This window comes from Pyrgilauda ruficollis, unplaced genomic scaffold, assembly GCF_017590135.1.
Source record: "Pyrgilauda ruficollis isolate IOZ18807 unplaced genomic scaffold, ASM1759013v1 scaffold45, whole genome shotgun sequence".
In the NCBI taxonomy this organism is placed as follows: Eukaryota; Metazoa; Chordata; class Aves; order Passeriformes; family Passeridae; genus Pyrgilauda; species Pyrgilauda ruficollis.
In genome coordinates, this window is record NW_024526044.1 from 422,039 (window position 1) to 531,350 (window position 109,312).

General features: G+C 46.0%; 3 protein-coding genes across 5 annotated transcripts; all 3 read right to left on the minus strand.

Annotated features, from left to right (window-relative positions):
* Window positions 1-1,184: 1,184 nt before the first annotated feature.
* COL20A1 (collagen type XX alpha 1 chain) lies at window positions 1,185-52,114 on the minus strand. Its single transcript, XM_041478575.1, has 40 exons — window positions 51,868-52,114; window positions 49,158-49,242; window positions 46,289-46,399; window positions 44,532-44,675; window positions 44,157-44,306; window positions 43,051-43,251; window positions 41,682-41,837; window positions 40,589-40,708; window positions 40,265-40,429; window positions 38,875-39,039; window positions 37,782-37,954; window positions 37,014-37,143; window positions 36,404-36,549; window positions 34,657-34,780; window positions 33,742-33,881; window positions 33,005-33,134; window positions 32,335-32,477; window positions 31,128-31,260; window positions 26,002-26,144; window positions 25,286-25,415; window positions 24,690-24,746; window positions 21,724-21,762; window positions 19,797-19,935; window positions 17,479-17,621; window positions 17,024-17,133; window positions 16,182-16,340; window positions 14,184-14,261; window positions 13,474-13,560; window positions 11,262-11,315; window positions 10,341-10,436; window positions 9,782-9,835; window positions 9,365-9,418; window positions 8,980-9,033; window positions 7,526-7,597; window positions 6,800-6,835; window positions 5,409-5,475; window positions 4,374-4,562; window positions 2,993-3,070; window positions 2,015-2,170; window positions 1,185-1,521 (listed from the first exon to the last, which is right to left on the minus strand). The coding sequence occupies exons 2-40, from the start codon at window positions 49,228-49,230 to the stop codon at window positions 1,508-1,510; spliced, it is 4,413 nt and encodes a 1,470-aa protein (XP_041334509.1). The 5' UTR covers window positions 49,231-49,242; window positions 51,868-52,114; the 3' UTR covers window positions 1,185-1,507.
* Window positions 52,115-54,628: 2,514 nt separating this feature from the next.
* Window positions 54,629-70,828, minus strand: LOC121359505 (DEP domain-containing mTOR-interacting protein-like). The gene is made up of 9 exons (XM_041478488.1): window positions 70,697-70,828; window positions 64,341-64,519; window positions 60,720-60,843; window positions 59,343-59,521; window positions 58,586-58,771; window positions 58,089-58,229; window positions 57,726-57,796; window positions 56,003-56,107; window positions 54,629-54,859 (listed from the first exon to the last, which is right to left on the minus strand). The coding sequence occupies exons 1-9, from the start codon at window positions 70,780-70,782 to the stop codon at window positions 54,734-54,736; spliced, it is 1,197 nt and encodes a 398-aa protein (XP_041334422.1). The 5' UTR covers window positions 70,783-70,828; the 3' UTR covers window positions 54,629-54,733.
* A 10,469-nt stretch (window positions 70,829-81,297) lies between these two features.
* ARFGAP1 (ADP ribosylation factor GTPase activating protein 1) lies at window positions 81,298-100,218 on the minus strand. 3 transcript variants are annotated; one of them, XM_041478455.1, is made up of 15 exons: window positions 100,095-100,218; window positions 99,740-99,876; window positions 96,265-96,328; window positions 95,318-95,427; window positions 94,169-94,340; window positions 93,174-93,274; window positions 92,413-92,499; window positions 91,819-91,915; window positions 90,394-90,450; window positions 90,168-90,200; window positions 88,839-88,868; window positions 86,993-87,049; window positions 85,444-85,503; window positions 84,259-84,335; window positions 81,298-83,826 (listed from the first exon to the last, which is right to left on the minus strand). In XM_041478455.1, exons 3-15 carry the CDS (start codon window positions 96,322-96,324, stop codon window positions 83,499-83,501), a joined length of 1,269 nt encoding a protein of 422 aa, XP_041334389.1. In that variant the 5' UTR covers window positions 96,325-96,328; window positions 99,740-99,876; window positions 100,095-100,218; the 3' UTR covers window positions 81,298-83,498. The 3 variants fall into 3 exon arrangements, with proteins under 3 accessions (XP_041334389.1, XP_041334390.1, XP_041334391.1); XM_041478456.1 differs by lacking the exon at window positions 88,839-88,868; XM_041478457.1 differs by lacking the exons at window positions 85,444-85,503; window positions 86,993-87,049; window positions 88,839-88,868.
* Window positions 100,219-109,312: the final 9,094 nt, after the last annotated feature.

The following is a 109,312-nucleotide window of genomic DNA, read 5'->3' on the forward strand; positions in this document are numbered from 1 at the left end:
CAGTGAACAGAAATGTTACTTCTATCAGAGTGGTATTTCTATGCATTTTCCTACATTTTCCAAAGTGTATGTCATATTGAAAATATTAATTCTCGGGAGTTTCTAGAGAATGAACACACATAAAGCCAAGGGTGACTTTAAATACTTACAGGATGCACTAACCATATTTTATCTGACTTTTGTTGTAGGTTGGCTCCCACACAAGTCTGACATGTTCCAATATTCCTTTAGCAGAATTTCTTAACTCCATAGGATTTTTCCTTCATGACAAGAAGAAATAATATTTGGACTCCTTGTCTAAAAAAGTCAGTTCTCTTAAGGTAAACCTTCTTCTCCTTGGTATTGATGTGACAATCTGCTTTCTAAGTGTGTTGTATTTGCTGCTAAGATTTCAAAGGTTGGCTGTATGAACACCCAGGCTGCCTGCCTGTATGTAACTGCAGAAATTACACATCCAGAATAAATGCAGAGGAATGTGCATGGTGCTCCATTTTTTACCTTTTAGCAGTCTGAAAAATATGTACTGATACTTTTTGTGCCACTCTGCTTTAGGCTTAGGGTTTAAATCAGAGTTCAGGAAGGTTTGTTTCTGAAGGAGGGGCAGGTTACAGGCAATGATCCAGCACAGCCTGAAGCAGTGATTGCAAAGAAGGAGGAACATTTTTATCAGTTATCTGCATGGTTTGTTGGAGACACATCTCAGCTGATGGCAAGGAAAGGGCTGTAACACAACAATTACCTCCATGTTATATGGGTAAAAGCCAGACTCAGAGCTGTTCAATATTCCACCTGAAAAAATGCAAAGTAGCTACTCAGCTTGCAGGAGGGAGACATGGCAAAAGCAGCAGGTTAATCTTCAGCTCCTCTCAGCACAGGGCTGTGACTCATGTAAGGCTTTGCCTGAGTTACCAAGCCCCAGGGGAGCTGAACAGTGGTTTGTCACATCCCAGTGAGGTGATCTCTGGCTGCAATGTTTGTGTACAAAACACCCCTGCAAGGAACCCATCAGCATTCTGCCAAAAGCAGAAACAGCCAAGATGGTGTTAGACTTTATTACTTTGGCAGCCAACAGAGAATGCAGCTTTGCTCCAGTGGATTTGCTGCTTTGGTTATGAGGTGCTGCTTTTCTCTGTGCTGGGGCACAGAACAACAACTGGCAATAAGAAACCACAAGCAGACAAGCAGGCAGAAATTATCTGTTATTTCTGAGCATTTCAATACAGTATTTCTTTTTCTTACAAGTCTATCAGCCTGAGTGTCCAGCTGTGCCTTTGTCTTGCTGTGGGGTGTGAGTTTGAGCACTGCAGTTGTGCAGACAGACAGCTCAGCCAGACACAGGCTGTGGCTGTTGAGTTTGATTGACTTGTCCATACAGAAATGATGGGGAATTAAAAAAAAAAACATAACACATCTGCTATTTGGGTTGCTGCTTCTTTTGGAGTTGTGGAGTTTTTTTCCAGAGATTTCCAGGGAAAAGCGATGCCTTCAGCTGCCTCTGTCCCAGCCATCAGGGGACAAAATCTGTGTGTGGAAAGGATGAGGTCACTGAGCAAATGAATAAATCAGTGTCAGGGTCTGAGAAGGAATGGCACAGAATGAATCCCTTTCCCTTGTAAACATTTTGTTCCGTGCCAGTGAATTTCTTCATCACCCAGTTCTTTGTCCCACTGAGCCCCATGAAGTGTAAATGTAGGAACTGAGGAATTGTCCCTCTCTTCATCCCCCACGGAAACGTTGCTGGGGACATGAAGAACTGATGCCCCATGATCCCTCCCCACCTGCTTGACTAGTGCTGCATGATGAGTTAATCCATGGAGGATAGCTGAGGAGCAGCCCATGGAGCTGGCTTGTATCCGTGTGGGTTGCATGGGAATCACCCTGACTGCTCTGCAGAGGAGGCTTTGTAGGACTGATGGTGCCTGAATGATCAACAGAGGTCTCTGCCTGGCTCAAGAGAAGTAACCTGAGACCAGCCATAAAATCACCACTTTTTTACTGTATAGTCAGGACTTACCTCTTCTATCAGCCTCATAACATCCAGAGAAATCACAGCCCCCCGGAGGCCCAGGCTGCCCAGGCTGCCCTCTGACACCAGGGAAACCTGGAGGACCAGCATTCCCAGGGTAACCCTTGGGACCTGGTTTCCCCTGCACAACTTCTCCTGGTGGGCCTGCAGAAGAAGCACAGAAAGCTGTAGCACACCTGCTTTAGCAATGTAATGCCTCTTCTGTATTTTCCTCCATCCTACGTGGCAGGTAATCTTCTGAGCATAGTTTCCTCATTCTGGTGTTTAAACAGGACCTGCCTGTTGGATAAACCTGTTCTGAATCCCAGTACCTGAATCCCAGTATTCTTGACCATAAGTGTGCACAGCTTGGCTAAAAATGGAGCCTGGTTATGAGAACCCCAAATCCACCTACATGTTAAAGCAGAGAATCACCTTAACCCCAGGATCCATCCCAGAGTCACTGGGGTTTGTGTCTTTACGCCTCAACTGTAGAAAATTAAATGAAGAAGAATGTGTTTGACCACACTCTTTTGAAAATGCCTGGTTTGTTATGCCAGTGGCAAACTTTCCACAGGTCCCAAGAGCAGGGATCAGGGTGGAGGAGTACACCAAATCCTCACAGATTACTCACAAGCCCTTATGTTCCACGAGCTGAATTTTCAGAGCTTCTATCCCCGGAGCATCTGGTCTTGCATGCAAAAAGGCAGCAAAACTAAAACTCCCTGGATGTGTCTCATGTCCTCAAAACATATCATCCCCTGGCAATGGGTACCAGAGGGATGAAGCTGCCTGGAGTAATCTGTAAAAGTATCTGACATTTTAGCAGAGAGGAATCATTGAGGATGCTGGCAGCAGGGCTGTGGTGGGAAGGTGAGTCCAACCCCACCACAGAAGTACTTCAGCTGGATGATGCTTTGAATCTGAGAGCTGGTGGCCATCACATGGCCTTGCTGGATCAATAGACAGAAGTTGGAGTCACTCTACCTGTTCTGCCTCTGGGTCCTTGGCTCCCTTCCTCACTGGCTCCAGACATCCCTTTCTCTCCTTTGGGCCCTGGGGCACCTATTCACAGATAAGAGATAAGTGTTGCTTCACTGTATGTCAAATTTCACCCAGAACTGAGGCTCCTGCAGTCTCTCCATGAGTCAAAGAGGAGTCACAGCCCTTGGCAACACTGAGAAACATCCATTTGCTTTCATTCAGTCTGGGCACCTACTCTTGCTCTGACCAGCAGGGCATTGATTTCTTTGATCCAAGCAGCACAGATTTGTAGCCCAGTAGGGGTGGGAATGAACATTTTTCACAGAGAAATTCATAGCAATAGTGTTACTGCACCAGCCTGAGGGTCAGGTCCACCTCTGTGCTCTTCATGTGGATCAAACAAATCACAAAGCTGAGCTGTCTCTTTGACCACGTGCTGCTTAGCCAGGATTGATATTTTCCTGTTAAATTACTTGTGAAACTAGTACCACTTGGAGAAAACAGATACATTTTGACAAAATATGATTTTTCATTGTTTCAAGATGAAAATATTTTTATCAGCCATGTTCTTCAGGTGGTTTTTCACTGAGATGCATCTTCTGCCATCTCCTGATTGACAGGCTGGAAAAATCTGCTGGCTGTTACTCCCTTCTCTCTGAAGTGACATTTTCTGCAGATACCAGCTAACACTGACTACTGCAGGAGGAAGGAGTTAAACAGAACATTTCCAGTTACTCTGAGGTGTTAGGACACTGCTGAAACCAATGTTTTCCTTTTTATTTTGACAGACAATTACTCGAACCGCTGACAAACATTGTCTGCGAATCCAAGCAAAACATCTTCCCACCTTTCATTCGTTCATGTGCAGTAACTGAGGCCACTTCTGAGATTATATTAATCTATTTCTTTAGTTATGTCTGAGTCTTTCATTGTGAAACTACTACTCCAGAAACTTACTTTCCCTTTGAAGATTGCTTCAGCTGCCTCATGCCTTCCATCAGTGTTTTCCAATGCTCCTCATTTCTGCCCAAAGCTGATCTGTTCTACCACCATGTCTTCATCCAAATGACTGGATTTTTGTAGAAAAAGCCTCCTGCCCTCTAAAATTAAACTCTCCATCCCCCCAAACCTTTATATGCTACTAAACTGGCCTTTCCTTCCATGCAGAATTTGAAAATAGAGTGGACTGCATCTGGCTTCTCCCTACTTGTTGAGATTTTTAATTTGGGTGCCTCTTCCTAGAATGGGGAGGTTCAAAAGGAAAACAGCAATGAAATGAGACAATATCATGGATTATCTATGCAGTACTGCTTGAGGCACTGAGGTGTTTAGTTAAAGTATCAAAGATGCAGTGAAAAGTGCACATGAACACTTCTGTCCATACCTCTCTCTCCTGGATACCCATCTTTGCCTGGCTGTCCAGGGGTGCCCTTTTCTCCTCTTTCTCCACTGTTCCCAGGTGGGCCTGGAGGACCTGGTGGTCCTGGTTCTCCTGGTTTTAACCTTTCCTCCCAGATGGGAACTGGCTTCCTTGCGTGTTCATGTATGAATGAATCAAATTTCAACACATGAGCTGAGAAGGCAAGAGAGAAAATAAACATTTCCTTGGTTGGGAAATTCAGAAGAGAGATAAAAATCAAAAAGTGTTTTGTCTAAAAAGGTACTTAGAATGATCAGCTAGTGCTAAAAAGCTGTCAGTCCAAACTGAGAAAGGCAGGAGATGAAGATGGGCAGCTGAGTGATGACTTAGCTGCCTGACCTTGGACGAGGCACTGCTTCTCTCTGCACATCACAGCACAGGAGCTTTACAAAACTGCCTCATCTCGGGAGGAATCAGCATGTATCACTGAAAGAACAATTTCTCTCAAATTAGTTTCAAGCTTTTCCATTTAAGAAATAAAGAAGGCTTTGCAAAACACCAAAGGGTTTTTCAAATAAATGTTTTGCAGGTCTTTTCTGTGCTAATGCCACTGATAAAGCCAAAGCAGTGCTTAGAGCCTGAGATGGGACATTTGCTGTTCATGGTGCTCAGCAGGGCACAGGGTGGTGGAGCTGCTGGGATCACTACAGCTTCAGGCTGTCTCTCCTCTGGTTTTCCACTTCTGGAGAGTCATAGGATCATAGAATCACAGGCTGGTTTGGGTTGGAAGAGAATTTGAATCCCATCCTGTTCCACCCCCTGCCATGGGCAGGGAGACCTTCCACTATCCCAGGCTGCTCCAAGCCCTGTCCAACCTGGCTTTGAACACCTTCAAGGATGGGGCAGCCACAGCTTCCCTGGGCACCCTGTACCAGGGCCTCAGCACCCTCACAGGGAAGAATTTCATATTAATATAAGTCCAATCCTTCAGCTTAAAGCCCTTCCCCCTCGTCCCATCACCACATGAGCAGACTCAGGAGCTGGGTTGGTTTTACTCACTCTGAATCATCCGCTCACAGGCCTGGCTAACAAGCTGGTAAATTGTGGCCAAAGACTGTGGTTCCCCCTAAAATGAAGCATTTTAAAAAAATTAAGAAAAAAATGAAATATTAATATCTTTTAGAAAGGATCAATCTCATAATGCATGATAGCTTTCACCCCATTCATTTTCTCAGCTTGAGTTCCAGAGATATTAATTACTGTGAAATGCAGCTCTATTTATTTATCATGGAGCTCTGAAACCAGAAAATTGAAATTGGAAACATCAATAATTGCTTTTCTCTTGCACATCAAAAGGACCAGACCGAATCTAAATAATTACCAAAAAAGGGAGAGCAAATTTCACCCTCAAATTTTATCAGAAAAGATGCTAAGTCTATAACTCAGTGTTCTGTGATATGTAAAACATTTAGTATGATCAGATATTACAACTTCCTATCTTTGACTCCATCTTCCATGAATATTGATTCTTCCTGTATTTTGAATAAATCATATATGACGGGCCCTTCAGAAAATTTTAGTAAAGTAGGGAAAAGTGATTAAAATGCAAAAACCTGCTTAAAAATAAACACTGACTCTGAAAATTCATACCTAATGCACCTATTTCCTGCACTGTTTATAAAACATACATCTCTGGCTGGATCACAGTGCAGATAATCCAGGCTTAAAAAACTGCTCTGTTCAACACCCAAAGGAGGGGGAAACAGAAAATTCCAGTGTAAAAAAAGTCTAGAAAAGGAAAAACTGGTGGGATTGGAAGGTGAATGCTCTTAAAATTATAATTCTGAGGCATTAAGTTGAGACAAAAGCACCTCATCCCTGTCTGAAGACAAATTTGCATAAGTCTGTCTTGGCAATGCCTCCTAGAAAGTCATGGCATTTTGATTTAACCAGGTCAGTCTTGGTAATGCCTCCTAGAAAGTCATGGCATTTTGATTAACCAGAAGTCAGGATGAGAAAAACTTGAAAAACCTTTTTTCCCAACAAAATAACCTTCCAAGGTAGTGTGGATGTCCTGACTGCCAAGGTCTGTGCTGGGCCACGGACAATGATTATGACAAATGAGTCCCCTTCTGCAACACATTAAACCAGAACAAAGTGCAGCCAAGTGGGTTTGGTTTTCCCCTTCTCAGCAAGGAATGGATTTGCATTTGACATTTCTGCTTCATTACTACAAGTGATACTGAGGAGCTCCTGACTGCTGTGGGATTATTTATATCCCAGCAGCCCAGCTTGTGCAGGTGAAAGGAAAGGCAACAAGCAATAGGTACAACCAACACTGGAGAGGTTTGGCTCATAATTGTAAGCAAAAGTTGCAGTTCAGGTTATCACACCCACTCTTTTGAGGGTGTGATGCACGGACAGTGTCACCCAGCACCAGAAAAACTCACTTTCTCTCCTCTTTCTCCTTTGGGACCTGGCAGCCCCTATAGAAAAAAAAAAAATTAAAATAAAGAAGTTTAAGGAAAGGAAAAACAGAAAACAAACAAATAAAGAAATTCACTAGGGGTGTGGGTGACATTAGTGGGAGCACAATGATTGTTTCTCACACTCTTGTTGTTTCCTTGACCTCATGGCAGTGATTGTAAGAGCTTTAAGTCCATACTTGAAAGTATGAACTCAAACACTTTGTTTTTAAAGAAAAAGAGTAATAAATCAGTAACTGGAGCAGTGGGATAAACACCATCAACAAGGATGGAGAAATTTCTCAGCTGCACTTTTAGAAAATATTTACCATCAGGACAGGTGATTTTGAACATCTGAGGAGAAGAAATACTGTGACATTTAGATCCGTGGTTTCACCTGCAAGCCCAAGGCTGGCTGCTCCAGCTCAGGAGTGACTTTCTTGCTTTATTCTAGAATCTTACACCAGGAATCTATTTAGATTGTGTGTAGCAGGTGAATCTGCAGAGGGTGAAGGGAGGTGGGATTTGTTGAATGCTTTATCAACAGATCAGCAGCCTGGGCTTTAAATGCCCAGACATCTCCTTAAGAAGGATGAGTGTGAATTTAAACCATTCTTCAGACTCTGAGGCAGAGCTGCTGTGGGAACAGCTCATTCCCATTCAATTATTCCATGTCTTGGCCTTCTTTGAGACCCAAAAGCAGAAACTTACTGTTGGCCCAACATCACCTGGAGGTCCCTTCTCACCACTGCTGCCTCGGGTGCCTGTGGCTCCTTGGAAACCCTGCAGACATTACAATTAAAAATCCAGTTATTTCCTAACTTCCTTTTTCTGTTCAAGGGCTCCAGGGGCTCCCGTGGTGGGAGTTTAGAGGACTCAAGCAAGGGAAGAGTAGCCTTAAGTTTCCTGTCCAGCCACGAGCCCACTGTTCAAAGCACATTGTGTGTGTCGTGCTCACATCATTTCCCATCACCATCTCAATTATGGCCAAGCCAGCAAAGCTGAGCTTTGCCAACCAACTGCAGTGTAGTTTATACCCTACAGGCTTTTTGATCTTTCATTATATATTCAGATTTAGATGTAGCCTAGAGCACAACCCTCTTCTTCAGCCTCCCAATAGCACGTGGTTGTTCTCTTTTTCCTTTAAAACCTGTGCTGGCCTCTAATACTTAACAACATCAAGAGCAGCTTAGAGAGTGGGAAGTGCCTTCTGTGGTCATCTCCTCTTTGTGAGCTTTCTGTGCCTTTTGGAGCCATAAAAGGAAGAAAAAAAATCAGCCAAAATCAACTAGCAGAAATACTTTGTTTTAAATTTTTCTATTTAGCTATTACTTTTGAATTCAGTAGATATTAGCAACTTTTCTGAACAGTGAAAATGAGAAAAATTTTCAAGGCAGCACCAGAACAGCTTTCAGAGCCTGCTCTGAAGGTGACAGTGCTTTCCTCATATTTAAAAAGCTGAGGCTCAGTGCTGCCAGCTCCACATATTCCCAGGATGAACAAGTCAAAGTTATGAGCCTAATTCAACCTTGGCTCCTATAAATAACTTAGCACAACCACTGCCAAATTCCTTATAATTCAGCAGTGAGACTCAGCTGTGAGATTCAGCTGTGAGAATCAGTACCTTACTAGGTCCACCAGCCATCAAGTAACCCAAATTTGGTTCAATTTCCCAAGTAAAATGACATGTTCCTGTGGTGCCTTCCAATTAGGAGTGGTGAATCAACAGATCTTAAAGTTCTGCTACCCTGGGCATGACTGAGTGCAAGCACACCCATCTAATCCAGCCCTGGCAGCAGATACTGGCTGTGACGTGGGGAAAAACCTTTCACACTGCCTGCATCCTCCAGCTCCTGCTGAGTTCAGTCCAACAAGCCAAATCCCCTCCAACTCAACCAACAGCTGGAAAACAGTAGTGTCAGAAAAGTGAAAACAGCACAATAAAAATCTCCTCGCTGGGATGAAGCTTCATCAGGACTTGCCAGAGGAAGCCAAGGATTTTCTTCTTACACTGAGGGTGGCAGGGAAAGGGGGCACCTGCTCCATGTGCCAGGTGTTCCCTGTGGTACCCTGGGAAGGGGGTTTGCCCTGACACTTCCAGGTGAAAGCATAAAACTCTGCTGAGGAACAGATTTCAGAGCGCATCACTCACAGGGAGTACTCACCCTTGGTCCAGGAGGTCCTGGAGGCCCAGCTGTGCCTTCTAGTCCCCTCACCCCCTGCAAAGCCAAATCCAGTCATTTACTAACAAGAGGATTCTCAGAGACCTCATCAGCAGTGAGATGCTTTTCCATGTGCTGCTTTTAACAGGAATTGCTAAAATGGGTAAGAAAAGCATCTGTCGAGCAGTATCTCGGTATCTGCTCAAATTTGGCAAAACCTGAAATGATCCCAAATTTTCCCCAATCCCCCAATTATTTTTTTCCCCTAATTCATCTGGCTTTGTGAAAAGATCATTCAGTTCTGCACTGAGTGGACTGGGATGTTTTGGGTCTCTGCTGGGATGCTCCTAGCAGATTTTTAGGCACCCTCAGGGGTGAAGTGTTTTACCTTTGCACCTTGAAGTCCATCCCTGCCCGGAGCTCCCTGCACACCAGGAATGCCCTGTAAATCAGAAATGCTGGGTAAAGTCAGCATCTGATTATCATTGCCCTAATCCACCTTGGAACAGAGGACAGAAGAGAAAGGTCAAAGAAGAGAGAGAGTTATTCATTACACAGAGCAAAGACTGTTACCCCAGCTTTAATTCCATCATATCCAGCTTCCAGCTAGTTCTATCTCTCTTACACCAGGTGACTCAGTTTCCTTTGGGAAAGTGATGGCACTCCAAAATGACATCCCAAGACAGTTCCCAAGCAGACAAGAGCAACAACTTTTCAGACTTGCTTAAAGTAGTTAATCAGGGAAAAAAAAAAAAAAAAAAAAAAAAAAAAAGGGACAAGTAGAAGGAGTGGTGTTTACCATTACCTGCATGCCAGGGATTCCAGTATCTCCTTTCTCTCCTTTAATTCCTGGTGGCCCCTTGGATTAAAAGAGAAGCACACAGTTGGGTGTGTGGCAGAACCCTTTAAGGCAAAGAGCATCCTGCTGCTCCACATGCATGTCCCAGGTTGTTCCTGCTCCCTGCAGTGTTCCAGGGTAATTTACAGCCACAGCATGTGCACAGGGATTCTGCCATCCCAGACATGTGGCAGCCCTTGCCACTACTCCCTGCCAAGCAAAGATGATCACTGGAAAGAGAAATGCCTGAATATTCATAGGATATCCTGAGTTGGAAGGGACCCCACTGGGCTGCTGGAAATAAAAGCCCATTAAGGAGAGTCCGGACAAAAGCAGGCTTTGGCCAGAATGATTAAGTGCAGGGCCTCATCAGCATAAACTGATTGTCATCTCTCCCTCTGCAGCTGTTCAGCTGTTGGTAAGGGTGATATAAATACATAAATCACAGCACTGACACCCATTTCTGACAGGCTCTAGCTGTGAAGAGCGAGTGACAAAAAAAAAGGCAATGGAAGAGGTCACATACCACAGGGCCCTGGACTGTGATTCCTTGGGAGCCTGGAGAGCCTTGCTGGCCACTGGGACCCGCTGGTCCTACTTGTCCAGGTGGGCCTGGCTCACCCTGAAACCAAAGACAAGGAAACAACCATAAGGGAAGGACGTGGATGGTGCCTGCTCTCCTCATGGGCTGCACTGCACGGCCTGGGTCAGCATGAACCATCTACAGGATTCAAGATTAAATTGGGGCACTGAGGGCATCTCCAATAACCTCAGCTGCCTTTGTGCTTTAGGTCCAAGATTTTGGTCCATCTTTCATGAGAACAGACAGCAAAGCTGCAGAGGATGCTTTGCAGAGCACAATTCACCTTCCCAAACAGTTATTCCTGTTATTCAAAATGGTCAGAGAGAAAAGGGAAACCTTCCTTAGCCCATTTCTGAGATCTGTGTCCATTCTCATTCCTTCCCCCAAATCCTTCCCCTGCAGCCATGCTGCTTTCCCAGATGTCATCCCAACAAATGGGACCAGTGGTCTGCTCTGGCTCTGCCCTGTGCTGATGCATGGAGCTGTGAACACTCACACCAGGATTTGCTGCAGTCCCCAGGGCTGGGGGATCCAGACCCAGCCATTCCTCATGCCCGCCTCAGGGCTGTGTTCGCTCTCTGCCTCCCTCCTCACGCTGCTCTGCCCCAGGGCAGTACCAGTGTGTGTGGTCAGGAGATTGGCAGCACAAAGCCTGACCCTGTCACAGCACAGCTGCTCTCAGGGAACATTGCTGACCACGTCCAGTGCATTAATTCGGCACAATCAGGCTCATCATCTCATCCTCCAAAGCCCAACTGAGCATTTAATTAATAATAAGTGATCCCATCCTCCTCTCTGTGTTGTCAAGACTCTGTTTGGGCTCAGCCTGGTGCAGTGAGATAATCTCCAGCCTAAAGGACTCACCTTGGGTCCTGGCTCCCCCTGCTCGCCCTGAGGTCCTCTCCTCCCAGGGCTGCCCTGCCAGTGGGACACAAAGAACACCATCATATTTATTGCACTGTAGCCAGGAGCCTGGGGGATAGAACTCTGTGCACTTCACTGCCCCACACTGAAAAATGCTTCCTGCCCCACAGAGCTCAAAACAAATAGAGACAGGAAGAAAATTAACTGAGTTGTCCAGGAAATGTGGGAAAGGGAAGAAGAAAGTAACAGCCCAGTCCCTCCATGACCAGCATGGGGAACACAGCACCTATCCCCAGCAGAGAGAGATGAAGTTTAACCTGTTTAACCTCCCTCCAACTCCCTCTGAGTGGATCCATGCTGAGACAACCTCTCATATGCACATGGGAGCACACTTGAGAAGGAAGAAAAGGGGTGCTCACATCTACACTCCTTTGGAACTCCGGTGGGTTTTACACTCTCCACCCCAGAGAAGTGACCTGTGCTGAGATCAGGGACAGAGCTGGCTCTGGGAGACCTGGCTTAGCTCTGCCTCTACCTAGCTCTGGGCAGGGAGAAAAAACCAACCTCCTGGCATGACCTCATTTTGTGTGAATTTTTTGACATCTTAATCTGAACGCTGCTATTCTTGAATCCAAAGTAAACCACGTGGATTTGAATTGAGAAGCACAGGCAGGGAACTTTGGGAAAGGTGCTTTCAGAAGTGTCCAGAAACTCATTTCATAAGCCAGCTGGATCTAGTCAGACACACTCATTAAGGACAGTGATAAATACAAGGTGGGACATGTCTTGCTAACTGGAATTTTAAAAATAGCAGTGAGTGCTGCTGTAACTGCAGCAAATTACCAAGGGTTCAGTGGTGTGAAGAGAAGGTTATGTGTCAAAACCCTATTTCCTCTAATGCTTTAAAGAGCCCTGCTCTTTATGGAGTTGTCTGTGGAGATGCTTAAACCACAGGGCAATATAAGCTGCTAATTATGCACTTAGGATATTGGAGCAAACTGTGACAGTGGAGTGTGCTGGTAATTAAACTTCCACCGGAATGAGCAAGTAATTACTCTGCAATGAGGCACTCTCCTTGCATGGAACTGAACTCACAGTTAAATCACAGGTCAGTGCAGGAGGTGATCTGAGACCTTTTCACTTGAAAAAAGAGGCAAATGTTTCCATTTATGGTTATTTTCCAGGAGAAAAGCACCTGGAGTTGTTGAACTGAGGTTCATGGGCAGGCTGTCTGCCAGGTTTCAGCTGGCTTGTGCAAATCAAATATTCTTCCCCAGATTTTGAAAAACCAATTTTTTTTATAACTGCTTCCTAGTGTTTGATAGGAAGATTTTCTCCTGGGGTTTAAGCCCATGACAGCTTTCCTGCATCCATAAGCGATAGGGCAGAATTTATGCCTTTTCTCCTGAGCACACTGCATATGTAGTGGCTGTTTTCTCTTCCCCCCCATTTCTTCAGGGTTTTCTTGCAAGTGACATTCACTGAACAGAAAGAGAGCTTTGGGGACAGACAGGATAGCAAAGTCTCCCCTTTCTCTTTACACTGTCCACCCACACAGACACTCACAAGGCTCCAATTTAACACAGGATCCAGACAGGAAGATTTTTTTGGTGAGTTGTTTTTTTCCTTAAATTTACAGAGAATTTCAGAGCCTCCAATCCATGAAATCTCTGCAGACACAGAGGGTGACCTGTCCTCCTCTCCTGAGAGGATTAATGTGGAACCAGGCACTGCTCAGCCTGTTCCCAGCTGCAGCTGTTGCGCTGCCAACTCTCCATCTCCCCACTTCATCACCATCCAAAATCCAAAGAGAAACTCTCAGCCTTGCCCTGGAAAAGCTCCTTGAGTTAGGATGAGAGGAAATGGCCTCAAGATGCACCAGGAGAGGTTTAGATTAGAAATGCGGATAAAACTTCACCAAAAGGGTTTTGTCAAGCCCTGGCACAGGCTGCTCAGGGCAGGGGTGGAGTCACCATTTCTGCAGGGGTTTAAAAGCTGTAGATGTGGCTCTTGGGGACATGGTTTAGAGCTGGGCTTGGCAGCCCTGATTAATGGGTGGACTCAATGATCTTTAGGATCTTTTCCAACCTGAATGATTCTGTGATTCTAAAACCCCACGAAGCCCCAGGAGTGTTACCCACGTGCCCAACATGCCTCAAGGAATGCAGCAAGAGCAGCACCTGCAATACACGGGGTGGGAGGGTGAACTTACAGGGGGCCCTGGGGGTCCTGGCAAGCCTGGGCGCCCAGAAGTGCAAGAACAGGCAGGAGCCAAGGTAGGGCAGGTGTCTTCATCCCTCTGAAATGAAATCAAGCCAGAACCAGTCATGAGCAGCTGCACAGCAAGAGCAGGATGGATCACAAGTACAACATTCAGTGTTTCAAAATTCAGTCTTTTACTTGAAGAAAAGCAGATTTTTTTTCTACTCCACTGAGAGATTTTTGTCAGCAATCAAGTTCTTTATTTTTTCTGTTGAATAACAAATGTAGACAAAAAAAAATTATGAACCAGCCCTGCCTGCAATGTGCAAAACACATATTGGAAGATAATTTTCTCCTTTCTACCTATTTATACACCCCACATAGCAGCTCTCTGTGTGGAGAAGAGATGTGAGAGGAGTGGGGAATGTTGTGCCTCGGGGCTGAGATGGCAGAAAAGCTGTAGGAGTGCCAGGGCTCCTGGTTGAGGTCATGACAGGAAAAATATGCACTGCACCAGGATTGGAAGTTTTCACTCTTTTTGAAGCAAAAATAGTTTGGTTTGCTTCACCAAGTAACACACTGATGTTATTCCCAAGAGGAAAAAAAATGCTTTCCCTCTTAAGTCTATCAAAATAATTGTCAGTGTCACTTCAGTGCCATGGACTTGTCCCATCCTCCCCAGCTTCCTGTCAGTGAGCAGAGCAGTGCCCCTTGCCTTACCAGCGCAGGGAGATCACAGCATCTGTCCTGCTCTGCCCCCACACTGCTGCACAAGATCTGCAGAGACTGCAGCTGGAACTGGGGAAAAAAAAAAAGAGTTTGATAAGAAAGTAGCACTGGCTTCCACCACCCATCACCAAATCTTATTAATTTCAAGTGATAAAAATAATCTTCAGGGATGATTTGACAGGACTCTTCTGTGTGATCTCAATTATAACTGTACCCCAAAAAAGCCACGACATGAGAACTACCCCCAGACTGAGTGTTCCACAACTCCTCAGGTCTCTGTCTTGCTGAGCAAGTCAACAAAGCAGCTTCACATCACGTCTTCAATTTACTCACAGCCCTGCAATAGCAGCAGGTTCTCAAATAATTGGGCTTCAGCGCCACCAGAATGTGAAAGCAAACTTTGATTCGCTCCCCCTGGGGGCATGGGGAGAAGGGTAAATGTGGCAGCAGCATTTCCCAGGGCAGGGATGTGATCCCCTCCCCAGAAACCCCAACCAGTCTCTCACTGCCTCCCCCGCATCAGCCACATCTTCCCATTCTGATTAACAAAAAAGCACACACAAAGCCAAACAATATAATGAGGCACAGATTAATTTTTCTTGCCTTGACACCATTTCTCTTTTTTTTTTTTTCTTTTTCTTTCACTCCATGCATTTAACAAGGAGAGAGCTGTACAGCCCAGGGAGGGTTACAGATACAGATGAGCCCTGCAGATCAAGTGGCATTTAAAGATTTCTTAAATTAAATAAGGTTCCATGATAACCAATAATGAGGCACTCTGTCTTCTCAAGGACAGCAGAGGTGTGGAAGATGTGAAATGTTGCTGTGCTTGAAAGGCTACAGGAGTAGGGATGGCACAAGGCTGTTTATTATTTGGCCAGACCTGTCTAGCTGAGCTGCTAGCAGAGAGAATTTGGGAGGGACAAGGAAAGCACAGATTCCTGCCTTGATGGCCACAGGTTTTGATCAAATTACCTGAGAATTTATTTAGGAAACAAGTAAATGCTGATTGAACACACTGTTCCTTTGTCTGTTACGCAGCAGACCCCATTTCTTACAAAAGTGGCAATTCCATGTTTTTTTTCTGGGTGTATCCCAGAGCTCTGCCCCTCAGTTTGCAATTGGAGATGCACATGGGACAAAGTGTTTTTACGGTGCTGCTTTGAGGCAAGTGGAGTTACAAATCACCTGATGAGCCATTTTCCCCTGGACTTCTAGATCTAAAAGCAGGGCCAAGGAGCAAGATCTTCACGTCAGTGGTGAATGATTTCCTACAGCCCCAACAGAACCTTGTGGGTGATGAACTTGCCACAGATTCTGCACATAATTAACACTCCTGCTTTGGGGAGTAAGAATGGGACACACAGAAGAAGGGTGGTTTTGCCCTGAGGACTGTGCACAGGCCAGGACACTGAGTCCACACATCCCATTTTCCCATCCCCTTGCAGGGAGCAGCTCCCTGCAGAGCTGTGTGGAGCAGTGAGGACACACCCGCAGGCCAGCACTCACTGATGGGTTGGGTTTTTGTTTTTTTCAAGTGGCAGCTGATAAAGAGCCTCTCTACTGGAGATTATTTTCCCCTCATTTGTATTCAGATAGACAAATCCAAACACACTGGAGACTGAGGCACACCCAGCTCTGCTGCCTCCAGCCACCAGCATTTCCCAGCATCGCTCTGTGTGGGCTGATGTGCCCAAGTTTCCTTGCAGAAGCTCATTCCCAAACCCTCCTGTCTGCTTCAACATCCCAGTGCAGGAGCTGTGCTGCCCCAGCCCCGGGGGATGCAGCCAGCAGAAGGCTCCTCTGGGACACACTCCTGCTGCCACCCCCATCACCCAGGCAGGAGGGACAGGAATGCTCTCCCAGTGCTGGAAAAGCTCATTAAGCCCACAGGGACCAGCACAGCAGTGTGGGGAGGGTTCAGATGCGGGTGATGTGACACTGCTGCCCATGTGCCACCCCAGCAGCACGTCCCATCCCAGGACTCACGGGCACGGAGCCGCTCCGGGGCCCTCTGGTGCGGGTCACTTTTCCCAGCATGATGAAGCCAGCAGTGGAGATGCTGCCCAGGGTGTTGAGGGGCTTCTCCGCTGTTTTCTTACAATCCACATAGAGCTTGACCTTGAAGTGGCTCACGGCCACGTGCACCTGGGCAGCAGGAGGACAAAGCCATGTTGGAGCTCTGTGGGGGGATGAGGGGGTGTCCTACTGCAGTAACACCTTCTGCCCCATGCCCAGCCTGCTGCTGGCACAGGTGGGGTGATTTTAATGAGTGAATGGATGGAGGGGGCTCAGGAGTAAGTTTTAGTATGTACTTTCCCCTCTTGATCCCCTCACCTCTCCTTGGGAGAAGCCTTGCTGGAGGTGAGTAATGAACCTGCCCACAGATACCCACAGAAAGAGCTCATTGCTCGTTTGGGTGCAATCCTTTTGCTATGAGATAGCTAAATCCCCACCCTGTTATGAGTGATAAAGTGGCTTTCTCACACGGCTGGATTCCCTTTTCCTTTCATCCAGAACTAAATGGTTACCAAAATTCTAAATTCTAAAAAAAATTATTATTTTTCAATTTTTCCTGATTATAATGAGTTAAAAAGCACCTCAGTTTTTGGAGTCTGGGGGAAAAGGGAAAAATCAATATGTGGAAATCACATTTTGATCATGAGATCACCTGAATTCTTTACAATTATGAATTTCAGCATATCTAAGAGGTTAGCCATTTCTCTGGCAATCAGGATGCAAAGCATTTGGATGATCACCCCTCAGTTTGAATGATACTCCCTGACCAGAGTGAGATCATGAGCCACATTTCTCCCTCTCTTGATAAGGACCTTATGAAAGCTCCCATAAAATATCTTCTTCACTTCCTGCTCGTCAAAGGAGACTTCCTGTAAATCAGCCTTGTAGTCATGATTGAAATAGGTCAAGGATTTCTTACTGGCTGTAGGGAAAATAGGACAAATAACAGCTTAGAAATTGATTTCAAACATATACCAAGTAGTAAATAATTAGCCTTAAACAAGGTGGAAGATTTCCTATGTTATCAAGAAGTACTACTAAACAATGGAAAAAATATGTAAACATCAAGAATATGCTCTAAGTAGAATAAAAACATGTCTTTCAATTGCACTGGGCAGTGATTTAAACGTGAGGATGGCAGCCACGACAAAGCTTCCCAAGAAACTGCTGCTGAGTAAGGAAACCATCAAAACATTCCAAGTGAGTCCGGCTGCTTGCGAGATGTGTGGAAGCACCCGAATTGAATGTATTTAGCAAGAAATCTTACGGTCCAGGTTAACACCCAGGAGAGGCTGGAAGTCCTCGTCCGTGACCTGCCACACGGCAAAGGGCTCCTTGGGCGTGTCGGGCAGCAGGCGCAGCAGGATGACGATGGTGTGCTCGGGTGGGATGGCAAACAGGTGGACATCACTGGAATGACACAAAGCAAGGGAACATCGGTGATTTAAATGCCCAGAAACATCCTGCAGCTTCATCCCGGTGTTTGCTGGGCAGTGGGGATGGGCAAAGAATCACAGAATTCACAGAATCACTGGGTTGGAAGAGACCTTCAAGATCATTGAGTCCAGCCCAGCCCCAACACCACAACTGAACCCTGGCACCCAGTGCGACACCCAGTCTTTTTTTAAACACATCCAGGGATGGTGACTCCACCACCTCCCCAGGCATTCCCCCATTACAGATCTTTATCACCCTTTCTGTAAAAAACTTTTTCCTAATATCCAACCTATATTTCCCTTGACACAGCTTGAGACTGTGACCTCTCATTCTGTCAGTGCTGCCTGGAGAAAGAGACCGACCCCACCTGACTACAACTACCCTTCAGGAAGTTGTAGAGAGTGATAAAGTCACCTCTGAGTCTCCTTTTCTCCAGGCTAAACACCCCCAGCTCCCTCGGTTGTTCCTCACAGGGTTTGTGTTCCAAGCCCCACACCAGTCTCATTGCCTCCTCTGGATGTGCTCCAGAGTCTCAACATCCTTTCCAAACTGAGGGGCCAGAACTGGACTGGCTTTGCTCCCAGGAGATGATGGTGATATGAACAGATAGAGCCTGGACCTGCTGTGCCTGGACAACTCTGTGGTGAGTGATGAGCACTCGTGGGGCTTCTCCTCGTGCCTGGGGGATGCTCAGCTGGAGCAGCTGGTGTCAGTCCATCACTGCCAGAGCTGCCTCAGGGAATGCCAAGCCACAACCTCAATGCTTCTGAGGTGAGAGCTCAGTGGAGGCTTACAAAACATCCCTGCCAGGTTCCAAAGCACTCCCCCAGGTCTGCTATTCAAGGAGGAGGAATTGTTGCCATATATCATGGGGTAAATCTTTAAACCTTGGCACAAAACTCTTGGCTTAGGGACATGGTTTAGCGGCAGATCTAGCAGCACTAGGGTAATGGTTGGACTTGGTGATTCTCCCAGCCTGAATGATTCTATTATCCTAAATCAGTGTAAATGCCCTTCAGGGATAAGCACTGAGCCCACAGAAAAGCCACCTCTGGGTCCTCACAACCCAGCTGCAGGATTTAGGCTCAGCAGCAGTGAGAAGATACAAGGCAATAAGGGAAGGTCAAATTGGTTTTGCCTGAAACACGCCTGTAATCTGAAACAGGACACATTGGCACAGCATAAACACAACCCATCAGGCATCTTTGCAGGACAGATTCATAAATAACACAAGTTTTTTCTTCCTCGCTCAGTTTCTGAAGGGGTAGTGTCCTTGGAAAGGCATCTATAAGAGCTGAACAAAAGGATTTGCCCATCATTTCCTGAGTATTTAGACCAAAGGGTTCTCTGAATCTCCCTCACTCTGTTTACTCTAAGAAGCTTTGCCTCTTTAACTAAGATTAAGCAGAGTCAGTGGCTCAGTAATTAGGCTTTAAACAAAGTAGCAATGAGTGTCAGGAGTCAGATCACTCCTGATTCATAATCATAAAAAAGGAATGAGGTCACAGGAGCTGCCTGGCTTGCTTGGGACCCTGTGGAGGAGCTTCATATGCAACGGAATGAGGTCAAGCCACAAGCCAGAGCTAATGGTTATTCCCTCTCATCAGCGCAGCCCAGGCTGCAGAGAGCAGCTATGAGAGTGATATTTTATAAAAGCAAAGATCTCTCTCCAAACCAGAGAAATTTGGGAGAAGGGATTGAAGATGAAAATGTGACCTCAAACTGCCATCCCTGAAATGTAGGTGGCTGTGAACAGAATGCCTAAAGACTGGTGCAGTGTCCATGCGTGACGTGATCCTCATGTCCATCACAGCAACTAAACAGTGGGAAAAAAGTGATTTTGTAGAAACCAAAAACAGCACTGTGAAGATGTTTGGCTGTACAAATGTATAATAAATACTATTGTGTCCCCTTAATTTTTACATGACAACTCATCTTGAGGAAAGCCAGGGGTTTGTTTTTATTTATTAATACATTAAGTAAAAACCCTCTGGCTATTTTTTTCAATCTACCAATGGTTTGATTTAGCTCATCATATTTATCATTTCATTTGGAAGTTGCCAGCAGGGCTGCACCATTCCTCCCCAAAATGACCTTCCTTTGCTGTGCTGAGGCTGAGGATGGCAAGAGCCAGGGCTCTGCTCCCACCTGGTCCTCTGGGTGAGCTGAATGTCCCTGAACAGGGTGAAGGTGCGGGAGCCACTGAATACAAAGGGCTCCATGGCCACGCCTTTAATGGAAGAATATTCCTTCTCTACCAAGCCAAAAACTTCCATCATATCAAATCCTGGAACAAAGGAGAACAGAGAAATCAGTGGTTAGGCAGCAGTGCAAAAGAAGTGTGTTTGAAGAGCAGGTTGAATTAGCACAGAGAAGGCGACAGGAGAAAATGCCCTGCACGGCACAACATCAGCTCGAGTGTACCCCTCAAATGGCAGCCAAGGAAAAGAAGAGTGTGTGCACATTTCTTGTAATCTCTTCCTCTTGAAGGAGAGTGGACAAAAGATGGAGGCTTTCACAACTGTGATTTCAAATCTTCAGGATGAAAAAAAAAACCCTATGAGAAAGATGTTACTCCAACGATTTCTTCCTTTCAACTACACACAAAGTATTATCTTCAAAAGGCATGGAATCAGTCCAGTAATTGCTAGCAGGGAGAGAAAATGATTTCTACTCTGAAATGCCTTATGTGTAAGGGACAGAAAAAAAATAGGAAAAAAACTTTAAAATACAAACTTTTCCATTTCTCTCTATTTTCAGGAGACACCCATGGCTGACCTGCCTTGTGTGGGCTAAAGAGATTCTCCTCTGACACCTCTGACATTTTCTCTGGCTCATGCAGCTTCATCTCTCTCCCCCAGCTCATCATTAAAGCTCCAAGTCATTTTCATTTCAGTTTTCTGTTCAGTAAGACAAGATTTTGCCATTTGGATTCTGTTTGAGTTTATCTGAGTTTGCAGCAGACTGGGATGAAGGAGATGGTTCCTTCTTGAGCAAATAGAAGGGCTTCATTTCAGTGTGGTGGTTTCAGTCTGGATTCCCTCACCCCTTCACCATTCACAATCTTCTGCAGTTTCTTGGCTTGAGTTTTTATTTCGCCTGGGGGTTGGCCCAGGGTGCTTTTATTTCATTATTTTTTTCATATCCCAGCAGTACAAGGGAGTTTGCCAAAATAAATGACCTACTTGAGAGCCATTTATCTCTGGTATGGAGCTTCTGACACTGAGACTCCCTTTAAAATGCACAGGAAGAGAAGGCTTGAGTCACAATTAAAAACGTAATGAAGTATAATCCCATTATTTTCACCGAGTCATGGAATCCTGGAACAGCTTGAGTTGGAAGGGACCTTAAAGATCATCTAGCTCCATGGGCAGGGATGTTACCTGCAATATCAGTTTGCTCAGGGCCACATCCAGCCTGGCCTTGGGCAAGGTGAAGTGACTCAGCTGTGGAGTAACCAGACCTGGGAGCTGCAGCCAGTCCCTCAGCTCACCTGTAACTCAGAACTCTGGGAAGGAGGTGATAACCCTGTCTAAGCAGAACTCACTGCTTTCTCAGGAAGCAACACTTGCAACAAACCCAACAGCAGGAGCAGCTCTCATGGCACAGACAGAAAGGGGAAATTCCTGCCCCCAAAATCCTGAGTGCAGCCTGAGTGCAGAGAGCTCCTCGGGCAGCGAGACCTCCTCTGGAGAGTGCACAGGGGATCCCGGGGACTGGCTGACAGGTTTGGAGTTTGATAGTCTGAGGAGCCTTTGTGAGATAGGAATTCAAATCCTCCGGGAATTCAAAGGCTGTTTGAAGCTTCACCTCCTTAAGGCTGGTGAAAATCCTGGTGTTAAGCACTAACAGCCGAGAGCACGAGCTGGTGGAGCAACAGAGCCTAACAACTCAGGTACTGCAAAATATTCTTCTCCCTGATAAAAGACATGTGCCAGTTTTCATTCTCACACTTCTCCCCTTTTCCTTGGGACATTTTCCCGACACTCAGCTCTTGCACATGTCTCCAAATCAAGCCCAGGCAGTGTTTTCAGTCACAGCCCAGCAGCACCAGGGCTTGGATCTGCTACTGTACCTCTTATGGAACCTTCCGTGGAGGTGATGGTGGGGCAGGCTGTGAGAACAGAACAAAAGGGGAAAACTATTAGAGGGGGAAAAAAAACCCAGCAGGGCATTATGGAAGCAAAATGAACACAGTTCCTTTAGACAGAGCAAAGGAAAAATACAGCAAAACTTAGAATAGCCTGCAACTTCATTCAGAGCTTGCAGTTTAACCTTGTTTTTATATATATGGAGAAGGAGAGAATTGATTTTTGTGCAAACATAAAAGTTGTTTCCTGGCTTGCCTATCGCCAAAATAAAAATAGTGTCTTTCATCATCAAACATCTCCATGATCACTTTCTTTTGACTAACTCAGCTGGCACCTGATGATATGCAATACAAGAGAGCATCATTTTAGCAAGTTTTTTTTTTTAAATCAGACATCAAAACATTTATTTTTTCTTTTAACAGTGCCTTAGTAGTGTGGTAAAATAAAGATATACGCAGTTTCAAATTTTGTACCTGCAATTAAAAATACACACAGCAAAAAAAAAAGTATCTCAACTTGAGAGTCTGGCTTTTGATTTCTTTCAGAAAACACAGAGAGTTTTGAAAATATTTGTAGTTTGTCTTTCAGAAATCCTCTTGATGAATCCTTTGAGATGCCACAGGATAAAAAGAAAGACCAGAGAAGAGATGGGGATGTGAAGCTGGAACATGAGGCAGCAGGGCTATGAGCACACTGTTTAAAGGCTCAGGTAAAGAGGTGTTTTAGAAAACAGCTCATGAATGCTATTTTCAATCATCTGCTGCCACGTAAATCCCAAGTCACGGATGCCAGATGGAGCTGGGACAAAGGGAATGCTTGACGCAAAATGAGAAATGTCCCTGAAAATCAAGGACACTTGACAGGATGGGCTGTTTCACAAGGGGTTTACTCAGTCATCAGGATAATAGAATCTAAGAGTTCATTGTACTGAGGCTTCAGCATAGCCTCGCCTTTCTTGGATCAATGCCATTTCCTACCTCAGCAGCAGCCTAACTTTTGTGAAATGTGTAAGACATTTAAAAGACGTGACTTACTCACCCCAAAAGACCTGAGATTCCTAAGCCTGTAAGAGTTTCAGTTCCTCACAGTGAAGGAAGGACACCCAAACCTATGACTCTGATGGCCACGGGACCACTAAAGCCAGGATTTAAACCACAAAGACTTACAAGGTGCTGTGACCTCTGTTGTTCCAACTGATGCTTAATTTTTTATATACCATAATTCCTGTAGAACTGGGTGTAAAACTGTGGAAGGGATCTATGGAAATCCATTAAAAAATCAGTTTCTGAAACTTGAGCCTTGCAATGCTGAGCCTGACCAGCCCTTGCATGCAGAATCTTCAACCTATACACTGCTCTTTCCCTTCTCCTTCCAGAAACCAACTTTTCTAAACCTTAGAGAATTATTTGGGTTGGAAGGGACCTTAAAGCTCATCCTGTTCTACCCCTTGCCATGGGCAGGGACACCTTCCACTATTCAGGTTGCTCCAAGCCTTGTCCAACCTAGCCTTGGACATTCCAGGGATGGGGCAGCCACAGCTTCTCTGGGCACCCTGTGCCAGGGCCTCAGCACCCTCTCATGGAAGAATTTCTACCTGACATCTAATCCAAACCTGCTCTTTGTCAGCTTGAAGCCACCCCCCCCTTGTTCTATCACTCCACACCCTTCCCTCTCCAGAACTGAAGCATGGTGAACAAAAACCAAACCAAAACAAAAAAGATCCTAAAGCAAGCTGTAAACTTGCCCATTTTCCACGTATCTTTCTTGTTTGGGAGTCAGTGAGTTCATTCTGACCCTTGCCCAGGCCCCAGAGTCCCTCTTGCTTACATCCCTGGCAATTCTCCCCTCCTTCCCAGCTGTCAGCTCTGGGATTGCTCACAGCTCTTTGATCAGGCAATGCTCAGCTTGTGTGAAGCCTCTCAGAGTCAGGCCAAGGATCCCTGACACTGGCACTTTCACTTCTGCTTTGAAGATTTTTCCCTAGACTTTCCAGCCTAAGATTCCTGCTGTCTTGTTATTTCCTTTGGTTTTTGTTTTTCTCTTCAAATCCCAGCCCAATGCAGTTATTCACTGAATAACTGAATGTTCAATGTACATTCGCTCCTGGAAGATCAGATCATTTCTCTCAATAATTTGGTTATATATCAATATTGGAGCCTTTATTGCACATCCAGCTCTTTTCCCAGCATTGTTACATATTGTCTCTCCTTCTTCAAAAAAAAAGGTACTTTATAAAACATAAAGAATTTAGTATTTCTTCCATTGTCTTTTCAGTTCTCATAGCCAAATAGCTATATTAAATTCTACAAGGTGACTCATCAGCCTTTTGAGAGGTTGTTTTCTGCTTGAAAGTTCACAGGACTTTTCCACTGTGATCTGAACACCTCAATAATACTTGAAAACTTCATCTGCTATGTCCTTTGTTGTCTATAAACTAATTTTTTTTTACATTTAAGCTGCCTCATTCTTCAATCTTGACTTCACTCAATAAATTTTAAAACTGAAATTTTGCTTGGAATAGTTTCAAATAGTCAGGAAAAGCCAGCAGTACCACAATATCTGCATTGTGATATTTACTTATTAAAAACTTTTTATAATCCCATTAATTCAACATTTCTCACTAATCCATTTCATAGTTTGCTTTCTATCAGCTATGAGAGCATATGCTCATTAAATTTAATAAGGGACTTTACAGGGAATTTTAATTTAAAACATGTCACACTTCCCTGCACTGCATTTTGGTCAAGTTGTGCAGAAATCCTCTAAAATACTGTTGGTCTGTTTACTGAGCCTGGTGCTAAGAAGTTCTGTGGTTTCTGGTTGTCCTTGGGTTGTCCCCAAGGGCACCTGCCAAGAGCTGCTGGAGCCCTCCTGCTGCTCTGCAGAGCCCACACTGCGCCGTTTGCTCTGAGTTACAAACCAAAGCAGGGCTCCAGAGGACATGATTTACCCTCTGCTTTAGGTGGGACGAATCCTCGGATGGAAGGGAATTTAGACAGCACAGGAGCTGAAAGAGAAAGCAATCATAGAATCAGAAAGTTGGAAAAGAACTTAAAGATCAAGGCCCAGCCTTTGACCGAAAACCTCCACGCCCACTCCGCCACATCGGGAAAGGCCGTGTCTGCTCGGTTTTTAACACTCCCAGGGAGGGTGACTCTGAATGCTCCTGGGGAGCATTTTCCAATGCTTAACCACTCTTTCAGTGAGGAAATGTTTCCTAATATCTGACCTGAACCTCTCCTGGCCCAACCTGAGGCCATGCCTGGGCTCTGTTATCCAGATTGTGATGCCAGGCCCAAAACCCAAAGGGCCGCCAGGCCCGAAACCCGAAGGGCCGCCAGCCCCTCGCACTCATCCCAGAATTGCCAGTAACTGGCACGAGTACAGAAATTGGGGCAGGATTTTCACTTTTCAAGGCCAATATTCTGTTGCTGAGCAAAACCCTGGCTTCAGGCAGAGCCCCCGTCAGGTGTCCCCGCAGAGGTGGCCTCGAGGTGGCAGAGGGAGGGCGACAGAGGAGGTGCCCACTCCAGCTGAGCCCTGTACCTGTCCGGCCCGTCGTGGAGGTGCTCTCGCTCTCTCCCGTGTAGTGGATGGCCGAAATTGTCACCTTGTAGGCTCGGTCAGGCAGCAGGGACTGCAGGGTCACACTGCTGCTTTTGCCAGGAGCCATGATCTACAACGGGGGAAAAAAATATCCGAATGATTGGGGTTCTCATTCCAGCTCTCACTCACAGCCCAGAGTTAGGTGGGGCTGGCTGCTGGGTGTGAGGCTCAGAGCAGCATTCCTGCTCAGCTCAGCCCAGAAACCTGGCTCTGAGCTGCTGTTGGACTAGCAATGGCCAGAGGGAAAGCATTTTCCCGTATAAAGACCTCACTATTCCCCATGGAAATGCAGCAGAAGTGCCTGATAACAGGATTATCAGCCTGTTTAAGTAGGGAATCTTTTAAAAGAATTATATTTAACCTCCCTAAGGCAGAGGGGCAGTAGGTTTATCCCCCACCCCTCTGCCTCCAAGAATTCCCTCCCCAGTCCAGGGAGCACAGAAAGCTGTGTTATTAGTGGCTTTGATGGAGAAAAAATCTTAATTATAAAAGAGCCTCAGAGTGCTGTTTACAAAGCTACACATCAGCAAGAAGAGATTTGGTTTTGAGCCCTGATATCCTAAGCCTGACTGGAGTGAGCAGAGTTCCTCTGGTCATATTGTCCCCATGGGCCTCTGGCCCAGTGTCTGTCCCCCACAAAGGAGCTGGACACTCACAGTTTGCTGGGCAGCAGCGTCAGAAACAGGGCTGTAGGTGATTTTGTAGTGCTGAACTCGGCCATCAGGAGGGGTCCAGTGCACCTGGAGGCTGCTGGGGGTCTCGGAGTCGATGAAGAGGTTGGTGGGTGGGCTCCGGGAATCTGTGACAGGGATGGAAGGTGAGCAGCACAAAAAGCAGGGAGAAACCTCTGTAAATCTCTGGAGCCAGCAGTGTTTGCTTTCAGGCCCATTTCTGAATGCCTCAGGGCTCTGCTGTGCAGGTAACCAGCACTCAGGGCAGCCACAAGCACCCAGGCAAGAGGGAAAAGAGATTCTGGGGGAATGAGGATTGCCCAGCTACAAACATTCAGCAATTCCAAGCCTAGGACATGGGGAAAATTCTTGCAAAGGTGAAAGAGTCCTGGAAGCACAAGGCAAAGAGACCCATTGTACACATCATGAACAAACACCAAGGCTGCTTGAACTGGAACTGAATTTCATCAAGCTGGACAAACAGCTTTACTGGCACTTAAACCTGGATCACACATCAGAGTTAATCCATCCTCATTTCTAATATTTTTCTGCTTTTTCTGTTTTAAAATTACTCTTAAGAAAAAAAAAATCCCACAGCATCCAGCACACCAGAGTTCTGTCTAGAGCTTCTGACATCCACACCCACAGCCCAGGAATGGGTCACACACAGTGCCTGAGCTACCCCCTCTTCTCTGGCCCTGTCCTAGGATGGCTGGATGGATTCCAAACAGGTGATGGGCTGAGCCAGACAACCAGAAAGGAGTTTGCCAGGGACCATAGCTGAGCAATTTTTAATTACATAAATGCATTTCTTTCCCTGGGGTCCTGCTGTGCAGCAAACTGGATCTGACGACAGAGGCTCTTCTGCTGGAGGGATTTCTCTGAGCAGAGGTTGAGAGGGAGGAAGGGAAAGGCAGAGGGGGCTAAATCAGGTCAAAAAGAGGCTCCAGAACATGGGGTTGTCTGCTCCTGGGGCGTTTCTAAGCACAAAATCATGTGTCTGTCCTTGAACTCATGCTGGTGTGAAGACACAGAAGTTCTGGGCAGAAAAAAAAGAAGAATTTATTCAGAAGACACTAAAAATGATGGGTGAGCCCTAAGGACAGTCAAAGAAACACACTAAGGTGATGAGGTTTTTATTCTGCACTTTTCCTGTAAGGATGTTCTGCCCACCCAGCAAAGCCTGGGGTGACCTTAAAGCACAGGCTGAGGGAAGATCATTTGCATCTTCATTGATCCTCCTCTTTTGTTTAGAAAATGAGCTTAATTTTACTGAGGCTGAACCAAGATTGCAGCAGCTGAATCAGGCTGGAGGTGTTGCTGTGCACCACCATGAGGTAAAGCAGAGAAGAAAACAAGAATAAAGCCACTTCAGCAGCACTTTTATCAGTCAGTGATGTATCTTTGCTGCCAGCACTGGCTGTTTCCTTCACCTGAGGTGAGGGGAGACTGCTGAAGTGAACTTTAAAGGGAGAGTTAGGGGAAGTCTTTAGAGTCAGGTTTATTCTGGAAAGCCCTCAGGCCTGGCAGAGTTTGATGGCATGGATGTGACAGACAGGGGACAGGCCACCTCCTGAAGTTGCCTTGGAGGATGGAAGCATCTCTGCCAGCATCTGTGTCTTTGTTTGCCTCTTCAACCTCTGCTCCTCCACAGGAGCAATCCCTGCGTGCTCTCAGGTCTAACCAGCATCACAGGCACACAAACACTCAAATAAGAATAAAACCCTGGGCTCCACTCCATCCAAATGCTCACCTGCAATGATTATTATGCATTAACTACAAGCCATGTGTTTTCCTGCCGTGGGTTGAAGCTTCATTCCCACATTTCGATCTCTTTTATTGGCCATGCATACTCTGGTAGGAGCAGTGTATCCTCAGTGAGGAGCTGGATGAAGAGATTTCCCCACAGCTTAGCTGGAGGAGCAGGGCACACAAGCACCTTGTAAAACACTTCAGTGCAAAGCCAGCCAGGGTGGCTCAGCCCAGTTTTAGCAGCAGTTCCATCCAAACTGCCCTCTCCTTGTCCTTCAGACCATCAAGGGGCTCTTTTCCTTTGCTCAAGTTCTTTTTCCCCAACCTGGATGAAAGAAGTCTCCCTCAGTACAAACGAAGGTCCTTGTCTGATTCTCAGCAGGACCAACGCCACCCCTTCCACCATTTTCCAATAATCACCATTCAGCAACACCTCCACGTCCCAGCAGATTCCTTCAGGAAAGCATCATCTGCACTCCCTGGGCTTGCTTGGAAGGTTTGTGTTTGAAGTACTACTAAAGATGTTTATTAGTATGACAAGTGATCACTGTGAAAGCCTTTGGTCAAGGATAAGGACTTTGCTACACTTGCCAATTTATAAAACAGACTGAAAGGAGAGCTCAGCTCAAATGAGAATTCAGTCTAAATAGAACAGAGAGAAAAAAAGAAACATCAGAACCATGGGTAAGTGGCACATTTTGACAATTTTGTTGTCTGTGGGAAATATATCAGCATGCTTTTGTTTCTGCTCTGCCTCTTGGAAAGTCTGCAGGGAAAAGTTTGCTAACTGGGTTACTGAAAATAATCCCAAACTTTTTTCTTTCCTCTAGTCAAAACAAAGGATTTTAAAAAATCCAATTTCTCCAAGACAGGAAGGGACCTGTACCATATTAATGTCTCCAAATTTTCTTTTCCAGCTAAAGCTACTCACTGATTTTTAGTTCATAAAATGACAAATCTCAGACCATAACTTTGAAAGAACTTTTTCTCTGACCAGAAACACGAGTGACCTCATCCCAGTCCTTCCAAATGATCCATCACAGTGATGCTTTGTTGTTGGTTTTTATAGGATGATGTTTCTGCTGACCTGTATTTTTTGAGGGATTGCTGTCTGCAGGGTCCCATGACCATAACATATTTGCTCTCAGAATGGGTGTTTCAGGTGAGACAAGAGGCATTGCTGGCCCTGAATAAAATGAACTTGGTGTTTTTTCCTCATCCCAGGGGTAGAACTCGGTTCCATTTCACAAAACCATAGGCAAAGAGCATTGCTCTGACCTGGCAATTTTCTCCCTTGACCTTCAAAGAAGAAAGTATTCCAGGGAGGCTGAAGGACAGGGAGAGAATCTTGTGTTACCAGTTCCTGCTGAGTTTCACTTCAGTCTTTGCCCTTAAACTTCAGCATTTCTTGGAAATTCTACCAAGACATTTTTAAGAAAAACTTCATGACTTGACCTATCCTTACATAAAGGGATATTGCCAAGAGAGAAAAAGAGAAAAGCAATGATGAAAGCAAAAGAAAGCACTTTCTCCCTCCCTGCCTGCCTCCCTCCTTCCCACAACCTTCTCTAGCACACACTTTTGGTATTGTTCAGCACAGCCTGATCAATGCTGCTCACCACCCAGCAACCCAAGGTCTGCCATCCTGAGGAGAGCCAGAGAGCTTTCATCACTGTTTCAGCCCTCAGAATTCCATTTTATAATGAAAATTAAGGATGAGAGGGCTCAAAAATCAGACCAAGAGGTTTGGGTTTTCAGCTGACACCAGAGACTTCCATGCTGTGTCTGAATGAGTTGTTATCCACCAGCTCTGATGTAGATTAACACCTCTGGACATCCTGAGCAGGCACAGTACAGGGTGGCAGCTTCTGCTTGAAACACTGAAGATTTGAAATACAACCATATCCCAGGAGCTCCCAGAGTCCTGCCTGGTGCCACATCACCCCATACATTCATTGCTCAAGCCTTCAGCAATTTTCTGGCATCCCCAAGTTCCCCCTGACCTGCCCCAGAGCAGCTCTGGAAATCACCAGCCACCCCTTCTGTGCCACTTGTCTTCTGCGGGCACTTCTCACTTTAAACATTAGCAAAGAATTAGCATCAAAACATTGATTTCACCTGCAAATATTGGCTGGGAGGAGTGTGGCAGTGCCCTGACTGCTCCTGCAAAGGGAGCAGCAGCACCCAGGCACTGAACCCTGTGCTGGCTGCCCAGCTGCACACCTGCCTTTCTGGAGAATTCTATTTTCTTCATGCAGAAGGCAGAGCCTGACAATTCCCAAGGCTGCTGCACAAGGACAGCAGCTGACAAGCAGAAATCAAATTGCTTTCCCTGCTCTGCTGGGGAAGGGAAAGGACTGGCAGCAAGGACTGCCTTGTGCAAATGTGTCTGGAAGGGCACTGTCACGTGTCATTTTGTTGGGCTGAGAGAGCTCCTCTGACACTTCATAATTCATAGCTTAAAACACAGTTATTAATTTTCCTACAGCCTTCAAACAGCTCTAATTGTCCACTTGTCATCATATATCAGTAGGATGCTTGCTTTTCTTTTTTCTTTGCCAGTGTGCAGCTCCAAGGTACTTGTCTGAGATAGCTTCCTTTAAAAAATGGTTTTATTATTTATTATTAATAAAACCTGAGCTTCTTATTCTAAGATTACCATTTACTTCAAGCTTCATCAGCTCAACATCAGCCTAAATGAGTTTATTCTGCAGAGGAGGAGGAGATCTGAGAGGGGAGGAAAGACTGCTGTGTTGAAGTGTTCCATTCACTTCCAACAAAGCCATTTTACAGCAATATTAATTACCAGGGCCTGTGGGAGTGCCACTTTTTAACCTCATATCCTTTCTAACCTCATATCCTGCCTGTACAAAGCCACATTTAGACAATGCTTCCGAGGCAGAGTGTGCCTGCAGGATTGCCTCCCAAATGTGTAAATGCCTTCAGTGAGGCCCAGCTCAGCAATGACAGAGCTCAGGACTCCTCACCCTCCCTCCAGGCAATATTTCATTAACAAGAACCATTCCTTAGGCAGCACAGGGACACATTCAGCTGGACACCCTCAGAATTCATTTCCATCCATGCACTGCACCGAGGCAGGGGAGGGATGAAATGTGTTCTGCATGGAGGGATTATCAGCTGTGCACCAGCCTGATGTGAGTGTCCAGCCTCTGGTCCTCAGGATAGACAGAGAACATTTTCAGACAGAATCCTAAACCTCTCTAGATTTTTTCAGACTTTTGGGGTTGTGTTTTCAGAGCTGGAGGTGACCAGTCTGAGTGCAGGTGTGTGCTGAGTTGTGAGGGATGCCCTGCCCTGTCTGTCATCCCTGGGCTGTGATCCCAGCACTGGTCACTTACTGGTCCTGTGGTGAACAGAAACGGTGTCACTTCGAGCACCATCTTTGTAGTAGGCCCAGATGGATATTTTGTAGTCAGTGTTCTTCTGCAGGCCAGACAGGACGGCTGTGGCCACATTTCCAGCCAGGGAGAGCTGCAGAAGGAGAGGACAGGAGTCAGCCCCACTGCCAGGCATCCCCAGGCTGGTTCATGCCAGCCAGGTGCCTGGCTCACAGGTCATCCCTAGGCAAAAAATGAGTTAGCACCGGGCTTTGGGGCCAGAGTTTGGGGTTGCACATGTGTAAGCAAAGGTAAAATTCCAGCTGTGAATAATTCAGAGCGGATGCCTGTGCATGGCAGCCCAGTTGTGATCAGCAGCTCCTACAGCACCACAACACAGAGCTCTGACACAAGGCAGTGCCTGCCTGGAGCACAGAGTCCCTCTGCTGAGTTTTCAGCTTCTAGGGGAGCTGGGGACAGAAACCCCCCCAGAGCCCCTCTGTTCCAGCCCAAATAGAACTTATTTGGTCTCAGTCATTGCAGGAGAGACTTGGGTATTAAGCCTAGGTTTAAACTGCTGTTTGACCTCATACAGAAAATAGGGGCTTCAGATGGAAGAGGGCAGCTGGTCCATCCCTGCCACACCTGCACCAGCTCTGTCTCTGGTCATTCTCCTCTGTGTTCTCCTTACTTGGACCTCACCCTTCCCAAAGAGCAGTATCCCAAAAGAATCAGCGCTTCCTAGCACTGAGGAGAAGAGAAAATGCTTCACCTTCTTAGAAGCAATACCTCAAGCTATAAATATTTGAGTGCTGTCTCTTTCTTATCCACAACATCTTGACATTGGGGACTGGTGATCCTCTGCAACCCCAGATCTTTTTCTACTGAATTGCTTCTTAGCTATTTGTTCTACATCCTGTATACCTGTGGTTAATTATTCCTGCCTAAGCTTAATACTTTCTGCTTGTCCCTATTAAATTTCATCCTTGAGGTTTCCCAGAACGCTTCTGCAATCTTCCCAGAGCCTGCAGGACTCTGCCCTGCTGTCCCTCCTGCTCCCAGCCCTCAAGGTGACTGCTCCACTGAAAGCCAGACCCAGGAGGGATCCTGCTGAACTGCTCAATTGCTGGGGTGCATTTCCCTGAATAGTTTTACACAGCTCTCTGCCACTCCAGCAGGTGAGCTCAGAGCCAGCCCAGCCTCCCCAGAGCTGTGTGTGGGCTCATACCTCCTGAGGCTTCTCTCCACTGGCTGTGCTCCACTTGATCTGATAGACAACCACGTCCGAGGCAGCCACAGCTTCCCACTGCAGGCGGAGGCTGTTCCCAGAGAGCTCGGTGACCTTCAGAGCACGAGGAGGGGGGACCTTCACTGAAGGGTGCACAAGGAACAGGAGCTGAAGTGCAGGCTCTGACAGCACCTTGTCAGAGCCAAGGTGGGGAGCAGATGGCTGGGGAGCAAAACATCAACCAAGCAGATGTCTGAGACCAGCCTGTCTGTCACTTCTTCAGGCCCATATGACAACAGTCATCAGGACAGACAGGGGTAAATTATTTTCAAAGCCCTAATTAAGACAGGTTATCTCCTTTATGGGGAGCACAGATATCACATTGGTTTTGTAAAGGGAAGAAGGCTAGCAGGGCTCTCAAGGATGCAGAGGTTAGTGATACATCATGCTTTTCTTCATTTGCTTCTTTTCTTTATCCCTTCCACCTCATTTTGAGCATAACACAGTTGGACATATTCCACACACAAAGAACAGCAGCCATCTGTGCTCTGTGCAAGAGTTTTAGCCACAAGCTGCTAGGGCCAGTCTGCAAAACATCCGAGTTCAGAGACACACAAACCAACTTTGTCACCTCCTACTGAGACCAGAAGTGTTTCTCTTCCTTACTTACAGGTGGTGACATTGCCAGTAATTGGAAAGGAGTCCCCTTCATCGTACGTGGATCTGACACTGATGAAGTATTGTGTGAGGGAGGACAGAGGTCGCAGGACAGTGGATGTTGCAGTGCCAGGAACTTCCACCTGCAGTAGGGGAGTTGGGTGAGTATTGTAAGGGACAGGCTGAGACACCTGGGCTCGTTCAGCCTGAAGAAAAAGAGACACTTTATTGCAGCCTTTCAGTATTTAAAGGGAGCTTATTAGAAAGATGGGAACAGAATTTTTTTAACAAGGCCTGCTGCTATAGGACAAGGGGGCCTGGCTTTAAACTAAAAGAGGTAGATTTAGATGAGGTATAAGGAAGACTTTTACAACAAAGGTGGTAAAACACTGCCATGGGTACCAGAGAGGTGGTGGATGCCCTATCCCTGGAAAAATTCAAGGCCAGATTGGATGGGGATCTGAGCAACCTGATCTAGTTGAAGATGTCCCTGCCCAGTGCAGGCGAGTTGGACTAGATGGATGGATGGATGGATGGATGGATGTCCCTTCCAGCCCAAACCATCCTGTGACTCTAGAGGGTACAGCTGCAGACAGGTCAGCATGTGGAGATAACCTCAGCAAAAGCTCCCATTTCAGAGTTAAAACTCCGCCAGCACACAAGCTCTCCCTGCTCCATGCAGCTGAAGGAGAACAGGGCGTTATCCAACTTCCCAAATTTCTCTTCCTCCCCCGGCCCATGAGGACTCACCTGTCCAGCGTTGCCCCCTCTGCTAGAGACGTAGGTGAGGTGGTGAGCGCGCACGGCCGGGGCCGCGGGCTCCCAGCTGACCCGCACGGACGCGTGGCTCAGCTCCGAGAAGCTCAGGTACCTGGGAGGGCTCAAGGCCACTGCAACAACAGTTAGTGACAGCACTCCGAGCCTGCACAGGCTGCACAAAGGAAATTCCACCCTAAGAGCTGCCTCCTGCTGCTCCTAGATGATCGCGCCTTGAACTAAGAGGCTCATTCATTATACAGGAAAATATTCCCTTTATTCACTGTGGTGCCTGGTGAAGGCTGACCTAGAACAGAGGCTAGGCAGAGTTAAAGAATAAAGTAGGGATTTATTAAAAGGCCTCCATGGATGCATCTTGGGCAGCACAAGAGCCCAGCCAGGGCTACACCCAAGATGAACTAAAATGGTCACAAAATGGACTGGTCATAGGACCTCACACTTTTATAAGTTCTGGTCCATTTGCATATTGGAGTTAATTATCCAATTATAGCTTTAGCTTATGAAGTCCCATCCTTCAGTCCATTGTTGTTTATGCTCTTGGGCCTGAAATTTGGATAATTTTTCTTTGGTCGTCTGGTAGGTTATGAAGGGCTGCTGCAGATTTAGGTGAGGAAACAGCCAGATGATCACCTTTTTCCCCCCAGACAACAAAGTCTTCAAGGAACACCTCTTTCAGGGGTCCTTTATTACCAGGGGAACACCACTCCTTTCTCCCAGCTTACCCCGCAATTAGAGATCCCCTTGGGGACCAATATTCACTTCAGATCCAGCAGAAAAGAAGCAGTGTGTACAAGCCCCATGCACAGTATGGGAAGCACCTCACTGAACACATCTCTCCTGCCTTGAGTGTTCAATAACAGCTCAGTAAGCAGCAGCAGCAGCACTTACAGGTGGTTTCCTGGATGCTGGCTGGATCACTGGCATCTTCCCCATACATGGCATACACTGCCACGGAGTACCCAGTGCTGGGGGACAGCCCCTCCAGCAGCACCTCGGGCTGGGTCACCTTCACCTGCCAACAGAGAGGGGGTTTGGGGTACCCTTCAGCTCTAGGGTATCTCCCAATGCATTCAAGAGAGCAGGACTTTACAGAGACACAGGCCAAGGGCCTTTTGGTTACAGTTAGGGGACATCTCCCTCTAGAATGGTCTTAGAAGCATAGTATCACAGAATATCCCAAGCTGGAAGGGCCTCACAAGGATCAGCAGAGTCCAAATTCATTTCCTGAACAGGAAAACCCCAAGAACCTCACCATGTGCCTGAGAGTGTTGCACAAATTCTCTTTGACCTCTGTCACCCTGCTGCTGTGACCATCCCATGCCCACCCACCCCCTGGGTAAGGAACATTTCCTGATATCCACCTAAACCTGCCCTGGCACAGCTCCAGCTGCTCCCTCGGCTCCTGTCACACAGAGCAGAGATGGGAGCTGCCCTCCCTTCCCCTCAAGAGGACACTGCCGACCTCGATGATGCCTCTCCCCATTCTCCTCCAGTCCCTGCCCCACCTGGGCAGGTGCTCTGCAGCGCTCTGCCGCTCTGACCCCCAACCCTTGGGGACAGACAGCACCTCCTCCGAACCCTGCTCTGCAGAGCCCTGCGTCTCGCACACCAAAACGCTGCTCTGGGTTGGATCGGGGGGCATTCAAGAGCTGCCATCCCGCTTTTCTCAGACCCGTGGGAAGCTCTGGCAGGAGCGCTGCCGGGCTGCTGCCATCTGCTGCCAGCACAGCACGGACACAGCCCCGGTCCCGCTGCCTGCGAGCCGCAGAAAGCCACCACGGCGACATCTGGGAGGCTGCACCCATCGGAGCATGGTTTGTGAGAAGATGGGAACGTTTTAATGCTGGTTTTGCAGACATCTCATAGGTCTGGTGCATTGCACTCTTGCAAGGAGTAGGTCAAGTAACTGTGGAAGAGTTTTAGCATGCTGAAATGAAAATTTGAATGTTGGTGTTGCTTCAAGTGTTCTGAATCCCATGATTATGCCCTGAAAGTAGAATATTAATTGTTCTGGCTTGAAAACCATCCTGCAATTGTCCCTATTGCTGTGCATTCAAACGGAGAATCTTAGTCAAAGAGGCAATAAATGTTCCTCCCCACTCAGTTTGTTTTTTTAAAATTCATATCTTCAGCCTACAGGTGCTCCAGATAAGGCACTAACATGCACAACAAAGGGTTCTTAGATGTTTCTAAGGATTTTCCATTCATCAGGCATTTTTTTATTCATCTGCAGTGTTGTAGGTCTGTTTTTAGATGTCAGCAAAATCCGCCCTAACACATTTTCAATTAACATTTAAAGATACACACAGTCAAGATGTTTATGTACAGCCTCGAGGATACAGTGATTACACTTGGGGCTGCAAGGATGTGAGTTCAGTGCCTTGGTTTCCAGGACCCCAGGAGGCAGCCAAACCTCTCTCTTGACTTAATTTCCCACATGAAACCCTCACAATTATAAATCGTTTTGAGACAAACCATTAAAAAAAGAATCTTCTATGAAAGCTGTTTTTGGAAATAATTATACTTTTTTTCTTTCTTTGACCACACGATACCAATTGCCAAAGCTTAGAGCTAGCACTAAACTCAGCCCAGACAGAGAAAAAAACAATGTTATCACTATTGTCACAAACTCTACCTCTGTTGTATAGTCCTCTGCTCCATCAGGGGCTGCAGAGCAGAGCACCAGGTAGTGTGTGGCTCCCTGAGCTGCTTCCCAGCTCAGCCTCAGACTGTTGTGGCTCAGCTCAGAGACGCGCAGGGAGCGAGGGGAAGACAAAGGCACTGAGGAGAAAAATAAGGCACAAAGGTACTTTCAGTGTATAGGTCTGAAACAACACAAAACCCAGGGGACACCTGGCTTTACAACAGCAACTGCAAGCTGGTGGGCACTTACCCCATGTCTAACAGAGTCTCTGCGCTACAGAGAGTTTCATTTACTTGGAGACCATGGATTAAAAAGTTTAAAAAAGCAGCAAAGAGTTGTAATATATTTCTAGCAGGGTGTGTTACTACCACATTCTGCTTTGCAGAATGACATAGGTGGAAAGGACCCCCAGAGGTCTCTGGCCCAACCAGCTACTCAAAGAACAGTCTGCTCAAGGGTCTTGTCTGGTTGAGTTCTGAGCATCTCCAACATAAAGAGAGCTGTAGGCAGGCTGAACTGGAGCTGGGAAATACACAAGGCAGGCTCCAGTCTGAGATGGCCAGACCAGCCATCAGCAGAGTTGTCTCTACTCACGACCTACGTGTGGAGGTGACGCCTCTCAGCGCGTCCCCCGCGGCGCTGTCGTACACGGGGATCACCGACACCAGGTACTCTGTGTGTGAGGTCAGGTTGGACAGCTGCAGGGAGGACACTGCTCCCTCTAAAACCACCTGCAAGCACAAGGCAGGGCTGTCAGGGCAGGGAGGTGCTGCTGCTCTTCAGCGGTGGAATGGCTGAAGTGGCCATCCCTGGCCATCCCTGGCTCCTCCGTGGCAGATCTGTGCCCAGAAACATGAAGTCCAGTTGCCCTCGGTGCTTTGTGGTAGCTAAAATCTCTCCAAAACAGAGAGGTGAGAGGCAGAAAGGATTGCTGTCCTCTAAAATCTCTCCAAAACAGAGAGGTGAGAGGCAGAAAGGATTGCTGTCCTCTAAGCCTGGGATTTGTGCAAACACTGAGCACAAAACTCTAGTCATGCTCTCAATGAAATCAATGGAAAATCATCCACAACTTGGATTTGCTTTTTTAAATCACATCCATCACAGATGAGTAGCCTTGGATAGATCTGTACCCGAGTGTCCTCTGAATCAAAACACATGGTTTAGGGAGGGGATAACACTGGCTAAGAGAAAAATCAACCTTGTCAACCTATTACCTCATCACATGTACACTCATTGTGCATTTAATTTCATCTCTGGCTTAACTGATGTCCCACTCCCACCCTCTTTTTGTCCACCCAAGCCTACTTAAATTCCCAGCCACCATCTGGAAGCTGTGGCAGTCTCAGGTGTCCAGGGAAAGGTCTCTCACCTCTTTGGGGGCCCCACCCTTGGATGGATAATACACAACCCTGTATTTCTTTGGTGGTCTCAGAGGAGGGCTCCAGGCCAAGTGCATGCTCTTGGAGGTCACAGCAGATATTTTCAGGTCAGTTGGGCTGAGCTGGGGACCCGTGTTCACAGGGGTGTCTTTCACAGTGCTGCCTAGGAATTAAAAACAGAGTTATTTTCTTACATTCACACCTCTCATGCCAAACATACTTTCCAGCTCATAAATATGAGTGACATTTTTCAAATCAAGTTGCAGGCTCCTTCTCTATAGAGTAGAGAAACTGTTCCAGACTACTCTGAAATAAATATTTTAAAACTGGGTGTACAGAGAACATAAATACTCCATAAAGAGCAGGCTGTGTATTTTTCTGGGTGATGCAAATAATTCTTCAACACAAGTCTGCATTCCTCAATCATAAAAATTTGCCAAAATTAACAAGCAAAAATTACTTTGGTTTCTTTTTGGAGAAGCTCATTTTTGTTCAGCCTAACCTTCACCTTTGTCAAATGTCTATTTATGTCAAATACAAATCAATAAGAATAAATGAATTTATTTACATGAATGTCCAGAGCATTAAAATAAACTTATGTTTGAAATTTAGATGTTCCCATTCTGCTTAGGTCAATCTTAGAGCAAAAAGAGATAGAAATATGTACACGATATTTCTCCTGAGGATCTAAGCTAACATCTGGAGGGGTTTTTCATGCTCTTCATCATGCAAACTGTTCTCCAGCAAAGGAAAGAAATCACTGCTTGATTTGAATTTGAAAATGCCTTGGAGATCCAACATTCAAAGTTTAGTGGAGAAAAAAAAAGTGTATAGGTGTTTTTAACATCTCTTCATCCTACCTCCACATTTACCCCATACTCTTTCCCTAGTATATTTTCATACTAGTTCTTCTGCTTTTTCTACCTCTTTTTGATTGGAAGAAACTCAGAAAAGGAGACGGGTACAACACATTTATCACACCATATGCAAAAGGAAGAGAGAAGGAATTTCCCTATAATGGTAATTACTGTCATTAGGTGATTTTCTCCTCCAAGAGAGGCAGGAAGGGAGGTCCCACTTCACCTGTGGTTTCCTTGTGGCTCCTCTCCTTGATCCTGGTGCACAGGACCCGTGTGAGTTTGCCCACCAGGGAGCTGAGCAGGGGGAAGTCCAGCACGTTGTAGACGGTGAGCTCCAGCGGCTCCGAGGCCACCTGCCGCAGCTCCGCCTCGTCCGCGTTCTTCACCCCTGCCGCCAGAGAACCAGGCTGAGAAACGCCCCGGACAGGGCTCACCACCACCCTGCTCTCCAAGCACAGTCTCCCAGCCACCCCACTGGCAGGGTGGTGTGTTTTCCTGCAGCATCTTTCCTGCAGCAACCACCTCAGCCCAGCCTGGGAAGAGCATTCTGCTCAGAAGGGTTTTAGTGGCCTGGAGACAGCCTGGTGAATCTTCCTGCTGTTTTCCTGCCTCCTCACCACTTGCAGGCTTGGCTAGCAGAAAGGTAGATGTTTTTCAACCCGAGAGGCAGTTGGCATAAACAGATGAGGGACTGAATGAACAAATAACCATTTTATATTTATGAGGTGCCAGCACTCCCCACAGAGAGCCTGTTGTTCGTCAGAACATCACATTGCATTTCAATAGTCAGGGATGAGCAAAAAGCATCCCTTTTATATAACAGAATTTCTCCATCACACAGCATCCCCATCCGTCAGCTCCCCCTCCTCATTAACTCTCTGCTGACCAAGCTCCACAGTAAAACTCATTTTGCTTCCCAAAGTTTGGTTCAAGGTTCCCCAACACTGTCCTAGGAGGCTCAGTAGATCTCCTCCCTCCATAAATGCCACTTAACTGCACAGCCCTATGCAATAAACCCTCACTTGCATGTTCCCAACATAAATTAGTATTTAAACTTTTGGAGATTGTGATTTTAGGGGAGTTTTTATGTAACTTTATTGCTCATGTATCAGTCTCCAGCAGACCTTGTGTGCTCCTCAAGGCCAGAGCTGCTCAAGGCCATTCTGTGTCCTGGTGTTGCTGGCGGACAGTGAAAAGCAGATAATGTTGTTATTCAGAAAAATGGGAAGTTGTGAGAGGCAGTGATTATACAGGAGGTCTCCTGCCATCCCCAATACAACATTCTCTTGCCCAATTCCACAGCTGAGAATATTGTTTTCATGGCACTGGTCCCTGAGGCTCCCAGTGGTCTTTAGATGGGAGGTGTGAAATCTCTCATGTGAATACTTTCTCCAAAAAAAAAAATTTAAAAAAAATCCTTTGAAGATACTTCCTGGGCTGAATAAATGAGTTAATTTTCATCTGAGCCACAGTGTAATGAAGTCTCACCCACTACCTCAGTTCTATAGCCTCAGGATGCTTCTGTCAAAGTTGAGGGAACACAACCTTCAATTTGAAGATGACCAAAAACAGGTTGGCTTTGTCCTACAGCTTATCAATGGCTGTGATCTTACCAATGGCAAATATCTCTATGCCCAGGTTTTTCAAGGTCTGAGCAGCCAGGTTGGCATCATCCTGGGATTTCCCATCAGTCAGGAGGATTACCAACTTCTCAGCCTCCAGCCGGGCACCAGCATCTGGTTTCAGATTCTGCTCCAGGACGTGGGTCAGTGCCAGACCTGGGGAGGGGCAGAGATGCAGGTTGTGCTACAGCCTTCCAAAAAAAACCCCCTGCCTTTACTGTTTTCTCTGCTCCCCAGTGGCCACAGTCCCCACAGAGCTCATTATCCATGGGAAGATCTTCCCCCACTGTTTAGAGCCCTGCCAGGTGGAGTTACCTGTAAAGGTGTTGCCGCCCTTGTACCGCAGATTCCTCACGGCCTCCAGCAGCTGTTCCCTCGTGGAGTAAGCACTCAGATCCCACTCTGTGCGGGGGTCACTGCTGTACTGGGACAGCCCTGGGGAAGACAGGAGCCATGGGCATCGTGCCAGCCCAGGTGAGCTGCAGGAGGCCCGCTCTGGGAACCGGTGTCAGGACTGGGAGGGAAGATGACACCAAATAATGACAGGGAGTGGGGGTGAGCAGATGGGGCTTCTAACTCCACTTTCTGCATGGTTCTGAAAAAATAGCATGAGTCAGGGGAGGTTTAGGCTGGATATTGGGAAAAGGTTCTTCCCCCAGAAGGTGGTGGGGCACTGAACTGGTTCCCGGGGCAGTGGTCACAGTCCCAGGCCTCACAGAGATCAAGGAATGTTTGGATAATGCTCTCAGGTACAGGGTGGAATCTTTGGGGTGTTCTGTGCAGGGCCAGGACTTGGACTCAATAATCTTTGTGGGTCCCTCCCAAATCAGAATATTCCACAATTTTGTGATTCTCTGGTCCTGCCATGGCAGCAAAGCGATACCTCAGACCCCACGTGGTGCAGGGGTACACACCCCTGTCGTGATGATCACAGGTATTTGATAAGGTGTCAAGGTGAATCCAGGTCAAACAATCAGCTGCAAGGGCTGAGAAGGATTTACACCATCCAATTTCATGTACAGCCTGGCTGTCAGCATCACTCAGAGCTGGGAGCAGCCCCATTCCCTGCTGAACTCTCAGCAGCCCCAGTGGGGCATTGCCACTGCACCCAGTGCATTGGTGGCTGAGAACCTCATCAGAGATGGCAGCAAATCCCAAAAGGATCTCAGCATCACCACCCGACCTAGGGCTGCCCAAAGACACCATTGCTGTTCACTCTGCAGATATTTTTCACAGCCACTAGAGGCCAGAGCTTGCTGCCAGATGGGAAAAGCTTCCAAGAGCAGCTCAAGGACCCCATCCTAAAGAAATAACAGCTCCCAAGAGGAGCACATAACCACGGGGACAAGAGACCAAGGCCCCTTCAAACATCAACATCCCAAGGTCAGGAAACAGGAGCATGTCCTACCTACTCTGATCTTGTCTTCTGCAATACTGAATGGGGAAATCAGATTGCTCAGGAACTCCTTAATAAGCCTGAAATTGTTGCGCCCGATGCTCCAGGAGCCATCCACAAGTAGGACAATGTCAGTCATGGCAGGTGTGTCACACTGAAACTGGGAGCCTGCAGGGGAAAGATTTGGTACTGAGGGAAGCAATTGTAAGGAGGAAAACCTGCTTCATCTTTAAGATAAAAATCAAATCTGCTGTGCAAGGCCTTGTCTGGATGGTGGAATGGACCATCTGCCAGTCTGGCACATGTCAGCGTCCTGTGAAATCCATGGAGCCAAGGATAACCCATCTCAGCACCTTGAAATGGAGTGGTGTGCAGCTGCACCTCTGCAAAGAAGGGGTTAAAGCTGTCAGGAAGCATGTGCTAACCCAAGCACTGCTCTCTGCAAGCTGTCAGCTCCATTCCATCTCTGCCCCAGCCCAGTGCTTCCTTTTATCTAGCTTAAGTCTCCAAGAATTGCAGGTGATTGCTTAATTCCATTCCATCACGAGATCCCCTGTGGGCTACAATTATTTCATGGCTTTATATTAAATCCAATCTCTCAGTAAAAACCTGCTGGCACCATGGATACTCCAGCTCTGCCTTCCTCCCCACCCCAGCCTTCAGCTCAGCAGAGGATAAGATAAGGCATTTTGCTAATTGGATGCATCTTCCTTGAGTATTTCTCAGATGGGGAATTTTCCACATTTGGTGAATGGGAAACAGATGATGCTACTAAGATTTATCAGGCTCCAAGGAGGCGTGTCTCCTCTCACAGACATGGATTTCTACTGGGCCAGAGGGGATGCTCTGGCCCATCCCATTCCCACCATTTCAGCAGAGCTGGGAGCCATCACAATCTCAACTGAATCTGACGGATCCTCGTGGATCAGTTATCTGTGAAACACGAAGAACAGGCCCAGAAGGAGGAGCAGGCTGGGTAACAAACACCCCTGGTGCTTGGAAAGGAAACACCTTGGAAAGGTCCATGGCTGGGGGTGCTCTGCTGAAGAGCACAAATGCTTACATGAACCTGCCAGAAGCAGAAGGAGATGACAACGTGAAGAGAGAATGGTGCCAAATCAATTAAAATCAATAAATTAAATCATCTGGAAGGAATTTTTGGCCTAACTCCAGCTTTCCTGAGAATTCGTGTTGTTCTACAGGACTCCAAATTTCTCCAGTGAGCTCTGACAGCTCCCAAAGCATGAGCTAGGGATTGGAAACACAATCAGCAGCACTGTACTCTGGGGGGGAAGAGGGTGGGCTGGAAAGCTTGAATTCAATGGGTGTTAGGGAAAACAGCAGAGGAGAAGGAGCAAGACATGTCTGAGCCCCCTCTCACCTCGTCTCAGTGAATCCTTTGGGGGTTTTTCTTTTCCTGGAGACTCTCGCTCCACGTTTGCAGGAGTGTGCTGGGATGATTTTGGGGTTGTTGATGCTGTTTCTGGCACGCTGGCCTCCACACTGGGCTGGTTCCTTGTCGTTTCTCCTGAGCTCTTTGGCTGAATCCCCTTCTGCCTTTTCTTTTCAGCTCTGTCCTTTGCTGTGCTCCAAAGAGAAAAATCCCCTTGTCTCTAACTGTGTCCCATCCAGCCCCACTCCTCAGCTGATCTAAGCCACATTTTTCACAGGTGTAGGGGGCTCAGAAAGGGTAAAATTCCTACAATTTTATGGAAATAGGTGGATAGACTGTCACCACCTTCATTCATACCTGTGTGAGAGGGCTGCATGTGTGCGCAGGAGCTAATGTTAAAAATGGGTCACATCAACAAGTGTGTCCTTCCCATTATCTTCAATGATGAAAAACAATGAATGTTTATAAATATAAATCAGGGAAAACATCCCATGGAACCTCATACCCAGTTGCTCTCCAGAGCTCAGCAATCTGTGACTTGCAAACATGCTGAGCTACTGCAAGACTTATTGGATAACGACCCTGATGGATCTTTCTTCCATCAACAGGTGGAATTCCCTTTTGAGCCCATGGAAACATGAGACTCTGTAGTTACATACAGTCCTCAGCCAGGGAAGTTGAGGAAATCCTTCTTGTAGAGCCCCTGCAGCCAGCCCTGGGACACAGAGCTTAGGGAAAAAAGCACCATCAGCCCTAGTGCTCAGGGAGCAGCTTGTTCTCAAAGGATCCACATTCAGTTAAAGGATGAGTTTGCATCTGCTGAATTTGGGTACCTGGATGTGCATTTTCAACTTGGCTGGAATGAGGAGCAAATATTTTTATGTGGTTTACTGTGTTTCTGTAGCTAAGAATTGTATGCAAAGGATGAGAGCAGGCTAGCAAGGCTCACTGTAAGAATATCTCTGATGAGGGGAGGTTGTGGTGAGGAAATGGGAATGGTTTTAGGGACAGCTGAATGCTCCAGCTGTGGTAGCGTGGCACAGACCATGGCTCAAAATCAACCCCTGTGACTCCAGGATGGTGAGAGCACCCACCTGGGTGTGACAGGGCAGTGTTCAGGGGTGGTGGGGTGGCCTCAGCCACCCCACTGTGCTCAGCTGCCGAGGAGGTGAGATTCTTTCCTGACACAGCTCCTGCGTTCCTTCGGTTGTTTCTTGTCTGGGATGCATTTCTGAGCTCCTCTACTGTAGGAAGACCAAAAATAGAGAAATTGCCCATCTAGAGAGGCCTGTGAGCCACAGTTCCCTCCCTCATCCCCTGGGTTTTCCCCATCTCCCTTTCTAACCTTCCAACCAAAATAGTACCAGGCTCTGGGATTGCCAGACAGTCTGCAGGGGATGTGCCAGAGCAGCCACAACCCCAAGAGCCTCAGGAGCTCTGAGTGGTAAAATTTAGCCCTCTCCACTTACTCACAAATTTCCTCTTGGCAAACAGGGCTTCCTGGGAGCCATTGAGCACGTAGACCTGCAGGGTGTATTCCTTGGTGGGGCTCAGCCCTCCCACTGTGGCTTTGGGAGTCTTGGTTTTCAGCATGACTTCTTGCTCCGAGTCCCCTGAGGTGGGATGAAGCCACAGTTCAGAGCCTGTCAGAGCTTAAATTTAAGCTGACAGTAGCAAAAGCAGCACTGAAATGCAGGGAATGTCTGCCTAAGGACTGCAGTCAGCTCCTATTCATGCTTTAAATTTTGAGGAGCTCTAATTTTTACTTTTTTTCTTCAATGTAGAGTTGGCAAGATTGAGGTGGGATTTTTAAATCCCTGGTACGTGCCCAAATTAGAGAATTACTTCCCACCCATGATTAGTGCAACTCTCACCAGCTTCCCAAGGAGCTGTTGAGTGAAAAGCTGGTGTTCAGAGTGTAAAGACTGGCAACTGCTAATGAAAACACCCAGCTGATTGAGGTCATGTGTGACAAAATGAGGAAGTGACTCAGAGTCTCTGCAGGTCACCACTGGCACTTGGACTCATCTTACCCCAGCTGTGCTGCCTCTGCCCCATCTGTCTGCAAGGGCAGCTGCTGCCTGCAGGGCACAGCTCATTGCTGGGGCTGGCACTGCCTCCAGAGCGCTCCACAGCCATGTCCCAAGCTGCTGGACCCTGTCCTGGCGCTGGGATGCCTTGAGCAGGCAGGAGCTGGGGCGTTTCTGTGCTGGCAGGGCAGTGAGCAGAGGGAGCAAGGCAGTGATGCTGCCCAGAACGGAGAGGCACAGCAGCTCCCTAACCCTCCTGACAGGAGAGGTCTGCAAGCTTTAAATGACGGAGATGGATGTGTTTCTGACCCAGCCATCCCTGTGCTCCTGCCTGGGGCTGGAAACTCCCCAGCCTGAGAGGGAAAGCCTCAGGCATGTGCTGGGAGCGCCGGTGGGGATTCCCTGCATTCCCGGGATGCTCATCAGTCTCTGCTGAGCTGAGGCTCTGGGGAGGAGCAGGGCAGGCAAGGAATGAGAAACCTGCTGCTCCAGGCTGGGAAGCAGGTGGGGGCTGAGCTAAAAACGGGTGGATGATCACAGGAGCTGCCGCCCGCTCCGCAGCTCCCTTTTCCGGCTCGCTGGGAAAGCGATGGGGAATCAAATGCCAGCCACCACTGAGGATGGCTCAGCCCCTCCTCCCCGCTGAGGGACATCGTGTCCTTCCAACACCGCCAGGTTCAACGTCTGAAATCAGGGAGTAGGGGTAGGGAGCTAGAGGGATGAGCCTACCCACACAAATAGGGTCAAAGACTTCCCATTCCTTGTCCCTGCAGTGCTGGGAGAGCTGGGAGCTCCACAGAAGAGCCAGGCAAGGAACCTGTTTCATTTTTGTCTCACAGCGTCCCACAGAACAGCGTTTCTGGCTAAACCATTCCCCCAGGATGAAGAGGGCTGAATTTCCTCTCTTTCCTGTGAAGGAGTGAAAAAGGGACTGTGCCTGCCTTGGGTGGCACTACAGACTGCTCCCACGGTGGCCAGAGAGGCTCCTTGTCACTGCTGCACCTACAGCCCAGTGAAACCAACCCCTGGAACCAGAGCAGGCTGTGGGTGACTCCCTCTGCCTCGTCTCTATTCCCTTCAGGTCTCAATAATGCTCAGTTTTAGGTCCTGCTGTGCTCCAGACAAAAGGTGGAACTCAGTCCCCCTCTCACACAGGGATCTCTGCTGGGACTCGTGCCCAGGGTGTCAGCACGTACCTGCCATGGGCTTTACCCGAACTTTGTAGCCACTGATATTCCCCTCAGTCTCTTTCCACTTCATCTGGAGCCGGTCTTCTGAAAGGACAGTGAGTTTCAGCCGGCCCGACCCTGGGGAGGAGGAGATGTGTCTGTGCTGTTATGGATGCAATTCACAGAATCACAGAATTCACAGAATCCCTGGGTTGGAAGAGACCTTCAGGATCATCGAGTCCAGCCCAGCCCCAACAGCTCAACTCAACCCTGGCACCCAGTACCACATCCAGGCTTTGTTAAACACATCCAGGGATGGTGACTCCACCACCTCCCCAGGCAGCCATTCCAGAGCTTTATCACCCTTTCTGTAAAAAACTTTTTCCTAATATCCAACCTATATTTCCCTTGATGCAGCTTGAGACTCTGTCCTCTGCTTCTGTCAGTGCTGCCTGAAGAAAGAGACCAACCCCACCTGACTACAACTACCCTTCAGGAACTTGTAGAGAGTGATAAAGTCACCTCTGAGTCTCCTTTTCTCCAGGCTAAACACCCCCAGCTCCTCAGCCGTTCCTCACAGAGTTTGTGTTCCCAGCCCCTTGGAATTCCTGCCCCAAAACCCACGTGTGCTGTCTCCCCTGAGGACATGGCATAGTTCTAGTACAAAGGGAACCTTCCCCACCCCAGGCAAGTCCTCAGCATCCCCTGGGGCTGTGTGGCAGCTCCTGCAGTCCCCTTGCACCTCTGCAGGCCTGGAGCCTCCCGTGCAAGGAGGAGTCTCTCAGGTGCTCATTTATACCCTTGCAGAAAGGTAAAGCAGCCTCCCCACAGGTGGGGACTTTCTCTGAACCCTTCCTGTCTTGAAGGGCTCTCTCAGGAGCTTTCAGGCTTAATGGTTTTTTACAGCAAGTGTGTTCAGTGCAAACACATGAAATGGGTGGGCAGCAAACAGATAAGTGGGCTCAAGCAAGGCTCTTCAATAGGCTTGGGCTGCTGAGAAATACAGAAATTCCCCAGGTGATGGATGCCACACTTCTGCGGAATGATCACTTCAGAGACAGCTCCAAGGACCAGCTGGGTTTACAAAGAAGGAAAGAAAAAAAAAAAAAAAGAAAAAGAAAACTTGATAAAGTGTAAATAACAGCTCCTGGCAGGACCATAACTCATGGGCACCAGCTTGTATCAGTTTGCTGCAGGGAGCTGCAAACTAAATGACAAATCCTGAGGGAAAAAATAGTATCAGACAAGGAGGTAAGGAGAAGAAAGAGCACATTCCTTTATCATCTCCAGGTTTCACAGCTATCTGTTAACCCCAGCTAGATGTCTGAGCCCATGTGTCACTCCTTGAATCCATGATTCCTGTCACACAAATGTCACCACATGAAACGTTTTCACTCGGCTGGATGCAGGATGGCAACTCAGCAGATTTCTCTCCCCTCCTTCTGACACTGTGCCCAGAGCTGCCTTTCCAGCAGGATGCCCTAATTTGCAGTGAGTGAGCACACCATAAACATCTGCAACCAAGTGCTCCCCCTCATTTGCAGCTGTTACCAATCTTTTTCCCTTTACAATTACTCACAAAAAATAAATCTTAGAGTGACCTGGAGTTTCTGCTCAGGGCTGCCACACTGTCACCCAGGGCTCCTCAGCTCCCTAATCTGGTTTTGCACGATGCCCTGACACCTCCTGACATCCCTGCCACGATGTCACCACCCAGGAAAGCAGTGAGAGCTGGCAGCGAGGTTCCTGCTTGTCTCAGCCCAACATCTGTGCCTTAACCTTTCCTTGCAGAGACTTCCTGCAGGCTGCCCAACAAGCAGATAACTATTTTGGGGAAACAAAGCTCAGATTCACGTCTTACCCCAGGCAAATCTGAAGAGGAAGAAAGAAAACAGGGGAAAGAGGGGTGAAGGGCAAAAAGCAAATCCTAAAATCATGCCTAAGAGAAATGGTAAAAGATCATGGAACAATGAGGGGAATTCATAGTTAGATTAAACATGGAGCTGTCTTCTTTTGGCTAAGTGTGGTCCAGCTCCTTGGGCATCACTCTAGGAGCCCAGAAGCCAAAAAGACAAGAATGTCCCCAGACAGACCAGAAAGGACATCATCCTCTAAAGCACCATTATGTGCTGGATGCAAATGATCCCAGTGCCATGAAAGCTCCACTGTTTCCTTGCCCTGTGTTAGATGTGCCCTGTTTGATGCTGTAACCCTGCTCTCCAGCTCACAGGGAGTTAAGCCCAGGCTTAACTGCGGAAGTCTGGAAGATACCCAGCAGGGAGACACATCTGTCCCAGCCCTGCAGTGCCACCACCTCTCTAGAAACCTCTGTGCTCTTCAGACATAACCTAAAGGTGGCTCTTCCACATCAGAAAGGCTGTGCTGAGGTGCTGTAGGCATTTCCTGGTCACTCTGGGGAGCAGGATGATACAGGAGCAATCACCTCATGCTTTCTCACCCAGATGTGCACCACATCTCACCACAAACACCCAAAACAGGAAGGTGCAGTGCCTAAAGAAGCAACAGCCTTTTTCTTCCTATTTCTCAGGCTCCCACAGATCACACAAGCTCCTGGTTGCTTGCACAGGCTGAAATGCATCCCTGGTGCAAGGGAGTGGCTGAACTGCTGCCAGGGATGAGGACAGGCCAGGCAGGGTGGGGAGGGATGCAGGGGCTGTCCCCAGATGGGCCCCCTGACCCCTCATTGCTCTTCATGCTTGGGAAAGGCTGTTTGGAGCTTCACCAGCAGCCACCAGAGCACAGCAGCCCTCTGGAATGCTGCCTGGCTTTGGGAATGCCCCTGGCAGTGGTGTCACTGCCAGCAGGAAGGGCTGGGCTATCCCAGGGACAGACAAACCTTCGGGAACAGCCCCACAAGGGCAGGCAGGCTCCTTACCTTGGCCCACGCGTCCCCAGACATGGCTCACCACAGGCAGGCAGGCAAGAAAGACCCAAGTGTGAATCAGCATTGTGAGCAGGACCTACAAATGGGCAAATGTGAGGAAGGAGAAGTAAAAGTTGTATTTCACCACATCAAAATCCAGGTTTTGTCCATCTTCTTTTAAGGCACCACACGCCATGGGCATCACTAATGGCACTGAAAGGGTGGGTGGAGAAGAACACACAGATTTTCCTGCAATCCCTACACATTATTTTATCTTTTTGGTCCCTCCAATATAGCTGTTCAGTGCCTTGGACTAAACTGAGTTTATAAACCTGGTGGGGACCACTCCTCTCCTCCTGCTTGTGCCTGGGGCTGGGCACTGCTTTCTGGGCAGGACAATCTCAGCAGTGGAGCTCCCAGTGATGGGCTCTGCTCTAATCAGGGAAATCAACACTGGCACATGACTGGACAGACAGATTCCAGAATAACTTCTGGTTTAAACTGTACAGAAGTAATTAATTCTGGTTATCATGACCACGATCATTCCAGGTATACAGACAGCATGTTTCTCATGTCCCTGGGATGCACACACCAGTCACAAAGGGAGAAGCACAGAGAGGAGCACTCTGTAGCAGCCAGGCTCCTCAAACCACAGATTTAATGACATCAGTTGCTGTGATAAAGCAATTTTGCAGCAGGAGGGATCCACAGACCCCATGGAGTTTGTATGTGAACAGCTTACAAAGAAGGGGTTTATTTCTTATTTCATTCCCAAGAAGTTATATCCAGGACTTGGTAGGATAGTTTTGCTCTAATTTGTTCACCTGAACAGACTGAAAGCAGACAGGACAGACTTACCCATGGCTGAGGATCAGTTTGATTCAGAAATAACCTCAGCAGCATGGCCAAAGCTGACTGCCAGCCTCTGCCCATGGACCTCGAGCTCCCACAGCTGGCTTTGCCAGCCTGGATTTCAGTGCTGTTCAGTTTGGGTTGGGAATTTTGGGTCAGCAGAAAACCACCCTGATGGAAGCAGTGCCACCTCTCTTCTGGCTCTCAGCAAACCAGGCTTTAAGCACAGGTTGTTGGCCTTTTGTCATCTCTGTGCTCCACATTTCAGCCTCACTGCTTCTGGCAGAACCAGCCCTGCACTCGCTCCTGCAGGGACATTTCACTTCTCTTCACCTTGATGGACAGGTATGCAGAGGCTCCTGGCAAATGCCTGATTCCCCTCAAACACAGCAGCTTTGTAGCAATTTCAAGGAAAAATAAAAATATGCACTTGAGTGAGTGAGTGACCCAGGCATGATCTATTTAAATCAGATCTAAATTGCTGGAAGAATGGATAGAAAAATGTGCAAGTTGTAACAGGGAGTTGTTAACCACCCTTCTCTGTCTGTGATTTTTTTTTTTTTTCATTGAAGATGAATGGAACAACTGCAGTGTAACCGAAGCCTTTAGCCATGGGAAACTCTTGCTTTATTTTTCCAGCTCATCAAATGAGGTCATTGTTTATAAAAAACATTTGATAGGTGGGTTTCAGGACCCTGACTGTCACCTCCAGGAAAGCAGAGCCTGCCCTGGCTGTAGAGGTGTGTGTGCCAAACAGCAGCAAAAAGTCAGCATTTTTCAAATTCCTTGAACTAAAATTTCATTTTTGCCATTTTGCTTTGCCACCAAATTGCTCTTGATTTCCTTGAAACTTCTGTGCAACTGCTGACAAACAGGATGCCAAACTCTGGCAAAACCACTGGATTGTGTGGGATCTTTTCATGTTAACCAGGGTGATATGGGATCCAAAGTCCTGAAAAATAAACTCCTCCAGCCTGCACTGATCCAGCTTACTGCAGGCTCTGATTCAGGCAGGAGCTTCCACCCTGTTGTGTCAGTAAGGATGAGTTCAATATTATCAAAGAATCACAGACTGGTTTGGGCTGGAAGGAACCTTAAAGTTCATCTCATTCCACCCCTGCCATGGCAGGGACACCTTGGGCACCTTCCACTATCCCAGGCTGCTCCAAGCCCCGTCCAACCTGGCCTTGGACACTTCCAGGGATCCAGGGGCAGCCACAGCTTCTCTGGACACCCTTTGCCAGGGCCTGCCCACCCTCACAGTAATCCTGGTTTTAACCCAGACTAGGCACAGTTAGACACCAGGGTGTGGATCTTTTCTGTGGCTAAAGCAAGAAACAGGGACTTCACCTGCAGTAATCCTGGTTTTAACCCAGGCTGGGCACAGTTAGACACCAGGGTGCGGATCTTTTCTGTGGCTAAAGCAAGAAACAGGGACTTCACCTCTTCTGTCAACAGGTGACAAATCCTTACAAGAACTCTCTGGCAGCAATATCCTGCAGTTTGGTACTATCAACCACAAAAGAAGGGAAAGGAAAAAAAAAAAAAAAAAAAAAAAAGTGGGAAAAAAAGAAGAAAAAAAAATCAAACCAACAAACAAAGTACATTTCTCACAGCCAGAATTCTGAAGAGTTACCGAGTCCTGGCAGTGTTTAGGCTGATGTCAGGGACTGTGCCTTGAAGCCACCTCACCCTAAAGGATGGGACCTGTCCCCCCTGCCCGACCCCAAGCACTGCAGCAGCTCCAAGCCTCCCAGAGAGCAAAACCCTGCAGAAATCCCCTCTTTGGCATACCCACACATCCCCAAAGGAGCAAAGCCCCGCTCGGCATCCCTGCAAAGGCAGCCCCGAGGGGGAAGGAGGCACAGACCTCTCGGAGGCGGCGGCGGCTCCGGCTACATCCCGGGCTGGGGGCAGAAGCTGCCCTGGCGCCTCATCCGCTCCTCGGCGTGATCAAAGATTGCAATTCCCAGCCGCCAGGAGGGATAAGGAAGGGGAGGGAGAACAGAGGGATGGGATGGGATGGGATGGGGTTCCCCGGCCTCCCTGTCCGCATGCACGGCTTGGCCGCCAAATAAAGCGTGGAGAGCAGGAGGCTGCTTCTAAGGGCAGGAGCACTCGGCTTTTAGGGGCTTTGCTAATTAAATAAAATGAAATCTCAGTCCGGGAGGCTGCAGGCTGGTTTCCTAGAAGGCAGCAACAAGTGCTGGCTCCCGCCCACCCCGAGAGCGGCCGGGATGCAGCCAGCCCAGCCCAGCCCCGCTCACTCCCATCCGCAGCGCCCGAGCGGCTGTGCTCCCTCTGCCCTGGGAAACTGAGCACATCTGTAACCTCTGCAGGGCTGAATCGTGAGCTGGAGCTCCTCAGCTGTGAGATCCAGCCCTGAGAGAGGGATCCGCAGCACCAGGAGCTCCTGGGGGAGACCCCCAGCTCCCTGCCAAAACTTCTTCTGGACAGATTTTCTCCTCGCTGCCACGAGGGAATGACTGACAGTGACAATTCTTGTAACAGAGGCCAGATTTTCATCTGCAGGGACTGTCAGCATCAGTCTCCCATCACAACTGAGGTTTAAGACACTTGCATTGCCATTCAGCAGGAAACACAGATTCCTTTGGAAGTGTCAAGTTAAATGGGGAAAAAATCAGAGATTTCAAAATATTTTGCTCATTAAACAAACCTTTGTTAGCTCTTTGCAGCTTTGTTTTATAATCTTGTAAGTACTTAAAGCATCATAATGTACAGACCAAAGGATAACACCAAAAGGAAGCACTTAAATAATACAATTCCAGAAGGATTTGGGTTGAAGGGGACATAACAGGGCATGTTACTCCAACCCCTGCATGGACAGGAACTCCTTCCACTATCCCAGGCTGCCCCATCTAACCCAGCCTTGAACGCTTCCAGGGATGGGGCAGCCACAGTTTCCATGGGCAAAGAGTGGGCAACAAATCTTCATAAAACAAAGCAGAGAGGGTTGTCACTGTCCTGTGTGTAAATACCACAAATTACCTCTTCTGTAATTCCTGCTGGCTTTCTGATGTTGCTCAGAGCTGCTACAATTTTCTTTAAAAGTAGGAGAAAGATATCAGCACTTATCTCCTGTGCTTTCAAGGAATTCAGATCCAGAATTAAAAATTCTTGTTTTGACACAGGAAAATCTGGAGCTGTTTTCAGTGCTTGTGTTCAGGGTGTTGTTTCCTGACCTGCCTTTCCCAAGGTACTCACACCATGCCTAAACCTCCTGGATTTGACCTTAGTGCAAGCCAAGCACCCTGGGTTACACCTTTGGGACATCACAGATGTCCAAACTCTCCCTAAAGAGAATTTAAAAAGCAAAAAGGCAGATGGAGGTTGCTGAACTCATGCACTGAATGCTACAAATAACAGCTGTGAGTTTGTTGAGGAGATGGTCTGGTTCCACTTAGGGGCTGGAAGGACCCCAGTTATCAATGCAAACATCTTGCCTGGACCCTGTTCCAGGAATTCTGTGCTCCAAGTTGTCCCATTACCTCAGCACCAGCACTGGGGGAGCAGAGACCCCTTCATACCAAGGGAAGAAAAGGCAGCCAGCAGTAGGGCAACACCTGATGCACAGCTGACACCAGATTCCCCAGGAAAGTCAACCCCATTTTAACACAAATCAAAATTACTATCTCTGGCCTTTATGGGGTGTTTTTAAGGCTTGGTTTGTGGCCAAATGAGCTGCACTGAGAACCCTGCCCTAACCAGCAGTGCTGGCAATCATCCAGCTATGCACAGCACAGCAGGCTAATCACAAACAGGATGCTCCATGAACTGAAAAGAAGGAAACCTCCCTAATTTCTTGTTATTACCTGTTTTTCTATATTTAGTTCACTTTCAGGATAGTTTGCAATGAATATTTTGCACTGGCTGCAAATACAGACATCCTGCAAGCAACGGGGGACAGGGGACTGGATTTTGGTGGCTTTTACTCATTTTTGTTCCTTCCCAGAGCCAGATTCAGACCAGAACACATTTCCTTTTGGGCACTCTCTGGTTTTGGTCCCTCCTTTACCCACTGCTCCCCACTAGGTTGGTATCAGCCTATGATGTTGGGGATCTCTGCCTGCCTCCTTGCTGAGGTGAAGCTGATTAATGAAATTAAGCATTATTAAGGGGTGGGAGCACAATAACACAATCATGGAAGTGTCACCTTTTCAAGAAACAACTGGGAACAGCAACCAGCCCTGCTGTGAGCGTGGCTAAGCCAAGAGAGTAGCAGGAGCCTTAGACTTTACAAGGAACACACATTCCCGTGTTCATTTCCTTATTTTCTTGACAGAGCCGGTGGCACAGCTTATGGGGCCATCTGGAGAGCACGTTGTGTTCTTGGAAGAGTGCACAGACAGCTCAGGGCAGCTCAGACAGACTCACTTGGTATAAACTTCTTGCTGCTTACCAGCTTTGCCACCTGCCTCACAGCTTGGCTGGTGAAGGGCTTGCTCTAAGGTGAGCTTCATTAAGTGCTGAATTCTCACACTGGCACTAAAGAGGAGATTCAAGAGCTCAGATGCTCTAAGAGCAGGTAGAGACAAATATTTCAAGAGCATAAAAATCCAAGATTTGCCCATTCAAATGTATTTATTTGAAAATACATCAAAATGCCTGGGTAACACATCACAGTGAGTGGTCGAGCTTGGTCCCTCCCCACAGTCCATCCCTGCCAGGAGGAGAGCCCTGCCTTTCCAAACAGCAGTGGCAAGAGACTCCTTGGCTCATTCAATGGCTTCCATGACTTCCATCACCAGAGTCCGTGGTCCTGTCATGATGAGGCTGCTGATGGTCTGATAGTCCAGGTGCAGAACATACACCCCATTCACTGAGAACACAAACTGGCACACCTGCAAGAGAGGAGGGACAGCTCACCTCCAGCCCCTCCTGCCCAGGATGAACTGGAACCAGGGGCTGAGATGCAAATAACTCGTGTTAAAATCCTGGAAAGCCTCAAGCATCACCACCCTGTAGCTACACCAATAATCACAGTGCTGCACTCACTGTGTCATAAAAATGGGACCAAGGGGATTTGGGCTCTGAGCTAACAGAGGAAAAAAAGACTCATTTATGAGCAGGGGCTCATTTCACAGATGGAAATGAAACACAATATTAACATCCAGCAATTTGGTAGCAAATGAGATTAGGTAAGTAGAAATTAACTGGGCTCTTGAGTAAATGAAACAAATTCATCCATCCCCTTCCAATCCTGCCTGAAGCAAACAAGGAGTCACACTCTGCCTCTGAAAAATCCCATTGTTTCAAATATTCATTTGACTTTAGACTTATATCAGCTTTTAGAAATTACTCCCTCGCTGCTGGGGTTTCTGTAGGGAACTGGGAAACTCAACACTTCTTTCATTCATGCCTAAGACTGCACACCAAACTCACATGCCTGGGCCTAAAGTGAGTTTCAAGCTCTAAGTTAATTTCTCCTGAGCTGTAAATACTGGAACTTACTTGATGAATCAAATCAAGGCATCAATTTGATATTATTAAGGTTTTGTGTGCATGGAAAACAGCTCAATGGAGAAGTCCATTGCTAATAGCAGGAAAACAAAATACTCAGGAGCTGAGCATTTCAGGAACTGTGATTCAGGACACAGCTCTGCTCCTTCCCTGCCTCCCTGGAGTTATATGAAGTCACTGGAACTGAACTGGGAATTCTGTGTTCTGTTTTTAGTAGCTCAAACCATTCTGACAGTTTCCAATGTCTGGCACAGGGATGGTTTACTTTTGACAGAGTTTTTTGAGTTTTAGCTGCCCACAGCCCCTGTGCTGCCCTGGAAAAGGCAAATCCTGCACTCTGCCAGCACACACAGGGCACCCTGCCTGCAGAGCACATCCCTCCCTCCATCTCACCCAGAGCTCCATGTGCCCATTCCATCAGTCTGATCCCCAGGGAGGAGGTGGGACTATCCTGGAGGATGTGTTCAGCCCAAAAAACTCGAACAGGACACAAATCCTGTTTATTCTCCATGAGTAAGAAGTACCTTCATCCCTGCAGCAGCAGCAGGTCCTCCTGGATCCACTGCCTGGATGTGGCAAGGTCTTCCCCCTCGAACCACAAACCCCCAGCCCACTGCATCCCCCACAATCTGCAAGGAAAACAAAAGGGGTTTAAAAACCAAGGAATGGGCTGGAGAGAGGAGATGCAACAGTTCCTAGAGAGACAGAGAGCTCATGATCCTGACCTGTTATGGGCAGGACAGAAAAGACACCAAGTGAGATGCAGAACTGATTAATTGCTCCCTGCAAAGCTGCAAAGCTAATTTCTGATTAATTCCCTGTCAGCCTGTGCAGGAAGCAGAATCACAGGCAGCATCAAGCTGAAGTGCAAGGCATGCACCTCGAGCACACTTGAGAACATTCCCAGGGCACACACACGCTGTGCCTTTTCCTTGGCACAGCAGAGCATTTCCTGGGTGGAAGGGGCTGCTCTTGCCTTGCCACTCTGGTGTCAGCCTGCAGAGCAGTTCGCTGTGGTACTGCGGCCCTCTGAAGTGCCCAAAAGAGAAAAGGAATTCCCAAGGCACTTTGCACATGGCCCATATAAATAAATAACAGCAACTGCAGAGCTAAGCAGGAGGAAATGAGCCATGAAAGGCCCAGGCTGGCAGAGTTGAAGGGCAGGGCAAGAGCGTTGAGGAGGAGAATGAACAGCACGTCCTCAGACGTGCCATGCCAATCACCAGCTTGATTTTTCTTGCTCCTTCCCACCACTTTGTACAGCACACTTAATTTGGGAACCTGATCCACATTTCCTGGTGCCAAACCAGCATGGCAAGGCAGCCCTCATGCTTCCTGCACTGCTCTCTGTGAGACTGCCCCTTTCAGAGGTGGGCAGTGGAGGGGTGAGACACAAAAATAGCCAAGTGCAATAGGATCCACAGGGCAGGAGCTGCCTTGCAGTATTTCCACCCACCAGTGGACTTGAGCAGTCCTACAGCTTCAGAAATAGTTTAAAAAGCAAAAGCCCCAAATTCGAGTTGTCTGCAGCATCCTGGAGATTTGTCCATGTAAAAAGCCCAACATAAGGAATGCAAGAATGGCCCTAGGATGCTCCCTCCACCCAGTGCAGCTCCATCAGATGCTGATGGATCAACTCAACACCCCTGATCTGCAGAGGGACCTGAAAGATGCATAAAGCTGTGCATAAAGGGTGTGACAGAGGGTGAATGTCACAAGACTTACTGATTCTACAGCTTGCATGGAGCTGGATGGGACAGAAACCACAGAATATCAGAATGGGTTGGATTGGAAAGGACCTTAAAGATCACCTTGTTCCACCCCCTGCCATGAGCAGGGACACCTTCCACTGCCCCAGGTTGCTCCAAGCCCTGTGCACTCTGCCCTTGGACACTTCCAGGGATCCAGGGGCAGCCACAGCTTCTCTGGGCACCCTGTGCCAGGGCCTGACCAATGGCAAAAAAACTCCAAAATGGGAGATTTTTTCTGGCCAGAAAACACTTTTTTTCCCCTGATCTACCTCATGGATATACATTAAGCTCTCAGAGGGGCTGAGCACATTTCCACCCACAAGAAAGTGTGAAGACATCGACCCCTAGAGAGTCACCAACAAAAAGCCATGATGATGTGACAAGCAGTCAAAGCTTTAGCACAGAGAGGTCAGAGCAGCCAACAGAAAGCCACCAAAGAGCAGGCAGGGAGCTGGGTACTGCTGGATTAGCAATGCCACTCCCAATGGTCACTCACAGTCAGCGTTTTCTTGACATAGGGGGCCCCAGGGGACAGCAGCTCCTCAGTGGTGACAGGTCTCTTTAACACTAGAGCAGAAGGTGACAGATTCCATCAGAATCAAGGGGTTTGTACAGGAAAGTGCATAACAAGGCAGCCCTGGGATCACCCTGGGCTGGAAAACAGATGTTAGAACCACAGGTCCTGCATACAGAAACCTTTGTGCTCATCTCAGGGGTTTTCCAAACACAAGCACAACTTTTCAAGTCAAGATGCAGAGGTGAGGCTGAGGGGTTTGATGGGTTTGGGCCTGGGCTTGAGCCCATGCCCTGAGGGAGTAGATGTCTCCCATATAACAACAGGCAATGCAGAAGCCCAGACCTGATTTGGGGTTGCACTCAGCCACAGGAGGGAATACCAAGGTAGGAGGAGCACTGAAGTAGGTGTTGGAGTTTCCAGAGAGGGAAGTGATGCTGCTCCTTCGAACTGCTGAGACAACTTTGATCTCCTTGTTGGTCTGGACTGAAAGAGGCACATAAAAATTTTTCTGTGTAAAAACAAAGTAGTTTAAAATAACAAACTTCCCCCCAAACCTGACCTACACTTGAAAGCTATGTGTGCACGGAAGTATTTGAACTTAGAAAGAGTAAAACCAGCTTCAAAGAAAGATCAAGAGCTGATCTGATGCTAAGCTGAGTTATTTTCCTGGGACAGGGGGCTGTGCTAGAGACTGTCAGTGCATTGTGACACCCACCACAAACCAGTGGCACGGGTGTTCACTTCATGGGATGCCCAGAGGAACCTCTCAAACTCTGCTGGAGCGACACCCTCATCCCTGGCTCCTCTGGTAATTAATCCTTGCTTTCACATCCAGTTACCAGAGAGGAAGCTGGTGTTGCCTGGCTCTGGGTTGAGCTTGCGGAGGCAGAAGGGGCTGTCAGGGCTCTCGGAGAGGGCACGGGAGGAGTTCTCATTGAGCAGCTCCGTGAGCCGCCGGCGCCGGCGGAAGTTGATCCAGAAGTGGTAGAGGATGTCACTGTCAAAGAAGTGATGCCGATTGGAGACTAGGAGAGAACAGGGCAGGAGGGAGAGGCTGAGGGGGTGGAAAAAGATATAACAAATATCCTGAGGGACCCTCATGAATTGCTTTTAATGCCCCTGTGCCCTACTGCAGCTTTTCTGCCTGCAGGGAGGGAGGAACAGCAGGGCCACCCTCCTAGAGGTGCCATCTCCCAGGGGTGCACTCAGTGGCACAGCCCTCCCTGTCCCAAGACACTCAGAGGACTCCCTGCCTTCCGAATTGGAAGTTTAATTATAGCAGATGGATTTGATCTCCAGGCAAGAGGAGCTAAACATGACATCCTCACGCCCCAGCCCTCCAAACCCAGGGGCGCAGCCCAGCCCTGTGGCCGGTGGCTTTGAAGAACTGAAGAGCAAGAGCTCAGGTTTCATCTCAAAGCCTTTGCGGATGGTAAAGATTGCTCCAGTTTCAAAGGTCACCAGCTCCAAACATAGAACTCAAAGGCTCCATTGCCATCTCCAAGTGGGCACTTGACCAGCTCTTGTTGCATGTCATGAATGGGGGTTTGTTCCTCCACAGCCACGCTCATCCCTTGCTTCCCAGCCCTGGCTCACCATGCTGAATGATCCCGTGCTCCAGCAGTGCCCGGCCCAGCTCCACTGCTTCCTGCCTGTTCTCCACCTCTCCCTCCTGAACGAGCCAGTCGATCATCTCAGAGCCCAGGAAAGTCCTCTGGTACTTCACCGAGTTCTCCTCCCTCACCTTCAGGATTGACTCTTCCACGCTCACCAGCCTGGCACAGAGGTGGGACAAGGCTCCCGTGATGCCAAACATCCCTGCCAGTCCCAGGGGATCCCAGCCGGGTGAAACAAGGCCGAGGGAAGTGGGCAAAGCATTGCAGCCAGAACATTCCTGCCAGGGAGCAGCGGGAAGGGAGGGAGGAACGCGGAGCTGCAGTCGGGCGCCTTTGTAAATCTCCAGCAGCTCCAGCAAAACCGGGCGGGCTGTGAGCTCAGCTAAAGACCGCAGGGAAAGCCAAGCAAGAGACTGAGTGTGGGTAACACACGGCAGACAGTGCCGATGCAAGGACAAGCTGGGTTTCGGTCAGCAGGCAGCGTGGGAGAGCGAAATCCAGCGTCTCCACGAGAGGGTGCAGCCGGCTCAGCCATCAGCACCGGGATGCTCTCCCCATCCCACGAGCAAAGCACAAGGGATGCACATCTGGCAAAGGGGCAGGGACACGCCCAAAAGCACCACCCGGCCGGATGGAGGACTCTCCTTTTTGTGACTCTCACTGCCAGAGGGGGAGGATGTGAAGCTGTGAAGAGGCTCTTAAAGGAAACTGGTCCCGAGAGTGGGCTAGGGTTAAACTCTGGAAAGATGGCTTGGATTTAGAACCAGAAACAATCGACACAACGAAAATTAAACACTTGGAGGTGGAAGGAGTTTTTTCTCCTCTCTGGGAAAAACCTTTTCCATTACAATTTTGCAAATTAGGCTAAGAAATAGACTAATTTAAGCCATGAATAGCCTAAATAGGCTAATAGGCTAAGAAAGGGGCACTCACCCAGGCCCACGAGGGTCCTGAAGGTCCCATACCTTGCTGATTTGGGTGGGACAAAAGTCCTAATACAGCTGGTGGAAGCAGCTCACACGAGGAGGCTGGAAGAGTGCTGGGAATGGCCACTGGATGTGCTCATCCCAGGAGCACTCAGACTGCACTTCCCTGCAGCAGATCCCAGATCCTGCACGTGGGCTGGAGCCCTTGGAAGCATCCATGAGTCCATAGTAAAACTCCAGTCCCATGCCCTGGCTGTCCTGCAGCTGTGGCAGGGCTCAGGAAGCAGCATTTCCCAGCGGGACAGCAGGGAGCGCAGAGAAGGAAAAGCAGAGCCAGCAGGAGCTGGGGCTCCCAGCTGCAGGGCACCAGCAGCCAGCACAGCCAGCAGGGCACAGCCCCAGTGCCCCAGGGCCAGGGAGGACTCACGTACTTCTCATAAAGGCTCTGCCCTCGCAGGAACACCTTCACGTCCTTGCTGAGGGGGAAGGTCCCGTCGTCCTTGCGGAAGCGGTAGAGCAGCTTGGCATCCTTGTAATCCGAGTGCTCGTCACAGACTGGAGGGACACAGGGCAGGGATGTCAGGGACACGCAGGGCTCACCTCAGCAGGGTGTTGTTTCCAAGCTGAAAGCTGTAAGGGCTTCGTGCCATGTCCCTCCCTGTGCCCCTCGTCCCATGGAATAATCAGCATCCGAGCCCTCAGTCCCCAAAAATTACCTGCCCGTGAACACCTGAAGCTGCTGGGAGAGGCCAATCCCAAAGTACAGACCTTGGCAAAGCTGGAGTTGGGGGCTGCATTGTGTTCCAGATGCTAAAATATTCATTAGAAAAAGCAGGACTCTTTTTTTTTTTTTTCATTTAAGTGTTAATGTTTTGATTTAGACTGAAAGAGGATGAACAGAATTGCCTCAATCAAGTTTTTTTTAAAAGCTACAGCCACATGTAAGCAGACTTAGAGGACAGAGGTAAAAAAACCACACTGCACTCAAACCCCCATATCTGTCTATCAAAAATACTCAGAAACTAAAAACAATGGCACAAATTTTCCACATCATTTTATGCCAACCCTGCCCAATTCATTTGCATGGCAAACTGACCTCAAGAGAAAAGTTCCTTCAAAGCCAGGGGCAATACAACTGGAATAATTAAATCTGAATGAAAAGCCTCGGATTCATCTTGGGGACTGGCACACAGTCTGTAAATGCATGGCTTAATAGTTCATGCAACCTTTAGCAGGCAAATATTTGGGACACCAAATATTTAAATAAATATGTGAGATAAACCTGCCTGAAACAGACTCCTAGACTACAAGTAAAAAACAACAACAACGACAAAACTAAAACAAAGACCAAAAAACCCAACCCAAAAATCATAGTTCAGCTCTTAAAAGTCAGCCTGCCTTCAGCTGCACCCATCTGAAGCAAGAAGAAGAAATTTAAGTGGTAATAAAAAAACACAAACAACAAAAAACTACAAAAACTAGAATAAAGAATATGCCTGGAAAGCAAAGAAAATTAGTCAAAGAGAAAAACCGCAAATATTTCCTCACTGAAGTAGCATCATCCACTAGAGTGAAGTTCAAAAGATTCAAAATACTTCTCATGAAAATTTTAACTCTTTTTCATCCTTCCGAGCAGACTGGCAAAACTACATTCCCCTTCAGGTGAGCAGCAAAATGCCAAAACCTGTCAGATTATCTCGGGTTCATCGTTCCTGCAGAGCAGAGCAGCTGTCTCAGATGCAATCAGGGCTCTAAAGCCTGTGACTCACCAAGCACGAGGGCAGGATGAGAAAGTTGTTTTAACAACCTCTATTTTAAGTGAAAGTTTGCAGCCTCACAATTCTAAGGAGCAACTATTCCAAACCAGGAATAGAACATGAAATCCTACAGGACCGTGCCCATAGAAAACCAAAGCAATTTTTCTATTTAAAGACCAATCTCAATGTGTTTCCAGTGTGTAACAGAACCAAAGCTCAAAGCACAGCAGACAATTAAGAGGCAGCACAGTGATCTTCATGAGATAATTATCTGGATGCCAGGGGAGAAGAGGGCAAACAGTTCAGCCAGACAATTGCCAAGCACCCAGCACTGTGCTGGCAGCCCTCTTTCCACAGGACTAGCAAAATTAATGGGCACAAGGCAAGTTGGAAAGTCAATTTCTGTGTCCTGCCAGGAATTGTCACAGGAGCAGGAGGGACATGTCTTAATATGCGATCAAAACAGTGCTGGTACCCAGTGCTGCACAGGTTTAATTAACTAATGGATTTATTTGTAACTGTCAGCTGGAGAGATGGAAAAATAATCAGGTGTAAGTGTTAATGGTTAACTGAGAACTCCCTGCTTCAGCTTTTTGTGATAAAGCCCAGCAGCAGTTTATTTTTATTCAAGGCAGTTTAATGTAAAGGGCATTACCCTCAACAAGGAGCAGATGGCAACAGGGAGTGTTTGCATTGCAGTGGTCAAAGGCAGCTATTTTTGGACCCCAGAGAAGAGGGGGGAGGAGAGGGTTTGGTTTGGTGTGGTCATCATCTGCTTCTGTCTCCTCAGCTACATCCTCGTGTGACAAAGCAGCACCCAGCTCCAGGCAGCCCCAGCTGCTGCCCCAAAGCCCAGGGAGCAGGAGAGCTCAGCCACAGCCCTTCCCTCCCATGGCAGAGGCGTTCCAGGGCTGCTGGCAGTCTGGGGGTTCTGTTCCTGGCTGGGTCTGAAAACCACATGGACAGGAATTGCTTTTTGCCCATCTGAAGCACAACTTGTTTCCTGTTGTTATGTCAGGACCAAGGGCTGGACCTTGCTCTGCAGCACAGAGCTCAGTATGTGACCTGAGTTAATTGAAAACTCCTGAAAGTTCCAAAGAAATTTTGAAAAGAAAAAAACCTGAATACTCCTAAGAGCTGGGCTTGAGTATCAAGCTGATTTTCTCCATGCTTCCTTTTTTTTTTTTTTTTCTCCTTCCTTTTAAAATTTCTTTTTAATTAGTTTCCACAGACAAACCTTTATAATGGCAGCACACACAAATCCTAAGGGAGGCTTTCCTACAGGATTGCTCCAGCTTCAGGTTCACAGGTATCAGATTAAATTTTCCTTGGAGTGATGTGGACCCCACAGCCTTATTTGTCCCAGCATGAGGAACTGAGGAGTACTGGGGTCTTATGGTGCAGATGTGAAATGTGCTATAATTCAGCTTCCACTTCTGTGTGACACAGACATGAGCCAGACCAGCTGCTGTAAAAACCACCTGGGTACAGTAATACAGGTCAGCTGTTACCGAGCTTGCTTTCAAAGAGGAGACACTTTAGACATTATTTTACCAGTGCACGGCCTAAGCCCCTTCTCTAGTGGCAGGAAACTCACAGAATTCACTGAATGACCAGGTTGGAAGAGATCTTCAAGATCATCGAGTTCAACCCAGCCCCAACACCTCAACAAAACCAAGTGCCACATCCAGGCTTTGTTAAACACATCCAGGGATGGTGACTCCACCACCTCCCCAGGCAGCCATTCCAGAACTGTATCGCTCTTTCTGTAAAAACCTTTTTCCTAATATCCAACCTATATTTCCCTTGACACAGCTTGAGACTGTGTCCTCTGCTTCTGTCAGTGCTGCCTGGAGAAAGAGACTGACCCCACCTGACCACAGCCACCTTTCAGGAGCTGTAGAGAGTGATAAGGTCACCCCTGAGTCTCCTTTTCTCCAGGGTAACCAACCCCAGCTCCCTCAGTGGTTCCTCACAGGGTTTGTGTTCCAAGCCCCTCTCCAGCCTCATTGCCTCCTCTGGACATGCTCCAGAGTCTCAACATCCTCCCCAAACTGAGGGTCCAGAGCTGGACACAGCACTCGAGGTGTGCCCTCACCAGTGCCGAGTATCTGGCACATCCCCCAAAGAAACACGACTTCACACCAACCCAGCCCCATCCAGCCCTTCCCAGCCTCTCCAGGAGCCCTCACCCACGGCAGGGCGGCACACAGGGACTCCTGCGTGCTGGGCTGAGTGACACACGGGGGGAGCAGACACACAGCCCTCCCTGGGGGCAGCAGGAGCCCCACACACCGTGGTGGATGATGTAGTGGTCCATCAGCTTCTGCATGAGGCGGATGGCGGTCTCGCGGTCGGGCGCTTCCTTGTGCTCGATGAGCCAGTCCGTGAGCTCCTTGGCCACGAAGCAGTTGGGGTACGTGCGCAGGTGGAACCGCCGGTCCTTGATCAGCTTCCCATCGTGGAGACGAAGCCTGGGGGGAAAGGCAGCCACTGAGCACAGCTGGGCTCGCAGGGGAGTTTGGGTCTGATGCCTGGATCTGTCCAGCCTGGAGAGACCAGGCTGGATGTGGTGGGGTGGTGCCAAGCAGCCGGGACTGATCAATTCAGCCAAACCCCTTGGCACTGCCAGACTCCACCATCCCTTTTCTCCTCCTGCCACCTCTCAGGCTGCCTGAGCAGATGTAGTCTGACCCATACGTGTCTTCTCATTCTAAACAAGCCTCTAAAACCCACAGCAGCCAAACAAAGAGGGTGAAGAGGGGACAAAGCTCAGAAAATAAAAAGTACATGTATTTGTATGTACAAATAGCACATTTGTATTCGTGTATGTCTCTTGGCATGATTCTGTGTCTAGTTCTCCTTCCCCATGGCCACAAAAGCAGGAATAAAGCTGCCTCCAGGACAGAGCCTTACTCATAACTCCAGGTGGGAGCAGTAACAGGAGCCCTCCTTTCTCCTGTCCCAGCAAAGAGTGCCAGGTGGATGCCAGCACTGCCTAATCCCTGTACCCACCAACCCACAGCAGCAGTGGACAACAGTCCTGGCGTTTTCTGGCTCCAGCTGGGATTGATTTGGACAGAGTTTTACCCAGAAACAACCCTCCTATCCCAACAATCCCATGTTATGGCTGGTCTGCAGCTCCTGTGGAAAGGTAGATGGGGGAAGGTTACTCAGGTGAGCACAGCTTTGACTTTCAAAAGGACCTTAACAACTGAGTGAGCCACAAGGCACAGAGTTCCTCTGTGCTCCAGCCAAAGCCAGCCCACTTTGGCAGCAGATCTGTCCAGGGGCCAAACTTCTGCCCTGTAGCCATGACTGTTCCCAAAACACCAGTGCTGGAAAATGTCCAGTGTGTGCAGCAGGCTCTGAAGGGAGATATTAATTAAACATCTCTGTAACTCCAGGATGGTTTTTTTTTCAAATTATTCATCGCAATTCCCAGTTTTGCCCCGGGCCAGTGAATTTTACTAGGGCATTAAACACTGTAGCCTGTTGTTATTTCATGCCTCAAGTTCTTTTGTTCTTTTTGGAAAAGTTATGCCTGTTGGACAACACTTTTAGGTACCTCACAAGAAGCTTGAATGTCCTAAAAAACTCTCAGCTAATAATGGATTATCCTATATTGCAGGATTTATAAATACTAAGTTCCTACAATTTCTAACATCGAATGTTTTGTTAGAAGAATAATTAGTAATTGATTGTTGCAATTAATACTGAGAAGTTGACAGAAGTTTTCAGACCTTCCTGCTAATTAAAATACTAAAGATTCATACAGAACCAGCTCCTGGCCTTGCCTTGCACAGACCTCCCTCAAATCCTGAGGTCCATATGCAGCATTTCACTCTTTACCTGGAAGGCTGATTCCCACATGCACCCAGCACTCGCTCTGCAGATGGATTTTACCCAGAAAGAACACTCCACAGACAGCTGCCTTGCTATTTTTAGAGTTTTTGTCTTTTTTCTTCCTTTGTTTCATGGTCCTCTGTCAAAATGCAACCAGACACAGTCAGCAGTGACTGCAAGCAGAGGATCCCTGCCCGTGGAGGAAGACACAGACAATTTTATGTTTTCTCTCCTTCACAATCAAAAAGTGGGAAGGCACTTTAGAGGAGTATTTGGTAAAGATAAGAAATGTTCTAACAGTGCTCTATTGCCACCAAGAGTCCACAGGAGTCTATATACAGAATATGTATAGTCTATATATATAGGAGTCTATATATAAGAATATATATATATATGTGTATATATATTTACACTCACACACACCCCCATGCCTATAATAATACATAGACCATAATTACACAAAGCCTGAATAGAAACTGGTTAGGAGAACAATATTTCCCCTATTTTATTCCCTTTATTTGATCATGTTTCACAATACAGAAAAAAATTGCACATATTTTGAAGGAGATAAATAAAATTTAAAAAGAAAATATTTTTAGGAAGCAATGCTGCTAAGGCCCAAGATCAAAAAATTTAAAAAATACATTTATTCTGAAAATATTTGACTGGGAGCAACTGCCAGGACAGGAATTAAGTGGTATTTCAGCACCTCTGGAGCAGCATCTTGGGCCTTTAAGGGCTGTTTTAAACTTGTGATGAGTTTTCCCTCTGTCCTGCAGACTCAGGGCAGCAGAAGAGGCTCGACTGGAATGTCCTTGCAGACTTTTCACTTTCCTCTTGTTTACTGTTGCCTGTCAGCCCTGAAGAGACAAACTTTGTCCTTCAGCCACAGGATGTAACAGCTCTTGTGTGATGTTATAAAAACAAAGCTGGTGAAACCATGAGCGGGTTCTAATCATGCTTCCAGATAAATAAGATTAAGGAAATATATAATAATATATATATATTATATTATGAGTTTTCTAGATGGCAAAATCCACCCTGTGGACATTTTATTTCTTCAAAAGGAAAAAGAAAAAAAGTAGAATAAGGTCAGGATAAAACACTTGCTGGAACATGAGAATGGGCTCTTATGAAACACTCCTGGCTTGGCAGGCAGAGCCTCCACGTGCGTTTGCTTTGGGTAGGTTGTGTTGGGTAAGCAAATTGTTTCTTTGTCAAGGTCACTACAAAGCCATCATTATTCATTCGGGGTAACCTTGTGGAAAGGGACATCCAAACAGAAGAGGAATAAACTCTCCCTCACCTCCCATGTAAACAAACCTTGGGCATCTCAAATGACAAGGTGGATCTTTCAAGGATATTAATTCCAGTTCACAGTGCCACAGCAGCTAAGCACAAATGAGTGGCCTTGGAAAGATGCATCCTCCAAAAGATCTTTTCTGTTCCTACCTTCACAGGAACAAACAAACAAACAAACAAACAAAAAAAAACACCAAAACAACAAAGTGCTCACTAAAAGGCAGCAACAGACACAGGAGCATTTCTGCAAAGCAGCTGCTGCTGGAGAGGCACATTCAGGCAAAAGAGCTGCTGCAAACACTGCACATTTTGCTGAAAATGGGCTCAGCAAAGCCCATTTTGCATCACCCCCAGTCTGAAAAAGCACCAGTACATCTGGGGACACAGGCTTTGCACCCTGTGACAGCCCAAAATGGTACTGAGGTGTTTCATTTTCATTGTATTTAAATAAAAGTATAGGAAGACTTAAATCTCAGAAAGAAATCCCAGCAAGCACAAGTCTGCTTCCCAGTCCTCCCTTTCACCAGTGCTAGAAATTTAATAATTATCTTTTTAAGGTCATTCTGAGCATGAAGTCTCATCTTTGAATAATGTTCACTGTTACATCAAGCAGTGCCCCATGATTCCTCAAGGAAGTCATGCTCTCCACAAGAGATCCAAGTCCAACAGAGTACCACCAAACTTCCTGCAGACAAATGACTTTTGGGCAAGAATACAAATTTTGGCACGTTCAGCCACACACCTCTAGCGAGCCCAATTTCCAGAGCATCAAAGTATGAGCACTTTATTTAACAGCACTTCAGTCTGAGTATCCAAATAAAACACTCGCCAGCTCTGAAAGTTTTGGACAGTGGCAGAAATTGCAATTTTATTCTTTGTAGGAAAAAAAGTTTTCTTCTCCTCTCCCTTTTCCTGTGCAAGATATAAATTTACTGAGTATATTTTATGTTTAGGAGTGATTAATGCAGCTTAGCAGAGCTATTAGAGCACAGCTGCTTCCCTTGACCATGGGAATACCCAGATGAGAGTGCACCAGGGCTTGTCCATACTTGAGGAACTCTGATTACAGCAGGGTGTGAATGCAAAGCGAGGAAGCTGCTCCAGAGCCTCTGTGTAGATAAGCCATTTGTTGCAATTAGAAGTGACTAATTGGGCCTCTCTTACGGAATGCCACCCAGGAATACACAACGCCCAGTAAAACTGATGTGATTTTCATGCAAGTTTATATGTCTGACACAAGAGGAATGACAGCAGACGTGAGGAACGAGCCTGAGCCAGCAGCTCTGTCAGACTCAAGGCCAAAATATCAGTGAAAATTTTATTTTTGTCTTTCTAGTGAAGAGAGATTCAAAACACAATATTTTCCTCCTTCCTGGAGCAGGCAGCCGTTGAAGCAGAGGGACCCTGGCAGATAGGCAAACCCAAACCCCACTGGCCAATCTCCCACTGATTCCTTCAGGATCCACTTCATTCCCAGCCATCCACAGGGAGCATTCCTCCAGCCCTCACTTGTGCAGCTATTCCTGGCTGGGAAACACATCCTGACACTGAACAGACTCACCCCTCTGGCCAAACCAAACTCTGAGGCATTTGCAAACTTGCTGGGAAGCCAAAGAACTGTAAAGATGGAGCAAAGGTTTGTTTGATTTAATGTAGTAGTGGGGAGGCAGGGCAGGAAGCGGGGAGCAGGGAAAAACAAATGTTTGATGTTTCGTGTGGATACAGCAGCGTTATTTGCTGATGGAGGTTTACTGAGTCAGGGCAGCTGCAAGGCTCCTTTCCACGCCTCTGTATTCCACATCTGGGAAAAGCAGGGGAGGACAACGTGGACATTTATCCCTGTCCATCTGCTGTTGTCTCACACATCACCCAGCCTCTCTGCCTCAGTTTCCCTGTTGCTCTCCACTGGCTATCCAGGAAATCCATGCCACTAACTCCTGACCTGCCAGGCTTTCACAAGGGAGAAATTCCAACTCTGTGTGTTTCTGCCTCACTCAATTCTCCTTCCAGCCAGAGGCTCAGTGGAAGGAGCAGCCAAACTCCAGGCTGGTGTCCATCTCCTCAGCCTCCTCCCCAGGTTTTACACCAACAGCTCCTTCCCATCCTTGTGCACCTGGAACAGACTCCTGCCCAGACCAAAGCAGAAGGATGCAACTGCTGTGTGCCCAGTCCCAGCAAAAGGACCCTCCTCTCCCTCACTGTGAACTCTCAGATTTTGGGAGCTCCCCAAACCAGGAAACTGCACCTATGGGAAAAAAAAAAAAAAAAAAAAAGATGGATGTCCCCAAACTACATAAACTTTGGGGTTTCTATTCAACTTTAGCCCAGTGTGCAGTGTACTCGAAGAGTCCTGTTCACAAACAAATTTCCTCTATCCCCTTCTCATGCTTAGAGTCACAACCACCAAATGGTCCAGGCTCTGATCTGCTCCTGTCCTGCAACAGGCATGGGGAAGTCACATCACCACCCCACACAGGGAACACAGTTTTAACACACAGCTTGAGTATTTTATTTTCTCTCTCAATACCTGACCCCTTCCTTTGGCCCAGGCTATGGGGCTCAACTTAAACCTCAGTCACTCCAGATAAGTTACTGGAAATATAAATATGAATAAATCTGCTCTGTCCCTTGGCTGTAAGTTTAAGATGGGGCCCCAATCCTTAGCTGGAAATTATCAATCCTTGATACGGTACAAATAATAAAGCTAAAGCTAACAATGCTCACTAAGAATGGACAAACCTACACCAAGCTAATTTTAGGGATCTGATGATAGCACACTCAGGCTCTGGACTATTTACATTATCAAGGATATATTTCCTATTTTCCACCCACATTTCATAACAAACCAGAACAGCTCCAGATACAAACAAGCAAACTGCTCTAGAGCTAGAAAAGCCCACAGTCAGATGCTTTGAAGCAAGGAGGGGGTTCTGACTCCACATACACAAGGAACACATTTTCTCAGCCACACATTGCATAGGAGAAAGGATTTCTGTCCTCATAAGAAGAAAACCCTCAGAAGCTGCTGAAGGACTGGGACTACAAACCAGCAGAAGTTCCCAAAAGAGACTTTCAGGAAAGGGAAGATCCAGTTCAGGCACGTGGCACTCGTGGAATGCCCTTCCAAGTCACCCCGAAAGCATCCCCAGAAGTGCTGCTGTCCTCACCCAGCCAGGGTCAGGGACCTTGTGGGCGCTGCTCAGTGCCACCACTTCACTCTCTGTGCTTCGGGGAAGGTGGAAAGGGACAAAAAAATCTGCTGCCATCTAAACTGACCCATCAGTGCCCTGGTACCTGGGGGTGAAGGGTGGGAGACGCCAGAGAGGAGCAGCAGGACGAGGCAGAACAGAAGAGGAGCTGGCTCAGCACTCTGGTGGGTGAAGGAAGGATCAGCAGGCACTGCAGAGGGGGAAGAGCCCTCTCAAGGGTAAAGCTCTGAGCCTGCTGCTAACGGGATTCAGCCCAGAGCCCCGGGGGCAGGAGGACCCCCCAGGACCTCCTACCTCAGCTGCTCTCCGGCAATCATCACCTCAGCCCTGTAGTGCTGCTCCGTGGCTTTCTTCTTCAGGCTGCTGCCCAGGCTCTCCATGCCGCGCTGCCGGGCTCCCCATGTGCCGGCCGGGAGATGCTGCCGGCCCCGCTTTGGCCGCAGAGGAGCACGGCACGGGGCAGGTGAGGCGGCCCGCAGCGCCGGCTCCGGCCCCACGCCGGTCCCTCCCTCCCGGCAGGTCCGGAGGAGGAGCCGGCTGCAATCCCAGCCCGGCTGCAATCCCAGCTGCAATCCCAGCCCGGCTGCAATCCCAGCTGCAATCCCAGCCCGGCTGCAATCCGAGCACGGAGGTGAGCGCCGTGCTCCCTGCAGCCTGGGACGGTGTCCCCTCTGCCGGGGGATGACATCCCGGTTTCTCCCAGAGAAGCAATGTGGTCTTTTAGACGCTATTCCAAGGATGGACTAACAGGGAAGGCTGCAAATAAAGGAATGGGTGAGTTTGGGGAGTCATTTCTTCGCTATGTTTGGAAATATGGAGGGATGTTCTTTTAATGAATGTTTGTGATGGTTTAAATTGCAAAGGGTTTTTCTCTTTATGTAGGAACAATCTGTGTCACCACTCACGGGCTGGAGGATGAGCCAAAGATGGACAAAGCGGTTCCTTCCTTACACTGTAACCTTCCTGTGAGAGTTCAAAATGTGCCATTCCCCAAGGCAAGGTGTGTGCCTGTTCCCATCTTCCTCCCTGAGGGCTCTCTGCCTTTCCACAGGTTGGGATGCACACAACACCGTGGCCAGCACTTGCTAAAGGGGATCAGAGCAGCCTGAGCCCTCCCTCTGTGCAGGAGCCACTGGAGGGGTTGGATGGAGAAGCACAGGCTGTGAATATCCAGATCTGGCACTGGTGAGTCTGGAGCTTTGCTGGTGCCAAGCTGACACTGATGCCACCTCTAAAATGTGCCTCCAGGCACTGGCGCCTGCCTCAGCTACCACTCATCATTCCCATTATTTGAGGAACTTTCTGCAAGGCCAGAGCTGACCTGAAAGTGATGGTGACCAGCAAAGAAAAAGGCAGAGGAACTGGGATGTGGAAAGGGTTAATTACATCCATCACTACTGTCAGGTTCCTGTAAAATCATGCTTCCATCAGTTCAATCAGGAGTGAAAAATACTGCCTGGCACAGGGGACCAAACTTCAGAAACACAAAAGAACCTACCAAAAGAGAGTGTGGAGAAGATGAGTGTGAGGGCAAGGAAGGAAATTTTATTAGCTAAGGAGGTTCTGCTTCAATTTCAAGTCTAATAAAGCATCAATAAACTAAGTGCTGTCTTTAATTAGCTCATCTGTGGCAGTAATTCATCAGCAGGCAGTGAGTTTGCCATTGTCTCCATCAACACAGACTTCCAGGCTTGCATTCCCCCATCCCAAAAATGCTCCTAAATCCAACCTCCTGGGCTGGGGGTTGGGGAAAAGCAGCATAAGGAGCAGGAGACACCGGGTAAAGGCACCACGGTAGCTGGAGGCACGCTGGGTTTCTTCTGGCTGCCTGCTGGTGGAGGAGCAGCAGAGGTGACAAGCGGGGCTGGACAAACCTCGCTGCCGTCCAAGGCAAACAGAGGAGCGGCGGGATGGGCTGTGCCAACAAGGCTCCTCTGTCCCGGCTCTCCCGGAGCAGCTCTAGCTCTGCCCGGGGCCAGAAAGGCAGAACAGGCTCCCCTTGTGTGAGCCATCTCGGGATGGCTCCTGGGGCCCCCTCTGGGATGTCCAAGGCTCTGCTAAAGAGCATTTGAGGGGCTCCCAGGGCAGGCTGGGCTCGTCCCTGCCCTGCTGCAGCATCCTTCATTCCCAATGTGAGCACAGTGGGGAGAGCTCCCCAAATCTGCCCATCCCATTGCTCACGGTGCTGCTTCAACTATGGAGAAACTGCTGCTGTTTTAATCATCATAACTATCTTCAGTCATTGGATAATAATTATCTTCCTTTAAAAAAAATAAAAATACTCAGCTCCAGTCCTGAGAGTGTTTTACAGTAACAAGGTAAAGTATTTCAGCTTTTGCCAGCTTCTTCCATGAAAAACACAGGAGGAAAAAAGCTTATTTCTCCAGTACATAACCTTGTACAATGTGTCCTTTAAAATAGACATTAATGTTTCTACTTCAGACACTCAAAAAAGGAAGAGAAGCTACTAAAAATATATTATCTCCCCATCTCAAGCTTGGGGAACATTCAAGGGAGCAGAGTGAGGGCACAGCAGCCAGAGATATCCAGGGCCACTGAGGATGGAGAGAGCTGTGCTTGGAAAGCTGCCTGTGAGGATGATGGGCAGGGGGTGGACTAAAACTTCTCCTGAGAGGACAGAGCACCGCTGTAAACCTGCAGATGTCACAGAGGAGGTGACTGGAGTGGCTGTTTCCCCAAAAAGGACCAGGGCCAAGCTCATGAAATGATCAGCAGCCTTGAGACAAGCTCCTTGACAGGAGGGTTTGTTCCTTCAGCTGCATAAACAGTGCAAATTATCAATACTGGATGTTAAGCTTCTAAATTAATTTTTAAAAGGATTAGGTAAATTCATGAAGGACAGGTCTTGGTATTGAACATGGAAATCCAGGTGATTACTTCTGTTTTCAGTGGTAGAAGCTGCAAGAATGCATTAGTGGAGAGTTCACTCACAATTTCTTCTCCTCTTTCCCTGCTTTCTGCTGCTGGTCCACACCAGAGCAAGAATCCAGGCCTGGAAGAACTTCTGTTCTCCACCAGCTCAACCCTCTGAATGTCACAGCCTCAGGGCTTTTTACACTGACATTTAAGGGGAAGAGCACCTCACCAATTCAGGAGAGAAGGGATGTTAAACCAAATCCCCATGCTCACAGCACTGAGCTCTTCTTTAACCTCAGCAGTGTCCTTTGCAGATCTGAGCTTTCCCCCAAAGAATTTTGTTCCCTTTTTTGAAGGGAATGTAGGGAATATACCCAGCAAGCTGCTGTTAACTCCATCCTGGAGGTGACAGAATTTCAGGGTTGGGAAAAACAATCCCTAAATATGCTTCCCCCTCTCCCCATCCATGGAGGGATTAATTAGATTGAATTAGTTATCAGCTCAATCTGCAGATGAAAAGTGCTTTCCACAGCATGGCTTTGGAGTCCAATCTACAATGAATGTGCAGAGTCCCTCCACCTAGGTCTCCCCTCCAGAGGAGCTGCAGTGTCTGAATTTTCTGTTTCAATAGATTAGGAAGTAGTTTGACTCATTAAGTGTTCAGAAAAGATAGAGGCACCTCTGGGAACAGCCAAATATCTTTGTTTTCAGCTCCCAACTTTGTTGCATCAGATAGAAGGTTCAGCATCCTTTGATTTTTTTTTCCTTCTTTTTTCCCTAGCCCGGCTGAGGAAAAGACAGGAAGAAATCAGAACATCAGATAGAAGGTTCAGCATCCTTTAATTTTTTTTTGTTTCCTTCTTTTTTCCCTAGCCCGGCTGAGGAAAAGACAGGAAGAAATCAGATGAGTTTGTTTTGAAAAGCTGTAAAAAGATAATAAAGCTGCTTGTAAATCTTGCCAGGAGTGAGCACAGAGGACACCAGGAGCTGTCACAGCCGTCCTTGTCACTGGCTGCAAAGCTTGCCTTAGTCCTTTGCCTAAATTTTGTCCTCTCTATGGCAATTCAGGACTGCATTTCAAGCAGAGACCTGGGGAAATATGCCGTGCAGGGGAGCAGAGTCTGGCAAGATCAGATGCAGATTTTTCCTGCTCTGAGCTGGCACATCTGATGCCAGCAGGCTGCAGCTGGCAGCCAGCCAGTGCTGCTCGCCCCACACACCAAATTTGATTTTGCTTAAACAAAAACAAAAAACAAAAAAAAAAACAAAACAAAAAAAAAACCAAAAAACCAAAACTTTAAAAGGATTTCACTGCCAACATCAACACAATAAAATCCCTGATATGATTTGATAAAATCCCTTCCCCAGGCCAGCTGCCAGCTGTCCTTGCCAGAGAGCATTTCCCAGGGGGTAAATCCTTGTCCCCAGCAAGGTGTGCTCACCTGGGCTGGAGCCCGGAGCTGGGCTGGCAGCAGAGTGCCCAGCATTATTTGGGAGCCAGGCCCTCCTGCTGCTTTGGGAAAAGTCGTTTCTGTTCCAGTAAAGGTCACAGGCCACCCCAGGGGTTATTTGTGCTTAACTCATTGGTGCCCGGGCCACAGCAAACACCGGAGGCCACCTGGCATCAACCCCCTCCCCTTGGAGCAGCACATCAGCAGTTCTGGGGGCATCTTGCACTGAGGTTCTTCATCCACAGCAGCCAGGGAATGCTCCTGTAGCCAGCCTGAGGTTGCTGGGCACCAGGGAAGCACATTGCACCCTGGAGAATCCTGCGCTCCTGGGCTGGAGGCTGCGAGTGGACAGCATGTTCTCAGGGAAAAGTGGAAGATTTATTTCCATCTAGTGGCAGAAAACGAGCACAGTATTCAGCAATTTCTCATTACTCAGTTGGAGCTCTCCTGTCATTGAGCGTCCTTCATTTTGCTTGAGAAAAAAAAAAAATTGAGATGTTTGAGCAATATGTTGTATATTTCCACAGAGAAGAGAGGCTGCTAACCCAGAGAAATTAAATGCGAGACAAAATTATTTGGTTGGCTTCAAAGTAACAAATAGGGGGATCTTTGTTGCCCTTAAAATTGTAAACAAATACAGCTCAGTCCTGGTTCTCCAGAACTACAAGGAATAAAACTTCAGCTTGGAAAACAAACAAACAAAGAAACAACACTGAAAAATTAAATTCTCCCATGATTGAATTGCTTCAGGACCTGCAGCCTCAATGAAAACACCACCAAGTACTCACCTGCTTTATGAACTAATAAAAGTTTTCATTGGGAAAAAAGAAAACCAACAAAGAAAAAATGACAACAAAAGAAATGCTCTTACGCAACAAGACACGGAACTTTGTCACCTCCACTTCCCCATTCCTCAACACCAGAAGAAACAATTCAAACAGTTAATAGTCCTCAACATTTAGCTCCCATTCCACAGTGTGGGTGTGAGACTTCAAAGCAGGGCAGAGGAGTTTAATTCCCCCTGCTCACCCGCAGGGTGAGGCTCTTCAGTGTGTTTTTACAGCTCAGGTGTTGCAGACCACTGGGACAGGGACACAGAGACTTCCTTGTCCCTGCGCTGGGACATCTCTGGGACATCTCTGGGAGGCACCTCTGTCTTTTCCAATCCAAATGATTCTATGATTCGGGGAGCTGCAGACTGCAGAGCAGCACTCAGAGCTCCCCAGCATGCTCTGGGCACCCTGACCTGGGTCAGGGCCATGCCAGGCCAAATCTAGACCCACATTTCTCTCAGGCTTCAGAGATGGGAACGTCTCCAGTCTCCTGCTGTGGTGGGAACGTGCTGATTACGTTACAATTAGCCTGGACTGAACACAGCCAAAGGAGCCACTCCTGGCAGGGGAACTGTAATCCTATCATGGTCCATTAAAAAGAGCTGTTGGCTGTTGCCAACCTGTGTGGGGAGCAGTGAGAGACAGCCCTGTCCCAGCTCTGCATTGCCAGTCTGCTCTTCCTCCTCATAAAGAGCTTACAGTGGTCTAACAGCAAGGGCCAGGATACCAGGGATCACATAAAGCCCAGATATTTGGTATTTGTTACAGCCCAAGCTTTAAACTGCCTCCATCCAGCCTGGTGCAGCCTGGCAGTGAGATGGGAGAGCTGGAAATAAAATCAAAGGAGTACCTGTGTGGGGTTGCAGGACAGGAATTTGCCCCTTGTTGGCTTAATGCAGCATGAAAGTCCCAGGCAGAGGACAGGATGGGGCTGTGGATAACAGATCCATGAGCAGGAACACATCTCCAACCCTGCATCCAACTATCCAAACCTCACACTAGGTTCCCTCAGAGCCACCCATGGCCAGTGACACAATCTCCTCTGAGGAAGGAAGGTGTAGTGACAAGCAAAGATCTGAAAGGAGCATCTTCACAGAATCATAAAATTACTTCTGGGTGGAAAGGACCTTCAAGGTTATCCAGTTCCAACCCCTGCTCTGTGGGCAGGGACACCTTCACTGGATCATCATCATCTGTGTGAGCTGATGTTGTCCCAGTCCTTCCCCAAGCCCAGTGCAAGGGAGGGTTTGGGTGGCCTTTAGCAGATGGTAAAAGCCCTTCACAGCCACCATCAGAGAGAGGACAGGCATTTAACAGACGTGGGAATGGGGGAGTTTGTTCTGCAGAGGTTTACTTTGACAAGCTGGGATCTCACCAGCAGCCTAGATTACACAAGGAGCATTTATTCCACTTCTCTGCTACGCTTTGTGCTCCCTCCCAAGGTCTGGGACCAGCTTAGAGACACACCTTGGTGTGGGCAAGAAGCTTAAGGGAGTTGCAGCAGCCTCAGCTTCAGATTCTATCTCTTCTTACCAGTGCTGCAGTAACACTGGGCAGCTTGACCTGACTGGTGAAGCCCTGTCTGGGCAGACTAGATTTGTAATTCAAGTCCAGTGCATTGAGCTGCTCCCCAAAAGTGACAGCTCGTCAGCTGGAGTCAATAGGCAATTTGTGAACACAGAATTAAAATAGCAATTCCCTCTTGAATGGTATCAAGCTTCAGTGTAACAACAGCACACAGAAGATGTTCTGTAAGGAGGAAAATTCCTAGTTTGACCTTGATCACAACAGCCTTTATATAGGCTGGCACATCAATTTGCATATATTAACCATCCATGGCAGCAGAGTAGGGAAAAATTGTATATACAAGTGGTTTTTGCCCGAGGTAGTAAAGCACCATTCCATTGAAGGCAAAATGAGCAATCCAGTGCAGAACTGCTGATACCAAGCACTTCTCAATCAGAAGTGGTGAATTTTTTTAATAAAAGACACACTGCAGCCTTTCTGCCTTTCCTGTCAGAAGCTGATTTATCTATTGTAAAATTCACCAGCCTCAGCAACGCTGAGCAGCCTCTCCGAGGGAGCACACTTTGGCAGGGCTCAGAGGGAAAGACAAGAACTGGTTTCCAAAGTGTGCAGAGCTGATAGCACTGGATTTTCCTGCTTGAGCAGCAGTCATGATCCTGGTGAGGTACAGCATGACTGTTCTTGGCAGTCCTTGCAGCCAGCCCTGCCAGAGACTCAGTCTCTCCCACTCGTTCTCAGCAACTGCAAGTACAAGGAGGCTTCTCCTAGGAGATCTTTTCAGTATTTCTTTCATCTCCTTCTGTTTTTAGCCAGTTTAAACATTGCCATCAGGGCAGTGTTGGTGAAATTCAGATTGGAGGCAAAGCAGTATTTGAGGATAAAACCAGGGTGGTTTCATCTCACCTAAAGCAAACGTCAGTGCCTTGCTCACAGGAGGAGCTGACCTTTCTTTTCCTGCCTTCCTGAGGAGTTGCAGCTTCTGCTGACAGAGCACAAATGGCTGGAGCTGACACTGCCAGGCAGTCTCTCTTGGCCTCCTGCAAATCAGTGACTGAACAGCCAGGAATGATCACACTGCAGGTCTGTCAGAGCTTCAGGGTTTACAGATTCTCCACAGGACAACACAGCTCCATCTCGCTTTCCTCTTGGGATTTTCAGTTTTCACACCATGGCTGCATCCTGCAAACCTCTGCCAAAGCAGTGGGGAGGTGCAGAGCCTCAGGGGGGTCCCTGTGGAGTTTGGGGGAGTGACGGTGAAGCTGCTGAGGCCAAAGCGTGCTGCAGATGGATCCTGTGGACAAACTTCTGGAACAGGAGGAGAGCACGAGGAGGGAAAGCAGGACACATCCCCAGTGCCTGCCTGCACACCTCAGAGGGCAGGAGTGTTGCTTGTGTGGAGTGAGTGAGCTGTGAAGCCCAGAGTCACCTTCTGAGCCTGCATCTGCCTTGGAGAGCACCCACACAGATCAGTAATGGCAGGAAGCTCCAGCTGGAGCAGCTGCTGGTTCTGGGATCAGAGCACAGAGTGGGACATGGCAATGCAGCAGTGACCTGTCCAAGCCTTGTGTCTTCTGGTCTCAGTGTTTTCTGGTCTAGACTCCACTTTTTCTATCAGCTTTTACTGACTATGCTCAGTCTGAAATCCAGAATACACATCACTGCTTCCTTGGTGTTTTGTTTTTAGGGCATTAATTCTGGATGTTGTCAGAATAAAGGGCCCAGATCCTCTCTCCAGAACCAGCATGTCCTTACTTCCCATGTGAAAACTTTGCACCCCACACAGTAGCCCTTACAGGAAGAATGGACACAGCCTGTCCATGGAATAATACCAGTGATGTTATCAAACACAAATGGCCATTTTTTGGTGTAAAAATCAGTAAAATTACCTCTACATGGCAAGTAGGATTCAGTCCTGCTGACCAAGAACATAACAGAAGGTATTTTAAATTTGCACAAAGCCAAGTGCAGTCATCTGGAGCACTCATGTGGCTGTTTGGCTCACGGAGGAAACTGGAATCTGAACGTGGAACCCCACCACAACTGAAGGATTTGTCAGAGGACTCTCTTCTTTCAGGAAAACTGCTTTAAAAGTTACCTTTTTCTGCTGTAATAAGTGCCTCTGTAGACAAGCTAATAAAAATTTCAGAGTACATAAATTCATCTGCACTTTAATTCCTATTTATAGCTCTCCTTAAATAAGGAGGCAAACAATGTATCCAAAGTGCTCCTGAGTAAGAGTGTGAAGTCAGACTGTGAAACTCCAATGAAATACAAAGATGTTTTTGGCTCTATTAATGTTGGCAGCTTCCTTTCTCCTTTGTTACTGGCAGGGAAGAATATGGCTGACACCAGCACCTGGGCTGAAAATTAACAGAAGGCTCCTGAAAAAGGGCTGACCACCGTTCTGCTCCAGATCTCTTTGCTTTATTGTAATACTCTTTAAAAGATGACACTGCAGTTCAAGTCCAGAACCACTCTACAGAACAATGAATAGTGTTCACTGAAATTACCATTCCTGTGAACTTCACAAAAAAACACAGCAGGAAAATTAAAGATACAGTACTCCAGACTGACCAAGTTTCTGCTGGCATGGAAATGAAAGAGGGTTCTGCAGCTAGAGGCCACTCAGCCATTAGGATCAAACTCTTAATAATGGCCATGGAAATGTTCCTTGATTTCTGTTTAAATCACTGATTGCTCAAACCTCTACCTGGGTCACTGAAATTTAGTATTTCAGCCAGAATAAGCTAAGAACTGAAATACTCGTGTAGACTGCTACTCTCAAAGAGGACCACTGTATCTTTAAATGTATCCTGGATTAAACAAAGGTTTTATCTACACTTGTTAAATTATTGCACAGACCATTACACTGACAAGTACATTATGAACCCATGGAATGTTACAGTCTGGCCTGGAAAATAAAAGCAGCAGCATTATCCTTGAGGTCTCAACCATGAGGGAGAGCTGGCCAAGCACTTCTTGAATTGTACTAATTATTAATAGGTTTCAATACACAAATAAAACATTTTAAAATAATCCCTAACTCCCAAGATTATGTTTGGGAGCATTTTTCAAGACTTTCACTGTTTTGCAAGTGGCACTTAGTTTGATTTCTTGACATTTTTCTTGTATCAGACTACCTGCAGGAATCCAGCTGCTCCACATTTTCCAAGCTGAAGCCACACAAAGAAATAAAAGCTTGGGTCACCAGGGGATTTGAACCAGCCATTGCAATGTCCAATTGGTGCAGTAATTTTACCTCCTGCACATCTCCTGGCAGTTTGCTTGCATGACTTAAACCTGTCACTCAGGGAGGGGGATGAGGGAGCAGAGCCCACGGTGCCACACCACACGCTCAGATTCATGGCTGGACCCTCCCTCAGCCAGGCAGCCTCAGCTCCAGCAGCCTGCACTCATTGCCTCTGCTCCTCATCAGGCCAAAAGGGGAGGATTTGGGGAGAGGAGGAAGAACTAAAAAATAAAAAAGTCTGATTCATAAACACTTGCTCCGCACATGCAACTTGATGGGAAAGGATTTGGGGAGAGGAGGAGGAATTAAAAAATAAAAAAAGTCTGATTCATAAACACTTGCTCCGCACATGCAACTTGATGGGATTTTCTTCACAGTTCAGAAAGCTCCCATCCACCTACTCTGAAAAATATAAAATTCATTAAAACAGTTGGTGTGCAAAAAAAGAAAATGCCTTTGTTTTGTCCTCTCCTCTGGAAGGCATGATCACACATTCACGCTCAGACAAGTAATTAAAAAATGCCCATTTGCCCATCAAACTGACCAGCTGGCACACTGGTTTTGTGTCTGCAGTTACACCTTCTGCCATTATATTGGTTTATTTGGATCTTCCAGTAACATCCTTCTGTCAGTTTTAGCATTTTGTTGCTTCCCTACAACACTGTAGAAAGAGAGATGGCAACTGTTCTGTCCCTGTCTCCTCAACTGTAGGAAAAATCCTTACCCAAAGCTTCTGCTTGAGCAGGACTCTGGCTGTTTGATTTAGAACATAAAAGTTTCAAAAGCTACAAAAATCAAATCAGAACAAACAAATGGCTCATGCCAATCGTGGCTGCAAGTGATACATAAATAAACCACTTTTGTCCCAGGCAAAGCTCACAGCTGAGGAGAACGTGCACACACACATCACAATAGCACTGATTGAGTGGACTGAAATAAAGATTCAGCTGCCACGAGCCATTTCAGGAGGTTTATGAAAGAGAAACTGTAATAAATTTGTACAGAAGAAGCTGAATCAGCTTCAGACTGGGCAGCAGACACATTGACAGGGAGGCAACAGAGGCATAAGCATAAAAAAACAAAGTTATGTCTGACATGCAGCTAAGCTATGACAAAGTTATACTTGGAACCAGAGAAAAAGTAGAAAAAAATGCTGGTTTTAGTCCAGCTGTGAACTGCTGCCAATGGTACCATGAGCAGCACTGCAAACCAAGAGCTCTCGTGCCTTTGGCACTTCCACAGGGTCTGTGACAGCAGGGACCTTGGGAATGGCTCAGCCTGGAGCAGCACTTGGGTCTGAGCAGCTCTGGGTCCTGCTGCAGAGCCTCAGAGACCATGAGCTTCAGACCACGCTCTAGGAGAGGCAAGGGGGAAAAGAGAAATTCCAACTCTCACAGAACAGGGTGAGAGAAGACTGGAAAAATATTCTGTTCACCATCTGAAAGATCTTAGGAATAGAAATACAGACTCAGGCTGTAAACAGAGCTACTTCTACTCAGACTTAAGCCTTTAAAATCTGCTACTTATGAGGAAATTAATTTTCTTTCCTTTTTAAACTGTTGATAGTACTATCTGCTCAAAAACCTTTGTGAGGAGTAAAAGAAGTGGAGTGTTATTTAAGGTAATTTTGATGCCTTTGTATAGTTGTTGAACAAATTAACCAATTTTTAAAAGAAAAGGCTTTTTAGGTATGTAATAGGATCTATAGGGTTCACAGAAAGAACTCCATGCTGGAAAAGCAGACCACAGAGAACATCATGATTTGAGTTTTCAAGTGAGCTGACTGTTTTCGTGCTGAAGGTACATTCACAACCCATTCCCCCAAAATAAATGGGATACCTAGGATACCTCTGATGTTAGAAGTCACAGTTCTTCTCTAGAAGTTATGGTTTGTGTCATGCAAAGAGATTTGCTGGGTCAAAACTGACACATAACTCAATCTCCTGTTCCAGTCCTTAATGCTGACAAAGAGTTTCTCATGTTTCCAAAATAGTGTTTCTTTAACAAGATCCAGGAAAAAAATGTGGAGAAATGTATGACAGAAACAGAGATACATCTTGACACACTAAAGAACCATTTGGAAAACATCTGCTTAAATTAAATTTTACTATTAAATCCAGACATCTACTCATCTTGAAAGGGGCTTGCTGCCAGGTTTTTTCCTCAATGCTCTTGTATTTTCCACACATTTTTTCTTGCTGGAATCTTCTTTATAATTTTTTTTTTTTTTTGCTGCCAGGTTGCCGAACAGATGTCCAGAAGGACATAAGCAGCAGAAAGATTTCTTTTTTTAACAACATTAATAAAATACTACACAGGTAGAAGGAAGAAAGAAAAAAGAGACTACGTAAAATATTTTAACAGGGGCAAGGGTGTAGGTGAGGAAGGAAAACATCACAGCTTTGCTTTTCTGTGCAGCAGAAACTAAAATTGAGTGAAAACTCAATCCATTGAGTAAGGTGGGCAAATAAAGCCATTCTGGACATCCCTTGAGAGCTCAGGTCAATCCTTTAAGTTCACACAAATTATTATCTAGCTCTAGATTCATTCTGAATTCTAAAGGAGAAAAATAAATTTTCAAATACTAAAAAAAAAATAATGTCACAATGTTAAAAAACAAAGCTTCAATAAAAAATATGTTAAAGACCATCTTGAATTGCCAGACCTCCTGTAGTCAGAGCAATCCATAAGGCATTGGAACTCGATGTATCCAACTGCAGCTTGCCCAGTTAATGGCTGTCTTTCCAAGTCACACCCTGTCCTTTGTTTGCATTAAACACCCCAAATCTCAAATTAGATGAGGACTGGATGAACACCTATTAACCTACACATGCAAGGTTGTGCCATGGAAGTGTCCTTGCACTGATTTCCCTCCTTTAACATTTGTGTTAAGATAGTTGCTGTAGCCAGCTCCAATAGTGCAAGGAGAATATACTTATCACTATCCTTAAAAAAGGTAGAGCCACCTTTATGTAAGAAAAGATTCAGATGCTACTTTTTTTTTCCCTATACCGGGGTAGAAGGAAGGAGAATGAATGGGAAGCACAAACAGATCAGAAAGGTCAGCCATGATATTCCAGGTGTGTGTAAAACTTCCTCCCCTCCATCAACCAGCACAGCCTCCCTTTCCCAGCTGTGCAGAGCAGGTTAACACAGTTCTAAAAGTCATCCCACGCATTTTTTGTTGCCTTAGGAGGTTTTCTGGTCTTGCTCTCCCCTCCTGCGTTCTCCCAGTTGGTCTCCCAGTTTTCCCAGCTGTCGCTGTTACTGTTCTTGTTGGAGACCGTTCCTGAGCCCCACACGTCCCAGCTATCCGAGCTCTTCTTCTCTGTGGAATTGTCCACATAGGTCCAGCTCTCACTGCTTGGAGATTTATGAGCTTTTGGTGCATCTGAGGTGCCAAAGGTCTCCCAGAAGCTTTGATCTACAGCATTGTTCTGGTAGCCCTCCCCTCCACTGTTCTGGTAGCTGTCTCCCTCAGCTGGTCTTTTGGGAGATGGGGGGGAAAGGAAGGTAGAAATAAATTAGTTATGCCAAACATAATAGTAAAAATAAATGACCCCAAAGAAAACTGTAATGCTACTGCTCTTTGCTTAAAAAAAAACCCTTGATGATAAAGGAAGAACTAAATATTGCACCAAATTACATAAGCCTGTTGTCTAATTCACAGATTTTGTTAAGAGATTTAACAAGCCCAGGGAAAGGGAATATGCATTTGGAGTAAGTTTTAAACCAAAATATGTAACAGTTATAAAAAAGTTATATTGAATTCCTCCCTATTACATAGAGGAGGACTATCAGCAAAGACAGAATAAATTCTTGATATTGAAAAATTACCTTTCACTACTATACTTCAGAAAATGTACAGGAGATAAAATTATGTGTTCAAAGAGACAGAAAGCAAGAACAAAAAATTACCTGTCAGAATTATCATCTGCTTTGCCTGAAAAGAAAGTGGTGACATCTCTCCATCCCTTACTCCCAACTCCCTGAACCTAGAGGAAAAAAAAAGACACTCCATTCATTTGGACTGAACCAACACCCCTGCCAAACCCAACAGCAAAAGCCAGAATAAATTCCTCCACTTGTTCCCATAAATCAAACACATTTAACTCAGAGCTCATTAATGTTTCTGATGGGCAGTTACATGGTGGATGTAAAGAATATACACTTGACAGCACTGTGCTGCTGGACGAGGTGGGAAGTAGGTCAGGTTTAGCTTTTTCACCCATTGTAACATCTTTTGAATCCTCTCCTAGACCCCCTTGACAAAAGTACTGGAATTAGTCCTTACATAAAATTAAACTTAATGAAAGCACTGCTGTTTTATGATTAATGCAACTTGTATTTATATTTCTGCTGTTCTACACAGTTATTTTCATTCTGTTTCAGAATTATTTCACTACCCATGTAAAACAGGCCAAAAGTTGAGTCCTAGGATTGGATTAGAAATACAACTTCTGAAGTGACACCACGGAAGGTACTGTTCTGAGATAGACACAGGGAGGATGAATCCCAGAATCCAGCCTGAGAGTTGCCAGGCTCTAAAAAGAACATGTAACATAATTTATTTCATTTTATTCAAACAGTACCGAAACCTAAGACACTGAGCTGGTCTATGGGAGAGTTTCCAGTGCTGACTTTCCCAGTGCTAGAAGACACACATTCCTGGGTAACACCATGCAAGTTACCCCAGCAGGTGTTAGTTAGTGCAGGATTTCTGTGCTTGGCAGCCTCAGACAGCACTTACCACATCACCGAGCACCGAGCGCAGCGGAAGGCAAAGGAGAAAGGTGCAGAGCATTAGCAGGTTTTACTGTACCAGTGGAACACAAGCTGTCTCCATATTCCTTCACACATTTTCTTTGCTGTTTATAACCAACCCATGTCCTCATTCAAATTACTAAGAGGACACCAACATGCCTATGCAGCTTTAAACATCCCAACAGAAGTGCTGCCCGCTGAAAATTCCACTTTCCAAATTTCTCTATTCAACACAAGCAGAGACCAAAGCTGCATTGGGGTTTTGTATTCTTTTTATAAGAATATGGAGACTGGCTTGACTTGTTTGGCCTCCTTAAAGCCAGGCAGGCCACCTCATACCTTGCTGGCCAACTGTGATACCCCCGTGGTGACCTCCTCAAATATTTTCCCCTCTTTCACCTATGTGAACCAAAGTATTGGTAATTAGTCATGAAACAAAGTATTACTGAAACCTTCAGACAAGCTTATTTGTGTTTAACGGCTAAAATGTCATGAAACCCAACCCCAAACTGAATCAAAATAGATTTAAGTCAAAATTCACTAAGTTAAGAAAATATATATATATATATATATATAACCAAAGTATTGGTAATTAGTCATGAAACAAAGTATTACTGAAACCTTCAGACAAGCTTATTTGTGTTTAACGGCTAAAATGTCATGAAACCCAACCCCAAACTGAATCAAAATAGATTTAAGTCAAAATTCACTAAGTTAAGAAAATATATATATATATGATCTATAGTGGAGTGAAGCTCAGTCCTTTGAGTTTCTGGGAACTTTCTGTGGCTAAAAACCCAGTTTGAGGAAGGTATCACACCCAGCTTGAGAAAGGTAGCATTTAAACACAGTTCAGGTATCATTACACTACTGCTGAGCAAAAAAAAAAAAAAATCACAAGTACAAAAAACATCTGAAAACATGAAGCTTTATCAATATATTCCACTGCATATAAAGACTGTGTTTAGAAATTTAGCAGATCTCTTTTATTCTCTATCTTTTATAGATGCTTATTTAAATATTAAAAGGGCTTTGAATTTTGGTGGAACACAATACAACAGGTACCTTTCACCACTTAATAAATGGCAGTTGTTCCAAAGCAAGAGACTTTGTATAACTATAGAGAGAATACTTATTTCAGAAAGTAACAGTTATCTAGAACTAACAGCACAACATGCTAAGGGAAAGGGATCTTTTTTTTTCTTTTTTTTTTTAAACACAGAATGCATAATTTCTCATTAAATTGTTCTACAAAATAAAAATCAGCTCAAGGAAATGCACCCTAAAATATAACCCTGAAAACAATGCATCTAAGCCCTCTGAAATAAGCTGTGGATAATTCTAGGGAATAGAAAACCAATTAGAGTCTTCTCCTGTGGTTTGAAATGCCATGTAAAGAATGGTGAATTAATAAAGGTAATGGAAATTAGTTTGCAATATGATTAAAACATTCTCTTCAAATGGCTCAAAGACATTTGACTGAATTAAAATAAAGCTGGCAGGTAGGTAAAACACTAGGAAGTTAACACTCTAAGATACAACTACTAATAGATATAAATATATATATATTTAAACAACTGATTTTATATCCATTTAGGGTGCATTTTCCCCTTTTTCAATCTTCCACTATTGAAAGCATGAAATCTATAAAATGATATGTAACAAGAGAGAATGTGACAGACTCTGGTGGGCATGAGAGAGGTAGGTGGAGGGAGTTAACATTTCTCATTAACATTTCTCTGATAACAGCCTAACTTGGAGTTATTTGATGTCTCCCCTTTGCAGAAAGACCCCCTGAGAACCTGGGCAGCTGTGGCAGCAGGAATCAACCATTCCCTGAATGAGTACAAGCATTTTTCTGCAAGTCATTTACTAGATCCAAAGTTACCTTTTCCTGTGCAGGTTTGAGAACATTTTCATTTAATGTCTGACCTAACTCTGATGCCTATTTAAAAGCAAAATAAAAACAAAGTCAGTTATAATTTCTTTTTAAAAAAACCCAATAAAAACCCACAGCAAACAACTTCTGCAGGCCCATTTCTCAGCAGTATCTCCAAAAACACAAGAAGCCTTTAGCTTTGAGTCATACAAGCAGAACGAGCTGAAAAGCACACACAGCAAAGTGCTGCAGGAGACATTAAGAGACAATAAATTAAAATCAGATACACATGGCAATAGATGCCAGAGCCCAAGCAAAGTCTGACCTTGCACTGGAAGCAGAAGCAATGGTGCAACCAGCAACAGTTTTGAGGATGGGCCCCTTGTTGATGATTGCAGCTGAATATTTGGAAGAACTGTTCTCATCCCCCCTTATTTTTCCACACCAATTAAATTACTCTTAGAATTAGATCTTTTTGGCTGATTTCCCCCCAATTTCTCTGTCTTGTAGTGCTCCAGTTATCATCTGTTATTAAGAGGCCAAGTGTTTCTAAGCAATACACAAGATCCAAAGCTGTGACAGAAGATTTTTTATATTTTCTTTAAAGCTCCAGGTTTGCAGGGAGAAAAAACAATCAACTGCAGAAATCTGTTGCAATCCAGAACAAGATGCACAAGGATATTGTACTTCAGAGGCAGCTTACAAAAATGTAAGTCCACAGTCCAAGTCACAAAATTACTTTCCTAAGGCAAAGCTGACAAGGACAGCAGGTTTAGAAGAGTTTGAAATCATTCCTTGCCCTACTACTATAATAAGCCTTTGACAGATTTAAACTTTCTTCAGAATTGCCATATCATACTGAGTGCCTCCAGAATTATCCTGGTTAACCCAAAAGGGCCAATATGCCAGGTGATTAAGTTTCATTTCCTAAGGGGTCATATTTGATTACTACCATTGCACAGGGTGTGAGCCTTCACTCATGTTCTTCCTGGGAATGGAGCACCTTCAACATCTTTCCTCCACAGACTCCCAGGTGTCTAAGAAGCCTTTCCCTAAGCCACAGCATTCCCAGGATCTCCCCTTTTCCCAGCCATTAGCTCCAGTACTTGTACTCCTCACAGGATAAAAATTCTTTGAGAAGCAAAGGCAAAAGGAAATCCTACTTCCACCTAATGAGAAACATGAATGCAAATCACAAAGGGCTTGTTACCTTTGGAAGCGAGGCTACAAAGTGTTTAAGAAAAACAAGAATGGGGTGTTCTCATCTTTGAAAAACCCTCTGGAGCCTACTGAACCCAGCATAGTGTTCATGACTGATAATAAAGAGTGTAACACACCCAGACTAACAGTTCAGGTGTCCAGTGGAGGCACTGCTAGAAATAAGGAAGAATTCTTACCTGATCTCTTACTCAGCCACATAATTTTGTAAATGTGGAATGGAAAGATTTGGGTACAACTGCATTTTCATCAAAATCACTTCACCCTTCCTTCCTACTGCTGAATTTAGGACAGCACTCTAACCACCACAACAAACACCTCATTCAAGTGTCTGCCTTCCAGCAACACCCAGCTCTTGGCACATTCCTGGGGCAGACATGCAAACAGAAATCCTGAAATCATCAGAGTGTGGACAGCAGCACAGTCAACTTTCAGACAGTGCACAGCTTGGGTACCTCTATCTAACTTGACAAATTTTAAGTAGGCTTGAAGAAATGTTACCATACAAAACACACAACATTATTCTAAACAGGTTTGATGTAAGGCAGAGAAAGAAAAGACAGCTCAGGAGCAAATGCACATATTCAGCACGAACAGACAAGGAGTCCATGCACAAGAACAGATGTGAGGGTGTTACCGGCTCTGGCTGCTGCTTGTAGCCCCAAAACTTTACCCAGAGAGCAAAAGAGAAAAGAGCAAGGAAGGTAGAAGCAGCTTTTAGCAAAAAATTGGCAGCATTTTTTCAGGCACGTTAAGTATCATGAACCTATTTCAATTTTTAACATCTACTGACAAGAGAAATAGTGAAATGTGTTTGGTCACTTGGTCCCACATAAACTTTTAACCAATGTAGTGCATCAAAAATGTGTTAAATCTGTTCTACAAAGGGTCAGAAGTTTCAGGAACAAATTTAACCTTCAGTAATGCAGCTTAGACTGTAGAGCATGATGTTGTTGTAGTCCTTGTCAGTAGATGTGATGAGCTTTTAAACTTAATATTATATTTATTAATAATACTAAAGAAAGAGAAGCTTTTATTACAAAAGGAAAACTGCCAGAGGGAGTGAAGAGGAAGACCTGTAGAAAACTCAGTTTTTCTTAAGCCAAGCAGTAAATATTTCAAAGCTTTGAAGTAGGAAGTTTGGGTGCTTTAACAAGACATTTTTGTTGCAAACATGCCCCAGTTTGGCCATTTGAAGGATTAGTATCCCAGTGCACAGACCTCTCTGAACACCTGCAGCTGCACATTGGTTTTGAGCAATACTTTCTATGCCTATCAGAAAGCAAACCAGGCTAATGCTGCACATACACAAGAGTCATAGTTCAATTAAAACTCCTGAACCATCTATAAATATCTGCATCTCACTCAGAACTAGGAAAATTAAGAATCTCCATTCTTTTATCATTTTTACATTTGAATTTAAAACTTTTTCTTGCAGATACATCTTGCCTATGTCAGAGCTCTGTGTAATCAGGTCTGACTGTCTGTTTTAAGCCCAGTTTGATAAATGAAATCTTTTTGTCATTGCTACTTTTTAAAACACACACAAGCAAGTTGATTTATTAATAATATTGAGCAGTTCACACTTGTAACATCTTATTAGGCTTTAGCCATGGGAAGCTGGCTTGCACTGTATATCTATCACCAAGAAATCTACTTCAAGCTGGACCACATTTAAGATTCACAGAAGTAAACCAGGGGTGTGTTAAGTTTGCAAGCTCTGCAACCTCTCCAACACATCCAACAGGAAAAAAGAGCAGAGTATCTCTGTGTTATCTCTTGCTTAATTTGATCACTGCAGCTGATTGCAATTCCCATGGAATTAAAAGCTAGACCTAAACACTACTGTGCACTATGAAGGAAAAGCACACTGGTCTGCTGATGATCAAATCTAAGTCAATTGGTGCAGGCAAACACATGGCACTTAAAGACAATTAGATGGAATAAGAGCTAAATCTATAATCACCTTTTGACTTGCTTGAGATCCAAATCTGGTAGCCTGTGAAGAGAAGCAAATACTTGCAGGTTTACCTGGAATAAACCCTTTGATTTTCAAAGACATGCATTTAGAAATGCTGTATGATCCTCTCCAAGGTAAAGGAGCTTTGGCAGAATTTCACAGTGAAAAGAGAATACCCTTATCACCACCTCTGGCATTCCACTGCTAATTAAACCACATTTCATTTACTTACACCCTCTTTAGCAGCTGAGGCAATTTTGCTTGCTCCAGTTGTAAAACTGCTCCATCCCTTTAAAGAAAGCAAGAAAGTGGTGAGCTACATGTGAATAACAACAGCAAATAACCAAATTTTCATTAAAACAGATTAGCTGAAGTCAAAATAGTCTAATACAGCTTGTCCTGTAGTTGTAAGAACTACCTGCTACTGAGAGAAAAATTAGAGCCTCTCATTTCACTGATATATAGTAATGAACTTCCAGTATTTGTGTGAATTTGAACAAGCCAGAGTGTTTCAGATGTTACTCTGCTAAAAATGGCTACAAGTGTGGGGAAAAATCATCCCATGCAGTGGAAGACCAATTGTTTTCCTCTCCAGGATGAACATCCATGCAAGGAACTCAGCCTGCCAGAAATACCGGGCTCCAGGACACGCTGCAATGTGTGTCTGTGCTCACACGAGGGCATTCCAGCCAGGACATTCAGGGAGGTCCTGGACTCAAAGAATGGCTCACAGGAACAGGAACTGTGCTGCCTCTCCTTGGCTGTCTTAGCTCACCTGCAATACACTGCAGATGTGCTCTCTAATCTGAACTCTCTGGCCTAAAGGAACCTAGAAGGAACCTAGAAAATATTTAGCTGATCTACACCAAGCAGCCAGTGGGATCACCTGGAATCTGGTGATCAACCTGTTCAAAGGCTCAGGCATTACCTTTCTCTGGTAAGTTCTAGTGAAGTTATTTATTTATTTTTAAATAAACAGTGGAACCTGGTGTGAGAATTTAGGTAGTGAGGCTCTACAGAGGGCTGTTGGCCACTCACCTTGGTAGAATAACTTACTGTATTTCCAAATGACTCCAAACCCCAAATATTGCTCAGCACTGTGACTCTGCAGCCTATCAAAGCACCCTGACTGCCTCTGACTTTATTCCCATTTTATTTCAACAATGCATCTTTCATTATCTCTACTTGAATCACGACAACTGTTCAGCCATATGCTGTTATCTCTTCACACCCTGTCACAAGTATTTCAAATGTTTTCATCACTGCTCAGGGCTTCTGGCACCCACATACACACACATTTCAGTTGTTTTCCTCTGAACATCCCTAATATGGTTAACAGACTTAGAGCTATTCCTTACAGGTAATTACATTTTTTCCCTTCAGCTCTGTTGATTATTATTTCTTAATCCATTGCTATATCCTCACTTATTTCTATGAACTGATACCAGACATAATTCTTAAGTTCTGCTCAATTTTCTCCATTCTGCCTGTTAAAGTCCACCAGTATCTTCTTCCCTCTTTGAGAATACAACCAATACTCTGCATCTCTCCATACCCACTTGCAGTCTTCAGTTTCTCCTCTCCATTCATGTTCTCCCATACCAGGGGCTAAACCAGAAAAAAACAGTAATTCAGAAAGCTCCAAGCAATTCCTTACCGAGTACAACGAGGACATGGCATTATTCAGGAAGTCATCCTCTTTTTTTGGAGGGTTTACTGTGTTCCCAAACCCCACGTAGCGATTCTCTTGGCCACTGCCACGGGAAGAGGAATAAATAGTCCTTGTATCAGCATGCAGCCATTAAAAACACTAAACAAGAACTGAAAAGCATGGAAGGATGACAGTTGTTTTTGCACCTGGAAAAGAAAGTCCTGTAGCACCCAGCACCCAAAATACAAAACTAGTCACTTCATAAAAACACCAAGGATCCACTGAGGAATCCTAGCACAATATAATTTCCTCTGTGCAAGCTAATGCGGTCTTAATGATTCTCCAGGTTTAACAAATCACTGACATCAGAAAGCTGAGTAAATCCTAATAAAGTCACACATGCAAATGAGAAAAGGAGTGAAAGAAGCTTTACAAATGCCTCTGTTTAACTCAAATCACTGTAAGGTACAACACACAGTCAGAATTCCTTGGTCTGGAACCCAAATAATATTTGGACTTACAAACGTTTTCTTCAATGCTTCAAACATTTTGTTATGCTAAAGAGAGAGGCACTCAGAAAGTCAGTAAATATTGCATTACCCTTGGTAGGAGCTGACATCATCATTTAACCAGTCTTCAAAAGCCTTGTCAGAAGAGGCAGTTGCAGTATGAGATTGTCCAGCAGAACTGAAATAAAACATTGAATAATCAAAGCCATGTTAAGCAAAACCCACCAGCTCAGCAGTACAGCTTGACATACATCACCATAATACAGGTTAGAAATTGATTATTTATTTAATCTATCAAGAAGAGAACTCTAATGCAACCACTAAAAGGCATGAAGCTCTTGTTCCTTTGATTTACAACTGCTTTTGCAGTTAACTCACATTCTTAGTGCACAGAGTAACAAACACTACATGCGAAAGCAGAACAACAGAACTGCTGTGGTACAGAGCTTTGATGCTCCCCTGGTAATTAGCAGCAAAAGGGAAAAGTCTGTTTCTTTTTCCCTGGCATCCAGCCCCAAACTGGCACAGCACCACAGTTAAGGTGAGGACACAACTATCTGTGAGTGACACAAATGTCTAATTTCAGGTGCATTACAAGTCAGGATAAAACAAACATGGCTTCTTCCCTGCTCTTGCTCACTTCTGTCTGCCATGGTTTAAGGCTCAGGTGCAGGAGGTGAGAACTATTACTTAAACAACATCCTGTTCCCTCATACTCCATAACTTCAGCTTGTTCAGACACCAGCAGCAACAGGGTAAACCCAGCAGACATGAAACCATCAGGTTTTGATGCTGTGTCTGTATCTGATGCTGCATCTGTACCAACATTAGCGAGGTAAGCAGGGCACGTACCGGTGAGCAGAAGACAGAGACATTTTAGGCTGAGGTGGGGTCCAGTTCCTGGCAGGAGAAGTTTCAATGGACCACTCCTTGCCTTCAGCTACTGTAGCTACCTACAAGAGGCAGAATAGTCAAGAATGTCAAGTCAGAGATTTCATACAAATTACAAACTGGTTCAGTAACACAAGTCATTTTTCCAGTTTGCTGCTGGATCACTTAACTTTTTTCACAAGAAACCAATTTTTTTCTGACTCCCAGGTTGTGATGTTGAATTGAACACTGGTTTTATTTCAGGCAACTGAAATAGAAAATTAGACAATTTCCTCAAAGAGGCAGGTTTGGTTTGAAGAGGAAAGATTGGATTAATGAAGACATGTAAGCACTAATCACAGAGTAATGGAGGAACAGAACTACATTATTGCTGTATGTTACTACATACACTAAAGATTTATCAAATCACTTTGGCTAGAACTGTGCAGCTGAGGTAGTGAACTGAGAACTCAGGCAGCTCCACTGACTAAACACCTGCAACAAACTGCAGCACTGAAAATCAGAGCTACCTCAGCTAAATGCAGAAAGGAAAATTTCAATAGAAAAGTCTTACAAGACTTGGGAAGAAGCACTCTAAGACCTTTAGGGACCCAAGAGGGCAGTGCTGGATTGCCAGCTCTGAGGTACCAGACCCTTGGGCTAAATTAGAGAGACTTACTCAAAATAAGGAAGTTAGTCCAGAAATGCTCCTGCCTGCCCAAGACACTCTTTCCTAACCCCACCTTATCTCCCTGGCAGGACAACATTCCTTTTCTCTTCTGCCAAATATCTGAGCCATCAACTCATTCAGGTTTACATTAACTCTTCCAGGATTTCACTCTCTCACATTTACCTTTACAGGAACCACTGCAGAGGTTCAAAAAATTGCAATTTCCCTCCTTTCAAAACCAAGTGCTTACAAAGCATGTTGATATTTCAGATCATAGGGGTGAGGAGTCACCTAAAACTGAGCTTACCTGGTCTCTAAACAGAGCTGCAGCTTTGCTGTTGTATTTCTCTTGCATTGTCCAGCATGGATCATAATCATCTTGAGACTCCAAGAACTGCCGGAATTTGCTGTTACCTCCTGCTTTCATTTTCTCCAGCTCAATATCCTTCCACTTGTCCATGGTTACAGAACGCACAAAACTGAGAAGCAGGTTTAAAAAGAATAAAATTTAGATCACAGCTTGTTTCATGCTGTATCAACAGTGACCAAAAAAAAGCTTATTACAACCTATCTCAAAAGTTGAGAGTATAAACATGTTAGAGAACACTCTCCTCCAAGTACAGAAAGATCATAAGAAGGTGGGCAGATCCTCACTGAAATAAACCAAAATCATGTCATTTATTGGCATTTAAAGGAGACAGTCAACAGAAGGCAAGTGACTGAAAAAGCAGCTTCCTTCAAAGTCCAGAAATTAATTTAGCCCACTATGTAACAAACTTTTCCCATACTTCACTCTGCAATTTTCTTTTTCTGTCTATTATCATGTATTTTGATGGTTGGACTTGATGATCTTAGAGGTCTTTTCCAACCTTGGCAATTCTATGATTCTATGTCCTCATCTCAGAAATTTCATCTTTTCTTCCATGCCACATACAGAACAGTTCAAAAGGCTCCTTTCCTATGCAACTTCTACTCACTAATGAGCTTCAAATCACCCCTGGAAAAGCAAAGAATGTACTTCTGAATGGCCTCCTTGCTTTGGTGAGTTCCCTCTTGGGCTTCTTCCCCTTTCCTCATGTGAGTAACTGCTCCCTGCTTTGACCCTATTACATACACACCGTGAGCCTCCAGAACCCAAAACAGTTCTCATTCAATAGACCCCCATCTCAACTGAGCACAGTTCTTGGAAAACAACAAAAACTATCATTTATATTACAAAGAAAAAAGAAATCTCCTGAAAAGAATAAAGCTGTTTTTCAGACTAGTTTTATAAGCAACTAGTTACAGACAAGGCACAGAGAGCAAAGCCCACTTTGGAGAGGAGCACAAAGCAAAACTGCCAGTGATGTGTTGGATTTGAGACATTCTATACATTCCAAACCAACACATGCTGTTCACAGCCATAATGTACCCTGAGGTAATGCAACTCAGTCCATGGTGTGCTGGAAAGGCTGACCTGAGGTGAACTCCCAAGCCTCGGTGTTTTCCTGAGCACTCCAGACAGATCCAAATTCCATAGGTCACACTCACCCACTGGGGGTTAAATGCACCACATTCAAAACAGACCTGTGACAGAAAAACAGTTACTGCTGCAATCTGTCATCACTGTCCATGGGAAGTTTTCACATCTCAAAAAGGCAAATCATGAGAACATCACACACCAAAAATAATTTCAAAAGGAAGGGTTCTTAGTGTTTGGAAACACCTTCCCTGCTATAATCAACTTCCTTCAGGTGTTTATTTATGTTGCTTGAATTATAAAAATTACTATACCAACTACCAAAAACAAGTGAGGAAATACACACAAGCAAATGGAATTACTATGCAAAGAATTAATTTTGATTTCATTTCCATTGCCTTGAAAGTAAGTAACCAATCTGAATTCTTGAGGTTTCCTTGGCAAAATAAAAATGCAATATTTAAAAGTTTGGAACATTTTTTCATTCACACTACAGTTTGGCAGTAAATGGTAGCAGATCTAAACAGAACTTCTTCTTTAGAAATAGCTTTATTGCTCATACAGTGCAACAACTTCAGTTTTATGATCGGATTCACCACTCAAGATTTAATGTATTGATATAAATAAAACTGAATCTTTCCACAGACTATCACATTTAAAGTATAATCAAGCTACTTGAAATGGATTATTTTAAGTTGTGCCCCAGACACAAATTGTTGAAAAGACCCCAGGGGTCCCAGTTTTACTAGAACTCCTGAAATACCTGTGCCAAATATACAGCAATGTATTGTAATGCATATATGAGATATCCAAATTCCTATGTTAGCATTAGTGAGCCACAACACAAAGACAACAGCAGCTGTAGCAGACCCAGTGTACATTTAGAGTAGGTAAAAAGCAAATGCAATTCTACAAAACTGATCTAAAGATCATAATTTTCTCACATTGTTCTCATCTTGTGCTCTGACTTCCTTGAGGACTTTCCTTGTTCTTGGACTTGCCATGATTCTGCAAAGGGAGAAAAAGAAACTAAGTCATGATTAGGGATTTGATGTTGGTAGGATGCTCAGTACCTCAGAAGCACAGCTCTGACAGAGAGAATCTAAACCATTGACTCCCAACCAGCTGCAGAAGAAAAACAGACAAACCAAACCACCATAAACCCCACAAGTTTATTTTTCCATTTACTTTGCACTTTTGGGGGGATTTATTCATCTTAACTCCATCAGTGGAAAGGTGTAATTAAGTCATGGCTGAAAAGTGGGCAGGGGGTGATAAAACACAGGAATTCTTCTATGTCACAAGTGGTATCAAAACAGATTCTACTCAATGCTGCTCCCAGGCCCATCCACAATCCTTCCTGAAAGCACTTCCTAACATCCATGATTTCACCAGATCACATGCACACAACTCATCAGACCTACACAAAAAATAGCAGAAACTCTTACACTTCAGAGTTGCTAAAAGAGCCCTTTACTAGATGATACAAGAACTTGTCATTTTCCAGAAATATTAAGTTTGTTGTCAACTGAATTCTAAGAAATTAAGGCAATTCTTGGGACCTTTTACACAAGACAGTATTGTAATTCAACAGGCATGTCTCACTGGCAGACCACACCATCTCACTCTAATTTTTATGACACAGAAAACAGCAGGAAGTTGTGTCAAGCTATGGATAAAATTCACATTATGGCAAAAAATATGATTCACACACAGTACACAGCCTGGAAAAACCCAAAGTACACAAAGCACTCATGATTTGAAGAACTATAGTGTAGGGTGCAGCATAAGGCTGCCATTTAGATAATAAATAAATTCCTATTATCAACTAATAGCATCATATTTAAATTAACTTTAAATAAATAACATCTGTTCTCCCTTTTTACTTCCTCTCCATCTTGTAATTTCTACTCCAGAAAACAAACTTCTAAGATGTAATAAAAGACAGAATTCACCAAGCTGACTAGAAATAGCATCAACTACTGAAGGTCAAGCTTATTGACCAGTCAAGATACAAAGCATAAAACAGCAGATTGATATTTTCACCAAACACTGGTGTGAGAGGCAAAAATGCCTTTATGCAACTGACACTGATTCACTGTGCTATTTGAACAAATAATCAAAAGTCCTTAGAACATCAATAAAATTAACAAGCTCACAATGATTTTAGAAGGTAAATGATTGTTACATACAACAGCCCAAGGAGATGGAGGAAGATGTATCTTTAACAAATAAAGGAAGGGTGTTTAAAAAGGTAAAATGCTACAGGTAAGGAAACATTGCATTTGTATGACTGACATCAAGTTCAATCTCTAAAGCAAAGCAGCACAATAAATAGTTCTGTGCATCACCCACTAAGACACCATGACTCAGAAAGGAAAAGCTCAGTGTTGTACCTACGTACTGCCACTGCTAAAAGCAGAGGGTGTTTGTAGCAGAAGTCACTGCTTTTTATCTAAAGCACTTTTTCCTCTGTAAACATCTTGTTGACAAATGCTTAATTCTGTGGAATTTAAGGTGAAGTGCTTTCACTAATGTTTAGAATGTGCCACCTCTTCAGCCTTAATTACTTTTTATTGGGCAAAACCAGGTAATTGTGATAAAAGTTACTGCAAGTAGTGGTGAATAAAACCTTCCTGCATTAAAATAAAACTGAGCACAGTTATTTTTATCAATAATCTAATAAAAATTGTGTAACTTTACGAACAGGAGAATGAAAGTGTGTCAAGTGACTCCTGATATAATGAAACACACTTTTTCCAACAGCATTCCAAAAACATTTAGCCTTCCTTGACTTACTCATGTACATGTGAGCAGGGAGGGAGATAGCACTATATGCATTTGCTCATGTCCTAAATAACAACCATAAACACATTTATATGACTCCCAGACTCTGTCTTCAATTCCACGATCTGACCCTGGTGAGATAGAGAATTCTTCCTCTGCAGTAGAGAAATTAAGTAAATAACTCAGCAGGAATAGCCAGACACACAACAGTGCACCCTCTGGGCCCTCCTCTCTGCCATTATTGCTGCCTGCTCTTTGCATGCCAACATCTCATCCTCAGGAATTAATTTCCCCAGCACCTTCCTGTACATTACTGGCAGCTTCCAAAGCTCCTCTCTTTGGCTGGATGTTCAATCCTCTTACCCCTACCCTTCCTTTACCACTTTTCCTCCTTTTTTACAGGTTTTCAATCAGAATAACCAACAGAAGCAATCTACATGCAGAGGCCTTCCAGCCTCAATGGCAGATGAGCACTGCTGGAGCTGAACAGGAAAGACTCTTCCCACTCCAACTCTGCACATGCCAGGAATTGTCTACAAAGCAGAAAGTTGCATCCATCCTCCAACAGCCAATATCCAGCCCCCTTCAGAGCTTATGCACAAGTTTCAGATCTGCATCTCCAAGGTGACAGAGGAAGCAATTGCTTTTGGTTCTGCCATAACTAACTTTTTTTAAGACTTTGGCCAACTGCAGTTTGAACATACCCCCCATTCTACATGCACCAAGTTCCCTGCCCAAATCACGTCTGTCTGGTGGGAAGGCAGAGCTTCACCCACACCATGACATCCAAGAAAAGGAGGAGGTAACTAAAGGCACCAGCTTTTCATCTTGTCCTCCTCCACCAAAGCATTTGGAAATAAAGAACAAAGTAAAAATGTCATGTTCTAAGCTTTCCAATAGGTAATATCTTTAGAGGTGCCTAATTTACTTTTAATGATTTTCCCACAAAGCTTTAAGGGTTCAAATTATCATTAATTACCACCAAAAAACTGAACCCTGGTAACTGACTGGACATATAACCACTGTGCTGTTTAAGTTTCATGACTAAATACTGAAGAAAGAAGCCACTTTAAAGAAATATACATTGTTTTGATCTAACAGAAATGGACATAAGCAGTGAAGCAAATGTTTACTTTGGAGTAAGTTTCCATTGAAGAATGTAAATATTTTTGACAAGGATTCCAAAGTGGAAAGAGACAGCTTCACACAGACCAATCTCACACTCTTATTTCCCAAACAATCTGCTCCCAGAGCAAAAAACTAGATGTACACTATATGAGTTTTCTAATTATGAAATCTTTAGCTTGCTAAAGAAGCAAAAAGGCAGAAACGGACTAGAAGTGGAAATAATACATAACAGGACTTTGCTCCTCTGACACAGCAGCAAATTCAGAGCCAAGCTGCAAGAAGCTTTGCATTTCAGCACACGAAGAGTCAGCGGGTGACGTGGCCTGGTGACTTCGTGGTCCTGAAGGCTCCCTGCGAGTCTCACCAGTGCAAAAAGGCCACAAAGGCTGAAGAAACCTTTGCAATTTCACACTGCGCCCACCTCCATGGAGCTGGCACGGTTCTCCTTCGCAAATACATCAAAGACCGGCGCATACTTTTAAAGGCGAGCGGTTTCACACTCACCCGCCTCACGCAGCGCCTCGCAGGGCCGAGAGAAGGGCGATTCCTTCAGCACACCTGCGCTACCCGGATCGCAGCGGCGTCCTGCAGCCTCCCTCAGAACATGGCCGGGTTCCGCCGAGCCCTCCGGCCTCTGCTTTCTAGGCAAGAAAATAACGCAGAAATAGCTGAAACAGCGGGCAGGGTGATGCCTCCTGCCCGCCACGCCAGCCTGGCACCCGCACCTCGCCCGCCCTCGGGACCGTCCTGTGTGACTGTGCGGGGGCCGGGCCCGAGCGCCGCCACCTCAGCGCTGTGCTGCGGGGCACGGCCGGCCCCGGCACAGCGAGCCCCGGCGCGGGGAGCCACGGGGACGCACCACGACCCTGAGCAACACCACTGCCCCTGTCTCGGTCCAGGTCCTGATCGCGGTGCCGGTCCTGAACCCGGTGCCGATCCCGGTCCCGGCCGCAGCCCGGTCCCGCCCGGCGCCGCCGACGTTGCAGGGCGCGAGGCATTGTGGGCGCGCGGCTTAACCCGCTGCGGGCCGGGCGACGCCGAAAACATTCGATTATTTCCGATTCCGTCTGAAGAGAGAAGTTTAAGGGATTTGTTTCCACCGGGCAAAGCTGAAATAAAGCTTTGCAGCGAACCTTGCGGCCGCGCTGCTCTCCGTGCGGTTCCACGCTGCAAAAACGACCCCCGGCGTTTATCGCTGAGGGGAGGCTGCGCGTGGAGGTGAATTATGTGGAATTAAGTGGTTTTTCCTCACGCACCTATGGATGTGAGCCCATGTTGCTCCCAAGCTGGGAATAGCAGATGGAGGGGCTGGTTGGACCCCCAGGCCTCCCCCAGCTTGGCGTCCAGCTCTGCCTGCGCTGCTGTGGTCACAGCTGGAGCACTGCGATGGGTTGGGGAGCCCCGATCGATATATGGAGGAGCTGAAGTTACTAAGGAGCATCCCAAGGAGGCCACAAGGATGAGGAAGGGTCTAGGGAAAGCCATTAGAGGAGTGGCTGAGGGTCCTCGGGTTGTTCAGCCTGAAGGAGACTGAGGGGAGACATCATTGAGGTCTGTGCCTCCTCATGAGAGGAGCTGGAGGAGCATCTCTGCTCTCTGGTGACCAGTGAGTGGACACAAGGGAATGGCTGATACCATTCAGAGGAGGTTTAGGTTGGATATTACGAGAAGGTTCTTCCCCCAGAGGATGGTTGGGTGCTGAACAGGCTCCCCAGGGAATGGTCATGGCCCCAAGGCTGCCAGAGCTCAAGGAGCTTTTGGACAATGCTCTCAGGGATGCACAGAGTGGGATTTTGGGCTTTCCTGTGCACCAAAAAGTCCGTGTTGGACTCGATGATCCTTGTGAGTCCCTTCCAGCTCAGGACTTTGTCTCCAGATATCCTCCCAAAGGTGAGGGTGGATCAGATGGGAAGAGCACCCAGAGTTGCTTTGTGGTGCTTGGAAGCACAAGCCAGGCGAGCACATATATGCTATTGCTAACTTCTCTTTAATCATCAGCTGTAGGCACAGGGCAATGATTTAGTGTTTACATCTGAATCCCACAGAGACAATACGCTGCTCGTTTCAGTGCAACTCCTAGTCTGGCCTCTGTACTTAATAAGTAGGCTATTATCTGACTATCAGCGCACGGGAGATTAACAGGAGCCATTTTCATTACCATTAATGGTGGCTACACACATAATGCCCTTACATCAATGAGAAGATAATGGGCCCTTAAGTGTGTGTGTGTGTAAGGCTGACAGAGGAAGGGGTATGAAATAGAAAGCAAACTCGGCTTAAATAACTTGCTTTTCCAGTTAAGAAGAAAGTAATCTCTTCTCATAAGTACCATCATTTTCTGGTAAACGTGAACCAACAGGCAATGAGGTTCCCATTACACAAATGCTGTGTTACAGGGTCTAATGAGCATATTAATCTTTGTTTTTCCATATAATTGGTAGATAATCCAGGGATTTGTGTTGGCGTTGGCTCTGCAGTGGTTGTGGGTGAATGTGTGTGCTCGTAGCCTGAGCCAGGAGTCATCCTCAACTCCAGACACACAGTGAGCAGAAAAGACTCACCTACACGAGGGCTGCAGGACGGGGCTGTCTGGTGAGCAGCAGGAATGAAGGGATGCCACAAACATTTGTCTTTCTCAGCAAGCAAATAAATGTGTGCCATTCCCCGGCAAGTCCAGTTTGCACCGTTCCTGGAATTTGGGATGGGTGCATAGCTCTCTCCCCATCTCTGCAATGTGTGGCAAATGTCTATTCTAAGATAACAGATAATGCCAAGAAAAAACATTTGCAAAGGCAGCCAGCACTGCCTTCCCTACTTGTTCTCTTTATCTGCTTATGAACTGTTTCTAGCTTGAAACTAAGTGACAAATATTTTTAGCACAATTGCCATTGTTATAATTGTTATGCCCAATGTCAAGAACATATGAAACATGATGATAAGGAACAAATTACAGCATAAAATAATACAAGGCAGGCACAGTATCCTTGAGCTGTTTTCCATGTTGAGATTTTCCAGATAGAAATCATTTTGCTTGGCTTCAAAAGGACAATATGCAAACATGTAAAGGTCAGTCTGATTTGAGAGCACAGAAAACAGCCAGAGCCAAATTCTGCAGAGATTTCATGAATAAGTTCACCATAATTGCAGTGAAGAAGACTAACAGCAAGTGGAAACTTACTAAGATAAGCTACCTAGTGTGCAATTTTGCTTGTAAATTAATGATTTTGTATGATGGCTTTGAAACTTCTCAGGGGGAAAAAAAATTTCTGGAATAGGATTTAAACCAAAGAGCATTCATTTTCACTTTCTCCTGTTTTACAGATTTACTAAACCCTTTCTAATCTATTAATAAGACTAGATTTTGGTTATTAAATATTGCAGTCCTTGACATTAATGAAATGGCATTACCTCTCAGTTTAAATGGCACAAAAATACCTGAAAAATTCTCTTCTAGAATAGCTGACAGTCTGAGCTTCAAATATTAAAGGCAAAAGCCTTTTTGGACTTGTTTACTGATGCCTTTGTGGGCTGAATTACAACCCTCACTAGTAGCAGCACTTGTCATGGACTGAGAAACTGAATCTTTATTGCCTTTTTCCCTCCCAACACACCTGAGATGAGCCACTATATCAGGATGTCACAACACTTAAATTGAGGGGGAACAAGAAGAAATGCAGATCCCTTCTTAGATAAATCTACTTAATAAATCTGAGCAGCAAGGAGCGAGGAATGGACCTGTTTGCATGATAAATGTCACCACTGGAGTTCTGCGTTGTCACCGTGTGTGACTTACGTAACTGTGTGAATAAAGTACAACTGTGAATGTAACACAGAAGTGTGTCTGTAACTCAGAGCTGTGTCTGTAACTGTGTGAATAATAATGTCACCCCAAACTCAGCCCTTCTAGCGCCAGGAGAGGTCTGGTTAATTGATGGGACTGTGGTAACACCCTTTTCCTGCTCGGTTTTTTGGTACTTCTGTTTTGCCTGCTCTGAGCAGCACCCTGGGAACTGCAGGTTGTCACCTGAGCCACCAAAGGCTTCACCTCATTTTCAACCTCAAGAGCCTGAGAGTTCAGAGTGACTTTGGGGAGGATCTTATTTTTGTAAATCTCAACAGAAGTTTCCTACTAATTTTATGTCACATAAAAAAAATACTAGAAAAATTGTATGTGACATATTTTCTGCCACGGGATGAAACACCAGTTGTTATTAAATGTTTATTTTTATATTATTATTTGTTATGCTGAATGAATAAGATATTTTTATTAATCATAGCACTCGGGGCTATTGATACTCATTGCACTTGGCAGTCACAGTCTAGCAAGCCTAGTCAGCTACAATGAATATTGCCATTAAGCTACAGAAATGTCACATGCACTTAATAAAACTGTCTCTTCCCTTTCCTTGTACAAGGGAATATTACTTTTTTCCTTCCTTTTCAGCTGAGAATTCCATGTTTTCTGATATATTTCCTCAGTTAACTTGACACTGACACAAATCAGTAACTCCATCTAATGACCAGCACAGCCCTGCTCGTGGCCAGGCACCAAAGCCAGAGTTTAGGCAGGGCTTTAGTCCTACAGCTAAATCACAGTCCTGCCTATGCCAGGACCACACACCACAGGCTCCAGCACTGAATTTCATGTCCAGCTCTTCAAAGCACTGACAAGATCAGGACAGTAATCAGCCCCCATCCTTCCTCTGCATATTTATAGGGAAATCACTTCTGATTGAGCTCCCTGTGCCCACTCCCCCACACAGCTGGGAGGGCATTTTAATGTGTCTATTTCTGCTACCCATCAGGTCACTCAGACATCCTTTCATTATATTTTTCCACCTCAGAGCTAGAGCTGAAACAAAACTTAAGCAAATAGTTTTATTTATAAACCCCCATCAGTCCTTCTCCCTGTGCACATTTTTTTTTTTTCATTTCAAAAATTGAACAAAATTTGGAAGGCTTTTACATGAGACCACAGGAAGCTTTACTCTGATATTAGAACAGCAAACAGAAAATCAAAACCTTTTATTTTAAAAGCAGCTGTTACTCCACGCAGCTTTAACTTTGTGTTTATGCCACATCCATGTGTGTCACATCACAGTTTGTAGCACTGTCAGTCAAAGCTGTCAAAGTGGACAGCTCAGTCCAGGAGAGGGCAAAAGCCTGGAAGTGCTGCTTGAATCTGCTCTGTGGATATTCAGAATGAACCCTGGGAGGCTGGTTCAAGTGGCTTATTTCCAAGGCAATTAAGTCTTTCTTAAGTAAATGTGTGTAAAAAATGCTCCCTCAGCCTGGTGGCACCTGACACTGCTGACTTCTTAATACGCCTTAGCTCTCCCTGGCTGGGATTGGAGAGAATATCACTGAAAACACAGCAGAAAAATTGCTGGGTCTGTGTATGTGTGCGTTGGAATATCTTTGGCTGCATGTTCCATCCCTCCTTGGGGCAGGACTCACAAACGCCCGCTCCTGACACCACACACCCATGCTGCTGCAGATGTCCTTCAAGAGACACACTAAAAGAAACTTGTTATTGATTTCTTCTCCATCACATCACTTGAGACTTGTTAAATTGGCTGGGGGAAGTTTGTAATCATTTGAGAGGAAGAAATGATTCCTAAGCAAATGGGGAAGCAGCTTTTCTAAATGAGAGCACTCTAAGCCAGTGCCTGAAACTGGAGATTGCTCTCACCCTTCAGGCTCTCTTTTTTGTCATATCATTTGAGAAATGCAACTGTTGCATGGAAACCTTGAATAATCACTTGGTATCAATACCCAGGGACCTTGGCAGCTGCATTGAATTACTCCTTGGTCACAGTGCCTAGTGAAACTGCGGCTGGAAATGTGGCTGCAGTCATGCCAGCTACTCGGATTGCATGGCTGAGGTGCTGGGGTGTCAGCTGTGCTTCTCCTGCAGGGTTTAACCCTTCTGGCACTGCCTCCTCCCTGCTCCAGGCTGTGCCTTTTTGTCAGGAATGCTGACACAGAATCACAGAATATCCTAGGCTGGAAGGTACAAGGATCCATCAAGCTCCTGGCCTTGCACAAAACAATTCCTTCATGTGCCTGAGAGCATTGTCCAAACACTCTGTGAGCTCTGCCAGTCTGGGAGGCAAGACCACTTCCCTGCGGAGCTGCTCCAATGCCCAGCCACCCTTTGGGGGCAGAACCTGTTCCAAATATCCAACCTAAACCTCTCCTAACACAACTTCATGGTATTCCCTGGGTCCTATCCCTGCACACACCATGCCCAGAGCTACTACAGCACTGTTTGAGCAGCCTTTCTGAAGTTGTTACATGTTTTGGTCTCCAGACCAATAAGACAGGTGAGGAATTTCAGTGGATGAGGGAGGATTTTCAGGGCTGCTGCTCAGGTGAGGTGGTCTGTGGCACAAGGCACCCCGTCAGACTAACAAATATGCTGACAGCTTCCAGGGTGTGTCTGTCTCAATGTTTTTCCTTTATAGCCATGGAGAAATAGAGCAAAGAGGGTTGTGAGAGGCTGTTTGTGGGATGTTATGGCAGAATTACCACATTAGCAAATCTGTAAAGGTGTGAATTTGAACTTTGACTCCAAATGGATGCTGCTGATGTGTTTGATCCAGGGGAGGAACTATGCCAGTCAGGTTTCCTTCATGGAGGCCTTGATCTCACAAACAAGGCAGCTGCATCAGCCAGATACGGACAAATTGTTCCCCTTGCTGTTACTGTGATAGACCAGAGAACTTGGTGAGTCTGCCTTCTACCTCTGCCATCCTCCACCTGCTCATCAAAGAGTGATGAGAATTTGTTGTGCAGCTCAGCAAGTTAATATTAGAGAATTACAAATGTGAAATGCAGACGATGGTGATGTAAAAATGCCGAAAAGCTCTGATTAGGAGCTGCCCCCCCCCCCCCCCCCCCCCCACGTTGGAGACTTCACAGGGATCAGAGAGAAAATGACAGATTTCACACACCAGTTCTGATGAATTTTACAGATTGCCCTGGGCTGCAGGGAAACCATTTCAAAGCATAGAAGTCATTGAGAATTTCTCCTTTCTTGTGCAGTGATGAGAAAAATTCCTGAAACATTGTGCTTTGCTGTCACCAGGCTGTTTTCCTCAGCAATTATTTCGCCAGGCTGCAAAAGGAAGGGAAGATCAGTGTGCTATGGCCTGCTGAGGGTGTGCCACTGTGGTGCTGCTCAGTTTGGGCTTCTCTGCCTCTCTGGTCCCTCTGGAGAGAAGAAGGACATGTCTGAGCTATTGACACCTCTCTTGGGTCTTCTGCCATGATAGTCTTGGCTTCAGTCCCAGAGCAGCAGTTATTAGCCCAGGGTAATGGCAGGTTTCAAAAATTACAAGTTTAAAATTAGAAGGTCAAGAGTTCTTGTTCTTTTTTCCATACTCTCTTTCTAGTTGGTTCAGTAATCTTTCTCTAGGCTGAAAGTCTTCAATAAGACGTGGGACACATCACAGAGTCCAGTTTTTACAGCCAGAGCTGGCTGCCCAAGGTGACTGGAGGCAACCTCGAGTCACCAGCAGTTAGATCCTCTCCCTGCATCCAACGTTAGTCTTGAGGAGGTGGGGGAGAGCCCTTTCCTTCTCCCAGGCAGGAAGATGATTTATCCTAATTCAATTGTACATTTCAAACTTCCACAGTGTCCTGTGGCAGGAGGCTTCACAGCTCACCCACCTTGCATGTGCAGACTTGCCAGTGATCATTTTGGATGTGTCTGCAGGAAATCCTGCTGTGTGCAGTGCTAAGCTGCCATCACTCAGGCCACTGGCAGTAGGGCTTATTTCTACTTGTGACACAGAAATGGGATGTGACATGCCACCTTGGGAAGGCTGCTGTGTGCCCTGGAGCAGGGGAGTGGGCTGGCTGATTAGCTCTGGGACAGGCAGGCTTTGCCTTTGGGGTGTGGATGGAAAGGCTGGAACACTCTGACACCTCTGTGTTTGATCAGACATCTGCAAAGGCACCGTGACCCAGCTGAATTTATTAAAATGGAGAGGAGGTGGATGTAAATGAACTGAGTGGAATAATGCACCCCATGGTACTGTGGGATGTAAGAGCATCTCCAGCCTTCAGCAGCTGTGACAATTACAGGGTTTGGCTGTGAAGAGACATGTCCCCAGCTAATACTTTCAGCCTCTGCTGCTCCTCTTGATCTGTCAGAGCGAGGAGGCTGCAGGTATTAGAGATAACAAGCTGTGGTAAGGTATTGCTGCTTTGTTTCAAGTGTGCTAAATTTGTTTCTTCGTCTCTTCTAAAGTAAACCTGTGACTCCTCCCAGATATTTGGATGTAATCAGACAGGTGATAACAAGGTCCCACTCACCTAAAGTTAGTCACCCCGGCAATGCAGCTGGATCCATGCAACAATACATTTGGATGGGAAGAGGTTCCTGATTCAAACCCTGTCTAAGAGCAGGGATGTTCAACCTTTGGAGCATAATTTTTGAACCTGAGGATGTTTCCTACTCCATGGAGGGATTCCATTCCCTCCATGAAGTCAGGACGTGCATCAGAATCTTAAAATACAGGCACATCTTCAGGAATTAAATGAGAGTAAAAGAAACAACCAGGATCTCTTAAACATCCCTGTGGCCTGGCATTTGGAGAGGGCTGCAGTAATGACTGCTTGACCAATTCTTTGTCCTTGGTCCTCTCCTGATGGTGAGGGATGCAGCTGCCTGTGACTGCCCTGCTCTGTGTACACATATCCCTGTACACCAATATCCCTGCTAAGAATCACTCACACCCCATCCAGAACCTCTTAATCAGGAGAAATCCTTCTTAACATTCAGACTGGATTCTTGAAGCAACATTTCATCCATCAAAAGCTGAGGGTGAGTTTATACTTCAGGAAATAAAATATTCAGGATACTGAGCAATTTTCATTTTCCTTCTTTTTTTGCTAAATTAAAGTTGTAGTTGGTTTTATGAATTAAACTTTCAAGGTAGATGCATGGTCCTGCAGCACTCGTGCAGGAATTCAGATGGTCAGATACACAGGTAAGAAATCATCTGAATGAAGATTATAATATCAGGCTCTGGTAGATTTAAGTCTCTTTGAAGTGCAGGTTGTGTTATTCCTGTGGCCTCACCCTTATTAAAAAGCTCAGGAAAGTGTGTGTTTTCCTTCACATGCGTGTGGAGTCCTAGCCAAGCCATGCTTGCTTTCCCACAGCTTATCAAGATAAAAATGCAGGTGGAAAAAATCCTATTTCTGTCAAGCTTAGCCCTTCAGCAGCAATACCTTTTGCTGTTTCACACTGTGTCTCCTTTGCAGTACAACTGAGCTGGAAAATAGCAATGCCTACAGGAGGTTTTTAGAAGCAGGAGGTGGAACAAGAGATGCAGAAAACCTTAAGAACTGGCACAAAAGCCAGGTTCTAACCTGCATGGCTGTATCCCAGCTTTCCCCTGCTGTTCCCAGCAGTTTCCAGAGCACGTAACAAGTCCAGCCTAACCCCAGGCTGCTTTTGGCCAAGTCGAGCTCCTGTTCTAATTCTGATGTCAGTTGCCTGACCCTACAGTGCAGAATGAGACCTCCCTGTGCATTTTGTAAGGAATTTTTTATCTGCATTCATGAAAAAATAAACTGATCTTTGCTCCGTAGCCTTTTCCATTCAAAATCCACCTTCTGGGGAGTATGAATACTGCCAAAGCTTCCCCAGTCCACAGTTTTCTGGGTGAAATAAATTGGTTTCTTCTCAGGGTGTTTCTTCTCAGGGTGTTTTCCTTTCACCTAGAACAAAATGTGTTTTATTGTACTTGACTGCATTAATTGATGCCTTGGTTATGCACAGTGCACAGGTCAGATAATCAATATATTTTACCATTTAAAACCAGAAGGATTTGTGATCAATTCGGAGTCTGCCTTCTAATCTCAGGTATTCAGAGTTGGTCTGTTTGTTTGTTCTGTTTCTCCCTGTGGCTAATGTGAATAACAATAATGTTGTTAATACAAGGTTTTAAACATTCCTAGCACTTGAGGACCAATCCTGCTTCCTTTGGATACGGGCAGGCAGTGCTTTCCTCGAGTGAAATGACAGAGCTGCTACGATTTCAGCTGCCACCTCCTTCTCAC

What these genes read in the sequence shown, in the direction of transcription:
- COL20A1 (XM_041478575.1), bottom strand. Translation starts at nt 49,230, where the DNA reads ATGCTGATTCACACTTGGGTCTTTCTTGCCTGCCTGCCTGTGGTGAGC. An exon ending in AAAGGATTCACTGAGACGAG is followed by an intron (nt 41,838 to 43,050) that starts GTGAGAGGGGGC and finishes TTTCCCCTGCAG; the next exon opens with GCTCCCAGTTTCAGTGTGAC. An exon ending in AGAAGACAAGATCAGAGTAG is followed by an intron (nt 40,709 to 41,681) that starts GTAGGACATGCT and finishes TGTCTTCCCCAG; the next exon opens with GGCTGTCCCAGTACAGCAGT.
- LOC121359505 (XM_041478488.1), bottom strand. Translation starts at nt 70,782, where the DNA reads ATGGAGAGCCTGGGCAGCAGCCTGAAGAAGAAAGCCACGGAGCAGCAC. An exon ending in ATTGCCGGAGAGCAGCTGAG is followed by an intron (nt 64,520 to 70,696) that starts GTAGGAGGTCCT and finishes CTTTCCCCCCAG; the next exon opens with GCTTCGTCTCCACGATGGGA. An exon ending in CCACTACATCATCCACCACG is followed by an intron (nt 60,844 to 64,340) that starts GTGTGTGGGGCT and finishes GTGTCCCTCCAG; the next exon opens with TCTGTGACGAGCACTCGGAT.
- ARFGAP1 (XM_041478455.1), bottom strand. Translation starts at nt 96,324, where the DNA reads ATGGCAAGTCCAAGAACAAGGAAAGTCCTCAAGGAAGTCAGAGCACAA. An exon ending in GGCTTGGGAGTTCACCTCAG is followed by an intron (nt 94,341 to 95,317) that starts GTCAGCCTTTCC and finishes CCTGCTTCTCAG; the next exon opens with TTTTGTGCGTTCTGTAACCA. An exon ending in ACAAGCAGCAGCCAGAGCCG is followed by an intron (nt 87,050 to 88,838) that starts GTAACACCCTCA and finishes GCTTTTAAATAG; the next exon opens with GCATCAGAGTTAGGTCAGAC.